This window comes from Pseudopodoces humilis, chromosome 6 (genome assembly GCF_049639895.1).
Source record: "Pseudopodoces humilis isolate 2021_Gansu_Grassland_sample_001 chromosome 6, ASM4963989v1, whole genome shotgun sequence".
Taxonomy (NCBI): Eukaryota; Metazoa; Chordata; class Aves; order Passeriformes; family Paridae; genus Pseudopodoces; species Pseudopodoces humilis.
Genome location: NC_142205.1, coordinates 43,985,213 through 44,123,773, shown reverse-complemented (window position 1 = coordinate 44,123,773; position 138,561 = coordinate 43,985,213). Strand labels below are relative to the sequence as shown.

General features: G+C 45.5%; 8 protein-coding genes and 1 long non-coding RNA gene across 18 annotated transcripts; 5 read left to right on the top strand and 4 right to left on the bottom strand.

Moving 5' to 3' along the window:
* Positions 1 to 12,024: 12,024 nt before the first annotated feature.
* Positions 12,025 to 28,807, bottom strand: REST (RE1 silencing transcription factor). 4 transcript variants are annotated; one of them, XM_088056628.1, is made up of 4 exons: positions 28,704 to 28,807; positions 26,746 to 27,656; positions 20,505 to 20,588; positions 12,025 to 17,502 (listed from the first exon to the last, which is right to left on the bottom strand). In XM_088056628.1, exons 1-4 carry the CDS (start codon positions 28,805 to 28,807, stop codon positions 15,803 to 15,805), a joined length of 2,799 nt encoding a protein of 932 aa, XP_087912754.1. In that variant the 3' UTR covers positions 12,025 to 15,802. The 4 variants fall into 4 exon arrangements, with proteins under 4 accessions (XP_087912754.1, XP_014118187.1, XP_087912753.1 ...); XM_014262712.2 differs by having other exon boundaries at positions 28,712 to 28,775; XM_088056627.1 differs by having other exon boundaries at positions 28,716 to 28,725.
* A 10,598-nt stretch (positions 28,808 to 39,405) lies between these two features.
* SARAF (store-operated calcium entry associated regulatory factor) lies at positions 39,406 to 49,642 on the bottom strand. The gene is made up of 6 exons (XM_005517539.3): positions 49,491 to 49,642; positions 48,656 to 48,831; positions 47,040 to 47,430; positions 43,976 to 44,084; positions 42,373 to 42,491; positions 39,406 to 41,854 (listed from the first exon to the last, which is right to left on the bottom strand). Exons 1-6 carry the CDS (start codon positions 49,564 to 49,566, stop codon positions 41,829 to 41,831), a joined length of 897 nt encoding a protein of 298 aa, XP_005517596.2. The 5' UTR covers positions 49,567 to 49,642; the 3' UTR covers positions 39,406 to 41,828.
* Positions 49,643 to 49,776: 134 nt separating this feature from the next.
* LEPROTL1 (leptin receptor overlapping transcript like 1) lies at positions 49,777 to 55,138 on the top strand. 2 transcript variants are annotated; one of them, XM_005517540.3, is made up of 4 exons: positions 49,777 to 49,878; positions 50,120 to 50,195; positions 51,421 to 51,607; positions 52,658 to 55,138. In XM_005517540.3, exons 1-4 carry the CDS (start codon positions 49,863 to 49,865, stop codon positions 52,772 to 52,774), a joined length of 396 nt encoding a protein of 131 aa, XP_005517597.1. In that variant the 5' UTR covers positions 49,777 to 49,862; the 3' UTR covers positions 52,775 to 55,138. The 2 variants fall into 2 exon arrangements, with proteins under 2 accessions (XP_005517597.1, XP_014117533.1); XM_014262058.2 differs by lacking the exon at positions 52,658 to 55,138 and adding an exon at positions 51,775 to 52,641.
* A 1,396-nt stretch (positions 55,139 to 56,534) lies between these two features.
* On the top strand, positions 56,535 to 70,315 carry SRP72 (signal recognition particle 72). Its single transcript, XM_005517541.2, has 19 exons — positions 56,535 to 56,661; positions 57,672 to 57,792; positions 59,558 to 59,681; positions 60,483 to 60,626; positions 61,441 to 61,552; positions 62,594 to 62,625; positions 63,203 to 63,327; positions 63,424 to 63,481; positions 63,660 to 63,791; positions 64,183 to 64,311; positions 64,813 to 64,885; positions 65,453 to 65,517; positions 66,505 to 66,600; positions 67,061 to 67,164; positions 67,615 to 67,692; positions 68,312 to 68,449; positions 68,729 to 68,766; positions 69,076 to 69,235; positions 70,059 to 70,315. Exons 1-19 carry the CDS (start codon positions 56,556 to 56,558, stop codon positions 70,231 to 70,233), a joined length of 2,010 nt encoding a protein of 669 aa, XP_005517598.1. The 5' UTR covers positions 56,535 to 56,555; the 3' UTR covers positions 70,234 to 70,315.
* A 2,066-nt stretch (positions 70,316 to 72,381) lies between these two features.
* On the top strand, positions 72,382 to 78,292 carry ARL9 (ARF like GTPase 9). 3 transcript variants are annotated; one of them, XM_014263139.2, is made up of 4 exons: positions 72,382 to 72,531; positions 72,953 to 73,121; positions 75,870 to 76,045; positions 77,111 to 78,292. In XM_014263139.2, the coding sequence occupies exons 1-4, from the start codon at positions 72,382 to 72,384 to the stop codon at positions 77,288 to 77,290; spliced, it is 675 nt and encodes a 224-aa protein (XP_014118614.2). In that variant the 3' UTR covers positions 77,291 to 78,292. The 3 variants fall into 3 exon arrangements, with proteins under 3 accessions (XP_014118614.2, XP_087913246.1, XP_014118615.1); XM_014263140.2 differs by lacking the exon at positions 72,382 to 72,531 and adding an exon at positions 74,211 to 74,285 and having other exon boundaries at positions 72,994 to 73,121; XM_088057120.1 differs by lacking the exon at positions 72,382 to 72,531 and having other exon boundaries at positions 72,670 to 73,121.
* A 309-nt stretch (positions 78,293 to 78,601) lies between these two features.
* SPMAP2L (sperm microtubule associated protein 2 like) lies at positions 78,602 to 88,943 on the top strand. 3 transcript variants are annotated; one of them, XM_014263138.2, is made up of 9 exons: positions 78,602 to 78,632; positions 79,337 to 79,379; positions 81,432 to 81,482; positions 82,492 to 82,614; positions 84,183 to 84,296; positions 84,593 to 84,704; positions 85,750 to 85,881; positions 86,399 to 86,574; positions 87,158 to 88,943. In XM_014263138.2, the coding sequence occupies exons 1-9, from the start codon at positions 78,608 to 78,610 to the stop codon at positions 87,270 to 87,272; spliced, it is 891 nt and encodes a 296-aa protein (XP_014118613.1). In that variant the 5' UTR covers positions 78,602 to 78,607; the 3' UTR covers positions 87,273 to 88,943. The 3 variants fall into 3 exon arrangements, with proteins under 3 accessions (XP_014118613.1, XP_087913009.1, XP_087913010.1); XM_088056883.1 differs by lacking the exon at positions 82,492 to 82,614; XM_088056884.1 differs by lacking the exon at positions 85,750 to 85,881.
* Positions 88,944 to 89,097: 154 nt separating this feature from the next.
* On the bottom strand, positions 89,098 to 96,715 carry HOPX (HOP homeobox). Of its 2 annotated transcripts, none has more exons than XM_005517543.3 (3): positions 96,450 to 96,715; positions 91,815 to 91,990; positions 89,098 to 89,532 (listed from the first exon to the last, which is right to left on the bottom strand). In XM_005517543.3, the coding sequence occupies exons 2-3, from the start codon at positions 91,956 to 91,958 to the stop codon at positions 89,455 to 89,457; spliced, it is 222 nt and encodes a 73-aa protein (XP_005517600.1). In that variant the 5' UTR covers positions 91,959 to 91,990; positions 96,450 to 96,715; the 3' UTR covers positions 89,098 to 89,454. The 2 variants fall into 2 exon arrangements, with proteins under 2 accessions (XP_005517600.1, XP_014118616.1); XM_014263141.2 differs by lacking the exon at positions 96,450 to 96,715 and adding an exon at positions 92,257 to 92,344.
* Positions 96,716 to 106,929: 10,214 nt separating this feature from the next.
* Positions 106,930 to 112,852, bottom strand: SPINK2 (serine peptidase inhibitor Kazal type 2). Its single transcript, XM_014260639.2, has 4 exons — positions 112,746 to 112,852; positions 112,358 to 112,395; positions 111,032 to 111,141; positions 106,930 to 107,229 (listed from the first exon to the last, which is right to left on the bottom strand). Exons 1-4 carry the CDS (start codon positions 112,792 to 112,794, stop codon positions 107,184 to 107,186), a joined length of 243 nt encoding a protein of 80 aa, XP_014116114.1. The 5' UTR covers positions 112,795 to 112,852; the 3' UTR covers positions 106,930 to 107,183.
* A 155-nt stretch (positions 112,853 to 113,007) lies between these two features.
* On the top strand, positions 113,008 to 137,850 carry LOC148184163 (uncharacterized). The gene is made up of 3 exons (XR_015772794.1): positions 113,008 to 113,098; positions 116,106 to 116,270; positions 136,621 to 137,850. It is a non-coding gene; the product is annotated as an uncharacterized LOC148184163 (long non-coding RNA).
* The last annotated feature ends 711 nt before the right edge of the window (positions 137,851 to 138,561 follow it).

Here is a 138,561-nt window from a genome sequence, read left to right as displayed (position 1 = left end):
CTAGAAAAAGCAACACGTTCTTTAAAAGAGAAAACAACATGGACAGGAATTTTGGAGAGCTGCAGTAATGGGGTACAATACTCCAGCTGATATGCCACTCAAACAATGTCCTGCATCAGGACAAGCTACACTGTTTCTTTAGTCTAGTACAGGAACAAAAAAGAAAAAAAAAAAAAAACCACAAAGAAACCAAAAACAATCCCAAAAAACCCCCCACCAGATTAGAAACAGCAGGCAGCTCTGCCATTCAATACCAAGGAATAAAAATCAATTGTATGATCAATAGGCTTTTCTGTCCATAGGGCTTTGAAGATTCTGCTGTCATGGTCTCTGCTATAATTAGCACTTGATGAACTTACAATGTTTGATGACTGTGAAATTGCATTCCTATGGAGACAATGCACATCTGGAATAACAGCATTCAGTTCAGGGGTCTGTGGAGTGTTACACCATTAAACACAAAACTTTAGAGTTTTCACTGTGAAAATGGGACAGCCTCTTTGACATGCTGATATCAGCTCTGGTCCACTTGCTCCTCAAATCACTGGTGTAGCAGATAATTCTTCAAAAAGCTCAGGATACACTTTTAAGCAACTACAAAGTTTGCTTGTTTAAGAATGAGTGTACTCTCCCAGCAGAAGAGGAAGAGAGGCAGAATACCCTTACTTCAATTTCATCTTCACAGTCAGAATGAAGGCAGAATGGGGGTATATCCCTCTATATATAATGTATATATATATATAATAAATGTAGGGAGAGAGAAAGACTCATTAACAAATTAACCCATTCTAGCTGCAGTACAAAATAAGCTGCCTTGTGATATAGATTAGGAAACAGAATGTTTTGCTGGAAGGAAAAAAGAGAAAATGCATTGCAAACATGATTGAGTCCAACTCAGAGTTTTTCAGGGCTGAGAATGCAAGGCAGATGTAGAGAAGAGTGTATGTTTTCTTCTCCAGACTGGTATTTTTCACTGTAAGCATTTCTGCCTTGCACACTAAATAAAAACAGCCCTCTCTTGCCTGAGCTGCGAACACACACTGAAAAAGGGAAGCTGAACTGGAAAAGACCAGACAAAGGGCAAGGAGAGGCTGATGTTCTCATGCCCAGAAACTTGGCCACACCCTCCATTTAGAACAGAGCCCTTCATAGGGTCAGGATAAGCTGCACCGATGTTTCCACCTGCGCTAGTCATTTCTCATCCTGGCGACTGGACCCCCAGAAGAAAAGACCCATTGTATCAGACAGCTATTTCCAAAGGGTGGACACACAAGACAGATCAGGTGGTGTCACCAGCCCTGTTTTAAGGGTTAATGCCAAAGGAGTGTGACTTTCAGAAGACATTGGGTGAGAAGCTGACCCTCCAGAACAAGGGCCCACAAATGGGATGCACTGTGGATGCAGAATGGGAGCACCGTGTGACAGCTCAGACCGGCCTAAGCTGCCTTTCGCTCTACACAAAAGCCTAAAACCAGAAATATAGAAAATGAAGGCCTGCAAATGGATCTTGTCCTTACAGAGGTGGTCAGGGGCAGTGCTCAGAACAAGGACACTGGTTTTTACTATCATGCTGGCTGAAGCAGAGTCCCCATCAGAATTCTCTTTTAGTGCTGCCTCCTCAGTCATGGGAAAAAATTATCTTCTGTCTCTCTGTACGTCCCACCACTGCCCCCAGAGTTCAAGGAAACAAATGTAAACCTAAATATTCATAAATATTTTCATGGTTTCACTCTGACTACATGAGTTTTTGCACAGAAATTCAGCATGGATTGCTGCTTTGAATCTCACTCTTGATCTCTTCAGTTTTTAAGTGCGCTATGGGAAGCTTGTCATGAACCATGGAATATGCTGAGTTGCATATGATAAGGGATGATAAGGATCATTGAGTCTAACTTGTGGCCTTGCACAGGAGCCTCAGGAATCATACCATGGCCCTGACAGCATTGTCCAAACACTTTTGGAGCTTTGTCAGACTTGGTGCTGGGTGTCTTCTCTAGGGAGCCTGAATTTATTGTGAAGAATAAAAAGTAAAATTGTTAGCACATTTCTAACATTCATTATGTGATAAGGTTAATGTATGGTAAGGTTTGAGGGCTGGATTTGAATCTATAGGGCTGATCTCAGACTTCAAACTGAACTTTTAAAGGTTTGTCCATGCTAACGCTGCTAGAATTTTCCAAGGCATTCCCATTTCCGATCTGTAAGGTCTGAAAGCTAACAGTTCTCTGCACCTAAAAATACAATGAAGATAACACATTGCTGAAACAAGCAACACCTCATATTTAAAGACACCTGCAAAAAATCTGTGAATTTGGATCAAAAACAAAGAAAAAATTACCTTCATATATGACATGAGAAGTACCAGTGTGTATTTTCTGGCTGCTTTTATAAGGTGCCTATAGAACGTTTTAAAGGTAGGGGTTAAGCATTCAGCCTTTACTTTGAGCTTTCCTGCCCCTGAAGTGTTTCCATAGATACTTAAAATATAAGACAACCTGATCTTTGAAGGATGCTCTATTGAGTTTTCAGATATTATCTGATTGTAACACTTTACCCCTAACCTATTCTTGGCTTCTGCTTTGTATTATCATGAATCTCTAGTTTGTACCTGTAAGGGCAAGGTCTTAAGGTTTTTCCTTCAAACTTTAGTAGCACGGCACTGGGACCAGCTTTTGCTTCACCAATTCTTTGATCACAACAGAACTGCTACAAAACCATAAAGACTAGAAAAGCTTTTTTTAATTCCAGTTCCTACTGTTTTTAAACTCCCCCACCCCATCCCCCTTTCTATTTTTTTTTTTTTCCAGAAATTGTAGGTGTAATTAGCTGATATTTGCCATTCAGCCATGACAGGTAGCAAGACAAGCTGAATATCTGGTTCATCTTTGCTTGACTATTTTGCAACCAGTTAAGTGGGTGGCAAAGGCTGTGCCAAATTTTTGTGTTGTCCTAAGGGCATATCCCAGCAGGCAGCCTGGAACATCAATTACTAATCTAATGCACCTGCCTTGTCATACTCATCTGAACTGACTGGATCATGGTTCATATTTAGGGAAAAATCCCAAGCTGTGAGAACTGGAGGAGCTGGGACACTGACCTCAATGAAGTCAAGATAATTTACATCAGCCAGAGTAGCAGCTTCGTAGAGCTTTAAATCAGTGGAGGATTTCCCCCATTGTCCCTGGAAATGTTGCACAAAAACACAATGTTCCCTCTAGTCTCTGTTGTCATTGTCTTAAGCAATTACTGCTCTATATTCCCAAGAAAAGTGTGCAGCAGTATATATTTTAATCTCAAGGTGACTTACTGCCTGTTTTTCCGTGACGAGTGATGGGTGCTTTACTTCAATAGCTTTTATTAGTGGTGAGAAAAGAAAAGCCAGTGATCAGATTTTGTAATTGAGTAGAGAAGGTAATTTGCACTCCAGTCTTCTTGGAAATGAGGCTTTTTATTAGAAGAAGGAAAAGGTCTGAAAGGAATAACTGTCTTTCATGCATTGTGGCACATAAGAAAAAGGCTGGAGAATAGTGGGGGCTGTCCCTTTATTCCAATGTGTAGTTTATTCCTGGAGAGGAAAGCAGGGCTAAATCTTAGCCAGATCTCTGTGGCACTGACCAGTTAGCTGGCACTCAGGGGTCCTGACTGTGAGCAGCCCTTGTAAGTACAGACCTTGTCTTGCACCTATGACACAAGACACAGCACAAAGAGGGATTGACTTCTGGAAGAGTGTGTGAAGAATGTGGAAACCTGCATCACATTCCAGGCTGTACCTAAGGAGACCTTCTCTCCTGCCACCAGGCCACAGGAGCCAGCGCTGCAGAAACTATAGAAATAGACAGTAAATAGATCTTTGATTGCTGACCTCTTTGAGGTAGGGATACTGTTCCCACAAAATCTGATGTTGTGAAAAATGAGCTTTGTGTACTTTGAAGAAGAAGAAAGCTTCAATTTTAAATAAAAGGCTTGGAATTAAAGATGGTGTCAGTAATTTAATGAGTGAGACTGAAATCAGTGGCTCAGAGAGTTATGATTCCACTTAAGTAGTCTGGAACATGGCTGAAAGCCCAAAGACTTTTGTTTTACATAATATGAAGTAACATTTTTGACAAGCTTTGGCAAAGTTTTTAGGTAAAGCAAAAAAGCCTGCTTACAAGTTGAATTTACATTTCCATTTCATTATGAAATAGCAATTTCTTTTCATTTGCTTATTAAAATCCAACATGAAACACAAACAGAAGGTGAAAATGCCAGCTTTACTTTGGATTTCTTCAAGAAAAAGAAATTAATAGCAAAACTGCAGAAGCAGTTGACGATAAAGTTTCCACTGTCAGGAAAAAACAGAAAAAAACAAAAAAAAAAAAATACCCTGCTCATTTCCTGATTAAAGAACAAAAGCAAGGACAGTGTTATTTTTCATAGACTTAAAAAACCCTAAAATACTGTTTCCTCATTTTATACAACAGAATGGATTTTCTCACTGTTTTTGTCTCCAACTTTTCTCTGTCTGCAGGCTATTTCCCATGCCTGCAAAAACCAGAAAAATTTGCTGATAACTTAAGTATAGAGGAACTCACTGTAGCAGAGAGGTGTGAATGGTGGAGCCAGCCTTGACAGGAGCTCAGAAGAAGATTGTTTGTTGCTCAGAGGGGCACTAGATGGTTGTGTAAGATGGGGGTGGCAAGACCAGCTGTGACTACAGTCTGTCCTGAGACTGGAACAATCAACTGCATCACTGCAGCAGAAGAAAAGAAACATAAACAAAACCTTCCCATTTAAAAACATTGTGTAACGTCCTCTACCAAAATAATCAGCTTCTCAAGATAAACAGAGCCCAGGACTAGACCATCTGCACTTTTTGTTCATGTTTTCAGAGCATGGGAAATACAGCAACAACCACCACCATCATGAGGTGCAGCTGAAGAAGAAGATTTTAAGCACCATATATGAAGTTTTACAGTTCAAAATTACTTGGGGGATCTTCCAGATGGGACACGAATATGAACTGTAGATTTTAATAAAATGGTGTGGTTTTGGTTGCTGCCTCTAACCTGATTTGCTAGCTGAGTATACAGAATGAAAAAATTAAGAGAGATAACCAAAGGGGAAAAAAATTACATTGCAAACACAGTTCAGCCAAGCCTTATTTTTCAATTGGCTGAAGAAGGAAGCTTCTTACACTTAATATGACCTAGAAACTGCACATTCCCCAGCAGCCCTAATTAGTTGAAGAAACTAAGCGTTTTACCACATAACCTTCAAATAATCTCTTTGAATTCACTGGTTTCCCATGTGTTTCTTCCTTGTCCCATTTCATACAGTTAATGAAACATCTCAATCAAGGAGCAGGTTTTTATATGTGAGCAGTTTCTGTCTGCATTCTAAAGGGCTGAGATTTGAAATAAATTACCACTCTTTGTTTTGTTCCTTAGAGTAAAATGAGTGTCAGCACCATATCCTCTTTCTGACCCAGAAATGATTTCTCAAGTACTTCACCTCCCTTTTTATCTCCAAAGAATACTTCACTATCTCAGGAGGAGGAGACTATGGGCATGGGAATCCAAAATGCTTTGTTTCTCATGTACAGCTGCTAATTGGAACATCCAGCCCCTCTCCAGCTTTGCCTTTGAGGTGGGGTATTTTGCTCTTCGCCCTGAGAAAATTCTTGTGAACAGAACACACTTCGTACTCGTCAGGGCACTGACATTGCCACACCTGGCACATATATATGTAAATAAAATTTTACCCAGGGCAGACAGTGACGGGGCACCCATGGAAGGCCTGTTTTCTTTTATTTTTCATCCAGCTGCTGTTCAGAAATCGCTTTTCAGTGACCTTTGGCCCAATTTTCTGGAGCAGATCTCCTGTCCAAAGTAGTGTCCAAAGTAGTGTCATTCCATTCCAAAGTCTGAGAAATTAACCCACACAGAGAAAGTCTGGAATGTGTGCAGCATTTCTATAGCTTCTTCTGACTTGCTCCTTGTTTTCCTCCACTCACTTATTTCCACTATGACTAATTAGGACAAATACAGTTGAAATTCCTATTGGAATTATTGCTATGGCAAATCCTGTACTAAGGAGAAAATCTGTTGGAGTTTAATCTATATGAAATATCAGGCAACATAATTCAGATGGTTAAAGTGTTCATGTAATACAGGCACTTTATGACCTTCAGATTCTGGGGACTGGTTGGCTCAGTGAGCAGCCCCAGAATCCTCAGCAGGGTCACTGCTTGCCTCTCTCTCTCCCTTTGAACTGCACTTAGTTAAAAACTTAGGCAAGAGATTTATAAGCTTATCAGTTTTGAGGTCAGCTGGTAAGCAATAGAAGATGAAGTCAACTAATCTGTAAAAGAATTTTTAAGATTGTTTTTTTCTAAAAATACTCAACTAAAAGATCATTTAAAATATGAAAAATTATTACTGGATTTTCACTAGAAGTCCAAATTCTGTTTGTGCTGAAGTTGTGGGGGTTTAGAATAACTGAAGAACATTGTGTGTGTGAAAGTGTTCCAGTGAAAACTTTTGGCCAGCCCCAACAGACTCCTACAAAACTTCTTCCTTTGTCTCACTGTTACAAATGTGGGGTTAAGTACATAATGGAGTAAAGAAATTACTTATTGACCAAGGCTTTTATCTGTTCACTTTCTGAAATAAACAGACATTGTTGTTTTGAAGGCTATAAAGACTACAATGCAAATGCAAGCTTATGATCTGCAGCACTATAACCCATTAATGACTAGGCACAAGGAAGAGAGCAAAGGCCAAAAAGAGAAGAGATGAAAGAAAGCAGGGCATACAAATCTAACCTCAAGAACCAGCTGGAAACTATCCATCAGAGGGTTTCCTAATGGAAAACAACTTCAACAAAAATGCAAATTGTATTTTCACAATAATTATTTCAAGTCCACACTGGGAGAAATTGCAATGAAGTTATGTTATTTCAACAGTTTTCAACATTTTCAAATCCTACTTTAGGTCATAGACAAATGCTTAAAGGTTGAAATAGCCCTCTGGGGGGCAGGGGGGGGGGGAGGACAGGAAAGTTGCCCAGACTTGCTTGTCCACTTGGATCTTCCTGAGTAAAATTTTCTTTTGACAACCAAATTCTTATCAGGTGGAAGGAAACCAATGGGTCAGAACCTGAGTTGTCATTTGGCTCACAGCTTTGACAGCCTCTGTTTTCCTGGATATTCTTGGAGGGATGCTGTTCAGAGAAAGTGTTTACTTCTGGTTCCAGATGCATTTCCTTTTCAGACTATCTGGGGACACACAGAAACCAACACCATCAATGTTTTGCACCATGTTCTGACTTCTCACAGTGGGGTAACAGAGTAGGTTAGTACTGGTTCAGTGTCACATAAACACATCATACACCTGTTCTGTTGCACCTATCATTCCTCTCCCAAGAACTGCTCCTTTTCTTCATGTGTAAAATTTTACAGCTGCTTGAAAACGTGACCATATTTCTGGCACTACTTTTGCCTAGAAGCGATTCACTAACTAGGAACGTTGTGAAAAATGCAGTTGATTCTTGTTTTCAGCTTGGGAAAAATAAAGCAGGCTTGTCATCCTCAGCCGAGGTGTCCGGCGCACAGCCGGGATGTTCCTGCAGGCTGGAAGAGCCGTGCTGGAGCTGGTGGACTGCTGGCACCATCTAGTGATGCCCGTGGGCTTGCACAGCTCCCTCCTGCCTGAATCCTGGCTCAGGATGCCAGAGATCTCCGGAAGGAAAAGGCAGGGGGAAACAACACTAAAACTACAAATAGTGTTACAAGGACTAGAGTTCTGTCCTTGGCATCACCATTTTTAAGTGGCTTTTCCTCTGACACGCCATGTAACACTGAGTTAAGCACATCTATACCACATTTGTATGGATAGCTGATGAACTTTTTACAGGGCACAACAGAGTGGTACTTACTGGAGAAACCAAGATGCAATGAGAAGGGTCAACCACATTTCCACATGGATTTTTCTGTAAATCCAAAGTTTTCTGTTTAAAAAAAAAATCTAGACAAACCCCCAGGCTTTCTCTCCTCCCTGCTGAAGTTGTCAGCTCTCATATCTGCTCATATGGCAACAAGGAGAATTTACACTGGTCCTCTTTTAGAACCTTTTGAAAGGCTTTCAGTGGGGACATGAATCTTTCTCTTGGTCTCCTCATCAACTGTGAGACTGGGCTTTGGTTCCATTGCAGAAATCAAGGTGGAAGGTGCTGCCAGCTCTCACCTGCCATGAAGGTGGGCTGCAGGGGAGAGGAGGCCTGTGTTGGTTTCCCACCTTAGTAACAAGTTGCTCCATTGTGAATTTGACTGTAGGTTCCTCACCTCATGCCAGGCAGGTCCCTTAGTGGTGCCTTGTTTTTCCTGACTGTTCTTCTGCTTTCATACTGGCACAAATCAGAAGGGAAACAGTGCAGTGCTCAGCCCTTCCAGGACTGATATCACCTGTGAAGCTGGACACATCTTTTCTTTCTTGCTGCCCATCTTTGGGAGGAGATTTTTTTTTGGTCAACCAAAGGCTTTTGTGACTCTGTCCTCTTTTTTTTTGGTCTGTTGTATTTTTTTCCTTTTGAGGAAAATTAATCAAGGTATTCAAGGCCATTTTAGGCTCTGTAATATCAAAATCAGGCCAGAAAAATTTCTAGGGGAATTGAAAGCCAGCTGTAGTTTCAAAATCTTCTTTCTTCATAAGACATTCCAGAATTGCCATCAAATTACAGGCTCAGAGTTGAAACCAAATGTTGAGGCTGACCAGAACCAGTAGATGAAAAACCATTGTTTTCATCTACTGGCAGATATAGGAGGTCAAAATCAGATTACTTTGAAAAGAAAATATTTTCTTTCCTCTGTGTTCCTTCTTCTTAACCAGTGATCTGAGTTTTGGTGATCTCTTGAGTGCCACATCGCTGTAATAACAGCAGTATTACATTATGATACATAGCAGTATTATACACACCAAAGACCGTAGAAAAGCTAGAAGATCACAGAGATCATCAGGTTGGAGAGACCCAAGGACAAAGCAGGGGGCTTTGTCTGAAGAGAGCAGGCTGGAGAGAGAGGTGTCCATTTCCAAATGAGGTCAGCTCGTGTCCTCAGCTCAGGCAGGAGTTGGGTCACACCCATGGAGTGCAGAGCAAGGTGATCCCTAGGAAGAGGTTTGCTTAGCTACAGCTGGCCCAGGGGCATTTCACCGGAGTTCAGCCCTTGCCAGGGAAGGAGACATACCCTGTAAATTCATGCTGAGGCAAGAGATCTTGCCTGGGACTATGGGTTATGTCAAGGAACCAAAAAGAGACCCCCAGCCCCTGGAGTGGTGCTTGGAGGACTGGCCCAGGAACGCATACACTTTGTGAGGACGAGCACTGCTCAGAAATGACAGGGTTTGGTTGTTTTGGTTGTTTTTTAAATTAGAAGTGGTAAATAGGAGTCCCAAGTCTCAGGATCTGTGCTGTAAGTTACTAAGCTCTTAGTTTAACTTCAATTACATTGCCTGTCTCCATAGACTGCTGTGTAAAATAGGGACAACTCTTGCCGGAATTGTCAGAGCATTTCCAGGGTTTGCTGGCTAATGCTTGGAAAAAAGGCATAGAAACTTCGAATGAAAATTCTGTGACAAAGAATTCAGGAGACTAGAATTAGTCTCCTGAAAACAAAGCAAAAGAAAGAGTAAATTTGTGTTAAAAAAACCACAACAAACATGACTCTAGTTCTGCCATGGGGAGCAGAGAAGCTGTTCACCTAAAAATTAACTTAAAAGCTATTGGTGACTTCATGGGGATTTTAATTTTTTCTTTTGAACTTGAGGGCAGAGAAGATGGGGAGGGATGAGAGCAGAAGTGAGGTGCTCTCCATTTTTCCTGCAACTGTGCTAAAACTGAGGTTGACATTTTGTCCCCAGAGATTAAGCACCTACTCACAGTCCATTCTTTTATTAAAATTACCCAAATAGGTATCACCTGAAGAGTTAAGTTGCTGAGTGACATCTATATATGAGCTGATAGATGCACTTAGCAATGCCTCAGGGCACTGTCAGCATCCCTGTCTCTGGCATCCCCACCAAGGGACCAGTCACTGTCCTCCCACTCAACTTTTTGCCGTAACTCTCCTTTGGCTTTTTTTGATGGAAACTAAGCCAGCAGTAAAACTCATCCATCCCTCAGCTGCAGCACAGCCTCTGCTGCAGATGACAGCACCTAGAGCACTCTGACCTATACCAGGCTAAAGGAGACCAAGAAGGTTCCTTTGATGAGGGCAAGGGACAGGTTCTGCTGCCTGGCAAGAGCCAGGGTGCATTGCTGCAGGTCTGGTGCTTCCAGCCAAGGGGGAAATGCAGAGAGCTCAGTTTACTAAGGTTAAGAATATAGCCTGGGCAAAGGAAGGATCTATCCTTTTAGATCTGCTTTTTTCTACATAAAGCTTATATTATACATATATACACCTATATTATATACAAGAGAGTATTAAACCAATTTATGTCAGCATAGCTAAGCTTTAAAAACAAACAGAACACAACCACACAACCACCAAACCAAAATCAGGAGCCTAGCATTTCAGCTCCTTCAGAGCATTGGCAAAGCCCGAATGAGGCAGCTGAATTAAGACATGAGCTTGCTCTGTCCCCATACAGGCCATCAGGAAGCTAAGCCATCCCTCACACAAGCCAGCTCACCTTTTGGGCAGCTCACTGTGTGGGCAGGACTTCTTGCTGGCCTGCAAGGTACAGCAGAACCGTGCACTTGTGCTTGGCTACCTGGTTCTGTTAAAAAACAAATTAGCACAAAGCAGATTCTTAGCATGTTTTCAGCCCAGCAGTCTTTATCCTGGCTTTCTACTGGGACAAAAATAGCGGTTTTTTTTGCCAGGGTGCAAGGAACCAGTAAAAGATAAGGATGACCTGACAGCAGGTTTAAGGGAAAATGGTTTCTCAGGTTGCCAACCCACTTGGGTTCTCTAGATAAGCCTGTCGCCCTGAAAACTCAGCTTCTGAGCTTGCTGACATAGTTTTCTAAAGACTTTCCCAGGACAGTAACTGTAAACATAGATATGTGTACATTCTTTCTGTTACATGTCTTGTGATGGGCACCTCTCATGGCCAGTGCAGTGAGAAAGTGTTATCCTGACCATCCAATCCCTGGCCGTGGTCAAAAGCCTATAAATCCTGGGAAGAAAAATAAACTTTCTCTTCCTTTCACTACACCTCAACCTGTGTCCGTGTGATCTATTCATAAGCCAGCTTGTCCCAGGAACACCTTCCTGAGGGTGAGGGGCAGCACTAGCTGTGGTACAAAGGCCAGGACCTCCTCTATTGATCCAGTTTGAAATCATTAACTCAGCACAGGGGAAGAGGCACGCAGGTACCCAGCCCCTGCCATCTCCATGCCACACTCTTACATCTCCCTTGCAGTCTGTGGGCACGCTCAGGCACCACTCCTGCTCCCTACCCGTGCCATAAACTGCTCACATGCAGCCCACGAAACTCCAGGAGCAGCCCAAGCCTGTCCCTTGCTCGGGCACTGGCAGCCCCTGCCACTCTGCAACCCCCAAGGCTATGTGCTGTGCCAGCACTGCACCCTGCTCCTTGCTGCTGGAGTAACAGCTGCAGGGCTCACAAACCCACACTTCCACTGTCACCTGCATCACCTCTGAAACACAAATTTAAATTCCACAGCTTCCATCACGCTGCACTTCTCCGCTGGCAGAGAATACTGCCCTTCATGCCCATCCCTCCAAATCACAGAGGTTCAGCATTGCATTTGAACCTTGTCTGTGTGCATGCAGCCTGCCCCTTGAGCCCTGTCCTTACTAAAGTGGGCAGGGAAACGAAAACAAGATGTGGAAAAGGAAAAAGAAGATATTTCTGGAGTTACTGTCCCTGTCCACAGCCAAGTCTGGCATCTCTGTACTGACTCCCCCAGGCCCACCTGCCTGGTTCCAGGTCCTCAGGAGCTCTGTCGATGACACTGGCACTGCTCATGCCCCTCATTTCAAATGGCTTCCACAGCCATTAATAAGTGGAAGACAGAAGCTGCAGCTTCCTTAATAAAGTTTATTTAATCATAACTATGCTTAGGAAAATACACTTGTAAAGGTTAATATAATGCAATTTAGTTTAACTTTATACTACATTTTGAACAAAAGACTTCTTATACATGATTTAGGTAAAAACAGGAAGTATGATCTGGCTCGTTTTACATCTATTACAAATGCAGAAAAGACTGTCATGCACTACAGTAGAGAGCATGAAAAAAAAAATTACCTTTGGTTTAATTCAGAGAATACAAGTATTGCACTGTAAAAGCATCAAACATGGTGCAACTAAACATCATAAACATGTTTCCATGCCAGCTTACAAAAGTTTGTTAGCTAGTGTAATTTTAGAGGGGGGAAAAATATATGTACACATAAAACAATTTCTTTAGCTATTTGGATTCTGTTAATATCATATGCACGCCACATATATCTACACAACTGACATTCAAGAAACCTCTTGAATTTGATTTAATACCTTTCTACATTAAATCTGTTGAAATCAATGACATTACTGTATCTTAACTGGCCTGTCAGCTGTTAAACATTCTTCTTTAAATGACTAAAGTTCCAGCCTAGATCATCAAAATCCAGAAACAACAATTGCAATACCATGGATTTTAAGTGCCTAGCTAGATATTTCTTGACCAGTTTTCAGGGCAGTTAGTTTGAGTGTATAGATTCATAGAGAAAAAGCCCAAAACACACGATTCAACCAAGGGCTGGCAGTGTAGGGGTGTATCAGCATGCCAATCCTTCCAACCACATATTGGAGGTTGAACACAAATACAGGTATTATTGCCAAAAAACACAAACATGCTAGCATTGGCAAAACCAACACAAAATAATTTAACAATATTGAAAAAGACCAAAAAAAAATAAAAAAAAAAGGCATTGTTCAAAGGGAGACACGGCAATGTAAGACCACCATACATGGTGGGCTACGAGACCCGCACTCCCCCTCAAATACTCGTATTAGCAGTGCCTAACATTTGAGACAAACATAATGCATTACATCCTTGCCTTTTTACTGTAACATAATCCCAAACTTTGCAGAGAATTCCAACACAGTTCTGCACCAAGATTAGCTAGTTCAGGACATTGTTGATGGGTCTCAGATAGAAAAAATCAACTTTTCTTCTTCTCGTTAATAATTTATTTTCAGTTTTTCGGCTTGTGGTAGGAAACTCCACCAAAGAGGAGCCAACTGTTGTCTTTGAAGAGTTCTTGTCAGATCAAGCATTGAAACCTTGACCACTTCACAGAAATGTGCAGCAGAGTATTTCAGAGAACCACCTTTGCTTTTGTCTCACAGAGAGGACTTTAAAGTCAGTCAACAGCATAGTTTTCTTTAAAAAACAAACAGGAAAAAATTATCAGGCCAATCCATGTGTTTACTTGAACATAGCTAAAGTCCTTGAAGTCTCTCACATAATGGCAAAGGCTCTTTGCAAGGATAGGAGGGGAGCTTTAAACCTCTACACAGTACTGGGATTCCCAGCATCTGCTCATATCACTCACAAATGGTGGCAACATTTATATATAAAGAAACACTATTATGAAGAAAAAAAAATACATCTAAAACTATTACAACTGGTAGTTTAGGAAAACAATTCAACTAGGTTTGTCTTCTTAATGTTTAACATAAATATAGATGCAACTTGATCTTGAGTTGACAATGATTGTCGCAGCCAAGGTAAGGATTGAACACTATCTATGCAAACAAAAACTCACTATACATTATACAACTTATTTCTGCCTTGAGGGATGCCTTCCCTCTCAAATCTTTGGCCTCCTATTACCAATCTCTCCCAAAAGCAGAAGCAATGTAGAATTGTTGCTCTCAATTCATTCACAGCAGTGGGTTTGTTTGGAGGGGAAGATGCTGTGGGGACAACACAGTGAAGAATGGGGATTATTCCAGAGCTTACACAGAGAGAGTTACTTGCAATGAAGTTGCTCTGACAAAATGCTGTCTGGGCTCTTCAACTCCACTCCCCAAGTAACAGCTGCCTCCAAATTTGCTTCTTTGGAGCTGTCCCCAACTGCTCCTGCTGGAAAGGCAGCTAATGACAGTCAGAAGAGTGCACAGATGGGACCTGGAGGGTTTTGCTTCTTCCCTGCTGGTTTGGATTTTGTTTACATTTTGCCACTGGTTGGCTACAAGCAGTTAGGTATGCAACCTCTCTTGCATTTATGTGTGCTAGAAATGGAATCTGTTTAGAATTAAAAACTCCTGGCATGACATGTAGACCTGAGATGACAATCTGATAACTTACATATTTCTCTCTGCATGGAAGCAGGATGGTTTTATTAAATATAACTTGAATTAATATGGAGCAGAAATTCCTACAGTTTTTTAATGCCAGGTTTGTTGCTTACCAGTTGATTTATCTTTATTTGTTCATTTGGGGTTTTTTTTGTGTATGAGATGTTAGATTATATCACTGCTACTATTTTATTTTTTTAAAGCTCATGAAGATTTACTGCTGTCCACCACAAAAATTAAAATGGAAGGGGGGGAAAAAAAAATCACCCAGACTTGCAGAATCTGCAGACTGTTTCCACTGAGAGTAATTATTTTCCTGTCTGGTGATCCCAAATTATAAATCTGAATTTATTACTCTGCATGTGTATTCAAAGTATCATAAGTGGCATTTCCGTGACAGAATAAATCCTGTAAAAGTGTTTTGGAACTGCACTGGTATAATTTTGCTCGAGGACTGTACAATTCTAAACCCAGTTAAAAAGACATAGCCAAGCAGTTTATAATTTCAGCAACTTCATGCACAGTTAATCACACCCCAGGAAAACAAGAAAAATCTGCAGTAAGGAGCATCACAGAAAACTGTCCCATGGTAAGCAACAAGTCTGAACGTTTCCAAATAAAAAAAACTTACACATACAAAACCAAACATGCATATATAAAGTGTACATATACTGCACAAGCGCTATTCCTAGAAGATTAAACTGCATAGGTAAAAATCAAAAACAAGTGCAACATTTTAAGCCCTTAAAGCACAATCAAAAAACAAAAAGCAGAAATTAAAAATAACGAACTTGCTCCCCCACAACAAAGCCAATTACAGATCAGTGATTAAAATATTAATCAAGATAGAGGTTCTCCAATCAAAAGTTGGAAGGACTACTCTCAAATTTTGGCTCATCATTCATGCTTAGGGGATCTGAAATGTACGTTCATAATTGTAATTAGCTTAAACAGTTATGTTCATCACTAGCCAACTTTGATTTCTTTTACAAAGTGCTCTTTATGTAATAGAAGCTATCTTCCTGGTAGAAAAACCATCAAGTAGTTTTAACACTTTGAACATCAAGATACATTAAAAAGAGCTAAAAAAATAAAAAAGGGGAAAGGGAAAAAGGGAGAGAAAGAGTTGGCTGCTAGAACAAAAAGCAACTTATGCCAGTGGCTCTATAAACATCCAACTTGTATATTGTTAGCTCCAGTCTTGTTCCTAAAAGTCAGTTTATAAATGAGCTGCATAAGCTAACAGACTAGAAGCTTACAGTGACTGTATAGGACACAACCTCATACACCCTACCTGCTTTCTCTAATTAAGAGATCCAATAGTTAATGAGTTCACCGTGACACATAAAGTTGTCAAAAATATTTTCAACTTAAAAAAAAAAACCCTAAACCAAAAAAGAAAACAATGCAGACACTAAAGCAAACCGTGCTTAAAAAAAAAATCTACAATATTTTTACATAAGCTGTGTAAGATCTTACAAAAGAAGATTCCCCAAACACAGCTGTTTCTACTCCTGCCCTTTTGCTGCCTTCTCAAGATAATACACATTAACTAAGTGCCTGTTGAGGTGCTTGCTGTATTCACCCTCCTTTTTAAATGAGCGGTCACAAAAAATGCACACATAGTTCTCCCTGGCCACAGTGGTGTCCGGAGCTCCCTGTGACATCTTTGGACTTGTTTCCTCTTGTACAGAGCGAGCACCGTTTAACCCCGAGTCGTCACTTCCTTCTGATATGTTGTCACTGATGTCACTGCCTTCATGGCTGTGGATGCCCTCATCCTCATCCATTTCCTGAGATTCACTCACGGCTGTGTTATCCCGAGATAAGGACAGAGACACTTTAGGGCTTTGTGTACTCTCTTCTGCGGGCACAGGTGCTGGCACAGCATCTCCTGTTGACTCTGTTGCTGGCAGGCTTGTCTTGGTCAGGTCCATCGGGTTTGAGTTAGTCTCAGTTTCTGACACAGTTTCCTCTGGCTCCTTCTCAGGTGCCAGATCTGGTACCACATCCATGAGTACATCCAAGCTTTTTTCAGAAGACACTGCATGGGCAGATTCCTCAGGACAAGTGTCTTCCTCTTTGTCTGCCTGTCTCTCCTCCTCTTTTGCACCGCCTCCAGTGTCTTCACTGTCTCCTGCTACTGCAGGCATTTCTTGGTCCTCTACCTCACCTTCTGTGTTTGCATCCTGAGCTGGCAGACAAAGCTTCCCTGGACCCTGGACGCAGTTTCCTTTGGGATCGGTGCTCTCCCCACTAAGAGCTTGATCACCATTGTTGTTTAACGCCACTGCATCAGTGGGAGCTTGCTCCTTCTGGTCACTGCCCTGAGTGTCCAGCTTCACACCTCCATCTTCTTCTGTGATAGGATACTCATCTGGCATCTCCTTTTCCTCAATCTTCTCCTGCTCAAGTTTACTGCTCTTTTTACTGTGCTTAATTTTCAGAGCTTTCTTTTTTCTGTTTTTCTTGAGGCAAAAATTTTGCTTTTTAGGCTCTTCCTCTGGCACAACATCACTTTTTGGAGCTTCCTGGCAGTCTCTGGATTTAGCTTCCACTTTCTTTTTCTTTTTTGTTACTACTGAGGTATCATTTGCAGGCTCTTGCTTTGAGGAAGTTGCCTCAGTCTCTGCCTTTCTTTTGACCTTCTTTGTTTTACATGTTTTCTCCGTACTTTTCTCAGTTTTAATATCCACCTCCTTGTTTTCTGAAGCCGATTTCCGACTTCTTGTTGTCACCTGGCCTGCAGAAACATTGCTTGCTGACTTCTTTTCCTTTGCTGAGTTATCTTTTTTCTCCACCTTCACAATTTTCTCCGTTTTCTTTGAGGCTGAATCCCCTTTCGTTGGTTCTTTCTCCACTTTGTCATTACCGCTCTCAGAAAAGTCAGCTTCGCTCTTTTTAGTCCGTAGCTTCACCTTTGAGACATCCATGGTGATGTCAGAACAATCAGGATGCCTGGACTTGATGTGATACTGCAGGTTACATTTTTTAGACGCTGCATAATCACAAACAGGGCAGAGAAACTGGCGCGGGTTGATGTGGAGCTCAACATGCTTTTTGAAGTTGCTGCGGTCAGCGGTCTTGTAGTTACAGTGCGGGCAGATCAGAGGCTTCGGCCCGTTGTGCACTTGCCTCGCGTGACGAGTCACTTCGTGCTGGTTTGAGGCCACATAGCTGCACTGGTCACATTTGAATGGCTTCTCACCTAAGGAAGGAAGGACGGAAGGGAATGATGGTGATTATTAAGCATGGTGGTTGTGGGGCAATCACTTCCCACTAATACAGATACAGAAATATGAAACTTGAAAAGGATAAAAAAAAAATTATCCATGCGCCTTTAAAATTAAGCAAAGTCAACGTAAGAAATCCACAAGTCACAAACACATTCACAAGACACTAAGAACAAAATACGAAAAAAAAAGAGAGAAGGGGTGAGGGCTGGGAGGAAGGGGATCCAAAACCAAACAAGCAGTAACAACGTCACAGGTTCTGGCTAGGCATACATACCGGCAGAGATCTCTCTACAGTAATATTAGCAAATGGAATCCATACCCAACTGGTCCATTGAATGCATTGTAGAGAAATGGAAATGTAACATTTGATGAATAGCAGTTTCACACAAACGTTTCAAAAAAGTCCAACTCAACTTTAGACAGATTTAGCATACTTCATGTTTGCATTGAAAAGGAAATGAGGGAAAAGAAGTTAGCAAAAACCTAAGAACATGAAAGGGGTGCCCAGATGATCTCTACCTCTCAAAAAATTCAGTTACCTGTTTTGGTGCTTCAAACAAATAGTGTTCTGGCTGCAGGCTACTCTTGGCAAGCCAACCAAATGCAGTCCACAGCCATCATGTTACTACTAAAATCTGCATTTACCTTGGTGTAATGACTCCTGTAGAAGTGTTCCTGAAATGTTCTGTTTAGTGCATGACACTGCAGCAGAAGTAGCTTTCCTCTTACAGATCAAAGCAAATAGGAAAAACACTTCTAGTGCAACATCTCAAGTCCAGAAATACTTTGGGAGCATCTGTGCATGTGCCAATTTAGCTGAGGAATTTGGTATGCTCCTGAGCTCTGAACCAGCATCTCAAAACTGATCTGCAGAACTAATGCATGCTATTTCTTCAGTATGTTGAAAATACACTCCAGTCCCTTCTGTTCATGATACAATAGTGCTTCTTCCACCCCTGCAAGCCACTGCCCATTCTCAAACATGCTCTGTAGCATGACTCAGGAGACCAGCCAGCCTGCACTGAAGATGTGGTGCCTGTTTGTGTGTTAACCACATGATCTGCAACACCCTCACAAACTCCAGAAAAGGTTGTGCTGCCTCCCTAGCAGGAAGCAGGGGGACAATTGTTTAAGAGTCTAGATCATCTTGGGTCTGTCTACAGCATCTATTTGTTATTTAAAGAAGAGCTACTTTGATTCCCTCCCTCACCACTTTACTTCCTTCTTTTTTCCTCCCACTTCCTGGTGAAATTTTCTACAAGTTTATGCTTGATGTGTTCATTGCTCATCCCTCCTCCAAGTATAGAGCCTTTATCACCTACACCTCAAAGAACAGTTCTGTGTTGCACTGTGGCAGGACAAGAACAGTCTCTCTTACATGAACAAGCTGTTCCAAGTGCACAGAGTGCTCAGGGTAACTCAAAGATAGCATGTGAAGAGTTTGTGTCCATTGCCTCTACTAAAGCCTGGGGTTTTATTGTGCAAGTGGAAAGGATATGAACCAAGATGGCTAAAAAAACAGCTGCAAATTAGGCTCTAAACCACTGTCATTTGCTGTCTGACATGAGAAGAAAGCTACAGCACCTGTGGGCCTTAAACAGCCAGCCTGTCCAGAAATTGCCATAGAAAAGGTGCAGCTGCCTGGGCAATGGAACAAAACTTACAATAGAATTTAGGAGAGCTATTAATACAAGACCCCTGATAGCAAAAGTCATGCCTTCCCTCAGAGATCTTTAAGGCAGATCCCACCCCTTACCTCCTTCGCAGTTGAGACTTCCTTGCACAGAACAAGGGCAGAGCAAATATGTTTGTGAAATGGTTTCCAGGTTCGGTTTTGACCAAACCATTTGCAAATTTGGTGGTTCATTTGCAAACCAGAGGTTCAACCAAATATTATTTTTGTTTCTGAAAGCAGAATACTACATTCACAAAATTCTCACACCAAAACACTGACGTCATTTTAAAGCTGGCTATTTTTAGTGAGCCCAAGCCCAAGTCTTGTTCTACTACAGTTAAAACTGCCTGTCTCCTGGCTTCAATTAAAAGCCTCATCAATTGAAATTGAGACAATTACTGTTCAGGAGACTTCAATTCCCATTTACCAGCATTAGGAATTCACCTAGGGCTGGTCAATTCAGATTTTATAAAAACAAATCAAAAGCACAGGCTCAGGTCTACCTGAACTCCCTTATGAGTGTCATAAAGGACAACTATGCTTGTGTCTGTGGTGTTACAACTCCCAAAAATGCTGTTAATTCATTCAAAAAGAGATTCACAAGAACACAAGAGCAAATGTTTGTAACACCACAGCTCACGACCAGCAATGGGATATAAAGGCTAGTGAAAATTGCTAATTTGGCTTTTAGTGCCACAAGACTGAGTCACTAGACACTCACATCCTCTGAGTTTGCTTTTTCTCCTGTGTTTCCTTGACATAAACAGACACTAATTTACATCACTGTGTCATACTAAACAAAAGCTAAGGGTTCCCTCAGAACCCCTGGATGAGATTGGATCCCAAGCATCACAGAGGAGATTCTCAGCTACTCAAAATGTTCCCAGCTTCAATGATTTGAACTCAGCTACGACAGCAGACAGCACACAAGAATTTGTTCCTATATCATCACAATATTGTATTTATTACTAGATTACTAGGACTACTAGAGCAGCCCTATGAATATCAGATTAGATCTTGAAAAGTAAAAAGAAAAATATATATTTCCATTATCAGTTTTATTCATGACACTTAGCATTGCTAGAAAGACAACCTTCCTCATTAAAAAAGGAGCTAAAGCTCAGGCCATACTGGCTAAGATGGCATCTCACACAGAACTGGGCAGACTTTAGGCGGCCCTTCTAAAGCCAGTGGCTGGCCCAGATGACCTCCAGAGGTCCCTTCCTACTGCAGCCATGCTGTGGTATCATGACCCTCCCCCCCTTTTCCTCAGTCACGCTGCTGCCACTCCGTACCAACCTGAGTGGGTGCGCATGTGCCTGGTTAAATGGGTCTTCTGAGAGCTGGAGTAAGGACACATCGCACATTGATAGGGTCGCTCCCCTGCAAAAACAAACAGCAGAGCAGTTACTGAAACACAGCAGATTCCCAGACTTGGTTACCAAGCCACACAGGGGAGGCTGTCACAGATCCTCACACTGTATTTGAGGGCATGATATTTCTCAGCAAAGGGAAAGTGAGAAGCATGTGCCCAAGCTGGACCGCTGCAACGTGTCATGCCTTATGAATGAGGGTAGTAAAAGCACAGGATATGACAGAGGCACATCCTAATGTCCACCTGGGGTCAACAGTAACCTCAGCCAAAAGATGATGAGGACAGAGAACTTCAGGAAACCTTAAGCCACCAGGTCTGAGTTCCCTACAGCACTTTCTCCCAACACTCAGAAGATGCACAAAGGATCCTGTAAGAAACTAGGTATGTTCTTGCTTTGCTTAACACCTTACCTGAAACCTCCATATTTAATTTGGATTAAGATGGGATACAACCATCCATTCCACATGGACTTTTATTTACCAGAACACAAGTGCAGACACAGCAGGTCTTTGCTTCCAAAGTTTTACTGGCAGAGTGAAAACACTTGCAGCACGGAAAAGCATGATGCCCCAGTCAGTGAACTTATGATGTTAGCAAAAACTTAAGTTTAGCATAAATATTTCAAAGAGTCAAAATCCCATGCCTGAAGAGTTATTGGTTCTGGAGAACTAATGGAAACTAACCTGTCATAAATTTTATCTTCACTGAGAACAGTCAGCTTGTAATTGTAGCTAAAAATTGTATCAGTACGATGATACTTGAAAATATTTTTCAAGTGAAGACAAGCTCCAAACAAAGGCAGACAGTTTTATAATTAACATGTTAGGTAGGTCCAGATAAGTACCAAGGGTGTGTTGCCCCAAACTGCTAGCACACTGTCTCCACTAAAAACACTTTTTGGTCTTGGGTAGACAGAGAGAAGAGAGGAGAAGAGAGGAGAAGAGAGGAGAAGAGAGGAGAAGAGAGGAGAAGAGAGGAGAAGAGAGGAGAAGAGAGGAGAAGAGAGGAGAAGAGAGGAGAAGAGAGGAGAAGAGAGGAGAAGAGAGGAGAAGAGAGGAGAAGAGAGGAGAAGAGAGGAGAAGAGAGGAGAAGAGAGGAGAAGAGAGGAGAAGAGAGGAGAAGAGAGGAGAAGAGAGGAGAAGAGAGGAGAAGAGAGGAGAAGAGAGGAGAAGAGAGGAGAAGAGAGGAGAAGAGAGGAGAAGAGAGGAGAAGAGAGGAGAAGAGAGGAGAAGAGAGGAGAAGAGAATGAAGCTGAAAAGGGAAATAGAAGTTACTCAGTCCTAGTATTTATTCAAATCTCAGCCAGAATTACACTGCAGCATTTTGATAAATTTGCTACATATGAGGCATACAACCAAGGTACTCTCCAAATCACAGAGATTTGGACATTAGAAAAAGCCCTGCACAAAGGCTATGTGCTCACTTTCAGAGGGCACAGCTCTATCTGCAGCAGCAAAGATCTGCATCTGCCAGTGTGTGATGTGAGGCTCTACTTCTGGCCTGTGCCAAAACAGCAGTAGAAGCAGCCTTTGTAATGCAGATTAATTCCACATTTCTTCCTTCCATCAAACATTTAGACTATCGTTCTTGATTAGATCAGCAGTTTAAAAGTAAATTCACCCTAACAACCACAACTCCCCTCCCTTTCCAATTAAAACAAGGTAGGAGATTGGCGAAATAGACACAGTAAGATTAAGTCATGTTCAAGGGAGGGGTTGTCCTTTTGTTACAAAGAAATGGTTTTGGTTTTAAATGACTCCTTATAATTAAAAAATATGTGGCCAAAGGTCCTGGAATATTCAGTCATATCTTCTTCCCATTACCTGAAATTTCATATTTGTAAAGTTACCTGCAACATTAGGAATGTGAAACAGGCTTTCTCTTGTGGCCTTTTTTACATATGGCACAGCAACAAAACATACTAGATTTAAGTATAATGAACACAACTAATTTAAAATGTATTATTGCCACTTGAGAATTAAATGGATTGTACAGGCCCAGGCTGTTCTGTAAAATACTATTCCCCAAAGGATTTGTATTGTAATCTTACAAGCTGGTTCATTATATGCAAACAAGCCATCAAAAAAACCTCTCCAGAAGACACAGAATAAGCTCCAATCTAGCAAAAGCTCAAGCAGGCACTTAACTCTATGCAAACGAACAGGCAGACTGACATCGGTATACAAGTTTAAGACCATATTGTTAAGGAAAGTTCCCAGTCTGACCTTCCAGGAGACTCTGGCAGCCACACTCCCAAGGCCAGACTGCTGGGACCGAAGCCCCTTCACGGCGGTGGCTCCAGCGACCCAACAGGTGCCCCACTTGACTCCCTGCACACCCCACTCACACACTGTCAGACCAGGCTTCCTTCCCAGTTTGACCCCAGCTTTCCCATAGTGCTCTCAGACGTCTCTTTCCATAAAGCCATTTACACATGGCACAGTAACACAGAAACACCTGGAGCTGGTGCCTCTGAAGAGGACCCAAGAGTGGGACCCCTGCACTTTTTTACCCTCACAATCTACCTGCACACAAGTCGTGCTCCTCCTCCCCAGTCTTCTGCTCCTGCTGTTAAGCCTCTCCATGTCCATCTACCTTGCTGGCATTCCCAGTCTTCATCTGCTTTGTTGTCCAAAATGTCGGCTGTTCATGGCTCCAGCTGTGTCTGCCAGTGTCCGCTCACCTGGCTGGCACCACTGCTACAGGGCTGGCAATTCACTCTCTGCACTTTCACCCTGAGCAAAACCTGATCTTGAACTGCAGCTTGCACACTGAGCTACCTGCACCAAAGGTATTCCTCAACAATCTCTTGATAAAGCCTTTTTTTTATAATGCCATTAGAAGTACCATCTGCTTGAAACAAATCTGCTTCCACTAAACTTCCAGCACAGTGGCAAGCAAGAAAGACCCCCTCTCACAACCAAAAAAAAAAAAAAAGAAAATAAAATAAATAATAAAAAAACCAACCACAAACCAAACCAAAACCAAAACTAGACACAGAACATTGTGACTGACTGAAGCAGAAGTCTTAGTTATATAGCCCTTCAGGTTATTTTCAAGGATGTTTTCTAGAAGTTTCTTCTAACAAGCAAAATAGAGAAAAAAGAGAACAATGCTGCACTGTCTTGCACATAGTACAGCTGCAGAATCAACAGGTAAATCAAGTCAAAACTTGGTCTAAAAGGTCTAACGAGCACAAACGAGCCCAGGTAGATCTGTCCCTGACACAAAGAGTCCTTTCTGCCCATGCAGCAGAGGAACAGATTGTCCTGAACACCTCCAGCCAGCCACTCCTGGGTAGCAGATAGGCTCTTGCAATGCAGCCCCCTTCCCTGCTCCTGGCCACGTGCTCTGGTATTTGCATTAGTAAGGCAATTAAGTTCACTGACCAGTAGAAAGCCAACCTGGGGAAGAGGAAAGGAGTATTTTTACTCCTTTACTCCATTTTAGTGAACTGAATCAACTAGTCCCAGGATACAGGTAGAAAACTGAGACTACCTTTCTCCAGCAGCAGCACATTTATACTGTGAAACTCCACTCTGTACAGTCAGTGTTTCAGAAAGCTCTATGGCTCTAACACAACAGAATCAAATTAACTGCAAAGAGGCATTTTCCCCCACAAAAAAAGTCTGATGAAGAACAAAAAGCAAGAGAGAAAGAAAAGTATCTATCCAAAATTAATTTAACATATTAGCAATCAGGAAACCAAAGAAACAAACAATTCCAACTTTCTTCTTTAATATTCTGAACCCATAAAAATAATAACATAAAATAGGAAGAAAATGATGGATGCATCATTAATTTTTCCCAACAAATAGGTTTCTTTACTTTTAAATTAAAACTACAATCCAAAGCTATTTCAGTACCATTCAGACAGCTTTTACTAAATTCAATACTGTTATGTAAACAGTCTGCAAATACTTTTGACTATAAAATAGCTGTGGGTGCTTTTTCAAGGCTTTTTTGGGTTGAGCGTTGTTTGGGGGCATTTTTTGTGCATTCTGGTTTTGTTTGTGTTCTTTAAGGCAATTTATTACACATTAGTATTGGCAGAAACTTTTAGCCTGGTGTACAAAATATACCTGCCAGGAGATTATTCCTTCTTTTAATACTCTGGCTTTAACACTGTCCTCCACAAAATCAGTGTTACTGGAAACAAGGCACATTCCTAAATCATTCTACTAACATATTTGGAAGTTTTTTATCAAGCAAGAAGTGCCTGAAAGATCTTAACTATGTAGTTATGTAGTAGCTAAGAAAAATCTAAAAGGGTAAACTAAAACACTGAAATCATAATCACTCATTCCAGCTTAATTACAGTAATGAAAAGAACCAGAAACCCTGACTGCACCACTGTCTTCAAAGGAGAAAAAGGGGATCTGGATATGCTTGTTTTTTAAAAAAGTTTAATACAGTTCATCGGTAAAATGGTCAAATGCAGTGATAACAGAGCACTTCCTCAGTAAACATGCTTTCATGGCTAGCTCCTGTATAACTCAAGCACTTTCAGAAATCAGAAAAGGGAACCTAATGGCATCCACAAACAAAAGCAGAGATGAATTTAAAGCTGAGAAAAATGTAAACTAGACAGGAATCAAAGCACTGGCTCATATTTGGCCATGAGTTCCCTACATGATTCATTTGGGTTTTTCCTACTATTTTGCCATTTTTAACTGGTCTTTTTCCTGTTGTCTCCTACAAAACACACAAAGAAAATGAACTGGAGGATAAACGACACCATTTTCCTAACACCTCTCACAATAAACTTCGTTTACTTCTTTAGAAAAAAATATTTAGATAGGACTGATTTTTAAACTGATGGTATCCTCTGAACAACAGCACACAGCTATTCTTAGGAGAACTTTAATGTCTTAAAATACTAAAATTCCCAGCAGACACTCCCAGCCCCAACAAAGCAGACACTAAAGTGAGCTGACGAACACAAACTCCTGCGCACTTAAGATCAAGCCCAGCCCCGAGGCCTCCGGAGTGCCCACCCCTTCCAGACAGCTGCAGACAACTAAACTGAAACTTCCAAACCATTCATGCCACTGCTGTGATAAAACATGACTTTAAGGGAGAAATTCCCCAGTGTCTTGCTCAGCCAGTGTAGTCTACAATAAAGGGGAACCAAGTCAGATGAGCACGCTAGAAGATGGCTAGCAAGTGAGCCCTCTCCACAGAAAAGCCCTGACATGATGGAAGTAAAAGCTCCTAAGGAGCAGAAAGGAAGCTCTGAACTGCCCTCTCACTTCCACAGAAGGGATCAGGAGGCAAAGTAACTGTACCCCATGGCCCAGAGAGGTGAGAGGCTACGATAACCCCTCATCAAAAGGAGCTTTGGTTCTTCAGAACTCTCCATGTGAGAGGGTGGTGAGGCTCTCTGATAAAAAGTAAGATACTTCCTAAGTCACCTGTGGTCCCAGCGCACAGGACGGCAGTAACACTGCAGTCCTCTGATTCCATCTTGGTATACACTGGGGAAAAAAGGGGCCTCTCACACTGTCCCTTCCAATTACAAACCAAGGTTAGGAGAAGTCAGGAAATCAGGCCAGACTCCCTCGAAGGCTTCCTACAGGGCAACAGAAGTATGTGTCTACTTCTGGCTGCTGCAGTGACACAGGCCCTAGAAAAAATGAAGCCTCTGAGCATTAAAAGGAATTAATTCAATGTTCAACTCTTATTCTGACTTTGTGGATGCTGGAGGACTCCTCTGCATGTACATATCAGCTCTTTCTTCTGTGTAATTACACTGTAGTCAAGTTTCAACTCAGTCTAAAGGTTTCCAGTTTCAAAACTACCTATGGGATTCAGGCACCTTTGGTCAACCTGTTTGTTTTGGTTTTAGACTACATCAGGTTTCAGTGTTGCGGACTCTGACAATTATCACAGATACATTTTGTCATGCCCTCTTAAAAAACTGGCTTAAAATTACTAAACAGGATGCCCTTCATCTCCTCTTGGGCACTTAACATGTCCTCTAGGACTGTAGACTGGAGCTCAAACCAAATTCCTCCACTAGGCTATAACCTGGTAGCACCAAGAGAAGAGAGCACAAAACTTCATCAGAATACAACAAACTTTGCAGGAAGACTCTGCTTGCTTCATTCATCACAGATTCAGTAGTCTTACTGAACTTCAGTCAAAGAAAGATGAAAAACTTACCTGTGTGAGTTCGAATATGTTGAATATAATTGTTCTTCCGGTCTGAAAAATAGGAGCACTCTGAGCAGGTATACACTTTCCTGGGAAAATGGTTTCTTAGGTGTTTTTTCCAGTGATATTCACTGACAGTAGTGTAAGTGCATATGGTACACTTGTAGACTCTCTCATTTTCCCCTGCTTTGTTGTGGTGCTTCAAGTGAGCCAGATAGTGATCATATCTGTTAGTGTTATAGCCACAGCGATCACAACGGATTGGGCCCTTAGAGAAATCCACCTCTTCTGCAGTGCAGGAATCAGACTCCTTCACCTGTGCTTGCTTTTCTGCATTTTCTTCCACAAAGAATTTCTTAGCACTGTGAACCCTGATATGATGCACAAATTCCTCTTCAGACTCTGCCTCATACTGGCAAGGCTTACAACGAAATGGTTTACTCTTCAAGCTCTTACACTTGTCCTCTGTGCTTTCTGGAGTACCCGGTGCTTCCAATGAGACATCTTTGTCCACACCGGGAGTCTTAGCAGGGGAACATGTAGCTGGACCTTGAGTTTCCACACTAGGAACCTCAAGGGAGCTTAATTCCACATTTTCAGGTGCCTCACGGTCACTCTCTGCAGCCTGGGTATCTTCTATACCCTCTCCATCACTATCTGAGAAGTTGCTGTCTCCCACCGTTGTCAGTTCTGCCATTTGTCTCTCTTCTCCAACCAGGTAATCACAGCAATTGCCACTAACTTCTCCCGTCAAGGCCACATTTGCCAACATAATAAGCTGAGGAGCTGCCAGCTCAGCTTTAGAAAGGTCCTGTAAGTCATACATGTCATTGGACAATGCCATGCCAATATTAGAACTGCCCGGAAAGAGGCTGTTCCCACCAGACTGTCCCAGCACTTGAGTTGCCATGGCAGTAATTCTGTTGGAAGAGAAAAGGAACACCTGTAAGCACCCAAGTGTGGAAAAGCCTCCTGTGCTGTGTACGCTCGAAGCAGCCCTCCAGGGAACATCAAAAAAACTAAAGCTTCTTGCTGAGATGCTGGGGCAGCGGGAAACAGAACCCGGAGCTGGGGGGGTCTCGTTCCTCGCCCGAAGGGGCGATTGGGCTCTTCCCTAGGTGTGGTTCAGGATCCCACCGTGTGGAGGACGGGTGGGAGGCGCTGACAACGGGGTCCCAGGGCCCAGGCGGGGCTCAGGACAGACGACTGGCCCCGGGCTCGGCCCCGCGGCTCCCGCCACGCCACACACCGGGAGCGGCGCGGGCCCGCCGGTGTGTGCTCCGGCCGGGCCCCCCCGGGTGCCCCTGTCCGGCCGCCGCCTGCCCCAAGGGCCCCGCCGGGCCCAAGGCGGCCAACAAAGGGGGGCGGCCCGGCCCTGCGGCGACCTCCCCGCGGCCCAGCGCACATCCGCCGGGGGAGCCGGGCCGGGCCGTGCCCCCGCCACCCTCCCTCCTTCCCTCCCTCCCTGCCTGACAGGCATGCGGCCATTTTCTGCCTACCCACACAAAGCGCCCTCCCCGCGCCGCCCCCGGCCCGCCCGCTGCCGCCGGCCGGTGGGGACGCCCGGCTTCCTCCTCCCCCCGCGGCGGGCAGGGCAGCGGCGCCGGTGCGGGGGCGCGGGGCGGAGGAAGCGCCTCGGTACCGGCAAGGTCACGGCGGCCGCGCCCACTCGATGCCCGTCCGCGGGAGGGGGAGCGAGCGACGCCCCGGCCCTGCTCCTGGGCCCGGGGCCTGCGGCTGCGCCCGGCCCGGCCCGGCCCGGCCGGCGACGGCTTCGCCTTCCGGCGGCGGCGCGGCCCGGCGAGCGCCCCCGCGGCCGGCGCGGCTCCTTAGCCGTGGTGCTGATCGCCCCGCGGCCGGCCCGCCCGGCCGCCCCCGCCCGCCCGCCGGCCGCAGATCAGCCCTGGACAGCGCCTCTCGCCCGGCTCCCGGCCCCCCCGCCCCGGCCCCGCCGGGCCCCGCCCCACTCACTCACCCACCGGCGGCGCGGGGCCGCGCGGCTGCTGCGGGGCGGGGCGGGGCGGGCGGGAGGCGCTGCTGGCGGCGGCGGCGGGCGGAGCCGCCCCCGCATTCCAGCACACAGCGCGCAGCGGCGGCGCCGCCCCGCCCGCCCCCGGCAGGAGGGGCCGGGCCCAGCGGGGTCACCCGGCAGCGGCGGGGGCACGGGGCGGGCGGCGTGCGAGGGGGAAGGGGCAGCCGCCCCAGGACAGGCTCCGTGCCCAGGGGTAGAGCTGGGGGCCGTGGGGTTTGTCCGTGCCCGGCCCTGCTGCCGTGAGCTCCTTTGTCCCGTTCAGGGATGATAACGCTGATCTGACCAGCTTCGAGGCGGTGCCCACGGCATCGCCTTCACGAGGAGAGTCCAGAGAAGGGCAGCGATGCTGGTGAAGGGTTTGGAGCACAAGTCTAATGAGGAGCAGCTGAGAGAACTGGTGGAAAGAAGGCTCGGAGTGACCTTACCACTCTACAAGCAGCTGAAAGGAGGTTGTAACCAGATGGGGGCCAGTCTCTTCCCCCTGGCAACTAGCTAGGAGAGAAGAGTCTTAAACTGCACCAGGGGAGGTTTAGCTTAGGTATTAGTTACGGAAAGCGTGCTTAAACATTGGAATGGGCTGCCCCGGGAGGTGGTCATCGTCTCTAGAGGTGCTTAAGGAAAGACTGGAAGTGGCACCCCTTGCCATGGTCTAGCTGACTTGGTGTTCTGTCAAAGGTTGGATTCAATGGCCCCAGAGGTCTTTTCCAACCTGATTCTGTGATTCACCCTGCTCCATCATGGCATGGTCTAGGCCACTAAACTACTCAAGTTGCTCTCAAAACATAAAATGTTTTTGGACTCAAAACCTCCATAGTTTGTCCTCATTGTTCCAAAACCAGGGAAAAACCCCGGAAGTTGCTTTTGCGAATCCCAGCTGTGCGCTCACTGGCTGCAACAGAGAGCTCAATAGCAGCATCCAGTCCTGCTTAGGTGACAATCCCAATCCTAAATGAGGAAGCCAAATTTCTTAGTGGTTCTTTCTTCTCTTGGACACTCTCGTGGCTCTTCACCATGAATATCTGAAAAATTTCCTTGGCCCTGAAATTCCTCAGGTTGAGCTGATTTATAAATCTCAAAACATTCCGTAGTAGCTGAGTAGCTGTTGAGCTGACATCACTGGGAAGGTGCAAAAATCCCTCTCTCCGTATCATCTGGCCAACCTCAAAGTGAGCTGTGCTGCACCGCCTGGAAGTGGGTGCAGAGACAGGGTGGCAAAAGCAGAAACGCCTCTGAAACTATGGAAAGCAAATGGGTTTTTTCCTAGGTACAAAAACAACTGGAGAATGCAAACTACGTTGGGAGTCGTTGAAGTAAAGATACTTTGTTAGATATTTAAACTGAGAATCTAAAAAGTATCCCTGATCTGTTCCTGTGAGTAACAGCCTTCCAGGCCTGCACAGCACAGGTGTGGTGTGTGTCCTGGCCAATCTTACCCCCTGGCCCTACCTTAGTTATTTCTCTTTCCCACAGGCAAGCTCCTTTCTCCAGCCTCCATATCTGTCTGTCTGTCATTTTCATCATCCAGAAGAGAAACCCTGTAATACACATATGTTGTATTATGAATTTATATATACATTTTATGTATTATGCTATGGATTTATTTGAGAGAGGTTGCCCTAAAACCTTAACCCGAGATCCCTTGCCTAGACACCACATCCTTGCAAACTCCATGCATCTTTCCTCCCTCTTCACTGCTCTCAGGATGCGCATAGTTTGGAGCAGGGTGCTTGGACCACAGCTGTGCTCTGATATTAATGCAGGCCACAACTTTGAGCAGCTACCCTGGCAGAGGAGCTTGAGCACATGGGGGGACAGACTCACATCAAAGTTTTGTCTTTACAATATACATGGATGCTACTGGCTCAGACTACTTGGCTCCAAAAGATCCAACCCAACCTCAGTCCAATTTCTGTAAGTAGTTTTGACATTGCCATTGCCTACACCTCTTCCTGCAGAACTTGCCTTTTTTGCAGACTGCTCTTTCTTTGCTCAACACTCTCCTTATGCCAGGCAAACACAAAAGATGTGTTCCCCAGCGAAAAGCTCCTTTGAGCTCTATGTCAAGTCTGAGCCATTCCCAAACCCCCTTAATTCTAGGGCTGCCCCATCAGATTTATAGGTTAACACTCAAGTTACACCACTCCTAAGCTATGCCAAAAGTCAATTGCAGTTAGTTCTTCAGTGCTTTCCAAAAAAATCCCACATGTGTATCCCGAGAAATCTTAGCAGTACACGGAAGTGGCTACACCAATTATTTCGTGGTCAGGATGCTTTTGAGCAGCTTGAATGTAGATAGTCCTGCAGTGAATATGTATCATGAAAGAAATGTTCCACATCAAAGCCTGTAATGTCTGCAAAAAATGCAATCATAAATAAAAACTTGTGCCATAACAAGAAACTTGACATTAACAGTCAGATGGATTGTTTCCATCCTGCATCAGCTGGAGAGCAAGGAGCTGAAACTGTGTTTCTAATAGAAAGCATACTTCAATATTAACATCCATCTGTTATAAAAATAAAGGCACTGCATTCAGAATTGTTAAAGCATTTTAGATGACTTGAGGTTCCTATGGGAGCTTTGGTTCTTTCCTTTGCGTATAATTTCACGACTGGATTTGACATAAGTGCCCTTTTAGGTTCATTGCCTGGAAGCAGGTTTTTTGCACTGTCTGGTTTTCCTCATTTTTTTTCTAGTGACAACATTGCTTAGGCTTCTCTGAAAGCTCCACTATTAATGTTATCTTAATAGTATTTTAATGTTTATCACTTCACCAGAGATCTCTTTCACCTTTCAGAAACCAGTCTGACCAGATTTCGCAACTTCTGTACTCTGCAAGTATGCCAGTGTTCTGTAACTGTCTACGTTAATGTTGTAAAATGTGTTCTAAAAAAACTAAATATTAAATGCTTCACTGCCAGGAGTAGATCCTATAAGCATTTGCTTTAACAATACAAACAGTATTCAGAGCCTCACACCATATATACACTTCGCAGTATTGTGCTCTGAGAGGAATCTCTTTTGGTGCTAATGGAGAAAAAGTATTGCTGTCTGGGTTAAAAATGGTCTCCATTTGGTTTGTTTTGCCTTGTTCACTACTTATGAGACACATCATGTCTGAAGGTCAGAATGGGCCAAAATTTCAAGCTCTTTTTGTAAGCACATCACTTACATCTCAGAAATTCTTGTCTTAATCTTTTTGAACGAGCTCATTCTACAGCTTTCAGTAGACACAGGTATCATGATGAGAGGAGTCCAATAAATTATTTTTTAAAGAGACAGTAAAATTCTCTGACTCATAGCCAGTGTGGCAGCTCCTCCCTCCTCCCAGCATGAAGGTTTCCACATCTGTGTGGTGAACAGGATCAGCAGAACAACACATACTAAAACTACTTCTCCAAAAAGCTCCCTGTCAGTGACCAGCACTGGTTTGTCCTACCTTACAAGGTCAGTGGAAATGCCATGTTCTCACTTCTGCCTAGAACTGGTTGTAATGGGGGTCAGTTTGAGGGAGTACAAGTTTCCAGAAGGTTATCCACACTTAGCTACTTGTGCTTTGCTCTTCCAGAAAAGCACACAGCATAGATTGCGGTTTTGCTGCCTTCTTGGACAGCAGTTGATACTCTGAAGGGGCAAACTTTAGCAAAACCATCATTTTTTACAGTACAAAATATCCTGTGCAAACAAGAGTGAGACTCTTCAAAAAGGTATTTACTGTTAAAAAAATTACCTTTTTTACTCACCAGCTATTTTTTTACAAGCAATCAGGCTTAATATTTGTACCTGTTTTAACACAAATCTTTTTGTGTTTTCAAATCAACAAATTTGAAAAGACAAACCTTTTGTCTTTTCAAAACATCTATAGGTTCTAACATATGACTGTTTCCAACTGCTGTGGCTTGGATTTTTTGAAGCAGTAAACCCAGTGTTCAGGCTGCCATTGCCAGACCTAATCCACCATAGCCATCTGACTCAAATCATGAACCTGGCACAAAACACATCCTGTCAAGTCCTGTTTGTTTCAAGATGCTCTGAACATCAGGTTAATTTTGTGCCATCATGTCCCATTTATGTGGTTGGTACCACATGATTTCAGCCCATGGAAGGGAGAGGCAGTAGGTACCAAGTGCTGTGGAAAACGTGATCTCAAGTTTGCAGCTGAAAGCTGTGCAGCTGGGTGTCAGGGCTAGGCACACAGCACCCAATCCTCTGCAGCAATTCCTGGCTTCTAAAACTAAAGTTGTCTGAGTAACTGTTTGGAAAGGGAGGGTAATGTTGCGCCTGGAATTACAGTGCCACAGCTTAAACAGACGTCCAGCTGCAACAACTCATAAAACTTTTAAAAAGCCTTTCTTGTATGGCAACACTGGTGTGACTGGATTTGGACATGTACATTTTTTGTCTTGGGTGACGACAGAATAGGGAATGGTGTGCCTGGTGTTTGACAACAGTTCCCTGGATGAACAGCTGTTTCTTAAGCAACAGCCCTCTGTGCTTTGTCACTGGCTAATTGACAACAACAGGGATTATGTGGGGAGGAGAGAAGATATAATGTACAGTTGCTGGATGAGAGGAAGAGCAAGGGAGGAAGAAGGCCCCCTTTAGAAGGAATGTGTGGTTGTGTGGTGGGGCTCAGCTGATCACAGTCCTGTCCCTTGGTTTCCCCTTTGTTCCCAGCAAGTCAAACTCCATGCTGCATGTCCTCTCTTAATAAGTCCTGCTGGGAAGAGCCTGTTTTATTCACCTCAGGTTCAGAAATTCCACCTAACTTTCCTAAACACCTCTGGGTTTAAGCCACAGTCTTCCTGCTCCTGCTTGTCACCAGGCTTCCTATGCCCACTGGCTTGGAAGTGTCACTCAACGAGACCCATGTGGGATGTTCACCCCTTTTTTAATTGAGCCCTTTATTCCTCTGTTTCCTCCTTCACTGAGCCTTTTCCCATCTTTCCTGGAACAGCAGCCACTGCCTGTTCTCCTACCTGCTGCAAGAATCAGCTGACCCTCTGACAACCAGGCAATATTTAACCGAGTTTGACTCTCTGGAAGAGCTGTACCTTTCCAGTACCAGGGACTGGAAAAGGGGCTCAGGACTGTACAGTAGCAAGGGGAGGGTAGGGTGCTTTAAATCATATGATAAGACTAAAAAAAAAGACTTTAAAAACTTCCAGCATTGTCTCCAGCTCAGCTCACCAACCTTTGCTATTTGCACCAGTGCAACCACTCTGAGGGGAAAAGTTGAAAACATTGCCTAAATAAACATATAAACCTTTCCACTTTGCCTCCAGTAATTGTTCAGTCAACAGAAAAATCGTTTCACTAGCCTGAAATAATCCCTAAGAATCAGTGAAGTGTATGAGCATTTTCCCAAGCACACTGTGCACTCCCCTGCAATTGTATGGGCTTTTTCGAATGCTCAACACTTGGCCATGCTGTGGCTTTCCATGATAGGAAAGCTGAACCATGCAGGACACCCATTTATTGTCTCAAAAAAGCACCCAAAGGTGTTTCTTGCCCTTCTGTTCTCAGGGTAAGTTATGGGGTTGCAGCAAAGTTTCAAAAGAGGTTTCACTGGTGCAGTCACATCACTCAGTACAGCACTGGCAAAAGCTTAGGTTAAGTAAGGCCTAACATTTCCTTGAAATATTGAAAATGCAGTGCTCTATGCAAATAAAATGACTTTTCTATTGTCCCCATTTTTTTCTTAACAGGAAGCCAGAAAAAAAACAAACAAATGAAACAAAAGTTGTCATTGACAGCTGCCCTTCACCTTTGACACACGGGTAAGTCTCAAATCCCCATTATTAATGTCTCCCTTTTCAGGCTTTTCCTTCAAGTATCTGCAACTCATCTTAAGCTAACAAACCTCTGCCCACAAGGTAAGAAAGGAATCAGAAAATCCTCTTCCCATCCATCCTTGCAGACTGATCCTTGCCCACAGTCTTTTGTCTGGGGCACCTGCAGGAAGGGGATTGTGTCTTACTGGGGTTGAAATGTTGCCCGGTATGATCCATCCTTTTCCTCTTCCAGTCTGGGCAAAGCATTTTTCAGTTGGCATTACCTTTCTGTGCTAGGAGGCTGTGCCTAGGATAAGTAGATCCTTATCCTCATAGATAATGATATAAGAGCTGTCATACTGCCTTGGAGGACAGCTCTGCCGATCCCAGTACCCCAAGTCTGACGGAGGCTGTTAACACCTTCCACTTCTGGAATTCAAGTTCTAGGGATTTTTCAGCAAGAAGTCACATTATGGCTCAGTATCTGATGCATTCTCTTTACATAAAATCACCCAGTCCTTTCCTTCTCATCTTTAGTTTTGGCTTTTAGAATGTGCTGTGGTACAAAGTTTCATAATCCAGATCACCTGTGTTTCAAGGTGCATGTGATCTCTGAGCTGGCAAGACTCTGAAAATGCATGGTTGGGCCATGCATTTGGAGGGAGGGCAAGAGAAAGACCAGCACTGCTCCAGCAGCTGAACCAATAGAGTCTTCATAAGCCACATGCAGACCATGGGATGCAGCTGCTCCAGCCTGCTGCAGCCACTGTGTACAAGAATACCCTCCAGTGTGCCGACTGGCTCCACCAGAGCATTCTACTTCTCTTTTTAAAGGTCTCTGCTGCCGACTGTTCCATAGCCTTAATCTATTTGTCATTCCAGGGCATGAAGCATTCCTGCAGCTCAGCTGTCTTCCTGGGCCTCTCCTGATGTGCTGTCCAAAGGTCATCAAATACAATCTTCCCTCACCCACAGCCTCTTGGCTTGGAAGTATGCCAAGCTGAGGCTAAGTGGTAGCACTCGTGGCTCCATGAGGCCTCTCAGGTGCTAAGCAAACAAAGACTGGAGAGGAACAGATGCCTCAGTAGCAGGTTCGGACTAGAAACACTCACTGGTTTCTGTGTGGGACTTCCTGCTCTCCCCTCCTCTTCTCAGGCTGAATGCCCTTGGCAGATGGTTCACACTGTGTTTCTCTCTCAGCTGCTGCAGAAAGCTCTGTTTCTCAGTTATGTCCAAAGCAGCTTTGCAACGCTATCTGCCCTAACTTCTCTTTAGCAGCTGCATCAGCTGGGCTAAAGGGAATGTATTAATATCTTAGATAAATCTGGATTACCTGAGTCAAGTGTGGTCTTCCTCTCATCACTGACGTTTGCACTGTTTCACCTCTATACATATCCACTTAGTTACAGCCTAATCCCCAGCTCCTTGTTAAAAAGGAAATGAATCCTTCTACCTGTTAATGTAGAATTAGCCACCCAAGCCTGCCAATTCAGAATCACACTGCACAATGACCCAGAGGGCCTGGATGATTTTCTAATAGTCAGAAGAAGGACAGAGGGTTTGCCTACCTAAGGGAAAGAGGACTTCAGTGCTGACAGTAGTTGTCAGCAGCAGATGACAATTTGTGCTGAACAGGATCTCAGCTCAAAGCAAAGACAGAAACAACCTTCTGTGCTGCTTCAGACAGATTGGAGCTTGTTTTTACCTCAGTTTCAGAAACAGCACAGATTAGCTTGTTTCTGTGTATGCTGAAGCCACAGCATACATAATTTCTGCATTGATCTAACCTCACTTTTTACTGCTATCAGTTCTTTACAAGCAATGCATCAAACTACAAAGAGCCCTGAACAGGTCTGACTTTGTTGAACACCCAACCTGTTCTAAATTTTCCACTCTTGCAATGCATAAGACACTGATGCCATTATTTAAATCCACATCAATAAAGTACTCATCCAGCTCCTGGAGAAGAATGTTGATAAAGTAATCCCACAATGAAGGTTAGCTCTTCAAAATTGTTCCAACTCAACATTTTATCCACATTCATTGCAGGTTTTTTTCCCTTTTCCCCCCAGCTGTAATTGTTGTCTATCCATTAAAGCAGATGAAATATGTTCATAGCTGCCAAATGACATGAAAATGACCACAGGAGAGATGAATAACTCTCATCAGGCAGCAGCAGCAAAAGGTATTCTGGATTGCTGGTAATTCCAGTGCTGCCTCAATAAAGACATCCCCACATGCTGATTGCAAGGACACAGGAGGCATAGAGAAAAAGGGTTACAGCAACAATGATGTCAGGGCTGTGATCTCAGGGCCAAGTCTCAGAGGATCCTGCACAATGACATCTAAATAAAGTTGCACAGCAAAGACTGCATAAGTCTTGATGCCAGGGAAGTCAAGGCAAACACAGTAAATGAGGAAAAACTCCCTATGCAGTACTTCAGAGACTCTGGTCTTCAAGCAGGCAGTGATTTGTCTCCTCCAAATTTCACAGTGGGTAGTTTGAAGTCTAAATTATGGAATGGCTCAGATGGCCCTCAGAGCAAAAGGTGTCAATCCATATTACTGGTAATTGTCTGTAGGACTTAACTTTAGGGATGCAGGAAGCCCCAGTGAAATAATCCTGATACAATAGCTATTAGAACTGCCTACTATTTCCTGCTGTTGTGTGAGAGGAGTGAGCAGGCAGGACAGACTAGGATACAGACTTCACCTGCAAGCTTCATCTTGGCCTACTTGCTACCCTTTGTCATAGTTGCTTGCTGTTCTTTCCATGTTTGGCCTTCTCTGTTCATTCTAAGTCACACTGCAGAAGGAGAGAAACATGGATGCAGGGACAAGTCACCTTTCTTTTCAGAAGCACCTGGTATCTTTAAACATACATCTACCTACAGGATCTGCAATGGCATGACTGTGGAGTGGCTGAGCTAGCACATCCTAGGCCAGCTTCCTGGTGCTACAAGTCCTAGTCATTCCTAAATTAGGATGGAGAGAATGTTTTCAGGTCTTCTCCTTGCTGCCAGTTCACCAGCCCTTTAGGTGCTCCATTCCCCAGCTGCCGTAATACTGTACCTTTGACAAAAATGCTTCTCTGACAGAGAGCAAAAAAAAGTCTTTCCACCCACATACTGCCCACAGAGGTCAATTCACAGTCTGACACTTGACTCCCTTGACTTCACTGCCATCTATTCCATCCATTCCCAGCCCAAGGCACTTTTTACAACCGTTTGTCCTTCCCTTGCTGAAGAAACATTGACCCCCAACTGGAACAGAGGGAACTACATGATGGAAGATAAGCAGGAGATAAGATACACGGGCCACATAAAGGGAGCCTGCCGATTATTTTCATTAGCATTGGCAAATCACAGCTGCAATAGAAAAAGAGGTGTCAGAAAGTGAAGACTACTGCAGCTTCACACAATATTAGGAAAGCAAAAGAACTATCTGCAGAGGAAGGCTCCAGCAAAATATGCTGATTGATAAGGAGCCTCTCCCACACAGCACTCAACCTCGAGCTGCTCCAGTAGGTACAGGAGAAGGATGGGCCTGACATTATGTTTCAGTAGACACAACATCATTGTCTGTTGGAACAGATTGCATTGCTATGAGGTGGGTTTGCTCCTATACCTTAGTTCACAGGCAGCTGGGCTATTTCTGTACCATAATCACTGGTTGATAAGGATTCTGAAAATATTAAGAACACGAATTTTCTTTAGTAAGGACAAAAAAATACAGCACTTTTAATTGGTGCTAAGTGGAAAACGGTCTATGTGCAGGTGCTGCATTTTCAGCTTTTAGGCTGCTGTGCAGGCAGCTAGGTATTGCTTGTTACTTTACTTCAGTAATTTCTCTGTGCAACAACTCCTAGTGCTGGAAATTGTACCACCTGGCTTAATTCCCTTTTTGGAACTTAGTGATGTAAAGTCATGACCATGGAAAAACTTAATTTTTAAAACAAACCACCTACTGTCTTGCCTTGGTGCTAAGTCAAACACACACATGGCACCCAGGGGAAAGAGCAAGGTGCACAGCACGAGAATCCACAGAGCTAGCCAAGATCTGACCTGGCAGCTGAGTCACAAGACCCAGCAGCACAGAGAAAGCTTATCTCTGTACATTTTTTTTTTTCTTTCATCACATGCTTTATAGGAAGTCAGCTGTAAAACCAGAAGTTTCATTTCTGTAATGAGCTTTAGCTTTGTGTGAGGATGTAAGCCTTGTCGGAGTAAGAGCAGTTCTGGTCCCAGGTACAAAACAGAATTGCAACTATCAATAACATATAACATAACAGCATTTAACAGTTTAAGCATTTACATATGCCTTGCAACTATGAAGCTGCTGTGAAGAGGCTGCCAAAACCCTGCCCAGGAGCAGAAGGGAGACTAGGACCTTCCAGATCTGATGTTCAGGAAGGAAGCTCAAGATCTCTCACAAGTATGAGCTCTAAGCTGCCTTCCACGAGTTCTTTTCACTCAGGAGCATCAGCAACATTTGATGAAGGGAACACAGAATTTGCAGGCCTTTGTTTAAGCCATTTACAACTGCCAAGACATTGAACTCTGTGCAGACCACATCTCTGTTCAGCAGTGCCACATCCTCGTCTAAGAAGCCAATACATCAGCTTACGCTACCCCTGTGTAGAGTTCTGTCCACAGCCAGGAACAGCAGCAGCGATCAGAAATTCTTTGGAAGGGTTCAGCTCACCACCTTGTAAAACCAGGAACTTGCTGACATAACAGAGCTTTTCTGCAGATTCAGATCCCAAACCTTGATTTACGAGAAAGCCTTCAATTCCTTATAGGGTTCAGTATTTTGTTACTGAAAACATAATCAATATAATATTATAATATAATGTCAATAATAACTCTATTCTCAGTATTGTTTTATTTTATTGAAACAACATACAGCTTACCCACTCTTCATCTGAGGGTAAAGGATGATATTATTTACCCAGGAAGTGGATGATGAGACAGAGAACTCTGAGAAAACAAACAATGCAATCCCTGCAGGCCTCAAGATAGTGATTTAAAGACAAAAGTACTCCTTATTCACTGATTTCATCCCTCTATCAGAGAGCAGGGCAAACATATCCAAACAGATTCAGAAGTTACGGTAAATTTATGTGTCAAATCATATTTCATGCAGAAATTGTAAATGCATAAATACAAATGAAAACATTGTCTAAAACATTTCACAGCATACTGTAATTTAAGAGCAAACTTTGCATTCTAACTACCCAGTTAGAAAAAAATCCAGTTTCATTGTTATGCAATTAGTTGGCAAAGCAAATATTGACAAGCTTAACCTGAACAGACTTAGAAACAAGTAAGAACTCCATAATTAAAATATATTCTTTTGCTACACTTTGTCATAAAGAGATGGACTTCTTCTTACTTCTTTCTTCTTAACATGGATTTCTCATAAAAGGTAGAGCTTTCTAGGAGGCCATCATTAAGGTCTTTGCCATTTCCCTTTTTAGGTTCACAGTGAAGGCTATTAATGTGCATCACAGTGTGTGATGTACATTAACGTGTATCACAGTGCAGGCAGTTATTTTCTCCCAACCCTCAGGTAGCTCTGAGAAGCAAGCCACCATTTCACCCTCAAGTTATCCATTTCATTTAATACTTTCAAAATAACATTTTTAGTACATGCACTTTTTCATGAAGCACTTTTTCTGGCTCTCAACCTCATAAAGACTTCTGGGATTTGCTGGTTTGGTTTGCTTGTATTTTTTTTTCTTTTCTTTTTTGGTTTTCTCTTTTGGTTGCTTAAGCCATACACTGAACTTGGGTGTTACCATATGAGCTAACTCCTTCTGTATTCATGAATGGACATGCTTGCTTTTCCCTGAGTTATCCTGAAGTCACTTTCTTAGACTAACCAGACCTACCTAATCTCCCTGTGGAGATACAACTTGTATCAGCTTTGCTCTCACTGTAATAGCTGATATCAATTCCCAGACACTGTATTTTCACAAGGCTGAACAACAACACTTCTCTGGCTGCTGCCAGCATACACAAAGCTGTGCCCACACAAACACTTCTACACTCTGTTAGGAGGGCTCTGGAAAAGAGCTGGTGATCAAGCAGCCCATTTTTCACTCTTCCCCTCTCCGCACAATCCTAAGAAATTTCTCTGCTTCTTATCCAGCAATGCCTCTTCCAGGAGAGACTAAGTCACTTAAAGACTGTATGACACTTCACAGAGGCCCAAAATATCATCACAGAACAAAGCAAGGCCTCTCTGCTTCCCACTCTTTGATAGCACTTTGTTTTCAAAAAAGCACATCTGGGGAAGTTTACATCCCATTAGATAATCAATTTCCCTTCTTTGCTTAGTTTATCAAGGCCTGCTGTGTCCCAGATTCTATCATCTTTGCATTGAGAACATTCTCTTCCCTTTTGCAATGAGCACCTTTGGTTTACTGTGCCCTGCACAAGTGATCTAGCAGGACAGACCATTCACATCACAAGTATTCACAGAATTGCCAACATCTATCATTAAAAGGAAAATCTGTGGCCTCAATGCAGGCAAAATGTCTGTAATCACCTGAAGACAAATTACCTCAGTCTTCCAGAAAAAGGCTGAAACTTCCAGGTTACTTATTAATTTACTCTCAATAACTTACAGAAAAAGTCCCCCAGGTTTGTACAGTCACCTCAGATAAACTCTAGCATGGAGAATCCATGAATCTGCACATTTTTGCTCCAACAGTCACACAGCACAGATACAAACATACCAATGTTAGTTTCTTCATACACAGTTTTGCTCTTGTCCACTAAGGAAGAACTCCAACACTTCTCTGAGTGCATTTACAGTAAAGTTCACATGAATTCTACAAAGGCAAATAAAAGCAGCTTCAAAGAACAGCACTCCATACATACCAGGTAGATGCTGGATTACCAGGAAAGAGGAAAAAAAATATCAGAAATTCTGGATGAAATGAAATTAAGCCCAGAACATGAGTAGTAAGATACATGCTTTGAAAATCTGGTAAGGCTATCATTGCCATACTGCCTCAAGTACAGACAGATACATGGTCACTGTAACATCATTCTTAACATGGATGAGCTTTTTCTGTAGGAGATGCTGCTGATTTGAAATAGTGGATGTTTCAGCACCTGTGATACCCTAAATAGAAGTGAGAATCCACAGAGAAAGGGAGGAATTCTTTGCCTAGTCCTTCACAGCTCATATCCACTTCTGAAGTATATTACTACTAAAAGAAGTACAAGTACACAACAGGATTTAGTTCAATCACTCCGATGTAATAATGTCAAGGATTTCATCTTCGCTTTGTGCCCCCAAAGCCTGCAAAATAAAAAAAATTTAAAAAAAGTCAGCTCCACCACAGCCTTTCCATTGAACTCTCTAGTTCTAAAAAGGCTAAAGGTGGCAAGGGAGACGAGGTAAACTTATTCACATGAAGCAGAACAGCAAACAACTGTGGGCTGACTGGCCTGGAAACTATTCTGTTCTTGCAGATTAAACAACCTGCATTCTACAGAGAACATGTCTGTGCACGTTTGCTGGAGAAGGGTATTCAGAGTGCACATCAGAAGGGAGAGCCTTAAACTAATGCACCTTGCCAGTGAAGACAAGCCCAATGCTGGTGGTGCCATGCCCACCACAGGCCTGTGGGGAATTTAATGCTCCACAATGCTGCCCTACTTCCATAGGGAATGGAAGGAAGGGACATCATTACATGCCTTCTACACCAACTGGTAAAATAAAATAAGGATGCTCGTTGAACTGCAACTAACATCTGCATGTTTTTGATAGGTCAAAGTCTCTTGAGCTTCAGGAAATTAAAAGGTGTTTTGCCTTACCAGAAGCAGTTCTTGACCCTGAACTGCTGCCTTCTGTGGAATTCCTTGAGTGCCCATGCATAGGAGGTACAGCTGTGGGATCTGTCCACATACTGTGATATGAGGAACGTGGCTGTGCTCTGGCATGAAACAGAGTAGAAGGAAGGCTTCATTAGTGACCTTCAGGAAAATTAAGATACCATTCCAAACAAGAGAACTGCACCTCCAAGGGAAAACTAAGTAGTTATTTCAAAGCCAGAAATATTCCTATGTATTTAACACACTGAAAGCAAGAACATCCAGTGCTGTGATATCATAATCTGTAGACTTTCAAAAGGAAGTTAAGCTTTATTCTTCAGAATAAGGAATTCTAACAATTGCAAATGAGGAAATTTTTCTCTCTGAAATTTTGACCTTAGATTCTGTCAGACAAGAAAGAAGCTTGAAATCTGAAGTTTAAATGCATTTTGGCATCCCAGCCATGTTTGGCAAGAAAAAACATCCTTCTGTTAACTATTTTGAAAAGGTCGTATCAGTAACACTAACATATCATGGTCTTTGACTCACTCACTTAAAATTACTTGCTTCCATGGATATGGAATTTCCTGCTGTTGAAATTTACAAACAGCTCTCTCACACTTCCTGGCACCAGCATTTTGAGGCACATAATTTCAAAAGCCTAAGAAGCTAAATTAAATAATAGTGGACCAAAGACTGTTTTAAATAAAAAGAAGCCCAAGTTAGGAAGCTTGTTTATGTATTTGGTCTTACTCAGTTATATCTCTAATCTTGAACAATAATTTGTGGCTACTGAAATGGGGGAGTGTATAGAAATCATGGAACTAATCTCTATGTAGATACTACATAAATATAATGTCTCAACACAGGAGTCATGTATTTGAGCCTTAAGAAATACCAGGTCAATAAAGACTTTAACACATTATACCTAAGAAAAAAATCTTAGCAGAATTAATATAAGGCTTCTGTTATTAAAAATAGCCCCCAACTTTACAATGCAGATGCTTAGCACACTCCTGTCCATATATTTTACTCTCTAATCTGTTACATTTCTACAGAAATACACTTGATACATAGTCAAGTTATTTGACAGAGAAAATTGCTTAGGCTCTTAAGAGTCCCTGCAGGTATCTCATACTTTCTCCAGTGAAGCCTAAAATGGCAGCAACTGCTCTCTTTAAACTGTTAATCTAAAAATGATGCATTCTAAATGTCTAAAACTCTATACCAAATATGGCCATCCAGACTTATTTTAGGAAAGATGACACTGATAGAAGAGATCCATATATAGATGATTATATGCTTAATATGACTATGTGTGTTTTAAGGCATTCTGCAGATAAATTCTTTAAATGCTCAATTTAAATTTGCAGGCCATCCTGCCAGATCAGAGGAAACAGAATGAAGTACCCCAGTCTTTCCAATTCTGCTTCAGAAACATATTTGAAATGTCTCTGGTCCTGGAGCTACAAACAGCTGCTCAAAATTCTTATAGTGGGAGGATTTTATAACTTGAATGACACAGGCCTGAAACAATGTCAATATAGTACATGGCATACCCCCTGAAAGCTTAAATACTTAAAATTTGACAGTATGCATATTTTACCTGTGACTGCCTGCCAAGTAGCCTAGCAAGCCTCCTGCTCCTAATCCAGTCCAAAATCCTGGTCCTGAACTGGTTCCATGATGGGAATAAGTTCCAAAGCTGTTGCCATCTTAAACAAAATGAAAATAAGAAGCATAAGTTAGTAACAGACTAATCCTCAGGCCAGCTGTTGCAACAAAATTCTCTCCTGTTAAAGATAATGGAAAATTGGACAACAAACTGCTCCTGATTTCAGCATAGTTTTCATCAAGCTTAACTTGAAAGTCCTCACATTTCAGAAAGCAGGAAACCTCACATAAACTAACACTATTATGAAGAGCTTTATGTTAAAAATCTGCTTCCATTTCATCTCACAACCGTGACATTTGCAAAACATGGAAAGAGTCCCTGCCTGCTGATCTATAAACAGACAAGTTAGATTAAAAATAGAAAAGGAAACGAAGAAAGAATAATCTGCTGAAGGTCACCGAGCAGGCCAGAAGCAGATGCAGAACACAAATCAAGTAGGTAACACTGCATAGTGAGCAAACCACAAAGACACAGAGCTCCTAATCTCACTAAGCACAGCTGCACAGTTTGAGTCACAGTGGCTCAGTGTAACGCTAACATTACTGGTATTGTTCCTGGTAATCCTAGTCTGGCACTTGCTATCAAAGGCCAAGCTAACTGCAATCACATTGCAAAGTTTTTCATTATGCATGAGTCACCAAGCTAGACAAATACCTTGATGAAACTGCAAGTAGGCTGTGGGGGAAGGAGAGTCACAAATTTTTTGACATGTGACCTGCGTAACACGAGGTTCTGAGTCAGAATTAATTTCTTCCGTTTAGAAAGAGAAAGAGAAAATACAAATCCAAAGCACAATAATATTCTGGTCTTGCAAAAATCATGGATGCAAGAATAAGTGCAACCACGGGCTTAACACATAAGGAAGTATAAAAAGAACTGAAGATAACATTAGGGTCTCCCTGAAACGTGCCCACCTGAACAAGTGGGCCAGAGACGATGTAGGTAAAAATCAGAAGGGCCCAGTTTGTCTTCAAACTGATACAGGTTGTTTGAAGTCACAGAAGACAAAACAATAATGAAATAATCAGTTTCAGTCTAGTCTAGACTGGATTTGGTGTTGAATTTCATTTTAAATGTGTGGAGAGAAATACAAACTCTCATTGGGATGATATACCATTAACTTATGTTGATTTAGAACTACAACAAAAAGAAATTACTTAATTTGCTGCAAAAACAATATTAATCAGAGATGAACCAACTCATTTGTTCAAAAGCACCATAACTGAACACTGACTCAGAAAACTGAGTATTTTTTTGTTGAAATATCTAGAGTAAACATTAAGAATCATGTGAAATAACTAACTGAGAGAAAGCAGAATTTAATTAAGATAGTCTAGCTAAACAAGTTTCACAGAACACATTCTGCATGTTAAGGGGATTTAAAATGAGGCAAATTAAATATTAACTGCAATATGTGAACAACATTGCTTTTCATTACTGTCCAGGTTTCCAGAGACTAATACATTCCTGGGACACATGGACATACACACTCAGATATGTGCTTCTGCCCTGCTCCCAGAATGTAAGGCAGACACCAAATGCATGAAGTAGCCTAACACTTAGAGCATTTTTAAGGTGGCTCCACATTTCAGTTTTCCTCCTTACTTTGCCTGAAATCTAAAGACAAATCATTGACATGCCTTATTAAAAACATCACAAGTTAAGCATTATATGGCTCCCAATGTGGATTTTAAGTGTCTCAGTTTTCAGCAGTCCTCAAGAAAACATTCTCAAGGCCCTGTCCTTGCTAGATTCGAGACTCCTGCAAAGAAAAATGCATTAGGGAAATTAACTGACATGGAACTGAACAGAAAAATAATGAAGATAACCCTTCATTGTTTCACCTGTGCCCAGCGTGACAGAGCTGTGTGTCATGACACCACAGTACAGCCAGTGCCATGCCCACACATGGCCATTGATGCCCACAGACAGTCTGACATAACTACATGCAAACCAATTTGCAAAGCTAACAGAAGCAGATCCCATTTAATTTTCTGGTGCAGGTACTGCTGAAAGTTTCTGCTGTGCACGCCTTGCACAAGGGTATCCAAAAGAATCACACTGCACCCTCTGTTGGCCAAGCTGTTTGAACAAAACTTGGACAAAGCATTAATAGGCATTATTAAAAGATAAACTTTTAACTAAGTAAACCTAATCCCAGAAAAAAACAAAAATTATGTAACTTGTGAGAATGTCATTTAAGTTTCAGTTCCAGCACTGTGATGTTGCTTTTTTTCCAGTGCTTGCATGTTTACAGGGTTAAATGAGTTAGTCAGATGCCAGATGAGTCATGTTTATTTCTCTGACACACTATGACGGCCTAGGAAGAGTATTTATTATGTGACAGAAGTCACCAGTTTTCTGGGAAAAGAAAAACTGCCTCTTTTCCCAGCAGCAGCCTCATCACTGCTTTTGTAATTTTCAACTTCAGATGAAAGGCCCCACATGAGATTCAGATGCTGTACCCTCTAATGACAGTTCACAGACACTGTTCTCTGCTCTGGGAACCAAATCTTTCAGCTGCTGGGACTACACCAAAGCCCTGTTAAACAGAGGACTGGTACATGATACCATCAACTCTTTGTGAATGAAATCAGGGCTGAAAGGTCGTTCTGTAAAGTTTCAGAGTGCTCCTTGGGTATGTGTTTGTTTCTGGCTGTGTAAGAACATTCTCTTTTCCAGATTACCTATGACAATTATTCTCCCTGTTATTCTGCTATTTCACAGGTGATGAAAAGAATGCTTGCAGAGCACAGGGAGGTGGCTTTTCAAAGGTTCAAAGGGCAGCCTGCCCTGAAAGCCTGTGGAAAACCAAGCCCTTATTTCCTCTTTTGAACAAAGAGCAGAATACAAAGCTGACTGTAGGCTCTGCAGCCAATTCGGCAGCTGCCTACAAATGCTGTGGTTTTAACTCTATCCCACCTTCCCTTACCACAGACAAAACAAGACAATCCTGCTTGCTCTTTTGAGTACTGTAAATGGCTCAGAGCCCTACCTGTGAAGGTGGACTTAAAACCAGGAGGAGGAGGTGCCTGCTGGCTCTGCCAGAAGGGCTGGGAGAAGCCATCACTGTCCCCAGAACTCTGCTGAGACTGCTGGTTGCTGAGGAAGAACTTGTACACTCCAAAAGCAAGAACGAGAAGAACAATTACAACAATTGCTCCAGAACCAGAATCAGAATCATCTTTCCTTGACTGGTAATAGCTAGAGCCAAAGCTTCCAGAGCTCTTCACTTTCCTTTCACCTTCCTCAGTCAGCTCTAGCCTGAACAGCAAACTACAGGAGCCTTTTAGTATGTAAGGATCATCCGGGTAATCGTAGCCTTCACAGCTCACTTCCATTTTTCCAAAACGGTAGGCATTTTCCAAGTCTGCCTTGCACTGCCACTGAAAAAAAACCCCACAATACACAGTAAAACATACTGCCCCAAAGATGAAAACACCTACCTGCTTCCCTGCATACACCCTGAAATAAAGCTGTAATTGCTAACGAAGCATCTATGGGCCATAGGTAAGAAATTACCATGTGTTTCTACATTGAAAAGGAACAGGAATTTGATATTTAAATGAATTTTAAATTCAATGACTTAAAAGACATCTTTTCATTCAGAACACTGAAGAATTACAACTCTGGAAGATTTTTTTTTCTTCACTGAACACATTTTTCAAATATCCCTTCTTGAGATATAGCAATACTTCTAAAAATGTGCTATACCCTGTACAACAGCTTCTTAATAACTGTCGTCCTGTGCAAACTCGATGGCAGCTACAAAAACATAGCATGTGAGCCTGAAATCCAGTGCACCATTGTGACTGTGTAGAAATCAAAAGAAACTGGAACAGACATTATTAGGCATCCATATGCAACACTCATCAATTATATTGGGGATTCTCTGGTTGAACACAGGTGGATTGTCAGGCTCACATTCCCTAAAGGTACCCAAACATAGAGACTTCTACTGGCATGTGACACGTATTTTGGAGAGGAAGTAAGAAAGTATTTGCTTCTAAATTAGTAATCCTGTACAGCAGTACCAACTGCCAATTTATACTTGACTGCTCTTTCCTGTATCAGTTTTAGCAATTACTTTCAGTCTTGATTCCTGGTTATCTATTGACAGGGGCCTCGGTAACAGCTGAAAGTCAAGACCATTTACTGACTAGCACTCACATCCTAGGTGCAAGTGAAAGGCAAGTCTGAAATTTAGCTTTTAAAAGGTAGAGCTGAAGTTAAGGAGATATTTAGAAGCCCTTTCCACTTGTTTCCTAACAAAAAATGGAAACTCACACAGCAATGGTAATTCAAAAGCATCCTCTGGGGTTGGCAAGAGTTTGATTTTATAAACTCAAGCATCATTTTATTTAAAACAAACAAAGGTTTGCTATGCCATCTTTTATATTAGCTCCTTCAAAGATATTTCAAACATATACCTACAGTAGTTCTGGCAAATCCAAACCTAAAAGTACTTAAGGTTAAGTTTTAGCTGCAAGAGTTCATCTATCAAAAAGCACCTGAACTGACAACCTAGCTCACTACTCTTGGCACCTTCAGAACTTACCAGCTTGGGGGAAAGTAATTCCATAAACAGTTTAACAGGTTTTAAACAGTTACCTGTACATCATGGCCATCCCATCCTTTGTTGTAACACTGAACAACCTCAGGGACACGGGAACACCCCGCAGAGCCTCCTGTGCACTGCAGCTGAGGGACTGAAGCTGTCCGCCTGGATGTTGTGTATTGTCCTCTGTGGAGGGTGAGCGCCTGAACATCCCGCAGCAGAACCTTCCCTGAAACAGGCAGCACAAAGAATCACAGAATCTATTAGGCTGGAAGGACCTCTGTGATCACTGAGTCCAACCTCGATAAAAGAACCCTACCATGTCAACCGGACCATGGCACTGAGTGACAAGCCCAGTTTTTTCCTAAACACCTCCAGGGACGGGGACTCCACCACCATCCTGGTCAGCCCGTTCCAATATTTGAGCACCCTTCCCGTGAAAAAATTCTTCCTACTGCTCGTCAGCGCCTGCGCAGGTGCACTCCTGGCTACGAGGGCCTCCTCTCAGGACAAGGCTGTCGATACGAGGGCCGAAGCCGTAAGCCTGCATCTTTACGAGACGAAGCTCTGCTAAGCATCAGACGCCCAGACGGAAACACGAGAGCTCCCCATTTCCTTCCGAGGCGGCTCTGGGCTGCTCCTCGCAGGCAACGAGCCACCACTGACCGCAGTGTGGGATAACTGCTGCGACACAAGCCGCTTTAGAGGCCCAAATCCAAACGCTTTCCCGGCGCGGACCCTTCCACAAGCCCTTCCTTCCCCGTGGTGGCCGCCGCTAAACCGGCAGCAGTGCCCGGTGCCGGGCCGCGAGGAGCTGCCACCGCGCCGGAGGAGGCGGCAGGGGCGGCTGAGGCCTCGCTGAGGCCCCCTTATCCCCGCGGGTCTCACCCGATCGGTCCCAGCCCAGCGCGGGTCCCACGGCGGCGCAGAAGAGGAGGAGCAGCGGTAGAGCGAGCGGCGCCATGGCCGCAGCGGGAGCTGTCACCCTCTGCCCGGGGGCGGTGCCCGCGCCGGAACGCGCAGCGCCCGGCGAGAAGCCCCGCCCCCGACGTGCCGTGGGGCCAATGGGCGGCGAGGGCGCGGCGCTTCCCGCGCTAGGCGAGAGGGCGGGGCTGCCGCCGCGGGGCCTGCGAGCGCGCCACGTATGAGCGTGCCGGGGCCGCCCGGGAGGGGCGGGGCGTGCTTCCGCTTCCGTGCGGCACTTCCGGCTCCCGGCGCGCGCCTCTCCGGTGCCGCGCGGCTGGCGGGACGGGCGGCGCCATGGCGGGAATCAAAGGTGCGCGCGGGGCGGCGCGGGGCGGGGCGGCCGGTAACGGCGGGCGCGCGCGGCCCGCGCGGGGAGGGGGCGGGGGGGCTCTCGGGCGGGAGGGGCCCGGACCCGCCGCGGGAGCCCGAGTGCCCCCGCTCCGCCGGGCGGCCGGGGCCGCGCCGAGCCCCGCGTTCGTTTGCGGGCGGCGGTCGGCGGTCGGCACGGCGTGGTGCACCCTTCGTATTGGTTCGATCTGTTCTCGTTGTAGCGCTGATCAGCCTGTCCTTTGGGGGAGCGGTCGGACTGATGTTCTTGATGCTCGGATGTGCCCTGCCCCAGTACAAGTATCGTGCTCTCTCTATTCTTGTTTCTTTTCTGTGTGTCTGTAACTGCAGAGGAGTCCGGCTTCCATAGCGGGGGATTGATAAGTCCTCTCTGTGTAGGAGGGGCCTCAGGTTTTTGGGTGGGGTTATTGGGGTTTGTTTTTTGTTGTTGGTTGGGATTTCTGGTTTTTGCTTCAAAAGATTGGGGTGGGAAAAAAAAAAAAAAAGAACATCCAGGATTTAATTAATCCTTAAAAGTAATGGCAGCAAAAGTTAAACTACCAGGCCTGGCTGCAAACTGTGCAAGGATGAATTGCCCTGTCTGGACTGTGGCTGACCATCAGACAGCAAGCAGCATCTCCCGAGGAGGGCACCTAGTGCGTGTTATCCAGGGAAGCGTTTGCATTTTCTGTGGCTGCCTAGGGGTAGCTGGGCTGCCGATGAATATCAGGCGGATCTTTGGCTGTGTCCAACACTTGTAATCTAGCATCTCGAACAATCGCAGCTGTACAGAAAGCTGTACTTTCCTGACATCGATTCCTATCTCCTGGATTTCAGGAGATACAAAGTGGCAGACCAAGTATTTCAGATAGTAAGGCCAATGACTCTTAGATAGTAAGGCTTTGACTCTTTGCAAGTGAATGCTGACTTTACAGAAAATGTTTTAAATTTACTTATTCACTGTTGAATAAATACCAAATATCCTGTTGACAGACCTGTTGTTGGTTGTGAATTGCAGTTTCTATGTATATGACTAGAATTCCTAGGCCAGCTTTCTTTTGTTATAAAACCAGTGCTAGTGACACAAACTCTTGGGAAGGAGACCCTTATCCAGTTACCCTTCAAACAATGCAGTAAAGCATGAAAACAATGTGCACCTGCATTTGTGTGCCTGAGAAATCTAGTCTGGGGCACTGCAAGGGTATCTCTTAAGTAGAGCTGTCAGGATAAACTTGGACTTAAGCTCACCTTGTGAGGTGGCATTAGATTTAGGCTTGCTTAGTGAAATCTTGCTTTATGAATATCCTTTTAGCGAGCCCTGCTGCCGTTGAGGTCAGCCGAAGCCACTCACACACGTGGTCTGTTGGATTAATGTCAGCTCATTCCAGGGCAAAGGATTTGCCTTCCCTGGGCTTGTCTGTCTTTCCTAAATGGGGATGCTGGATGGGAAAAATGCCTTGCATTGATTTTAGGAGCAGGAAGTAAATCCAGTTAACTAAAACTTTTCTTCTCCTTTCTTTTTCAGCCAGTACTGGCCACTGTTTGTTCTGTTTTTTTACATCCTTTCTCCTATCCCATACTGCATAGCAAGAAGATTGGTAGATGACACGGATGCTACAAGTAACGCCTGCAAGGAGCTGGCAATATTCCTTACAACAGGCATTGTGGTCTCAGCATTTGGGCTGCCTATAGTGTTTGCAAGAGCAGAACTGGTTAGTAATGTTTCAACCTGTGATTGCCTTTTCTTTTCTAGAAAACTTTGTTCTTTGTGTTTGTTTGTTTGTTTATTGAAGGTAAAGCTTTCATGCGCTAAATAACTCTTCAAATTTCGTACTTTTGGAACCAGAATAAGAATTTTTTAAATTTTTTTTTTTGCAAGAAAAATCAATACAGAAATGGGAGCATGACAGAACATTGTGATTGCCAATTGCTTCATGTGGTCATGGAATAAAGCCTGACAATGCAATGCAGAGAAAATGAGACAGAAGATACTGTGAAAACTTAACAGGGAAGTGACCAAATATTGAAGTGTAAAGAATACTTCAAAGACAATCTGTGGACTAGTTGGGCTAAAGCAGCATGAATAAACAAACAAACAAAAAAAAGCATTTCTGTTCTACATGGAAATGACATTGTAAATGATACTGGTGTCATTTTCTTAAACTTCCACGTTCCTGTTACATATTTCCCAGTATACAGCTTTTCACCAAAATACTCCAAAAGTTCACTTTCTTTGTGTGAATGTCAGAAAGCACTACCAAGTCAAAACACATAGAGTGCTCTTTAATAAATCTCTTTAGGCAAGAACAGCTCAGATGGGCAGTTTGAATGCCTCACACCCTTTGAGTAATCCACTTACTCTCCTATGAAAACATCCACCTCCTTTTTTGTTACTGGTATATCTGCAGGCGTTTTGAAGACCTTAAATACCTGTTTTAAAAAGTCTTACAGCATAGCTGGGCTGCAGATGTGTTTTATGCTGTTGTCTAGCCATACTTTACATAACAAACCAGTTGTGCCTGCTAGTCAATGCTTTGAGTACAGCTAGAAGAAACTTGCAGTGCTGCTTGACTGGCTGTGAATTTGTCAAATAATTTTGGGTAAGCCCAGCCTGCTTCTTGTAGCCACAAATAACGAGACACTGCCTCTTGCATCGTGGACACATTACTGAACTTTGTCGAGAATGGGACAATAAGATGTTACCTTTTGTTTTGTTAGAGGTAAGCTTCAAACATGTCTAACTGAATTCCCCCTGTTCACAGATTTACTGGGGCGCATGTGCACTCGTCCTTACCGGCAATACAGTCATCTTTGCCACAATCCTAGGATTTTTCTTGGTCTTTGGCAGCAATGATGACTTCAGCTGGCAGCAATGGTGAAAAGAAGATAAGAACTATCCACAGGCATCTTGTCATGCAGTGGCCATCCATACGAATGAGAGAATGGGCAATAAAGAGAAGTAGCGTAGCAAGCCTCTTGAGTATTCTAGATGCTCCTTTTGACGTTGTTCGTTCTGAGTGTACTACTGTTGCTGACAGGGTTTCTACGTTTTTATGAAGTGGAGAGATGATTCGTTTCATTTTTACCTATGGTATGTTTTTAGGTGCTCTCTTGGTTTAAAAATTGTCATCTTTCTGTCCAATATTTTATGTGAAGCTTTAAACCAGGAACAACGTTTAAACATAGTTTCAGAAATTAAAAGTTGGGGAGTTTTGGTGGGGTTTTTCTTTGTTGGTGGGGTTGGTTTTGTTTTTTAAGTTAAGCATTAATACTATGTTTCAATTTTTTTTTTTTAATACCAGGATTAAATTACACACAAGCTAAATGGATGTATGAGATTGTCCACCACCATTGCCAATTGCCAGATCAATAGATTGTTACTATATTTTAGCAGAGGCAAGGTGGGTTGGAGAGTACTGGTTGCAGATTTTATTCTGCCCATACCTCAGACTGGGTGATGAATGTTGATAGCCTTCATTTCAGAAGAAGGCTGAGGAGCAGGTAGAGTTATTTGGGAGAAAAAGTCCTAAATTTTAACATCACTGGGTCTGTTACTTGCTTTGTTACCGATTCTGTGGATGTGACATTCAAATACTCTGTAAATGTATTGATGCTGACATACAAAACTGAAGTGTATTGTAGGGAAAGAGAAAATGCTGTTTAAATTCCATTTTTAAAAAAAGTATCTTTTGAACTGTTTCTATTTATAAGTATTGTATGGTTTTGGACTTTTATGTCAACTTTTTACCACAAAGATGGTAAAATGTTAATTTGTGGAACTACTGGTCTGTGTTAATTTGAAGCATATACAAAGCTATTTCCTCCTCCCCCTTTTTAATTTATTTTATACATAGCATATATATAAAAATATATAATAAAACAGCTTTTAAAATGTAGATTAAAACTTTGTGTTAACTTACCTAAGAATGAGTTTCTCCCCCTCTTTTTTTTTCTTTTTTTCCCCCTCAATGCAGCTGAGGCACAACTTTTTTGGAAGTCACTGGCTGAACTGATTTCACTGACTGTTTTTAAGTTCTTATGCACTATTGGTTAATAAGATTTACTGTTATGTCTGTAACTGTAGCTTGTGTTCTGTAAGATTGCACATGTAGCTTCAAGTATTTAAGACAAGTTTTCTGCATACCTCTCAATTGTCTGGATTTTTCATTTGAAGAAGTCTGCCCTCAGACAGTCCATCACAACACAGTTGATGAGTACCATTTGATCAGGTTTGCCTGTACCACGTGCAGTGATGACCTTGACCAAACTTACTTCTAAACTGCATTTTTCAATTCTTTAGAAATAAGTCTATGAAACTTAACCATGCATAATTGAAAGCTGAAAACTGCTTAGGCTTTGCTCAACTGTATGAAAAGGCACAGAACTGCAGGTCTTGGCTGTAGTATTTGTGCGTGGATGCAAACAAAGTATAAAGTTTGCATATATATATACATATATATATATCTGTTCATAAATGAATATGAATATATATGAAGTCTGATAGTAATGGTGTGTGTTCCAGGAACTGGTACTGGCAGGTGGAGGCAGCTGGGGTGTAGGTACTTCCACTGGGACCTCCACACTCTGCTTTGTTCATGTCCTGTGTGTGGAACAGAGGAACACGCCTGTCCCAAGGCTCCAGTGCAGAAGCCAGTCCAGAGCAGACAATTTCACACATAAGTGCTGTCTGCGATGGCGGTGCTTGGAGCTGTACAAGGGCTTTAGGATCACGTGTTTCTTTCCCTTTTTGGCAAGATTTCTGTGCCTATACCCCCAGTATAATGGAGGCTTCAGAAAAATCTTCCAAACCAGTGGCTAAAGTTGCAGTCTTCTGCAGTCCTTATGAAGGAGGAATGCCTAGGAGCTGTACAAATATGAGTCTGTTACCTGTTACTTCTTCATGGTCAGGAACGGTTTTCTCCTTCATTCCTGAAGCCACGTGATGCTACTCTCTGGATCACTGGTCGTGGAGCTGACTGTGTATGCATTGGTGGTGCATTTTTGGTTTGTTAACTGCATTTCAGCACTCCCTCCTTGCTTGCACACCAAGTACATGCAGTATTGCTCTGACTTATGAGCGGGACACTGGAGAGGTATGATCCTTCCATATAATATGCACTGAGATTGTGTTACCATCCTTCTAGAGGGAAAAACTTTGAGTGTTACAAATTTTAAATAGCAATCTTGAGTTCTGTATGTTTAATCAAAAATACTCTAATAAAAAGAGTATTTTGTTTAAAGTATGAATTGTTGTTTTTCCTTTCTTTAATGTGGTTGTTACTTCTGCGGAAGAGATGACACCAGATTGCTCGTTAGTCCTTCATTTGTGTTTTTTACCTGGGACTGCTTTATAAAGAGAGGCTCCAGTGTCCAAGCTGCACTGAGCTGACCTGGTTGGTCGTATCTCACATTGCGGTTTTTGATTCAGTTTCTGTTTGAAAGCCAAATCCTGATATGTTGGTGTTTTACAAAGTGATGGCCACCTTAACCCTCTGATGTATTTATAACGTAACAATTTTTATTTTAAAAAACCACACAGCCTGTGATATTTGTAATCATGACATTTCTGAAATTTGAAAACTGATGACTGATGCCAGTCTTTTAGCAGAAGAAAGTAGTGGGAGTTGGTGGAAAATCCTTTTAAGGTGATCAATCACGCTTTCCTTTCCACACACACACTCACTTTGGTCAAAACGTTGGAAGAGGAGTGGAGTTATGTGGCAATAACTAAGGTGCTACATCTGCAGAGCTTTTTCATGAAAGCAAATTAAATCAGTAGAATCAATGACTATGCTGAGTTGGAGACCCATCACGATGACAGTCCAGCTCCAGTCCCTGTGCAGGACCATCCACAGAATCACACCCTGTGCCTAAGAGCATTGTCCAAAAGCTTCTTGAACTCTGTCAGGCTGGTGCTGTGACCCCTTCCCTGGGGAGCCTGTTCCAGTACCCAACCACCCTCTGGATGCAGAACCTTTTCCTGATACATAGCTTAGACCTTCCCTAACTTCCCTCCATTCTGTTTCCTTGAGTCCTGTCACTTGTCACCAGAGTGAAGAGGTCGGTACTTGCCCCTCCTCTCCTTCTCATGAGGATGTTAAAGACCACAGTGAGGTCTCCCTCTCTCCTCCAGGCTGAACAAACTAAGTGGCCTCCGCTTCCTCTCAAGGCTTTTCACCGTTCTTTGGACGCTCTCTAACAGCTCTATGTCGTTTCTATCTTGTGGCACCCAGAACTGCCCCCAGCACTGGAGGTGAGGCTGCCCCAGTGCAGAGCAGAGCGGGACAATCCCCTCCCTTCCCTGGCTGATGCCCCCAGGACAAGGTTGGCCCTCCTGGCTGCCGGGGCACAATGACTCACATTCATCTGCCATCGACCAGGACCCCCAGGTGCCTTTCTGCAGCGCTGCTCTCCAGCCTCTCGTTCCCCAGTGTATACAGAGCACCAGGGCTGCCCAGGTACAGAAGCCGCAGTGGTCCAGGTTCCCCCTGGCCCGCAGCGCTGCCCTCAGGAGCATGAAGCCGTAGGCACCGACACAAAGGCAGAGGCCCGGCCCGGCCCGGCTGCGCGCTCGGCGGGGCTGCCGGAAGGGCACGAGCTCGGCACTTCCGCTTCCGGCGCGGCGCCGCCCCCGCGACGTGTGTCTGGTGCCGGTGCAAGATGGCGGCGGCCGCGGGGGCGGCGGCGGCGGCGGGGCTGTGGAGCGAGGTGAACCGCTGTGGCCAGAACGGCGACTTCGCCCGCGCGCTCAAGTCCGTCAATAAGAGTGAGTGCGGCGGCAGTGCCCCCGCCCCGCGGGTCTGTGGTCTCCGCCCGGGCGCGTTGGCCTTGCGGTGTGGCGGGGAGCGGCTGGTGTCCGTCCGTAGGTTTCGTGCCGGGAGCAGGGCTGGGGACAAAGCCTTCGGGGATCTCACTGTGTTGGGGTAGAGGGAAGAGGGACAGCCGGGGCCCAGGCTCCGCTGCTGTACCACGACCGTCGGGCGCTTGTGTTGCATCACAGATCCCTTGCTGTGGGTCAAGCCTTCGGAGTTGCCTGTGGGTTTTCCTTCCGTTTTGATCATGGGAGGAAGGAGGGATTTTCCCCCGGGAACTGGACGAGTGGTGTTGTGCATATGGACTTACTGGCTTGGGAGCAGTAACTTGCTCGAAACGAAGAGCTCACGTTGAGATGTGTTGTTTTGGCATCCAAAAAGGGATTGCAGCATAAGGCACGTTGTGGTTAAAAGTTTTGTCTTTGCTGCTGGTAGGCAGTAGGGATTCATCTCCTATCCTGAAAAAGCAGGTATCCATAAGAAAAATAAAATAGCAAAACCCATGCCTCTCTTGAAGTTCTCCCTCACTGTCATTCGCTGGCAGAAAGTTTTTGTGTGTAAAGTGACTCCCTGATAAGAGCCACACTCTTCTTCTCTCCCAGCTGTTTTCCTTCCTGAGTATGCTTTACGTGGCACTGGGGCCTTGGCACAGTGTTCTTTGCCTGGAAGTGAAATGCCAAGGAAAGGTTTGCCCATGTGTCTACCTGCCAGCCCCTTTGGTGCAGCTCTCTTCCAGACATGTTAGCACAGTGCATGCTTCTGGTAAGATCAGGATTTATGCTGCATTCTTTTATGATGCTGGGGTTTGCTTCATGATCTGAGCCAAAGCAAGCCATACCAGGATGCTTTAAGTTGATGTGACCCTCTCTCGGATGGGTTTTTGCAGCTCTAATAATAAGAGTCTCTTACAAAGCCTGAGTGTGTTTGAGTCGGATTGTTGTGTTGAAACTGGTTTCTCCTCCAGTACTGCAGATCAACAAAGATGACGTGACTGCACTTCATTGTAAAGTAGTGTGTCTTATCCAGAATGGGAACTTTAAGGAAGCCCTTGGTATAATCAATACCCACACTAAAGTGTTAACCAGGTGAGTTGTGTCTTGCTGTACTCTACAAAATACGAAACTCCTGAGTCCTTGAGAAACTGCTGCAGCTTCAGTGGAAGGGACTAATAAGGCAGCAAAATAAAGACCAGGATATGCTCAGAGACATTGGGGCTGGTCTTCTCAGTGACACACCTATTTGTGGGAGGGGATGAGACAGGATCTGGTTGAGTTTGAGGCAGTCTAACATCTTGCTGTTACTGTTGAAGGGATTGTCCCTAACTGAGTTTTCAGCCACCTTAAGATGCTGATTGTCTTTGTAGATGTGGCTGGGCAGCATGGCTGGTAAAAGGGAAGGGGACAGATCTCTCCGGGAGGGAAGTGAGAAGGGAGAAGCCTTTGTTGGTGGCTGCGAGCTGTTGGCTTTGCTTGGCTGTCTCACCACACAGCTCTTTGGGGTCCTTTGCTTTGTCAGCCTGAAGGAACTACCTCAGCTTTAGGGGTGGTGCAAGCCCTTTGTACATCCTCTCAAAACCAGGACCTTGGAGACAAATTGAGAACAAGTCAAGCTTCCCTTTTGTGTTCCTAAGATTCTAATTTTGTTCCTTATAAGGATGCTCTTTGTGCAGTGACAAAGATGAAAAGTGCTACCCAAGAACTCTCTGGCAGTGAAATGCTTGTATTTCAGATACTGTTCTTATTAAGGAACTTCCCAAAAAGATGTGTGGAGATTATCAGTGTGATGAAACATACCTTTGTTTTTGTTTGCATCTGAATAACATGTACTTACCCTGTTCACCAGTGCCTTCTTTCCTGGGACAAAAGGGGTTTAATTCAAGTTTTTTAGCTTATTATTTTATTATATGGTAAGGAGGAGGAATTTTTTTCTTTTTGTATCCAACTGGTTTCAGGGTTCTTCCTAGAACTTCTTTCGGCTCACTCTACTGTGTGTCTATGTCCTTCAGAGCAAGTAAAGTGATGGTTCTTGGTCTGTCTTGAAGTTTTCCTATCCTGCACTGAGGCTGCTTTGTTTTAGTTCTAAATGCCATTAATTTTCAAACTTCCTTAATACTCAGTTGAATTGAGATCATTTTAAGTAGGCAAAGTAAAGCTGATAATAAGTGGCCCCAGGCATGAACTAAAGGAATTGCTGATTAATTTTCCTTTGGCTTAAGTGGTAACTCAGGGGGTAGGTGGAACATAGCATTCAAGGCTCTGCTTCTCTGAGAATGCTTCCCTGCTGGTGTGAGCTTGAAGCCAGTTTTAGCAAACCCCTTCGCTGCAGTTCTGCTGCAATGCTATTTCAAAATAGGTAATTGTTACTTTTGTCTTGGTATTGGCCTGTGAGACTGTGAGATTGTGTTTTTTTCTCTCTCCGTGAGCTGATTGTCTTTTTGACAATTATTGCTGAAACAATATTTCATTTCAATGTAATGCCTTCTCCTTAAGAAAACATCACGGAATGAAGTTTGCTGTTCTTTTACCCTTCAAGCATTTGGTTAGCATAATTAGTCGGCTGCCTGGAGCACAGAGGATTTGGAATACAAATCCTGTATGTATGTGGAAATGCTATTAAAAAGGAGCCTTTTTTCTTGGATGAAGTTTTGATATGCTTTCTCTTTTGAACACCAAGTAGATAGAAGATACTTTCAGTGATCAACAGATACATAATTCAGTAATCTGGGATCATTTGTGTTTGGATTTTTGGTTTTGTAGTAGTCTGTGGCTAATTAGGGCTGGTTATATGTGAGTGAATGCTGTTGAGGGAAAACTCTAGTGCAAGCTGTTAGCTTTTCTCTTGTCCTTGCAGTGACGTTATTGCCTTTGAGAAGGCCTACTGTGAATACAGGTTGAACCGTATTGAAAGTGCTCTCAAGACCATTCAGAGTGCCAGTCAGCAGACAGACAAACTGAAGGAGCTTTACGGACAAGTGGTAATTACAAACTTTCTTGCTGGTGGGAGTTTCATATGTGGATGCCTTGTCCCTCCTCTAATGTGGGGCAAGTATGGGGACAGAATTTCCTTCTCTGGCTTGAAGGTAAGGACAGGTATGGTTCCAACTGCTTGAACTTTCGTAGAGCTTCAGTTGCCTGTTTCTGGTGACAGAGTCATCATCTTATTCCCACAGAACCAAGGCAATACATTTGTGACTTCTGCTCCCTTCCTGGGTCTGGCCTGGTATTAGCCATCTGGTTGAGGAAGGAAGAGATCTGTTGGGATTTGTTTGTGGTTCAGCCATCTGTTTACATTAGATACCTGTTCAGGAATGGTTTGTGGGACCCCACATCTCAGGCATTAAAAGTGATGCAGAAAAGAAGTTATGCTTTTTCCTCTAATTTTTTTACTGGTTGATCAGAACAGTTTTGTGAAGAATTGGCTATCTTCTCTCAGCTGCATGAAAGACCATTCATTTAATTTCTTTCTTAGAGAGGCGATCTAATTTGGAAGAAGGCTGTTTGAGGACAAAACTGAGTAAACTGCTGCTTTTAAAGAAGCTGTTTTAGGAGTAAGAGCTGTGTCATTTTTGTGCAGGTATCTGGTGTCATTGCTTGAGTCCTTGCAAGTGTAGTCTGTATAGTTTGCCCTTATAGGTAGATGCAAGTGTTAGTAATGTTCAGCTTAAAACATATGATGCTCTGCTGCCCCCAGCCCATGGGGAGGGAGGAAGGAGGCTGTAGTTACCAGCATGCACAGAAAAATACTGTTCTGAGGGCTAATCCCTTTCCTTTCTCAGTTGTACAGACTGGAGCGTTATGACGATTGTCTGGCTGCGTACAGGGATCTCATCCGCAACTCCCAGGATGAGTATGAGGAGGAGAGAAAAACCAACCTCTCTGCTGTTGTGGCAGCACAAAGCACGTGGGAGAAGGTGGTGCCAGTAAGTGAGTATGTGTGTTTATGGGTGTGAGAGCCAAGGAATAAAGGATACATATTGTATTGGAATTGTAGATACTGAACAGGACAGAAATGTGTTTCTGTCACATAAAGACTTGTGAGTGTGTTGAAGATCACCAAATGGTTTTCCCTATATGGAGGAATAAATGCTGTTATTATTCATGAATTAGACTTTACCTTTGATCTCTAGAAACCTTGTACTATTAGATGGCACAGCAGAGCAGGAAGTAGATCTTTCTGAACCTGCATTAGCAGAGCACCTGTGGTGACTAATACTTTTCTCTCTTATTACCCTCTTACCCATGGTTAAAGCTAGTTGCTCTTACCACCCAGCCATGCTTTGGAATATTTTTGTTAATGAACAGGGAAGATTGTAATGTTCAAATCTGTTTAGAAATCCTTGTCCTTGAAGGTGTACGCAGCATTCTCAGGTTTCTGTTCAGTGCTGTGGATCTGCTTTCTAATTCTCGAAAGCAGCAGCTCTTACTTGCCCTCTTGGACCAGCCTAAGTAGTACCCAGGTTCAGGCTGGAGTTTCCTTGCTGCCTTGCCAGTTGCCTCTGACTTTGTGCAGTGTGAGGGAAGATTCTTTGTGCTGCAACTTACCTGCCCTGTGTGTGCCCTGTTAAATTTGCTTCTTAAATTTATTTTTCAAGGATTAGTTTGAATATACAGGAAAACTCTGGTTTGCATCTGTTGCCTGTTAAATCTGTACAGATCAGTTAGTGTTCATGCAATATTTGTTTTATATTTGTTTATACATTTATATTCATGTTTTATATTTGTTTTTCATGCTAGGAGGATTTAGGCCTTCGAGAAGCTACCTACGAGCTGTGTTATAACAGTGCATGTGCATTGATTGGGCAAGGAAAGCTGAATGAAGCAATGAAAAAACTACAGAAAGCAGAAGGTAAAAGCCTGGTGAAGTGAGAGGGAAGCTCTGTGTGGTAGAAGTAGTTATTTGCTCTCTGTAGACACAAATCAGAGGAAAAGAGGTTTTGAAAATTTAAAAACTGACCAGCAGCAGGATTTGTTGCGAAGCTGGTGCTTTCCTCTGCAAGTCTTTTCCAGAGCCATGCAGCATGTACCATCTCCTGGCTCTCTTACAGCCCCCTGAATTGTATTAAACAACTTTGTGCATTTTTTTGAAGCAGGAAGTAGATGTGACTGTAATCTCATAAGCATGAGATGTCTCATCTGTTCTAATTCCTGATTTTGTCAGTACCTGTATGCATTTAAATACATGCTGTAAAAATTCAAAATGCTTCATGGTATGAATTAGTACAAGCCAGTAAATGAGCTTTGTAGCAAAGAGGATTTTTTTTTTCTGTGGGGTGAAAGGGGGATTTTGTGTGTTTAAAAAAAACCTGGGGAGAGAACTAGGAAGGACTAGTTTCTGCCTGATCTAATTGCTCTTGCAGATAAATAGGTCAGTTCTGTCCCAGTTTTGGTGAAGAATAACAACTGTCCCATACAACTGATAAGCATGTGTAATTCAAGCCTATATCCTTTGATAGTAATCCCTTGGAGAGCAAACAAGTGATATTCTATTGAAGGATGAGAAAGTGAAGAAGTGACTAGTATAGGTACTGAAATTTAATGGAATTGCTGCCCCATAAAGGGTGATGTAAGCTGAATATCGCAGGCTTGCTGTGCTTAACTCAAAAGACTGGTGAGCAGTTTCAGCTGAGTGATCCGTGTGGGAAAGATCAGGAGCTAGGTCTAAGGAAGCTTAGACCTGAGTGTGTATCTGACAGTTCTTCTGCATCATGTAGTCTGCTCTCTCATGCTTAGTCCCATCCATCGTCAGACTGGTAGTCTGCTGAGCCCTTGTAGTGCTGCAGAAATTTCAGGCACACATGAAAAAGTTCTATGTTTCCCCATGCTTCTTGTCTGTTTTTTCCCCCTCAAGCCTACTAAACTGTGTTTTTCAATTTGTTCTTCCTTGTAGAGCTGTGCCGCCAGTCACTGTCAGAAGACTCTGTAAGTTCCTGGTGTTGTTCTGGGGAGTGTTTGCTTTGCAGCAGCGGGAGCAAGGGTGCAGTCACAAAGTGCAGAGAGCCAGAGGAGAACCAGGGCTGCTCTGCTGGTACCTGCTTGTGAGGCTGGGGCAAGCCATTATGGCTGCTGCAGGAGGGCAGCTGACACTGCAGGCTGTTTGCTGCTGTGGTCCTTGCATAGTTGCCTGTTCTGGTGTAGGTAGAAGAGTACAGGTTGTCCAAAACCTCCCTGTGACCTACCCATGCTAGGGATGAACATGATGAGTGAGTGGTGGCAAACAGGGAATTTGTAACCAGTCATTGCAGAGGGGCAGATTGAATGTACAAGTTAAGGTAATCTTCAGATTCTCACTGGGGTAGTGAAGCTTTCTTTTCTCCCAGTTTAACTTGGATATGCTTCTGTTTGTGCTGTGGCTACAGCCTTCACCTGTGGTAGCTGGGGTACTTTTCCCCTAATACTGCCCAGGAATGCTTACAGACATTTGCCAGCAGAATGCTGAAGCCAGGGGAAGAGAGGTGAGATATCAGCTTTTTACTTTCTGCTTTGATTTTTCCTTCAGGATGTGACAGAGGAAGACATTGAGGCTGAACTGGCTATTATTCATGGTCAGATGGCTTATATCATGCAACTGCAGGGCCGTACAGAGGATGCTCTACAGCTCTACAATCAAATAATCAAGTTGAAGTAAGGTGTTTTTTTTTTTTAAACAAATGCTCAGCCTTCCATCTGTGAGAGACTGCTGTTCAGTAACAGTATGCTTTCTGCTTTTCTTATCTGCAGGCCAACAGATGTAGGACTTCTTGCTGTCATTGCAAATAATATCATCACAATTAATAAGGTATGGAATTACCTTGCTGCTTTATTGTGGTTATCCAGTTTGCTTCTCTGCTTCTGTGGAGAGAAGGGGGATAATCAGTAAAGATGTTTTCTTAAACAGTAGTTAAATTGCAGAGGCAGGGACCTTTTCTGCTTCAAGGAATGTAGTGAAATCTTCTCATGATGTGCAATTTCTCCAGGACCAAAATGTCTTTGATTCAAAGAAAAAGGTGAAGCTGACCAATGCAGAAGGCGTTGAGCATAAACTCTCCAAGAAGCAGCTCCAGGCGATTGAATTCAACAAAGCTTTGCTTGCAATGTACACTAACCAGGTAGGGAAAACTGGTCTGCAGTAAGTAGCTACGATTAAATCCGCAGGAGTTGGACTGGGCAAAAATGGAGATGCAGCTGTTCTATGTCAGAAGATGAGACTGTTTAGTTTAGGCACATAAGTGAGCAGAAAAATGAAGTCATCCCTAAAAGCACAACTACCTGTTTAGTGACTTGGGTATTGCTCTAGGGAGGATGGTGTGGAGATTACTAAAAGACAAAAGAGATGTCGAAGTTCTTAGATGTATCTGAAGTGCCACTAAAAGGACTTCTTGGTTCTGTGTACTCATTTCAGGGGTGTCATCACTGCTATCTCCTTTTAGATACTGCTGCTTTCTTAGCCCTGTGTAAGGGTGCTTGCAGAAAAAAATGTGTTCTCTCTTTCCACTGCAGGCAGATCAGTGCCGCAAGCTGTCAGCAAGCCTGCAGTCCCAGAGCCCTGAGCACCTGCTCCCTGTGCTTATCCAGGCAGCCCAGCTGTGTCGTGAGAAGCAGCATGCAAAGGCTGTAGGGCTTCTGCAGGTAGGTTAAGAGAAAGTTGGCGAAGTGCCATTTAAACTTGTGCTTTGCGTTCTCCTATGCTGTTTTCCCTTAGTTTATTTTGTTTGGTTTAAATTTCCAGGTGTATCTGACCCCTTATTTTGGTTTGGTTTAATGCTGCTGGAAAGCCTTCACACCCAGTTGAACAATTCTGCTTTTAAAGGGAAATAGTTCCCTTACACCTCTGATTTTTGAGTTTAGGAAGCTGTAGTAGACTTCTAGGGTAAGCAGTAGGCTTTGCTGCTCTACTTACAAGCAGTTTGCAACACCCTTGTTTGGAGGGAGTGAGTAGCCCGGGACAGAAATCTGAAAGGGCATACTTGGGGTCTTTCTCTGCTGTGTGCTGAAGCCTGCCTGTACTGGAAAGCTTCCTTTGGCTCTTGCCAGCATGCTGTGACTGAGTGTGACGTAATTCACCAAAGCAGCAGCCTGGCAGCCTGGTGTCCGCATAGAAATTGAATTGTTGTTTCTTCTGACTCTCAGGACTTTGCAGACCAGCACCCTGCCAATGCAGCTGAGATCAAGCTGACGATGGCCCAGCTAAAAATTGCTCAAGGTATCTAGTGTCCTCCTTTTTGGGAAGTGTCTGCACATGACAATGGTACAAGGGGTGAGAAAACCAGACTTCAGGGCAGTCTTTGCTGCAGTCACTGTTGTGACAGGCGTGTGGAGCAGAGATACTTTCAGTCAGGTAATACATATATTTAGCTATGGCAGGATAATGCAGATAGCTTAATGTCTGGATACACAGGCTCCACAGATTGCTGGCAGAAATGCCCACAGTCTCTGTGAATAATAGGTCTGAATCTCTTCTGGGGCAGGATAATTTTGGGAGCAGTGTGAGGCTCTGTAATGGTACCATTCTTGTATGCAGTCAGGCAGCACAGACTTGAGCCTGAAGAGGACTCTCTGGTAGCCAAACTTGCTCCTGAACCCTTGCAGTATGTGGCAGGAGCAGAAGGGTCCACTGTGTGGAGGCCTGTCCTTAATTCTTGGAATGGGGAAGATGTTGTGAGAAGGAGAGTTGTTCTACTCCCATTGTTTACCTTTGGCTCGAAGTTCACTGGTGGGATCAGGCGTTGTGATGCCATTCAGAATGTGGTCTTCTTTGTCTTTCTTCTAGGCAGTGTCACCAAAGCCTGCATGATTCTGAGGAGCATAGAAGAACTGCAGCACAAGCCTGGTATGGTAAGCAAAACTCCGTCTGAACTGTGTAAGGTTTTTCCCTTGTAGGAGAGCTTTGCACTCCTTTTTGCCTCTTCCGCATGGTTTCCACTTGACTTAAGTGTCTGCAGGGATTCTGAGCCCATCTTCCTTGTCTTGGACAAAGGTGATATTATAACTTGCTTCAGCTAGCCTGAATGTAGCCACAGAAGTACTCTGCCTGTCAGAGGGGTGCTCTCTGCCTATGTTCCCACTTCCTGGTAGTCTCTCAGTCCTGCATGTTGCCTGGATTTACTTGCATAACATGACTGGAGCAACTACTGGTTGCTGGTATGTAGTGCTGGGACATTTTAGAAGCAGCTTTAGGTCAGCAGGCCTTAGGGGGAAAGTGCTGTGTTCCATCCCTGCAGCATCATCCTGGTCTGCATGCTTATCCACACTTGGTATTCAGAAAAGCTTGATGGTCTTGTAAATGCTCACATGTTCAGCATAAGCATCTTGAACAGGGGCTGTTAGTTGTGGATCTGTTACAATTTTAAGTGTGAACGATCAAAATAATTTATAGGGGCAGTTAACAATAACAGCTCCTTGTCCTGGGTCACCTCTACTTGTGACTGGGAAGTCAGCAAATGTATGCTATCCTTATCATCTCTTCAGTGCTGTTTTCTTTTTTCATAGCTGTTGGGATAGAGAATGGCGGATTAAAAAGGGTTTTCTAATGAAACTGAGTCCTCTGATAAGCAAATAAAGTGCCAGGACAGGAAGGTTCCTTCTGTGAATGCAATCCTACACTTGTACCGTAGGAAAACGATGATGGGGATGTTCCTTTGGGAGACTTGGGTAGGAAGATCTGGCCTGGGTATCCTGCCTGTTAGCACAGCTGATTTTTAGGGACAGAGCAGAAAGCTTACAGACTCTGCTTTTGGGAAATCTTATCACTTAACTGCTGAGACTCTGGCTATAGACAATTTGTGTGAAGATTTGCTATATACTGCTCTTGAATGTTTGCAGGTGTCTGCATTGGTGACAATGTACAGTCATGAAGAGGATATCGACAGTGCAATTGAAGTCTTCGCACAAGCTATCCAGTGGTATCAGCAATACCAGGCAAGTCAGACCAGAGGAGCTAATGTAGAAGAATCTGTCCTGGATTTTCTGGCTAGTTCAATTCAGCTTTTCCTGTTGATGCGTAGCCCCAGCAGTTATCCAGTTGGGGGTTTGGAGACACGTGAGCTCCTGTTATGTGAACATTTATCAATAATATGTTATTTTGGATGTGTTACAAATAGAGACCATCAGCTCCTGTCAGTTTAGGAGAGTGGCATCAATGGATGCCTAAATGTAGCAATCAGGACTTCTCCCCGATGGAGAAACATGGTGGAGCAGCAAGCTGCCTCATCCCATTCAGTTCTGCCTCACTTCCCAGAGCACAAACGTGGTCTGCTTTCTGCATGACAGGTTGTTAACTCAGTTCTTCTTGACCAAGCCCCAGGGGCATTAAAGCAAGCTTGAGCTGGGATCCATGCTGTGATAATAAGGAACTAATCATGGCTGCTGTGTCTTTCAGCCAAAGTCTCCTGTCCATTTGTCACTGATAAGGGAAGCTGCCAACTTCAAACTAAAGCATGGCAGGAAGAAGGAAGCAATCAGCGACTTGGAGGAGCTCTGGAAGTGAGTTGGGTGGTGGCTGAGCAAGCAGGTCTACACCCAAATTCCTCTGCAAGCTGTCTGGTAGCAGGCAACTTCTGACAATTTTGACTGACTACTAGCTGTCCTTTAGAGTTGCTTTTGCACAGGGGCTTCAGCGCAAAGCTGTGTTTTGGAAGAAGGGGATATAATTAATTTGATCTGTAGTTGAAGTTCACTTGAAAACCTGGTAGACTTGTCCCAGAAGCCTCTTATGTGCAGTGAACATTGTTTTGAGGACTGGAATGCAGTTTTTTCTAGTGCTTGATAAACACGGATGTCTAGGTTTTAGTTTCTGTTGTGCACTTAATGGGATCTTTTATTGGGGGGAGTGTTAACTTGCCTTTGCTACTGGGTTTTACGAGTGTTTGGGATGAGTAACATTGATAACTTGGTCCTTTTCTGTTTTGTTTTCGTTTTTCTTCCTCTACAAAGGCAAAACCCAAAAGATGTGCATACTCTGGCACAGCTCATCTCTGCATATTCCCTGGTTGACCCTGAAAAAGCTAAAGTGTATCCTTTTAATGGTGGTGAAAGAGGTGCTTGGGTATTGCTTCCTTGGATTTTCAGCTGTGTGAGGACTTCAGACTCACTCTTGGCCAAAGAAAGGCAAGGAACCTCTCTGGAACAGCTACATATCCAGGCCAAGTCTGGAGCTGCATTATTTCTCTAATCTGATTCATTACTGTGGTATCTCAGGACCCTTTTATATTTGGCCTCCTTCTCTTTGAGAATTAATAAGACAAGGTAGAACCAAAAATAAGAGCACCTCCATCTTTTCTGTCAGAATCTTAAACCTGTGGTAGTAATGCAGGACTGATAAAATACGGCTAAGCTCTTGCTTACCCAAAATCTGGTTCACATACTGCTTTTGTCACCTGAGCTGCTTTCACAGGAAGTTGTTTCCTGTGTCCTCATATAAAAGAGGGGAAATGGGGCAGATAGTGATTATGCAGCTCATCCCAACTTGTGTGAGAAGCTAGTGAAAGAAATGGAAATAGCCCCATAGGCCTGTCTGGTGTCTGCATTGCTAACAGACAGAATTTATTCAAGCTGAGGTTGCCTCTTGCTGTCTGGAAGAAAATGGGTGTTCATGCTTGCTGGTTTGCATCCCTGAACTCTTCCCCTGCAGTCTTAGCAAACACTTGCCTTCCTCAGACACCATGTCACTGAAAGTAGATGTTGATGCGCTGGAGAACTCCCATGGAGCAACCTATGTTCGGAAGAAAGCTGGGAAGCTCACTGGAGACAACCAGCAGAAGGAGCAAGGGTAAAGCAGGCTACTATATTTTTTATTTCATTTTATTGCTATAGCTCTGATGCATCCTTCTTTGGGGTGGTTCAAGAACCACACCTGGTGTGGTGAAGGCATTGCTGTAGAAGGCAGGCTGGTGGAAAGGGAGCCTGTTGGTTAACTACAAGGAGCTTTATGTAGCAGCAGACTAAGTTCTTAGAGAGATGGAAATGGTTTAGCTTCTTCCAGAGCTAGTTTTTAGTTGACTTGTCTGCTCTGTATCTGCTATGTCACACTGTCTTGCTTTCCTTTCAGACAAGGTGAAGTGAAGAAAAAGAAGAAAAAAAAGAAGGGTAAGTTTTATTTCCTAGCTGTTGACATAGCACAGCTCCAGAGAGCTCTCCAGACTCTTTCTTCAAATAGGAAGAAATAGCTCTAGGAGCTAGAGCCCTTTGCTAGGACTGGGTCTCTGGGAACCTGGGTCTTCATGATAGCTTGTTTGGTTGGGGAATTTTTCCTCAGAAGTGAGAGCAGCACCCTGATGGGATGATGTAGTTGCTGGTCTCTTTGCTCTGCCTGGCTGCTGACATCCCTTGCATGTCCCCTGGTGATGCCTCCAGTACTGACCCCAATCTCATTTCCTGGCTCTGGATATTCTGCAGGAAAGCTGCCAAAGAACTACGACCCCAAGGTGACTCCCGACCCTGAGCGATGGCTTCCAATGCGAGAGCGGTCCTACTACCGTGGACGGAAGAAGGGCAAGAAGAAGGACCAGGTTGGCAAGGGGACTCAGGGTTCAACCACAACTGGCTCCTCTGAACTGTAAGTACCCATTTTGCAAGGATTGATATGGGAATTCTCTCCTGGGCAGCTGGGAGGGCTGTGTTTGTGCTGCTCTGCTGCAGCTCTGTCACCACACTGACTGCAGGTAGCATGAGTGACACTGTACTTTGCTGCTTGAACCTGCTACCAGCTGCTCTCCCTGGAGATCCATGTAGATTCCTGAAAACCAGTGTGATAGGATAGGCATGCTTGAAGGTGCCAAGGTGCAAATGAAATTCTCAGTCTTTTAGTGCGCTTTTCTTTTGGCAATGAGATGAATTTTGCATGCTTTCTCTTGAGCAATTTGCTTTCAAGTTGTTTGGCAGCTGCAGAACTGTTAGCCATGATTTGAGAAAACACTGTACTTCCTTCTAAGTTGACACTGATTATTTGAGCTGAAATCAAGAACTACCATTATGTATGAAGCCTGACAGCAAGATGGTATCTTATTATAAGTGTCTGAGAGGAAGGATGCTGGATTTGCACTGCCTTGGAACGGGACCTGGAAGGCTTCTTGTCTGTTGCATGAGCTGTCAACATGTCTGTTCAAAAGTTAGCCTTGCTTTCATGGTCAGGGACTTACACCATCTAGTGAACATCAGTTAGAAGGTGATTGCTGCCCTTTGAGATATGTTCCCATCCTCCGCCAGCTCCTTCTGTGTGTTGAAGCCTATTTAAGATCTCCTTGCATGAGTGCCTTCTCATACATAATGCTAGCTAATGGGGTGGCTGCTGTTTTTCACTGTCAGCTTCCTGCATTAGTATCACATCTTGCAGGTGGTTGTGAACCCACACGGTCTCATTTTCTCTTGTCTTCCTGCAGGGATGCCAGTAGAACTGCCAGCAGCCCTCCTACCTCCCCTCGGCCCGGCAGCGGGGCAGCGGTATCGGCTACAAGTAACGTCATCCCTCCCAGGCACCAAAAACCCGCGGGTGCTCCAGCCACCAAGAAGAAACAGCAGCAGAAAAAGAAGAAAGGGTCTAAAGGAGGGTGGTAAAAACCAGGATATGTAACCTCCCTTCTTCAATACATGATACTGGTTGCAGAATAAAGGTCAAAAGCAAGTGCTGGTGAAAGACTCTTGGCATCTGGATCTCTGTCTCACCTGTCAGTGGTCTGGGCGGAGATAGGCTGGTATAGATGTTGTGATGTGTCTGCTCACCAAGTTCCCTTCCTCACATTTGCCCTCGCTATGACTTGGGTTGTTTTCATCAAAGTCAAACATTGCCCCTAAGAAGAAATCTGTTTCTGTGTTGCCAGACATTTAAGAGATACGGGATAATCAAGAATTTCTTGAAGTGTAGTTTCATGCTCCTCTTGCATATGTCAGTTTAGGCTTTTAGCAGATTTATCTATGCATGATGCAAGCACTGTCTTTTATGTCAGTCAGTCAGTCATTAACCACCAAAAAGGCACAAAACATCTTCGAAAACAACATCTGGGCTTTATAATACTGGATAAGATAAGCTGAAGGGGGATAACTGTTAGGAGTTAGGACTGTTAGGAGAAAGCATGGTGAAGTGTATGGCAGCAGTTCAGTGTCCCATTTTCTGCAAGCCAGCTGCCTTATTCTAGAGGGCTTGGCAAACAAAGGTGAATGGAATGTGTGTAGTCGTCTCAAGTGCACTTCCTCCTCCTCTGGCCTTGACCCTATGTTTCTACAAGTCTTAGGTGCTGGGTTTATGAAAATAGAGTGGTACAGCAGTAGGTCAGCTTAAGCTCAGTAACTCTGGAGGGGGACCCAGAACAAAAGAAATCCCCAAGGAATTATACCTGCATACACCTTGCCCATGCCTTTTGGCCCAATGGTTATTTTTGGTCAGGATCTTTAATGCCTTGCTGAGGTGTTCTTCTGTGTCCCTGCAGGAAGGCTGTTGATGGTTCTTGTGAAGTTGCAGCTTTGCTGATGGTTGTCTCCTTCTGGTGCACCTGCTCGCTGGCAGAGCATGGGAAACTAAAAAAGCCCAAGAGTTAGGATGAATACATTTATCAACGATGAAAACAACAGCATGTTTTCAATAGTCTCCTGTACTAAAGACAAAACACTGCAATATACCAGCTACTAGGAAAATTACTAAAAGCCAATTTCAGTTATGGAGGTCTAAGTTCGTGGTTTGCAGCCTGAGGCTTCAACTCCAGCTATTCGTCCTGAGCAAGTGAAGTTAAGCAAACAGCATCCTAAATCATACAGAATTATAACTATGTATCTCATTCTGCTGAAAACTTATTTATGCTGAGCTACTCTCCCTCAACATGTCTTGAAGCTTCTGGTTTGATCTGAATGTAGCCAAAACACTTTTCCAGACAGGGACTGTCAGTGAGTAGAAATGGCACCTTGGAGACTGTTGTCAGATGTCAGCCCAAAAGGCAAAGGCTTTGTCTCTGAAAGAGTTTAAAGCAAAGGCCTTAAAAGGCAAGGACCAAAGGCCATGTTACTGGGCATAAGAAAGAAAACAAACAACTGAGTCTCCAGGGAGTAAAAACCTACTATGCAGAATCCATTTTTTTTTTTACCTTGTCTGTACAGTGGGAGTATTTGAGAAGGGGGCTTAAAGTGTGTTGTCTGAGAGAGACAAAGGAACAGAGCTTATAAAAAGTTGTATGAATGACTGGCAGGCACTTGCTGGCAACTGAGTGCTGAACAGAATGTTGTTTTAAATTATTTCCCTGGGCAATGTGTCTCTGCTGAGGCAATAGCTAGTGACTACAGGAGAGAGAACACCGTCCTGTAGCAATCCCGTGTTTGGAGTGGAGATACTGTAGGAGAATGCAGCTCTGTTCTTCAGGCGTCTTCTCTGGTCAAACCTAGCGCAAGCTCTGGCCTGAGGGAAAAGCTGTCTCGTGACACTGCTGGAGCCCTGTGCCAGGTATCTGGACAGTGTCCGGACTGCTGTGCTTGCGCTGGGAACAAATCCCGCGGGGGTGGGAGACGGGGAGGGCAGCAGGTGTGCGGAAACCGTGACCTCCCCTCACCAGCGAGCAGCCGCCCGTGGCAGGGCTCGCTGTGCGTTTCCTTGCGGCTCGCGTGTTCGCAGCCTGGCTCTGGGAGCCCGGCTGGCGGCGGGAGCCGCGTTCGGGGCTGCGGGGGGCGCTCTCCGTGCGCGGTGTGGGTGCGCGGTGCCCGCTGCCCGCGGCCGGAGCGGCAATGGGCTCCCGCCTGCGGGCCGCCGCGCTCTGCGGGGCGGCGCTGGCCCTGGCGGGCGGCACGCTCGTAGCGCTCCGGGCCTGGGCCCGCCTGCGGAGCCGCCTCGCGCTGCCCGCCAGCTCCGCGGCCTCCGCTGCCGCCGCCGATCAGGTACCGGGGCCGGGTCGGGGCGGGGGGCGAGGCCGCGGGGTCGGGGAACCACCCTCGGGGCCGCCCCGGGCCTCTCGGCGGGGCAGCGCCGCCCCGCCCGCCTCGGGCCACCGCGACCTCGGCCCCCGCGCCCCCCCGCAGCCCCCTGGGCCGCGGCGGGGCGGGGGCCGGGCCGGGGCCGATGTCCCCGCTTTCCTGGCCCGCGGTGCCCCGGGCCGGCCGGTGTCCCAGGGATCCCCCATCGCTGCGGCCCTGCGCTTGTGCCGCAGGAGCCCCGCGGGCGTCTTCAGCTTCTTCACCGCGAAGGGGCTTTTGCTGTGCCCTCCAGGCCCCTTGTTCAGCCTCCTTCTTTCCCCCAGCCCTGCTAAGCTTCGCTCTTGCCCCGGCTGCCCGGGTAAGTGTGCTGCCCCTCGCTTTGCAGGGTAAAGGACGCGGTAAGCAGATCCTGGTGCTGGGCCTGGATGGGGCTGGGAAGACTAGTGTTCTCCACTCCCTGGCAACTAACCGCGTCAAGCGCAGCGTGGCTCCCACCGAGGGCTTCAATGCCGTCTGCATCAACACCGAAGAGTCCCAGATGGAGTTTCTGGAGAGTGAGTGAACCGGTTTTAGTATTGAACATAAAATAATTTCCGGTCTTGTGCCCCAGGGATCAGGCATGTATTTTAAAAGCTCATTGTCCCCACATGCCTGCTTCGATATTGTGAAGCTGTGATTATTTTCTCCTTGGGGATTCTGCTTTCCTACCCAGCCTCTTTGAAGGGGAAGACACGATGGTGTTAGGGACCAGTTTTCATTCAGCCCTGACATCCTGGGAATTCTGCTCCTAGAGAGAAATGGGTAATAAACCTGATTGGGTAAAACCAGCAGAGGTTTCCCCAATAAACCCTGTGTTGTGGTCCACAGCTGTTGTATTGCTTCTTGGTGCTCATGCCTGGCAAAGGGCTAGAGCTACAGAGGAATACATAATAAGTGAAAGAAGAGAGGGGGAAGAGAAAAACATTGTACTCTTTCTGTTCAAAAGCCTCATAAGTGGTATTTTCTAGTCTTTAACAGTCTTTTGAATGTCTGTAGCATTTTGTTAAAATTTCTGTACTGTCCTCTGATTTTTGGGTATTGTCTGTGCCTGCAGAGAGTATCTCCTGTGATGCCTTCGGTGCATCACAGCTGTGGTGGGGTGCAACTAGCTGATGGGAAAGGTGGAGGCGCTGGGGTCAGGTCACTCCCTGGTACAGAGAATCTGACATCCCAGCCTCATCAATGCCTGCCTTCTGCAGAGGCAGGAGCTTCTCATTGCTTCCTGCTATTTCTGCACTGTGCTGTACCGGTGCTCGACTGGCTCAGTTGGCAGCTAGTCCATAGGTGCCTTTGTACCTTGAGCAGGTCTAAAAGGAGTTCTGCTGTTCCCAGGTAAGTTTTTGGGGTGTGGGGATGAGGCTGCTTAGGCAGAGTTTCATCCCCAGTCTTACTACCATAGGAGTCTCTGCAGTGGCTTGGGGAAATCATCTTTAGAGGGTTGCTTGTAGTCTGTACCCCTCAGCTGGTAGGTAAGAAGGTGTCTCCTACTGGGATGTGCTTTTGTCTGAGCCCAGAGAAACTCACAGTGTCTGGTCTGGGCCCAGCACTGCGCACAGCACAGCAGAACCTGTTGTTTCTGAGTCATCCTTCCCTCTCTGGTCCAGGTTGGTAGTGACTGAGATGTGATGGCTGCGATCTGACCCATGGGAAATGCAATGTCTCAGGCCAGTTTCAGCCAGGTAAATCCGTGCATGGATCTCTAATCTGGTTACTTATCCAGTCTGTACCATCGCCTAGTCCAGGGGTTAGCAGCCTATACTGTGATCACATGGCACGAGGTGATCAGCAAACAGCAGGGGTTTTATTTTTCTGGCTTAGACAGGTGGGAAACTGTTCTTTTTCTTTGTACCAGCATATAGATAACTGGGTGGTAGCTTGTTCTCTGCAGGGGGTAGGAGCTCCTGGCTTCTGCTGAGTTCCTACAAGTTTGGGGGGGAAAAAATGTTCTCTGTGAGGTTGCTGACCCCTGGGTTATGCTATGCATGAATACACTTAACAAAGGGAGCAGTGCTGAGCCCCTGCAGTATCATGGTACAGAACTGGGCTTCTGTCCCTAACATTACATATCAGTCACAGCCCTTTGGCTCCTTTCCACAGTGACAGACTTGCAGTTCTACCTTCAGGTACACTGGGCCACTTGAAGAGGCAGGCATGCTGTAGTGGGAAACGTTACTTCCCTTTCTATATTCTTGAAACTACTGAACCCTTTTGACTTAAGTGAAAGCAAAATTGCTTTGACACAAAACAGTCAAAGAAGGCAATAAAAGATGGCTGTGTAGTCAGACAATTTTGAAAAGAGCTCCCGTGTAAGGCAGGAGACAATGATAGGGAACCCCAGATATATTGCTTTGAAAACTTGCTGCTTTTGATAGACTTGCACATGCCTTTTGAGCACCTCAGTACTCTTTGAGTGAGTGGTCCTGCAGTGTGCTTGGAGAAGACCTAGAGACCTGAAAACAGATCTGAAATACTTGGTATACTGATACTTATTCCTTCTGCTATTAAACTCAGCAAACTACTGAATTCTTTGTCCCCAGATGGGAGCTTGCTGTCTATGGTTTCACCATAATAATAATATATATAATATATGTAATAATAATAATAGAGAATTATTTTAAGACCTAGTTTTGAAGGTGAACAGCTTTCCTCTGTATCCAGCAGAGAAGAGCTCATGGAGAAATGTATGCTGTGCAAAGATTACTCCGAAGGGCTGCCTGAAGAGTCTGCTGGGACTTAATTTTTCTCTCTTTCTTAAGCATCTCTGGTTAAACTGTGGGAGTTTTGAGCTAGTTCTTAGTGTCATACAAATACAGTGAGAGCCCTCCACACCTCAGAGCTAAATTTCTCCTCTGGAAATTGTAGACCTGCTTTGTCTTAAAAGAGATGGGCATTTGGAGATAGGTTATGTGGGGACATTTGGTGTTTATGGACACTGAACCATTTTCTACTCTCCTTACTTGCTTGAGAGCAAGAACCAACAAGGCAGAAAGCAACTGTAAAGAAACTGAACCCAGAATCCTCTCAAAAGAAGAGCTTAAAATGGAAAGAATTTCCCCCCACCCAGAGCATACACATATGCCTTCATGGGACCTGACTGGGGAAAATAAAGCTGTTTTCAGTCTCATGTGCAGTAGCTCAAGTACTTTAAGGTTTTGGTAATCCAAATACCTTGGGGTTGTGGCCCAGGGCCTGCTGTCTGCACCTCTGGGAGCAGTGCTGCTTGGATTACTTGGTGAATCCTGTGCTGCTGTCTTCTCTTCCAGTCGGGGGCAGTGAATCTCTGCGTTCATACTGGAAGATGTACTTGCCCAAAGTGCTGTTGCTGGTCTATGTCGTGGACTCGGCTGATCATGCCCGACTGCCTGTGGCGAAACAGCTGCTTCATCAGCTAATCCAGAACAACTCCACCCTGCCTGTGGTAGTTCTGGCCAACAAGCAGGTAAGAGTTCTCTGCTGCTGGCACAGCTTGGGCTGGCAGCAGCTTAGGAAGTAGCAACGAAGCCTTCCAAAAGAGGCTTCATGCCTTTAAGGAGGGCACACGGCTGGGAGTCTTTCTGACACACCTCTTGACCACAAAACAAAATAATCTGAGGTTGTTTTGGATCTGCAAGATGCAGGTCCTGTGCTTGGTGAAGATGCAATCAGAGCTGTGGGTGGAAACTGCTGTACAGTTGCAAGGTTTGGGAGCTTCAAGGGAGACCACAGTTAGATGTGAAGTTAGGTTTCTGTCCTGAGTATCTGCCTCAAAGTACCGCTTCACCCAGCAGCAGCTAGAAAGTGAAGCACTGTTGTTTGCCTTCAGACTGTCTGGTTGGCTGCTCCTAAGGCTGCTTCTGAAACCTGAGAGAAAGAGCAGCTTTCCTCACAAGGCAGTACTTCCTCCTAAGATCTTTGTGAAAGTCTCAATGAAAAGAATTGAGCCCCTAGTACAATCGGATGACAGAATAGCCCAAGGGTTTGGATCACAGATTCTGTTTTATCAAGGTTGCCTGCTCAGTTTACTCTACATTGTTACCTCCTAAATTTCTAGTAACTGAGGCCCGTTACTAATAGTCATTTATGTTACTCTTGAATACAAGTGCAGGCTTGGGCTTCATCAGACTCAAATGCATCAGAAACCCTGGTGGCTGAGAAGGTAGGCAGGGCATGACTATTGTATATTTTCCCTATTCTTGTTACCCTTTCCTGAACACCGGGGGTCTTGGGCCAGCAGTGTTTTTGTCTGCCTTGTGCAGGCGGTCTTACATAGTTATCAGAAACTGTGGAATCAGTGTAGAAATAGAAACAACTGTACCCATATTTCTTCAGGAAAAAATTAGGTTACAGATTAACTCTTTTCCCCAAGGCATTTTAGGACTTTGGAAGTGTCGTCATAGAAGGAACATAAGAATGGTGCCCCAGAGCCTTTGAGACCCTCCCTCCATGGACAACAGCAGTGGCTCAAAGTAGTAATGGTGCCACCACCTCTTGCAACTAACAGAGTTGTTTTATTTTTGTATAACAGGACCTCGAAGGTGCATATTGCATCACTGATATTCACGATGCTCTGGCTCTGTCTGATATTGGGGACGAGAGGAAGATGTTCTTGATTGGTACCCATGTGGCAGAAGATGGCTCTGAGATCTCTTCCAGCATGAAGGATGCCAAGGAGCTGATAGGGCAGCTGGTTTTGGAAACACAGTGACAGCTCTTTTCTTACAACATGGTGTTTGCAGCTGAGGGGGAGCAGGTGTTAGTATATGGTCAGTCTGCCGTGTGGCAGCTGAAATGTACAGATATGCTTTCCCGGTGGGCGTGGAATTCCTCTGAAAGTGATATCTAGTTGGTAAGAAAATCTTAATTTACAGTGGTTTGAAAATACATTTGAGAAATAATCTATTTTTAGTGTATTTGTAGGAGAAAAATAGTCTGTCTCTCAGGCAGCAGATTTAAGGGAAAATTTAGCTTAGATAGGCTAGAAAGCTTCATGTCAGGTAGGAATCAAGCACTGACATCCATGGAAGAAAGTTGCATCCAGTGAATTTAACATGGCTTTATGTCTCAGGTTAAAGCAAAATATGTTTACTTCACAGATTTTACAGAACCCTTTTAACAGTGGTGTTCTGTTAAAAATGAGACCTCACTTCCTGACAGTGTTAGAAATTTAAAGTGCTGCAACTAGTATTTTTGACAGTTACAATTGCTGTTGCTGTGTTGGACCCAGTTGTTACGGGAGTGGCAAATCGGTAATCTCTGGAAATTGGGTTGATTACTGCTTCTTTAGTGGGTAAGAACAAGAAAATGAAAGCAGTAATATATTGTTTCTTTGCCTACAGGCAAAAACCCAAAATGGTGTAATTTGAGGTACTGACTGGATGCTTTTAAGTTAAATTGGCAGCAAAGGTGGGAGACTCGCCCATCGGGTTGAGCAGCTTATTTAAGCTTAGTCCGAGATATCCTCGAGCAAGCAGTCTTACTTGCAAAACCCTGTTGTTTCTTGACAGTGGTTTCTGTTAGTACCGCATGTGAGGAAGGTGACAAGCTGCTGAGGAGTGTCACTCTCCCAGTGTCCTCCTACTTATATGCAAAGGACACGACCCAGGAGCAGTCCTGTAAAGGACCTGTTTTGCACCCACATCTATTGTACAACGCTTGTATAGTTTTGTCCTTTGTAACAGATGCATAAAGCAGAAAATTCTACCCTAAACCACCGTCCCAGGCTGTTCTCTTCCAGTTGGGGAGCAAGATGTTCGGGTGTGGGAGGCTCCCGAGGCCTCTCTGGGACGGCCGGCAATGCAGGGGTCCTTGTCACCCGTGGGCAGAGGCTGTGGGCTCGGGGGGCCGCCAGCACCCGGTGTATGTGGGGTGTGTGTGTGTCTGGGTGTGCGGTGTGTGGTGTGCAGTGTGCGTGTGCGTGTGCGCGGTGTCTTTTTGTGCGGTGTCTGTGTGTGCCGTGTGTGTGCCCGGGCCCGCCGCTTGCGGGCGGGGCGGGCGGAGCCGTTGGCCGGGGCGGGGCCGGGCCATGGCGGCGGCCGGGGACATGTACGGTGCGTGGGGCCGGGGCCTGTACTGTGCGGTGCGTGGGGCCGGGGCGGGCGGGCCCCAGCGGCACCAGGACCCGCGGGCGGGCGCGGCCTCTCCGCCGAGCCCCGGCCCCGCCCGCGGCGGGCTCGGGCAGGGAGGGCTCCCGGGCACGGTGGGCCGGAGGCGCCGGCAGGCCCCGAGCACGGCGGCGGGGACGGAGGGATGCCGGCCCCGTTTCGAGGCCATCGCTGCCGTCAGGGCACGTGGCTGCACGTGTCGGCACGCCGCTGGTTTTCCTGTTATCCCGTATCGTACCCCACCCCCCGGATGTTTTGTACTGGCACCGAGTCCCAGTTTAACGCAGCTGCTGTTCCCCCGAGGCTCTGAACACCTCCCCTACAAGCTGCTGAAGGCAGTGATAAGGGGTGGCTGCACTGAGTCAGGTGGGAGCCCGCAGGCTGGCGACCACTGTTGCTTGTGCCAGGAGAAGGATGTGGTGCTGGAGGTGCTCTATCCTGCAGCCTTGGGGGCTGCCAGCATCCCCTCATGAGGCACAACCACTGGAGAGGAAGGTACCAGGGAAAAACAATACAAACATCTGCTGAGCAACTATCCTGAGGAGATGCACAAACTTCGCCTGCCATATGAATATTGCACGTAAAAGAGCAGGCAGCCCAGGCCCCAGGTGTTATCAAGCTTTTAAATTCACCTATTCTTGTCTTTGCAGTGTCACCTTGTTTACCTCGCATATGTGTACGCCCACGCAGCAGGTAAGAAGCCCTCTCCTCCTGGCTGGGTGTTCAGGTCAGTGCCCCATGTCTCTTGAGAGGGCTCAGCTGGGGATTTACACTGAGCAGTGAGTCAGTATATCAGATGACACTGTGATAAACACTTGAGAGGAAATTTTACCCGGTTTTGCCCTTACCTCAGCTTCTGAAAAATGTCTGACCATCCTGCCCCTTCAAAACGGAAGCTGTGACTCTGCTTTACAAGGAATTGATCTCAAAAGGAGTTGATCTACCTTAAGCAATGAGTCTGTGAATGCTCAGACAGTAGAGGGGAGGTGTTTCCATGTCTGGCTGAAGCAAGGACTCATTTTCCTTGCTGGGAAGCATGAGCAGGCCCAAACAAAAAAGCTCCACCAGGGTTGTCTTGTCAGTGAGGTGGTTTAACCCCTTCAAGTTGCAGAGCTGCTGTAGGTACATCCTGAGTGAAGATGCCTTTCTGTCTAATGCTTTTGCCATGATAAATGTAATCTTTCCTTTTATAATTGGAAAAAAGAACAAAAGAAAATTGTCGAGTGAGTTGAGAGACCTGATCTGAATGTATGTGTGCCTCGTTCCTTGGCTGGATCATGATGCAAGCTTTGCACAGCAGTGTGGGGCACTAGGGCCATGTGCATGTCATGCTAGATTTGGCTGTGGCTGTGTGCTGAGTCTGTGCCAGCGGCTGAGGAAAAGCAATGAGCCTGCTTGCAGAGATAGTGCCAGCTCTGCAACACAGCTAGGCTGGGGGGGAGCTCTGAGTGCTAATCCTTCACCCCATTGCAACTTTGTAAGGAAAACCCTCTGGGGACCTGCTTGGGAATAAAGAACTTGAACTGGGTTTTGGCTCCTGAAATGACGTCTGCGTTCCTGACCGTGTCCTGTCTTGAGCTGGTGGCAGGGGGCCAAAGTCCTACAGGCAGTTGCCTCTGTGGGATCTCAGCAGGAGCCGTTTGCAGTGCTGTGGCCCAAGTTAGGTGTGACAGGCATCTCATGCAGTGATGATGCCGTAACAGCAGCCTGCCATTTCAGGGATCTCTGTGGTTCTGAGCTCTCCAAAAAGCATTTTCCAGGGCTTGGCATCTTACTAGCAGTATTAGCCCCATCAGAGAAACCACAAATGTGTCCCCAAAGCACAGATTGTTGTTTTCTGTTGGCAAGTATCTCTCTCTAGTGGTGTCCTTGCTCTTCTCTAGGGCCATGCTGCTGCACTACCAGGTGATACAGAGCAGGGAAGCGATGCCTCAGGCTTCCACCTTCTGTGCTTTTTCCATGGTGGGGCACTTCCACAGCTGCCTGCACAGTGTGGTTGCTTACCTGTGGCTGTGGGTAGGCACCTGTAGCTGTATGGGCTTGGCCTGTGACAAGTTGTGTAACACACTTGTGGCACTGGATCATCTTGTTCTTCTCTCTGTACCAAGGCTCATAAAGTTCAGGCACTTCCCAGTCACTGGGATTTCAGGCCTCAGCAGTGATACCTGATCTCCATGAAAGGTTTTAGTCTGTTGTATATTCAGTAAAAACATTTCCCAAGCTGCTCCTAGGGCAGAGACCATGCATGTTTCTGTGTCTCTATAGCATCTAGGACCTCTGTGCTAAATGGACTGAAATAAAATGTGCTCCTAAAGCCAGGTGGGAACACAGTGCTGTCCCCCTGGTGCCTTTTAGTAAACCAGGACAGTGGTGATAGCAGATGTTTGTTCATTTGGACTCCCATAGGCTGGGAGATCATCCTTTTTGTACCTGTTTCAAGGTAAGTTATTGACCAGAAAAGTTCCTTCCTACTCTCCTAGCCATCTGTGGAGGCAGAATTGCAAATCTGTGTCTCTGCAGTCCAAGAGAAAACACAAAAATTCATGGGCTGGTGAGTTTGCCAGATTAAATGGCTGGAAAGTACTTGAAGAGAGAGGTCTTTAAACACACTCAAGGGAATGAGGGCAAAAACACAGGGGTTTGAGAGTGTTTATATGGCTTTGAGTACAGCAGTAGCTTCTTTATGCTTTATTGGTTTAACTGTATGGTTAATGGCATGTTTCTCCTTTTTGGCAATTTTGGCAGGATACTTGAACTTGCAAAACCCAAGACAGTATTTCATGAAAGCAGTCCCACGTAAGTAGGTGCTCAAACGGCGTTTGCTCAAGGGCTGGGGACTGACGGGGCTCAGCTGGAGCAGACCCTTGGCCATTGTCTTGCTACTCCTTTCCCCTCTGTTCCTGGAAAATCAGACTAAGGTGTTCCATACTTGAAGGGCTCCCTTCAATTTGCTCTTTCAAGTTCTCAATCAAAAACCTGGGCTTGACTCGAGCCTTGCCTTTGTTGCCCCATCTGATCTGAGCTGCCCAACTGAGATGTTGTGGGGTAGGATGGTGTGTGGTGCAAGGTGACTGGACTGTGGGAGCCAGGCTGCTCTGTCCTGGAGGATACAGCCCAGCTTTAGGAACAGAGTTACTGTCTGTGTGATGTGGTCAAACTACAGCTTGACAAGCCAGGGCAGCAGTGTCTTGGTAACATCTCTTCTCTGTTATCTGTATGGGCCTTGAAAAAGGCTCCACAAACACATTGCCCTGCTGTTCACTGTCCCAACTACCCCGGTACCCTCTCCCACCATGGCCTCTCAGTGAGGGAAGAGCAACTCCAAATTCGCCCTGGGCACAGGAGAGTAACCACTAACCTGCTGTAAAACCTCACCCATTTTCCGTGGCACACCCTGACTGTAACATTATTACTATTTTTACTGTCATACCTGTGGTAGAGTTAGGTGGTAATGGTGAGGCAAAAGAAATGCAATGATGAAACTCCCCCAGGGGTTTCAGAGATGTAATGAAATGACCCTTTCTGCACATCCACTGGTAACTAAAACCAGACCTATCACTTTAAAGCTCTTTTCTTTTTTAGTTGGCAACCACCAGCAGGAGAGTGTTGGGAAATTTGATGCCACAGAAAGTGAATGCTTAGGGGGCGGTACTGGCACTTTGCAGGTGTGGGGAGCCATAGTGTGTGTGTGTCTGTGTGTGTCTGTGTGTGTGTGTTCCATTCTAGACAGGGAACAATAGCCCCAGCAAACACATTTCACACTTGTGCATGTTACTAAAATTTCACAACCTTGCTGTTCTTGTAGGCTTGTATGGGGAAACCAAGAGACAATATGGCCCCTCTCAGGGGGTGCTATGACAGCTCGACCATCTGCAAGAATATTGGCTCTATCCAGGCCCAAGGAATATTTTAGCACATACCAGTGCAGGTCAGTGATGTGGATGGTCAGTACATCCTGGGGAAAGAGGCAGCTCAGAGCATGTTCTTTAGGAGGCCATACTGGCTCCCAGGGAAAGGGGAGATGCCATCTCCTCTCCTCAAAAGGCTGCCCTGCAAGCAGCTCCATGGCACTGAAACTCACCCAGCTGTTTTGTGCTTGGAACAGGGGCTGTCTGAAGCAGGGAAGAAAGTGCTGTGGGAGCATAGTCACCCTGAGTACTTGACTTCCAAAATGGGGAGGAACTGGGGAGTGCTAAATTTTGGTGCCCTTTTATTTTACTTCCCAGCTGTGAGGACTTCTGCAACGCATAGTTGCTGGTCTGATTAGAGCTCTAGGTTCCCATCAGCTGCCCTAGGAGCTAGTCTTGATCTCAGTCTCCAAGCACAAGGGAGCACGTTTCTCTGTTTTAAGAAAAATACCCATCCAACAGCTCTGCTTTGGTTTGAAGTAGACATCATGTGCATGCATGCATTCCTTGATGAAATGTGTGTGTTGCACCTGTGAGTAGAGGGGAATTGTCTCTAGAGTGTTCCCTGTCCCACTGGGGCTGATGCAGCCCAGCCAGGCACCTGGACACAGTTAATGATCCCCTGCATCTTCTTTAAGTCTGATCTAAATCTTTAAGGTAAGGTTAGGAAAAGAGAAATCTTGCAGTGTTCTGCTTCTGTAAGGAATCCAGGTCTCTTGCCTTGAGTTAAACCTCTGTTGTCACTACATGGTGAAAAACTAGACCATGTTTTGGAATTGGAATGAAAAATTATGTAAAAAATATAAATTACAGTGGTGCTGCATTACTTGAAGCAAGTCATCTGTAGTTCTGTTGGAGGAGATAAAGCTTTTTTTGATTCAGGATGGTGGTTGCTAGGCTGTTAGAAGTCCTAGCAATGAGAATGGAGATGAAACTGTGTTGCGCTCTTGGCTTTCCTCTACCTGCAGGGATGTCAAGACATGCATGTCTGTAGTCTTCTCCACTCTGCCACTATCACCAGTTACAGGCTCTCATCCTCCTGAGAGCTTCTGCCTCTTGCTAAAGGTGTCCATATGACAGTCCTTCCTGCCTGTCTGCTTACCTCTACTTGCTCCTTCCCTGGCGATGACAAGCATATTCCAACAGTTATACTTGATTGAAAGCTGGATGAGCAAGGCACTAGGGGAGATACCAAGGTGAAAGGAGCTATGAGGGCGCAAGGTGCTATCAAGCCATTGTAAAAATGAGGTTTCTAAACTGGCAGAGCTGGCCAACATAAATGCTGTTGGGTGTTGTGGGGCAGCTTCTTTAAATGGTCCAGAAAAAGCCTAGACTTTGAAAGCAATGCGCTGAGGGTGCTTAAAAGAGGACTCTTCAGATGCAAATGGCATTTAAAGTGAGGAAATCTCAGGTGCAAATGCCTATTTGTTCATGGCTTTTCCATGTGCACCAGTGCCAACTTTTGTACATGCAGCTGGCATGGATGTTTAGCCAGACTTAGGTTACCAAGTGCCAGGATCATGTTCTCTGCCAGTTGCCTTTTGCTAGCTCTTCTGTGCTGTTCCTCAAAAACCTTCTTTCTGTACAGGTGCAGACCAATGATCGGTGGGCGTACCGCACTAGCAAAGTTTGGCTACCCTTCTGAACGGCTGCTGAGGTTGGCTGAACCTAAAAAACTCCCCACTGCTTCTCTGGTGAGAAGGTGAGAGGCTAGAAAGCCTACAGGGTGCTATAGGTAGAGCCTTGGGCCTTGTAGCATCAGTGCATCTTCAAAGTAATAAATGCAGGAACAGAAGATGGATAAACAGAGGCCAAAATGCAGAGCAGGTTCTCTGCTGGGATTAGAACTTCTGGATTCTCTCATGGGATGAGTTCTACACTGGAAATGGCCACAAGACAAAGCTGCCTTCTGCTGCAGCAAATGTGAGGTTTAGACATCCCAGCTGCAGCCAGTGGGGAGCATCTTTGAGTGTCAGTGCCATGACTCTCTGCTTCCAGATCCCCTGAGTGGTCCGTGTCCCTGGCTGCACAGAACTATAATGCCTCCAAGCGCATACTGGAGCTTGCCCAGCCAAAGAAGGTGCACCCAGACTTCATGCCGCCCAGAGAGGTGAGGAGGAGGTTGAGTGAGATTTGGAGGGTACAGGGATGCAGCAAACTGTCCTGAGTTTTTAGACCCCATATGCCACCCCTGGATGTGCCCAGTGGAAGGGAGAAGCTGTTTGGTTCTGCTGGGGTTTACGACACTGGGAGAAACTGCCTTTTCAGAGAATAATGTTGGCTTTGCAAATCGCCTGCTGGGAGACAAAAACCAGACAGGCTGGAGCAGGCTAGTATAGCAGGAGAGCCAAGGGAGGCATCTGGGCTTCATCCTCTGATAAAGCATCCTGGAAAAGTGGAGAAACCTGATGGAAATGGCATGTTTAGCTCTTAGGGAGCAGTCAGGTTTGTAGTTGGGCAGTTGTGCTCCTATCGGAGTACGCAGCGGGCATGAGATTGCGAATACTATGTGTATTTTAACTACATTTTACCAGAAGCCTAATTTATATTTCTGGGCTTGTTCCTTTTAGGTGGGTCATTGCTTTGGCAGGGGTGAAAGGGCTTGGAACAATCTCAGATTACACTCATTTCCATGGCAAAGGCTACATTTTCTCTGTACCGCCTCTGGAGCTGGGAAATAGCAGGCTGGGCTGGAGCAGGACTGGGTAACAGTGACTCTCTGAAAAATTTTGGAAGAAGTCCCCGCTGAAAAAATAATCACATTTTCTGTAGGAATTAAGTTAACTGTACGAGCAAATTTACCCTGAAATCTGAGTGTCTCTCCTTAGCTGGGAAATTACGTGATTCAGCCAGGAATATGAATATAAAAAACATGGAAGAAATTTCTCTGCACTGTTACCTGGCTACACAGGCTCTCATTACAGGCACTCCTGTCCTGGCTCTGAGTGGGCAACAGCTAGGGAATCGCTATAGCACCAAAATTACTTAATAGTTTAGGTAAAAGAAAGATAATGGATTCTGGAAAATTAAGAGTGACCATGTCTGCAAAGGAAGGGTGCTGGGATGCTCATCCTTGTGGAGAGGGAGCATGTCTCTGTGGGCTGCTGTACAAGCTCTGTGTCTGCACATCCCTCCCTCATTCTGGACCTATGCAGGTGCCAACACAAGTTTCCAGCTTTGCAACCTCAGCCAATGCATCAGCACGGGTCCAGAAGCTCGCAGAGCCCTTGATAAGGGAGACAACCTGCTGCACTAAGCACACCCATCCTGGTGATCTCATCTCTTCGGTAAGGCAGCATCACCTGGGACCCTACATGGATGGGACTCTTGGCAGAGGGCACAGGTGCTCAATTGCTTGTGGCTCCCTTCATCCCGTCCTGGATGTGCTGCTCTCCATGAGGCTGGCCTAGCTGCTTCCTGAGCTGGAAAGCAGGATGTGTGCTCCATTCAGAGCATGAACTGACTCCCAGCACATGTCCCTAGAGAATGGCAGAGCTGTGCCTAGCCTGCACTTGTGGGGATGGGGAGAGGTGGACGAGTGCCTAACTGGGATCTCCAGTGCTGGGGGTGGGTTGGACAAAGGTCTGTGAGTAATAGGAGGCTGGAGAGCAGGTTGTGGGACTGGCCAGGCAGTGATTTCTCCTTCTACAGTTTGTCTGGTGGCAAACACTGTTGAGGACAGGATCATGTCCCGTCTGCCTGTGGTCAGTGACTGTGAACCTGGGAACCCTGAGTTGGTTGCACGCTGAGCACGCTTGAATGCCAGGAGCACATCTAAGGACCTTCCTCCCAATTCTTCCACAGGTTTCCAGGTCATCTCAGAAGGCAGTTGCAAGCCCTCGGACCATTGAGCTTTCGAAGCCGAAACAAGTCCATGCTAAGTACATGCCCCCACGGGATCCTGAGTGGCCTGTGACACAGGCTGCCAAGCATGCAGTGGCTACACCAAGGGTTGTGGAGCTGGCCCAGCCTAGCACAAGGTAGGTATGGCTTCCCCATCACAGGGAAATGATCAGCTGCCAGTCCATTTTGTGTGGCTCATGGCACCTTGTTCATTTGTGTTTGGCCAGAGAGATTAGGCCAAGATTAGGAAGTACTCTTCCACTTTCAAAATGCATGGATTTTATATGTCTGGATGTGGATGCTACTTGGATTGCTGTTTAAAAAGCTCTTTTGAGGTAGAAGGAGAGCCAAAAGAGAAGAAACGGGAACTTTCAAATTCCAGCAGGAATTACTGGTTGGGACTTCTTATTAATTCCAATTATAAAAAGCAACCAACTGGCAAAGGGCAGAGTGTAACACATTCATGTTGCCCAGCATGTTGCAGCTGACCTCAGCCCAGTCTGCAGGAAGTTCTGGGGAGGTTGTTTCACAGAGGGTGAGGGAATGCCTGGCTGTAGTGGCTGTGAGAGATATCCCTCCCCTGACGACAGCAGTGGAGGTGTGATGCCTTTTTTTTTGACAGGGAAGGGCAGGCTTAGGTGGAGGTGTGGCAGCTGGCAGGCAGCTGACAGCTGGCCTTGCTCCAGTGAGGATTAACCATCCCTACCCTCTCTCCTCCAGACCTCGTATGGGCTTGACTACACTCAACCCAGATGCATTCAAAGTGAAGGAGGCTGCTATAAAGGCAGCTTGTTCTCCACGGATCGAAGAACTAGCTCGACCAATTCAGCGCTAAGCACCCTCAGAAATGCTCCTGCTATCTGCCCACATCACCCCTTGGAACATCACTCTCTCTGGCCTGTGCTGTGGCTCGAAAATCTCCTTGAACACAGTGCAGAGGTAGCACTCAGCAGGAGCACTTTCTGTGAGTTCAAATAAAAGCATCATTCCTTAAGAATAGTCATCAGGGAAAATTAAGAGAACTCGACCTAATGTGGGAAGACTCTGTCCCTAGGATGGGTTATGTCTGGAGTTTCTCTCTTGATTGCTGTAATAGTTTAAGAAGTAATGAAACAACTGCTGGGGGAAAGCAGCACAGGAACTGTCCTTTCATGTAGGGAAGTGTGGCAAACCAAACCCAAGAGCACACAGTAAGTTGATGCAACACAACTCCTGAATTAGGGTTTAAAAATTTTTGCTAAAGTTTAATCATCCTCTTACTGACACTCAGAAGTTTTGTGCTTGTGGCAGAAGTAGAAATACAAAAGGCTACAAAGTATGTTGAGTTGGCTTGGATTTGGGGCCTGTTTTCTCAAATGCCTGGAGAACAGGCAGATCCAGTTACGTAGGTGGGTGAAAATTTGTGTGGTTCAGCTACTCAGTTGTGTGACCCTGGGCAAAACAAGAGAGTTCTGCACTGGGGTATTTGGAGCCTAACTCAAAAGAGCAGAGTTCCCCTCAGAGTAAGAGAGAAGACAAGTTGCAAACGCTTAGAAGGAAGCAAGTATTGATGCCAGAGTCTGCAGAACAAATTCTGAGCTCCAGTTGGGTTTGTGGGTGAGTCAGTTTGGCAGCTGGATTGCAGGGGAACAACACAGCCTGTGTGGGGCATGGCATAAGGGAGAATGCTTTTATCTGCTTCCTACAAGGTCAGTGTGTTTTGCACAGGCTGCCCAACCACTGACAACAGGCTGGAGATACTGAAGCAAAAGAGATGCTCACCAGTAAGAGACAAAAGCCACAAATGAAAGCATATGGCAGTTTCAGAGACAATATATTTTAATCTTCCCTGTGTTAAGCTGATTCTCCTTCCAGAGGAATAGAGGCAGGTGACCACAAACCAGAAGGGATTAATCAGAGGATCCATTAATTGATTCAGTAATCCACTAAGTAGAGTGCTTCTGCGGCCTTTTGAACAAGGTAAGGTCACTGGGCAACAGTGCTGGTTATTTTTAGACTAGGCATTGTCCTGTGTCAAAATGGATGAGAGTTTGGACTTCATGCAAGAGCCTCAGTGCAGCTGCATTCCTCAGGCTTGAGAATGGCCAGAAGGAGACTGGGGTCTCCTCCTAAAGCCCCCATGCTGTGGGGGAACCCCAGCACCACCAGCCTCTGCCTCTCCAGGGATTAGCAGTTGTGTGGGGCTGTGTGGGCTGCCATGCACGGACCCACAGGTGCCCTGGGAGACGAGGCTGCCCATGGCTGTCCCTGTGGCAAAGGGAAAACCCACTGTGCCCACTGAGGCTGCCTGAGAGCAACGTTGCCCTTCCAGAGGGAAGGAGTCTGCCTCCTGTCACGGTGGCAGGGAGCACAAGCAGGGACATAATAGACCTCCTCTCATCAAAAAACACTGGGTTTTTATAATTACACTGGGAAAAATCCCAAAACACCCCGTGAGTTCTTTCTCTTTGGTGACCTTTAACAGAAAGGTAAAAAAGGCATTCAAGGGATGCTTGACTTGGTCTGATTATGGTGTAGGACTTGCTTTGCCAGCATCCAGAGCTGATTCAGGCATGTTGAGCCAAAACAGGTCACCTGAACAGCACACCTGGTTTTCCAGATGCCCTGCTCTCTGGATAATCTGTACCTTAAAGCTAGCATACATACTTTGCCTCCGGGAATTGTAAGGAAAACAAATCTTTATTTCTTCCTTCTATATTTGAACACGTATCATGGCAAATTGTCTGCAAGCCTGGGACAAGGGCATGAAATTGCCTTTTCTTGTGCAGCTGCTGTTAATGGGTTGGAATCATTAGACAGGTTATCAGCCGTCAAAAGTTGTATACACACACATATATATATATATATATATATAATGGGTTTTTTCTTGTTATGTACATGTTAAATAAAATTTATGTTAAATAGCAGAGTATTACTTTGTATCGCAAAACCTATTGCAACAGAAGAACCCCGAGGAAACCCACTCTGAAGAGCTTCACCATCCTTTATAAGAGGTGAGGGGACTGGAGCAGCATCCTCTAGTCCCTGACAGACCCACTTTCTGAGGGCAGCCCTTCAGACTTCCTCCACTCCGCCAGGCGCTGCTTGAACCATTTCTGGAGAGAAACAACAAAGCAGAGACTGAGTGCACTGGGCTGAGAGAAGCTGCTGAGTAACTTTGCTAAAGGTGCAGGTGTCAGCACATGGGACGAGGTGAGGGGAACTCGTGGTGCTGCTGCCTTGAGGCAAGGTGCTGTTCCCAGGCAGTACAGGCAGCCAGGATGGTCGCTCCTGACCAAACAGTCTTGTAACCTATGTGTGTACCTCTTCAAACTCATTTCTCTAGCTCTCTTCAGACCTTGACAGCATGGGTGAGTCCTTTTTATTGCTGTGAGTTCAGGTTTTTCTTGCAGAGTAAGGGATTGGCTAAGGAGCTGGATGGTGTCTGTTTAAATGACTGGAGAAGTGAAACAATCGCTTGCGGGTCCAAAACTGACAGGAATCAAAAGCTCACCTGTATCAGAAAGCATGAGAGGTACAGCACATTGGCTTTCAACAAATGTAAGAATAAATCTATTTTTAAAATGGTTTAAAAATTGTCTTAGTGTTCAGGCAATACGCACATCAGTGTTAGCAGTAACTTAGCACTATGTCTGTTGTAACTTAGCATCTGGAAGCCCATTCCAAGAGCTGCTGATGCCACTTCAAGGCAGCCACAATTTAAAATATTAGATAAAATGTATCTAGTTAAAGCTACACTACCTAAGAAGAAAAGTAAAAAAAAAATATAACTCATGTGCCGGAAGCACAGCTCAGCCTTTTGTTTGGCAACGTGCCTGTGATTCCTTTTGTTGCAGCTCATTTTCTTTCTATATTTGTTCATGGTTATTTTTGAAGCCATTATGGTCTGTAATGATACAACCACGGTGCTCTCTACAAGTGTCTCTCACACTGCCTTTGACCACATCCAGTCATATGATTGACAGCCTAGCCTCCTCTCAAAAATTACACTTTCTGTCCTAAACCATCATGTCCTCTTTGCATCTTATTCTTACTGAATTTTTTATTAAAATGGCTGCTATTTCTAGATGATAAAACACTCCAGATGTCAGGGGCAATGATTCTCTGTGTTCTACGCAATGCAGGCACTTTGCAACTCGCCACCCCAGTCTTGATCCTGTCCCTAACATGACCTTCATCTCCAGATGTCTAGGAGCACTCTCGACTAGTGGGAAAAGATAGCTATCAGGAAAAGATCTACAGAGATGCCCTGGGCACATATGGCTTGTGTTTACAAGTTGCTGTAGGAAAAAAAAAAGAAAAAAAAAGGAACAGTGCCATTTCTATGGAGAAAAAGGCATTTTAGGGGTGCTGCCTCAAACAAGCAGTGATTGATACCTGCCTGTCACCAAAGCATAGTCCATTCAGTCCATTCCAGCTGAGGACTATCAGCGCAGTGGATGCTGTTCCAGCATCTTTCCCTGGGACAGGCTAAATGCTGACATTGCCAGCTTGGCTTTTATACCCCTTTGGCTTTGCTGAGGGAGAGCCAGGCTTGGCAGCTCTCTGCAAACTGCTGCTAACTTTCCAGTGGGTTGGATTTCTCTTCTATACCCATAAATGCTGCTAGGGGTGTAGTAAACACCTGCATCACAATGAGCTGCACTGCCACCTGAAGGAACTGTGAAGAAGCCGTTTGCTTCTGAAGCCCATGATAGCCCACAGGTAGCCAGCTGGAGCACAGGGCTTGGTGGAATTCCCAGACAGTGGCAGCCTGTCCCTGTGGAGGGGTATTTGGAGGTCTCTGTGTCTCCTGGAGAGGCTGACATGTGGGCTTAGGGATGCTGAGGCAGAGGGTGCACAGCCTGAGCATGTCCCACAGCACATCCTGCAGGAATTGCATCTATCCTCTATCTGTTTTAAAATGACAGTAGTTTCTTCAGACCTTAAAACCAGCAGTAGTTTGTGCATCCAAGACTATGAGAAATGGTTTGGAAGAACAGCATGCACGGGTTGTACATTCAGGAGCAGAAACACACGAAGTGCAGGAAGGATGTGGGGTACAGGGAGGTGCTGTGTTACAGTAGAACTCTGTGGGTGTAGTTAGGGGTGTGCTGGGGCTTGCAGCGGTGCAGAGGAGACTTGTGGGTGCAGTGAGGAGTGTGCAGGGTGCACGGTGGTGCAGAGAGTGCAAGAGGGAGCAGATGGGGCACCGAGGAGTGCAGGCAGTGTGGGGGGAGCATGAGAAGGGCAGGGGCTGCTGTAGGAAGCCTGTGCAGGGGACAGACAGGTGCAGGTGTACGACAGAGAGACCAGGACAGGCAGGAGATGTGGGGCACAGAGGCATGCAGGGGGAGCAGGGCTGGTGCCAGGGGCGGGATGAGGGGCATGCACTCACCAGAGTCTGCTCCTCGGAGAGCCCGGTCTCAGCAGCGATGAGGCACAGTGTGGTGGCGTCAGGATGCTTATTCACCTTGCAGAAGTGGTACTCCAGGATCTCCAGCTGCTCCTCAGTGGGAATCACTGGCTTTTCCATGGCCATCTCCTCCTGGGGCAGGGCTATGGGGCCAGGCACTGCAGAGAGGGGCTGGTGTCACTGCTCAAGCTGGGAGTGGCCAGTGGGGCCACACTTGCTGAGCCCCAGATTTGCCATCTGTGTCCCCACCAACCTCACCCCCCCCGGCCCCAGCTGTGGCCTCAGGCTGCAGCAGGGCTCAACTCCCTTCCCAAAGACATGCCAGGGGGCTCAGCTGGGAGTACCAGCCCCCCAGCAACTCCTGTCTCCATTTCCTCACTGCAGCAACCACACGCCAGCAGTGCCCAGTGCTGAGCTGTCTCACCATCCTCAGCTGGCAGGAAGCTGCAGGCTGCTCAGCACTCCCCTGGTGCTGTATTTATAGCCAGTGTGACTCCCATGGGAACGATTCCTGTTTACAGCCGTATTTAGGCCTGGGCGTCACTTAGGAGTGATGTCACACCAATGGGCATGTTCAGGGGGTTCATTTAAAGATATTAGCTAAAAAACATTATTTATCCTCTGGGTGAATGGACAATATCTGCTATCTAACCTAGTGGGCTGTTGCTTTTTTTTCCCTACTTCCCAGTGATTCCCAGACAAGTTTGTGCAAAGGAATGATAAAACAGCATACAAGATCTTCTGGGAGCATGGCCTTCGACCCAACAACCACTCTATTTCCTCTCCTCAGGGTCAGTGTCCCGGTCCTTCTCTTAGCAGTATGGCCGGACATCACACAATGCTGGCCACGAGAAGGTAAGCTGCATTGTTTGAAGTAATATTTAATGTTACCACATTTGGGCATGAACAGTCCTGTTGTGCCTGAGCTTCACTGAACTGGTTGGCTGGTTGGTTGGTTGGTTGGTTGGTTGTTTGGGTTTTGGTGTATAAGTGTTCAAATCCTCGAAGACTGCACCCAGTGTATGTCTGCTGGTCAAGCACTTGCTGCCTCTGACTGTGGTCAGTCCTAGGTGCCCCCAGCAACGGCAGCACCAAGAAGCCCAAGTTCTCCTCCAGAGTAACATTTGTCCCACTTGTGCTTTGCATGATCTCTGTAAGATTTGGCCCAAAAGAACAAGCAAAACACGTGCATCTTGCTATGTCCCAAACCTCTCGTCTGCTGGGCTCCAGGTTTGCTTTCACTCAAGGGTCGAGCTTGCTAATTCACTCAACTAAAACACGAGGCACTGCCCCCACACAGCATGCACAAGTCCCTTGATGCTGAATCACTGCGGTGTTTTTGAAACCAGGCTGTGGGGTACTGGCAGGGGAGGAGCTGGTTGCAAAAATGTGGCCTTTCTTGATCTGCTCTCCTGCTGTCCCAGTTGCCTGGCCCATCTCCGTCAGGTTGGCTGGTTGGTGTTGCTGGCTCTCCAGTGCTGCCAGGAGCCCTTGGCCCTTCTTGAGACTCCTGTGAGCCATCTGCTGCAGACCTGCCCTGCCCCTACATTGGAGTCCAGCTTTTCCTTCCCTTTGGCTCTGGGGTATAATCCTGGAACATCTATCATGCTGCACTCCTACTGCATAGGTTTAAACCCAGCTGCTTTCTTGGTTGACTGCTAACTCACCTTAAGGTGCCCTGGAGTATTGAATGCCCCAGGGCTTTCACTTGCTGACAGAACTTCTAGGATGGAGCTCAGCTTCAAAACTGTCTTGCAGCTTGTGAAGAGCCAGGTGTAGTGGGAGGCTGGAGAGATCTCCTTCTTTGAACTTTACCTCATAAAGCAAAGATCCCCCTGAGCCTCCTCTACAGAAAGTGCTTTGACTAATAAAGAATCCTTTGGCATTTGAGTAGGGGCTTATAAATAGACCAGGGCTGGTTGTGAAACAGCCCACTCTGCTTGAGTCACTTGGTAAATACAGATTGTAACACAGTGGTTGCGTAACATTGGAGCACCTCTGAGCACAATGGAGTGCTGGTATACGGTATCACCCACCAGGCCTGGGTGGACTGAGGAAAGACCATCTTTAAGCCCAGGTACTGCAAGCCAAGCTGGACTTGTCTGTGGAGCATTTTGCAGCTGCCTGGGTTTTCCTGGGGTCAGCTCAGTTCAGAAGCATCCATATAGGAAGGGGGCAGTCATAATTCAGTTCCTCATTCATGTGAGGTAGCAGGAGTCTGCTGAATGCTGCTCACCTACCTTAGATGTTTGTAGACGTCAGGAAAAGATGCAGGGGCAGAAGGAGGTCCCCTGGACTTGAGGTGCTGCTCTCCAGTACTTGCCTGCTAGGCTCTTCATGAGGTAAAAATGTAGATGAGGCCAAGCTCAGGCCACAAGTCCTGCCTCTCCTTTTTGAAGCACACCACTGAGCCACCTGCCCTTCTCATAGAAAGCCCAGCCACAAAGGGATCCTCATCACCTCCAGATCATGCATCTAGACTGGGCCACCAGCAGCAACATGCCTTGGCAGTTCATAAATCATTGTTTGCAGCCTGCCGCATTAATGTGCATTGATGTGTGTGCATGGATTTGCATAGGAACACACGCTTCACCTTTCATGTTTCACCTGCACAGCTATTTCTGCTTCTGATTATCTCCGGGTTCCTGAGGTGTTTCCCCGTAGGACACGCTATCTTTTACCTGCTGGCAGCTCAGGGTGCCCCAGCATGTGGGATGTGATACCTGAAGGCTTTTCTTTGTGTCCCCTCTACCCCTGCTCCGGAAGCAGAACAGCTTTTACCTCTCAAGGCTGTGAGATGGGTTTCAGGAAAACGCAAGAACACTGGGGCTCCTGGAGGCCTCCACATCACTCCACTACATCCTAGAGGCTTTCAGGAGCCATGTAACCCCTGTGCAGCATATGGCCTCTAGCACTTGGCACCTCCTCAGTGCTACAAATTGGGGGTATATGACATGACTTGAGGGCACCAGGAGTGCCTAAATGCTCTGACTGGCCCTATAGAGACCACTAATCACCTGCCCACTACTTAAACGGAGCCTCATTTAAGCCCGGGCATGCAGCCTGGCCTTCAGGCTGTCCAACACCTCTCCTCTGTACAGGAAAGGCTATTGTCTCACATTTCTATAAGCCTGGTAGAAATATGGAGACTCACAGCTGTTTGGCTTAGCTACTGAAAAGCATCACTTGTCACTGCTTTTTCCTCTTAAATTTTTGACAACATTGAAAAAAAAAAAACAACAAAACAAGGCTTTTTCAGTGCAAGGAATGTTAGCCATTCAGAAGGGCTGTGGGGCTGCAGTTGTCATTCAGCTGGGCTGTACTCACCTAGGCAGAAATGACAATGCCAGATGCACTGTCACAGGGAAACCACCACACCTGCTCTGTCCTAAGTGTCAAACTAAAGACCCCTGGGGAATTCACGCTTGGCTCTGACTGTCTTGGTTTTAGGTAGAACATTGTGAGAGCAGAAGCTTGCAAGTGGTTCAGCGGTTTCCTGGGCTGTGGGCAGCTCCAGCCAGCACTGCTATGTACATGACAGCCAGCACCTGGTGCTCTTAGTGTGGCTGATAGGGCATTAAAAGGCACCTCCAGGGCCATTTTGGAGTGAGCAGACAAAAGGCAGCGGCTGATGGACACAAGATGCAGCAAGAGAAAGTCTTATTATAAATATATAGTACTCTGCCCATGTCCTGTGGTTGCACCCAGCTCCCCAGAAACACCCTGGGGTTACTAATAGGACTCCTAGCTCTGGCCTGAAATGGGACAGGACATCTTTCTGTCTCCCAGCATGCTTGCCCAGCACTGCTAGTGCAGTCAGCATTTACTATCCTGGCAGAAATCTGCCACTTTTCTAGAAAAGACATGATCTCTGTTTGCTCAGCTTTGCTTTTTTGAACAGTAGTCACAATAACTGGCTGGCTGTGCAACTCTAATGATTTACTACACCCAGTGCCCCTAGAAATCTCTCTGAGCAGTAGCTCCTGCCAAGCTGATGGGGCTCCATAGGCTCTGCTGGGCTTCTTGACCCCTTTCCCAGTGCTCCCACTGTCAGGGGTGGGATGCGACTGGAGACATCTGCATCTGGTTTTAGCTTGCAGCTACTTCCTGCCACTGCAGGGATCAAAATAGCAGTTCTCAATGCAAACGAGCCCTCTTACCCTCCCTTGCTCTGCTGCAGAGCCGTGTCCTGTCCTGAGCTTTGCTCAGCCTCCTGCTGCAGGGTGGCTGTGGATAACGTCAGCCAGCATGGCGCACAGGATAAGGTGGGACAGAGGCTTTAAAAATAAACCGGGCCCTGCCATAAATAAGGAAAAAACACCTGTCATGCATCCTGTAAACTACCCGTCCAGTCTTTTAGAAGATAATATCAGATGGGAACAAAGCAAACAGGAGCACAGCAGCTGCTGCAGCAGAACAGGACGACACGGTGGCCCATGCCTGGGGTCTCTCCTGCCTGGTGCTCTTCTGCCTGCCCCGGGCATGAGCCTTCCTGCCCCGCTGGGTGCAGCTCCGACCTCCTCAGCATCAGCATTCACAGGGCAGCACCTCCCTCCATCCCCCCCATCCCCAGCTGCAAACCCACCCCAGCACCCCCAGCTCGGAGCCTGTGCTTACCTGGAGCTGGCAGGGACCAGAAGTGTGTAAAACAAGAACCCCGCAGGTCCTTGGGTGACTGCTTAAGTATCTGCGTGTGTGTTTGACAGGCGGGGACCTGAAAAACCTGCCGCAAATCACAGGAGCTCCCGGGATCCACAGCCGCTCTCTGGGCTGGTAATTCAGGTTTGGCACCCGCTGCCTTTGGCAGGGCTCCGCGCGTGGTTGTGCGCGCCGCGGGCTCCCGGTGGCCCGGCAGCCGTCGGGGCGCGTCCCGCCACGCTCGGGGCCCGGCACCCGGCCGGGGCTGCTTCCTGCGGGGGTACACGAAAGGGGCAGGCGGGGTGCGGCGGAAACAGCGCTTCGTAGAGCGGAGCTCCAGCCGAGCCCGCCCGTCCCTGCCGGCCGCGCTGCATCCCGCTGCAAGGAGCCCCGCTGCCGCCTTTGCTGATGGAGCCCGGCAGCGCTCGCTGCTCCGCAGGGCTGGACCCTCATCTCGCTTTGGTGTCTTGCAAATGGTGCGTCCAGGTTTAACATTCCTGAGTCTGCTGTCACTTTAGTCAGCCCTGGTATCTCCGCCAGGCTGGGTGTAAGGGCAGGACTGGGTCCTGGATCTGACCTGCTGCTGCAGCTCAAGTGCCTGGATGGGGATGGGGATGGGGAGGAGAGCGGGGCGTCCTCCTCTGCCAAAGACCTCTCCCCGATTAAAGTGGCCAGGAGCTCGCAGTTCCCAGTGGGGTGGTCTGGAAGCATTAGACAGCAGCTTAAAAGGAGGCACCTTGTGGGGTGGAGTGCAGTGGGGAGGGGCGGATTTTTCTCTCAGTTTGTAGACAGCTGGAAGGGGATGCTGGAAAATCAGAGAGGCTGAAGAAAGAGCTTATGAAAAATTGAGTACGGCTTGCAGTGGCTGAGATTATCTGCCAGAGCAAAACTCAAACTGGCACAGAAGGCAAAAGCTGTGGAACTGTCTGGAGCCAGAGGCAGGGAGCCCTGACCTTGGGGAGAAGTGGCTGGACAAATCCCGGCAAGAAACCTGCCATACGTTTAGCAGTGAGCCAAGACCATCCTGAAGAGGTTTTGCAATGCTGGGGAAAACATGGGCCAAGGCAAGGGGATTGCAAAGAGATCTGTGCCAAAGGACAGGCAGACCCGTGCCAGTTTTCCTAGCAGGATGACATTGATAAAGCGTGATCAGGAGATAGCGTCACTGCCTCATAATCCAAATGGTGCTGTTCAGAGAGGTTTTTGGGGGAAGACTTGATCCTGCATGCCTTGGGCAGGCACCTGGCCAGAGGAATATGTCCTGTTTATCACTGGTGCTAAGCAACAGAACATGGGTAGCAATGGGTGCGCACAAGCAGATTGGATGATGTGTCTGGGGGGATGGCTCCCATAGCCATGGCTGGGGGCATCAGGATGCATTCAAGGAGGCTGGAGCAGACCCCTGCAGCAGGACTCACCTTGGATTTCAACCCCAGTGTGGGAAAGTCCAGGCAGAGGCCCCAAACTGCATAATGACATGTCCTTGTGGAAGCTCACAGGGATATTGCTACTTATCTGCCCCATGTCTGTGCTCTGCTTTGGCATCTGCTCTTGGCCAGCCTTGATGACAGGACAGATGGGAAAATATTCTGGTCCCAGAAAGATTTTCCTATGTTTGTATGCTGTCTTTTTTTTCCTTCCGTGCATGTGCTCCAAGCGTTGTAAAATGTGAGTAACCTGGACCGCAGGAACAGGATAGGCTCCTCTCTTCCCTTGTTTATTACTGACAACGGAGAGAAAGCCTTTAATGTGGAAAAACCCTTTTCTCTTAGCCTGTGAACCCAGCCCAGACTTGCACTGGGAGCACTGGCAGTGACGTGTTTCAGGCTGAGACACCCCATTGAAATGGTTTCAGAGTCCTGCAGTGACAGTGTGAAAGTCATGTCACAAATCTGTTCACATCTGGCTGGCACACGTTAATTCTTTTCTGACCTTTTCTGAAATTTTTAGACCCCATTTCTCCTCCTGGGAGAGGGTCGAAGTACTGCTGGAATTTATGCCTCACCTAATACAAAGAGATCCTGTCCCTAGAGGATGTCCTTTGTCAGCAGAATTAGATCAAATAGAAACAAAATGAAGGGTGCATCCAGGCACATGACAGAGAGTTTTTTCCTGTTGAGAAGTACAGCTGTTGTGATGTGCACTTGACAATTTTGCAGAATAGTGTGGCATTGCAGGGAGGGGTTGGCAGCTGCAGCCTGCATTCAGCACCCTGCTCCTCCAGACCCCTCTCGCAGAGGCTTGAATATCATCCGTGTTGCTCCATGGTGAGATATTGACTGAAGTCACTTTTGGGGGGGAGTTGGGGTGGGCATTTGACACACAGCTCATGCCCATCCTGACCCCATTGTTGTCCCCTTAACACTGCATGGAGACAGAATGGAAAAAAACATGGAAATGAGAGCGGGGGAAGCAACTTGTCAAGCCATCAGGATAGAACGGGATATAACATAGCTTTTCTGATTTGTTCATATTTCCTTCTTTTTATGCATGTGTTTCTCTTGAATTTTGCCATGTTTTCTTTCCTGAAAATGAGGCTTAGCACCAGCACCCCTTGTCTGGGGATTACGTAGAGATTTTTTTCCCTTTTCTGAGTATGTGAATTAATAAAAATATGTGCTTTCCAGACTCTACCCCAACCCAAGTGTCAGAGAGAGTGCAAGAGCTTCCCTTCTCCTTCTGAACACCCCAATGCAAAGGAAAACCTCAAAAGCCATCTTCTGTTTTGTTTTCCAGTGTTGTTTTTTTTTTTTTTTCCCTGATGTGCTGGGGTTTTCTGGCCACTAATCCAAAAAAAATGTGGTTGGAAACAAGGCTTTACAGAATATTTTGGCTTACATTCAGTTAGAGAAGCATTTTCTAACTAGCCAGTACTGACTCACAGGACAACTCTTGCAGCTAACCAGATGAGACTTCTACCTCCATACCCCACTTGCCCCAGAACAGCCTAAGAGATTGGTTGTTCTTCAGGGTTCAGCTGGCAATTGGCTTTGTTGGACATCCCAACACACAAGAATTTGACTGAGTCATTGTTCTTTTGATCAGTTTTTTTCCCTAGGAGAGCAGCAACACTGGTTGCACTCCAAGAACCAGCAGCACACCGTGCTTACCCAGACCATGCCCTGGGCAGGGGGAAGAGGAGGTGGGCGCAGGTGGCTCCTTGCTGCTGGAGCAGGGCTGCTGGCCTGGGCTCGGCAGCTGCCCCTTCTGCTCTTTCCATCATTCATTTTCCTTTGGTTTTAGTGGGCAGGGTTCAGCCTGTCTCTCCTCAGCAGCAGAACGGATCCAGGCCAGACAGATACTGATCAGATGTGACTTCCAATAGGATCCCTGCCTTTAGTCTGTCCGTGGGATACAGTTGTGTGGATGGAAACGGCAGTGTTTTATTATTCCTCCCGTTGTTCCTGTACTTCTCAGAGAACACTGTCATCTCATTGGTATTTCCATGTGCAATCTCTGCCTGGGGTACAGTCTTCCTCCCTACTCTCACTAACCAGATAGTTTTGAAGTGACTAAACCGGGAGTTGATACGTGCAGTTCCTTGCCGGGAGGATTTTCAGCAGCGCTGCCATAGCTCGTAGGCAGAACGTGCTGCGGCACGCAGAGACAGCCGGCAGGGCATCATCACACGTGGGAGCTGCTGCCGTGCCCAGCCCAGGAAAACACGGGCTCCGGCGCTGGTGAGAGGCAGGGAGGGAGGACAGAGTAGACCTGCAGATCTGCTCTCTGCCCTGGGGGTGCCAGGGGAATGTACAGGGGAGCGAGCCCTTCCCCAGACTCGGATGGCTGTGCACTTTCTAGGGAGCAAGTCAGGGAGACGGGAGGCTGGAAAATATCCGCTGAAATCTGTTCTGTTGTGAATCTCTAGGCTGAAGCTGCCTAGTTTTGGAGGTCCTGACCCAAATACTTCTGTGATCAAATACTTCAAGTCAAATACTTCAAGGTCAATGAAGGGACTTTATGCCCCCCCAATCAGGGAAGAACTGTGTCCAAACACTTGGCTGCCACCAATATTGTGCACTCAGTTGCAGCAGGAATGCAATCCTGAAGATCTACTTCGAGGGTCTCAGCAGGGCGAGCACAGGTGCTGACCATTCCTGACTTTCCTCAGCCTTCACCGTGAGGGTCCAGGACCACATTTTCTGCTGTGCTGTCCCACGCTGAGGAGCCCCCAGGTGCCTGGCCCTTGTGCCCAGCTCATGGCAGCAGTGCCATGCAGCTGGCAGCCTGTGGTTTCTGTTGGACCAGTTTGGGCAGGCACCTGTGGAGAGGCAGCTCTGGTGCCACCAGCTGCTGGGGCATTGCCACAGGTGATGAGCAGGATGGGTCATCTCTGTGTGCCCTGTGACACTGGCAGACAGCTAGAATGACTTGCAGAGCTGACAATGAACATAATGGGGACTCTGCTGGGTGTCAGGAAGTGGCTTCAAGGGCCCTAAGCAATTAACTTTAAAAATTTTGTTCCCTTTAGAAACCTGGTTGCTGAAATGGGCTCCAGGGAAGCTGGCACCGACAAAGGATGCTAGCTGCCCACAGTCTTGTCTGCATAGCTGGCCATGGGGACAGCTGAGTGAGCACAATAGAAGCACTCACAGATGCCTTCCTCATTGCTCTGACTGCCTCATCACCCCAGGGAGCGGGTCATCCTCAGTGGGACATCCCCCGCTGCTGGGATGTCCCCCTGCTGCAGCTCTGGGGGCTCAGGCACCCCCCTGTCGCAGGGTTGGCTGTGTCTAGTGTGCCTGGCAGAGAGGCTCCAGGATGGAGAGGGTGCCCTTGCCATGTCTCTCAGGGTATGGTGACTGGGCTGGAGGATGGGGGTGCTTTCCAGGGAAGGAATATGGGAGCAGGGTGCAGTGCTGCACAGGCAAGCAGCTGGAGAGTGCTCAACCCATGGGAGAGCCCAGCAGGCTCAAACAAGCACAAACAGCCTGAGAAACCTGAGCTAACGAAGCTGTACCTGCACCACTGCTTAGGGAAGTCACACTCTTGTCACAGCATGTCTTTTAGCACCTTGTCCTGCTGGAGGGAAGTGGTTTGGGGGACACCCAAGGCTGGGGGGGACAGTTCCCATCAGTGGCAAGGGCAGGTTCTGGAGGCTCACTGCCAATCTGAGGCTGTTTGAAGCAGAAGGAAGGCTTCTGGCACTGGCGTGGGATTGCTCTCATGTTGCTCCAAGTGTCTCTGTGCCCATCTCTTGGCTGGCTGGTGCTATATACAGCCAGTCTATCTGGCTTCTCTGGGTGGGTTTTTCTCATTTCTTCAAAGGCTGTTTCTTGTCCTAGGCCTAGTCCTGGCTAGAAGGATCCTGTTCAGGGGGGGCTTTACGTAGGGCCATGTCTCCTGTTTCTTAGGTCTCTGGCCTGGCCACAGAAAGCCCTGCTCAGTGGGGTGGGCATGGCAGGGCTGAGCTCAGGGAGCCGACTGGAGAGCTGTGTCCCCTGTGCTGCTCCTGCTGTCCAGCACAGGCCTGTCTGCATGGCAAGGGAACACTGGAACAGACTGTCAGGGGTTTCCAGAGTCTGCTTCCCTTGAAATGTACTTCACTTAGTAGATACTCTTTTAGCAAGATACTAATTCTAACCTCTGTTGGCCATTCACCTGTTCTGCACATAGAAATGGATTTGCTGACTTGTGTGCCTGACCATGGCAAATGTGAGCCATGGGGAAAATAAAATACACAAGGGGCCAGCTCTGCTCTCTGTGCCCAGCCTGCTGTTGCATTGGAAATGTTGGTGACCTGGGAGTAGGGACACACAGGAGACACCTGGTGTGTAACTGCTCACAGCCTGCTGGTCTCTGCCAGATGTTTTTCAGTCCTGTCATTCTGAAGACCTGGAGGCTTTCTTGAGTCTCTGGAAGTGTTTTATCTGTTCTGAATAAAGTACTTTTATCACTCCCTAATGGCAGACTGTTGACCCTAAACACTCATTTCATGATGTTTTCACCCAAGGAAATTGAATGCAAGAGATGGGAAGCTAGGCAGAGGGCTCAGAGGCATTTTTCTGCTGTGCACCTACACACAGCACTCCAGATAACTGAGGTGCTTTCTCATAAGCAGTCAGACCTGTTGGGGTGGTTCTGGTGGTTCTGATAACACCCAACTTTGGGCAGCACAGGTGCTGGTTGCAAATTCACCTGCCTCTTGCTATTGCAAACTGCAAAATAAGTGAGGTGGACATTACCTCTCCAGGTCTCTAGTCCAACCTGGGCCCTCTAGGTCAGGTGGCTTAGGATTGTGAGCAGTGGAATTGTGAACATCTTGAAGAATGTTGTTCCTAAAACCTCTACATGTTTCTGTTCTATTATTCCTCATGGGAAATATCTTTTTTTTTTGGTATTTAACAAAATTTTTGCATGTGTACAAGGTCCCTATTCTAGCCCATTATTACTTATGTGTGGTTTTTTTTTCCCTTATTGGTCCATGGCAGAGTCTAAAGGCAATGTTTGTCAGGGGACAATAAATTGGTTTTTCCCTCCTCATGAGCCCAAACAGTTTTATTTTCAGAGTTAAAAACCTCCTTTTCCTCTTCTGATAACTTTTTAAAAGGATAGCTTTCTTTCTCTGTGTAGGAGTGGGAGAAGTCCCCAAAATATGCAGGTTCTTCCTCTTTTTGGGTTCAATCATGTAGCAACAGGTGGTACTAGGAGTTTACAGACTTTTATGCCCAGAGTTTAGGAAATCTTTACTTTGGCTGATCCATGGAGATGACTTGCTTATTGTCTTGTCCTACTTGATTCTGACATGAATACTATCTAGCTTTCAATAGATAGTCAAATTATAAACTTTGATTATGGCTGCAGATCCCTAAATTCTCCTGGAGAAACTGGCTGGTCATGGCATGGATGGGTGCACTGTTTGCCACACAAATGGGTGCAATGTTTGCAGGACCCAGAGAGTACTGGTGAATGGGGTTAGGTCCAGCTAGTGGATGGTCACTAGTGGGGTTCCCCAGGGCTCAGTGTTGGGGCCAGCCCTGTTTAGTGTCTTTATCAGTGGTCTGGCCAAGGGGATTGAGTGCATCCTCTGGGCAGAGGACAAGCTAGCAGTCAGAGAAAGCACCAGGGACACAACTTGCATTTTGCTTGATTGTCAGGATTTACATTTAGTTACATTTGGTAACACAGCTTAGTGGGACTTGGCAGTGTCAGGTGTACAGTTGATGATCTTAAAGTTCTTTTCCAGCCTACATGATTCTATGATTCCTAGCAGATAAACTTAATTATTGATGTGACCCCCCATTCACAATCTCCCATTTCACTACAGCTTTGTGCATCCCGCTGTATTTATGTCTCCTCCCACAGGCCTAAGGAAGGCAGAAACATTGTGGGGCAAGAAAAGCTATGAATCCCATGTAAATGAAAAGCTGATTTTTAGAAACTAGGAGAGAAGCAAGCTATCTGGAGTTTCCCAAAGGTTACCAGAAGGTAAGAGTGTGCATGCAGATAGCTACAGTACAATAGCCCCAAAGCCCCCTACAGAAGCCACTCCTCTTTGACAGATGCTCTTCAAATGAAGAGAGAGGGTTCAGTTCAATTGTCTGTTTGCAGATATCTGCAAATTGCTGGATATCCACTGGCAGATAAGAAAGGACTTCCAGAAAACCCAGGCCCTTCCAGTGCAGCAGCTTGGAGCTTGCTGCAATATCCCACAGAATCTACGGTGACACAAGATATTACTGGAGAAGTTAAGATCTCAGTCCCAGCCCTATTCTCTGCTCCAGAGTGCTTCACAGTAGGGTTTTTCACTGGGGAAGCTGGAACAGACTAGCTTGTGTAGGACCAGCTTTAGGTCAACTCTAAATACTTTTCCACCTAATGTCAGGAAGAAATATTCAGAACTTAAAAGGTAAAATTAAACACATGTACCAAATTCTTGTATAATTTCTCACCAGTTGATGGAAGAAGCACTTAAAAGGCTTAATTTTTCCTCAATGAAAAAGATGAACACAGAGAAAAGTTGGGTTTTTTTCCTTAGGTTATCTAGCTAAGAACTCCCTGTCCAGAAACCTATGCTACTTCTAGAGATGCTTTGAGTTTAGAAAATGAAGCAGTTGCTACATTACCAGCTTGAAAATCACAAGGCTAAGATAGAAGCCAGTGCAATCATACACATGAAAATGAATGCCACAGCTTCATCTGTGAGCCATCTGCCCACAGAATAACGCTTCTACCAAATTGTGTACCACGGAGTGTCCTCCAAAGAAACATACTTGCATTCAATAATCAGGAAAAAGCAAGTCAGCTTTGCCAAATAAATGAGACTGAATGTGTGTCAATGACACTAATAATAATAGTACAGTTGAAAACAAACAGCTCCTAACAGAACGTTTATGCATTCAAACGATAATGATGAATAAAAAGCCTTTCCTACACCCCTATTGAAAACACAAAATGAGCTTTAAAAGAAAACAAATGCTGCCGCCTAGAGAGCAAACTGGAAATCCACAAATCCAAGCTCTTAATTCTGTCTCCCATAGGATCCAGACATGGCTTTCCTTTCTGCTCTTGCCCACGGTCCTGTGTCATCCAGAAGAGATTTCTCTTTTCCTCTAGATACTAGTGGGCAGGTAACTAACCAGTTACACCTCTGGTGGGGAAAGCCTGCATACCCTTCCAAGGGTGCCTGAAGCAAGGAGCTGAACACTTCTGAACTACAACAGCTGGGAGCTGGAGCCCAGCTGTCCCAGAAAACACACACACACGCTGTGCCTGCTGAGCAACAGAACGTGGAGTTCAGGGAGCTATTAAAAACATGTTTCCTGGGAAAATTTAAAAACAATGAAAATTCTGCAGGAGGGAGAGTTGGGAATTTAATCAGTTAAAAAAAACCTCTTCTTGTAACTCAACCAGGGAAAAAAATCCATTCATCTCCACATTTCATTAGCAAAAGCCAGTAAGACATCTTCTGACCTTCCTTTGATCTGTATGGATGGCTGCACATTCTCCTCCCAGTGAGACCAGGACTGTGCTGATCCTGTGAAGCTAGAAAACATCATAAAATCTTAATCAATCAAAATATTTTTCAACTACCTGAGCTCAGACAGAAAAAAAAGAACCTTTCTTGATTCACAATCATGCCATTCAGCTCACATAACTCCTTGTTAGCCTCACACACGTGTAATAAGCTAATGGGAATGCTTGCCATAAGGTTGTTGATGTCTAAATATTACAATAACATCCTTCTATGACACTGTATTTTGAATTATGCTGTGAATCTGTTATTATTATGTTTATAAGTTATATTGAGAAGGTATGTCAGGGGAGGTTTAGGTTGGATATTAGGAAAAAAAGGTTCTTCACACAGAGGGCAGTTGGGCACTGAAACAGGCTCCCCAGGAAGCACCAAGACGGAGTTCAAGAAGTGTTTGGATAATGCTCTCAACATGGTCCTAAATGTAATATACAGTTTTAAGTTAAAAAATTAAATCCATCATACTGAAATTCACCATCCTTTTCAGCTATAAAGCTTCATAAACACCCAAATGGGGCACACTACTGCTTTGGCTTTCTTTTTGCTTCCAGCCCTCCAGTTGTGCCACACATGACATTCCTCTATTAGCAATTAGCCTTTGCTCAAAGAAAATGAAAGCAGGCATGTGCTGGAAGGTAAGGATAGTTTTGATCCTTTAAAGGAACTGTAAGGCAAAAACATTATTGTTTTTCAAACCCGAAGTCACTGACCTGAGAATGTTCCTCAGGCATGAAATATGCTGTACATCTCTGCCTGCAGTGCTGCTGCCCAGCAAAGCTGTGGTCTGGGGCCAGGGACAGAGCAGGTGCTGCTTGGCCAAGATCAAAGGCAGAAGCCACCTGTGCATTACCAAGCACCACAGGTCAACCCAGTCACGGTTAATTTCAATCAGCACACAAAGAACGAGTGTTCAGTGGAACAGAAAGGAATAAACCCAGGATATGTGCCCATATCCAGGATAAGAACAAAGAGAGGACCAAACCCCAGTTCCTGCATGCCCTCCCTATAGGGAGGCCCACCAGAGTCACTCTGGAGTACACCCCTTGGCAGGAGTCTTGAGCTTTCCAATGTTGCTTTCATGTTTGCCACAGGAAGTGGCTCATGGGTGCCAGCCAGGCCGTGACATCACGGCCCCAAGGAGCAGTGCCCAGAGGGACGGAGATCTGGAGGGCAATGCATGCCCCCTGCCCATGCCTCCAGCATTCCAAAACAGCCCTTACTTGCAGCAAGAGCAGAGGGTGCCCAGGTCACTGTTACCAGCAGGACCTGCAGGGAGGGAGCCAGGGGCAGAGGCTTAGTATGTGTCAGGTCACCATCACCAGTTTGGTAGCCACCACAGGAAACCCCTCCAGTGGCTCTCCAGGGGTCACTGGCACCTGTGGGCTCGGAATATCCCAGAACCAAAGAGCATTGCCTCTTTGATTCCAGGCAGGGCTGTGGGAATGGCGCTTGGTACCCATTAATTTCCTTCCTTGGTACACTCAGTCCCTTCTCTGGACAACTGACCTACTGTTACAGAGTCAGGACATCTCTTTCCATCTTTAGTAAGAAAATAAATCAGGGTTCAGGTTATAACTGTACTGTGGATATGTTTACAACCAATAGTTTTAATACAGTAAACATACTTTAAATATGCAAGCTTGTTTATTAAGGCTACATAAAAGGTACAATTAAGGCATTGCTTCCATTTGGATTGTCTGTGACCCTCTTATTTTCTTGACAAGTGGCCATCTCTCATATCAGCAATGTCCCCTTCGGAGAATTTGTATATTTGTGTTATCTTCTCTGCAAACAGAAGAAAAATACATTACAAGAGGAACACTACTTGAATTTTACAGACAGATTTTATAAAGTGGACTCCCTCATGTCTTTTTCTATGGGTTCAATTAAATGCAGTGATGCATTAATTGCATCACTTACTGTAAAAGCATTACCACAAAATAACCATGATGCAAAAGTTTATGAATCACACACACAGAGTGAGTAACTTACCACAGGCTTTGTTACCTATAAAAACCTGATCAAACCATCCGCAAGTCTGAGAACTGTCAAACCACATGACAGATCTCACCATGAGAACTAATATGTCCATTACAAAGCACTAATAAAAGTTAAACTTTGTTAAACTGGTACAAACCAGTTCTAATGCTTACAATATTTTCCCTTTTCACATGGGAATTCAGTGGGAAGGGGTGCATCCTGATGCACCTCTGCATCTGAGGCTTCACTAAATTTTGAATGTGTGTGGTTCTCTGAATGGTGGAATCTTCTTTAAGGAAATTTTAGCCAAGTACTCCTTAGTTTGGGAACACTGATTTGGTTTTCTTTACAAGTCCTATAAATAGTATTTTGGGGTGCGCCATTTACAAAACTCAATTTACCAGGCAAATGGAGACAGAAAAAGAAAGTAATAGAATGCAAATTGTTCCAGGCTATCAGTTTGTTTCCTTATCTTAATAGAATCAAGCTGGTTTACTCCTCATGAAATTCAAGAGACTTATGTTTACCCAAAAGCAGGGTTAATCTGTACTAATAGTTTTATCAGGGATCTTTTAGCCAGAAATTAGTGGAGCAGATCAGGAATATGGAAGGCAAAATCAAGGCCAGGGGATGTAAAACGCCAATAAGGAGGTAAGGAGAAGTTCTGGCTGAAGGACAGCTCTCACACTAAACCCCGCAGAGACAGCTCAAGCCGCTGCATCTATTTCCAAAGAGTGTGTGTTGCTGTCAGACTAGGTTTAAACTAAGATCAGATGTTGTCATTGCTACTGGACACTGAGTGTGGAAGAGACCTGGGATTCACATTTGAGCACCCACTTAAGAACAGATTAAATCTAAGCTTTAAAAGGAAAAAAAAAAAAAAAAAAAAAGTAGGGTGGAAAACCAGCTTTTGTCTTACAGTTAAGGGGCTTCACAGCCAGGATGGGGAGGGTTTGTGCTGCACCTTTGCTCCAGTTGTCTCACGTTATCATGGATCAACTGCAGCAACCTCTTCTGCAGCACTCCATTCACACAGGGCTCCCCAGGTGCCCACACAGTCCCTCATGGCTAAAAGAGCACATGGACAGACCCGTCTTGGCCATAAGGAAGTATAACTCCCTCCAGTAAGTCCCTTCATGGGGTTAAATATGGGCTAGAACAAACGTGCAAGATGGCAACTGAGAATCACCCCAAGTTAATTGAGAAGTGACTGTTTTGTAATTTAGTACCAGATGCATCCCTATATCTGTTTCTACATGGCCACATTACACTATTTCAGCAACTGGTCATGCAGCTTGCTAAATAGGGCAGAAAAATCCCTTTGTTCTGTCCTCCTAAGAAGTGTGACAGACTGTGCCTTAGATTACTTGGAGTTGAATGACCCTTTCTTATGACTATGGACTGTTTTTCAAAGCTGAAATTCCTCCAATAAAGCAAAATGTTTTATCTGTGTTGTGTTCATGCCAAGTCAAACACTTTAGAACAACTCCAGACTGAACTAGAAGGGCCCCTAATACTCAACTAATACTCAACTATAAAAGAAAAACCATCAGGAGAGTATCTAACCACCCTGTGTCTCTTCAGACCAAAATACATGTTTCTGAGCATGTAAGAAGACAGCAAAAAAAGATGGTTATGAGAAAATTCTATCTTTTGTGTATAATTTGATTTAACCCCATGTATCACACAAAACATGTACTTTTACATCTTACACTAAAAAGACATAAGCCCCATCACTAATTACTGAAGGAATTACTTAAGGAGTTGAAATTAGTAGCAGACGTGACTGGAGAACCCTTTGTTCTGTCTGCAATGCTGTATTCAGGAATCTGCCATGCATCCATCTGGAACTGAGGGATCATGCCTAAAAACATGAAGCATCCTAGAAATGTAAGGCTGGGTCTTAAAGCCCATCCTTCTGCTCTGAAAGGATCAAAGATACTCTTTAGGTCATGAGATGCTCTCCTGTCTTTATCTCCACAATATGGATTTGCACTCTCTTAAGAGCAATACTCAGCACTTCTCTTTGTCTTTTACTGTACTCCATTTCTCCAGATCCCTGGGAATTTTTATATTATCCTGCATGGATCACCATATCCATGCCATTTTGCAATTTTTATTATATAAAATATAATACATCTTTCAAATGTAAAATGCTGATCACTGCTTTTGAACCACAGCATTTCAAACTTCTGTGACTTCATCCTTTAACAATTTCAGCTGAATAACTATTTGTCTGCTTATGCGAATGTCAAGTGGAGATAATGTAAACTGCCTTATTAATGTCATGCACCATATTTCTTCCTACTCTGTTTGGCCAGTTACCGTGCCAAAAAACTAAATCTCATGGATTTGATTGGATTATTTCTGACAAATCTGTATCTGCTTTGCTTACATTCCTCTTTACCTCTGGCTATGTACAAAGCCAATCACTTAATAACTTATTCCAACATCACTTGAGGCAGGAAAGATGAGTAGGCTTCTAATACATAACATGCCAGAACCTCTTTTATTCCCTTTTAACAGATTCTACTGTGTGTGAATTTTGATTACTTTTCTTTTTTTTTACTCACTGTAGGTTTACCAATTCTCTTTGCAGTTTGTCACTTGCTTGGGTTGTTTGTGCTGTGCTCTGGTGTTACCAAATTCTGCAGATCTGCATGACACACTTCAGCACTTTCTTTACCTTGAGTGTCCTTTGATATGTTTTTCACTTTCCTTGTCTTGGCCTATGTTTCTTTTATCTTGGCCGTTTGAATTTTGTAGATCATCTGGTCAGAATTAATCTTTCCTCTGCCCCAAAGTCAGAAATCTGTTTCAGCCTTGCCTTTCTTGAGATCTGTTGGCTCGCCAGTTTTTAAGTTCCCCTCGCTGCTATTCTGCTACTCTCACTTATACCTTCTACTGGAAACAGAAGATCTTTCATTTCATTAATATAAATTGCCTTTTACCATTGTAATTCTATTCACAACAGTTCTTCCCAGTTTGTACTGAGAGACTGCTCTATAAAGGTTTCCAGTCAATTGTAATGGGGAGTAATAATGATCATTTGATTCTCCGTGTTTTAAATTTGTTCTTAAAAATTATTAAATTATTAAAGAATAAAATACCCTCTCTCAAATATCAGGCAGTCTTCTTGATTTTTAGACAACCTGAAGGCAAAATAGTATTTTCTCTTAACATTTAGCATTCTTACTCTTCTTTGTGAAAGAAGGGATCTTGAACATAAATATCTTACGTGTAAAGCTGCATTTTGGGTGGGATCTTTCATGTTTTCCGATGGAAAGTATGGGAGGGTCTGGCATTATATTTATTGGTTCTATGACATTGTATGAACATGACAGGCAACCTCCTTCCAAGATGCTCCTTCTCAGGAATTACTAATACAAATATTCAGTACATCCAGCTGACTGAATCAAATCGAACCCATTTACAGCTATCACAATAAAATCTGTTGCACAGATTTTACACGTCTGGAGGGACACTGCTGAAACTGCAGCGCAACAGTGCAAATGATCCAAAGCCAGTAAATTATCTATCAGTTTTCTGGAATGTCAGGGTGAATGTTCTGCTTGCGTATAGGGAAGGGAAGGACAGAATTGACTACCTGTTAGCAAGGCAGAGAACACACTCGTTTCCATAGGTCTCTCCATCAGTGCCACAAACTGGATGGTAGTCCCTTGGACACGCATACTTCGCATACCTGGAGCAGTCAGGCTAGGGAAGACAGGTACAAAGAAGTTACACCATTTGAAACAGGCTTCTGCTCAGCTTCTGGGGAATCCTGGCATGCACAGAGGCATCCAACGGGAGCTGGCACAGCATTTTAAAGTGCCACATTATCTTTCATGCTCTTATGAGAATCTGTCACTTGAGGCTTGGCTCCTACTGCCTTGCACGGCTTAGCTGTGTGTTGGGGGTTAGGTGTTTAATTCTGGCTTGCCTGTGGAATTTTTACCCATTAGTTTCGGGGAAAACCTAACTGCGGGTACTTCGTGGGTGCTTGAGAAAAAAACAGAGTTCGGCCGGGCCCAGGGGGGAAGGGGGCAAGAAAAAGGGGAAAGTGGGGACAGTTTGATGGGCTTTCTTCAGCTTCGGAGAAGAACACGTTGGGTGCAGAGCTGTTGCGGTGGGGAGAAGGGAATTTTGCCATCACCCAGACGGAGCTGCTGCTTCTTCTTTTTCCCTATTCGTTAGTGGCCTCGCACCCCCTGCCCTGCCGGGACGTGTGGCAGTGCCAGGCACCGCCGCGGAGCTGCTGATACACCTCAGGCACCGGCCCAGGATCTCAGCTCATCCCTGCTGTTCCAGCTGAGTGTTCCTCAGAGCCCTGCAGGAGCACCGGGACTGACTGCCCGAGGGGGTTTGTGAAGCAAAGCCTCTCCTCCATCCCATCTCAGCCGAGAAAGCTGTCACGGGGTCCCTGGTTCTGTTTTCTTGCTAATGCTGTAGTTATTGTTGTTTGTTTCCCTGGTTATACCAGTAAAGAACTGTTATTCCTATCCCCAGATCTCTGCCTGAGAGCCCCTTGATTTCAGAATTATAATAATTCGGAGGGAGGGGGTCTACATTTTTTCATTCCAAGGGAGGCTCCTGCCCTCCCTAGCAGACACCTGTCTTCTAAAAGCGAGACACTGTGGTGACAGGACATACGTGTGCCCCACAGCACAGCCCTTCCGACCTCTGAGCATCAGCGGGACGCACGGACAGCGAGTCCCCATGAAGGACAATGCAGGCGGAGATGGTAAGAGACAGGCACCGCCAGGCTCGTGTGCTGCGGAGCCAGCAGCCTCCCGGGCCCCTCGGCTGTGGGGAGAGACCCCTGCTCGGCGCCAGAGTCAGGGCAGGCGCAGACCCCCAGACCTGGAAGGGCCCGGGGACAGCGGGAGGCCTGGCTGAAGGCAGGGAGGGCGGCGGGACGGGCGGTACTCACTGGGTAGCTGGCCATGGCTCCGGGACACGAGAGGAGCCCTGCGGATGGAGAGCGAGCAGCGTTAACGGCGCCTGGCCCCGCACGGCTGCCCCCGACCTCCGCAGGATCAGCCCCGGCTGTCACCGACCGGAGCCCGCCCCGTCCCGGCACCCCCCGGCCCGTCTCTGTCCGCTCCTCCGACACCCCGGCTGGCCGCTGTCCCGGCCCCGACCTGGACCATCCTGTGCCGGTTCCCCGCGCCCGGCTTAGATTGCGCCGCTGAGCCAGCCGGGGCACGGCACCGCTTCACGTTTCCCCCTCCCTGGTCCGGGACTGGCCGGGGCACGGTACCGGCCCGTCTCCCACTCCCCCGGCACCGCCTCCCCTGCCCCGCCCGGCAGTGCCGTACCGGCGAGCAGAACCGGTAGCAGCAGCAGGAGCGCCAGCGGCCGCGCCATGTCGCGAACTGAGCGGCGACAGCGAGGGCGGCTCGGGGCGCAACGGCCGCGCACGCGGAGCCAACGGGGGGCGCGGGGCGGAACCGGGGCGGGGCGGAACCACTGGAGGGCGGAACCGGGGCGGGGCGGAACCACTGGAGGGCGGAACCGGGGCGGGGCGGGCCGGAGCGGGAGCGCCGCGGGACAGGCGCGGGGCACGCTCAGGGCTGGGGTGGCACGGCGGGGACGGGGCGCTGAGCGCTGCAGGAACCTCCCCAGGAGCACGCTGGCGGGGATGGGAAAGTTTCCCGTCAGGGCTATGCAGGTGGGCAGCACAGTTAATTGGGGGGGTGTGCGCCGCCTGTGATTTCTGCGCTCCCCAGGCCTCCCCGCTTGACTTCAGCTCGTTCGGGCTGTGCTTTGATTGCAGAGCGTCTTGGGCAGTGCAGGGAGGTTGGAAACACGCACGCAGTAGCGATAAGGATGGTTAGCTTTGCAGAGCCCAGAGGCTGCCTTTGCACAGGCTCTGGCTCTGAAAATGTTTTGATGCAGTTTCCTAAAATCTAGGGTATGGACTTGTAAAATGGCCTGTGCTTCTGTGTATGAGCTGGGGTTAGACCTGTTGTCTAGAAGTGTTTTGAGATGTCCCACATAGGTACTTACATAGGCATCACACACACCTTTCTTCTCTGCGTGTCAACCTCTGAATCCTGTCAAGTATGGCTTTTTTTCTTTCTGACAGTGTGCCCTACCTCCATGGCACCATAGGGAGGTTAGTTTATTATCTGCTTGATATATTCTTACTCCTCCAGGTGACCTCTGCAAATTGATTGCAGTTCCAGATTTTCATTCCGTGCACACCTTTGTGGTTATTACCAACACAAGACATGTTTCATGCAAACGCCTCTGGTTTGGATGTTACAAGCAAGACGCCTAATCAGAACGTTTTGCGGCTGGGGAAGCATGTAGAAGGATACTTCTCTCTGCCTGATCTCCTTCCCTAGCTTTCCCAACTTTCTGCCCCAGCTTTGCCTATTAAGCCATTTGAGATGAGGGTGTCTTTCTGTTACTTTGTTAGTGGTGGGATGGTGGCTGGATTTGCCATCCTGGGGGAAAGGATTGTAAAGGGATTAAATTCCGGAGAGTTATGCTGGCGTGGTTTTCCTTGTTTATTGAAGGTGTGATTTTCCAAAGGGAAAAGTGCCAGCTGAAAGTGAAGAAAGCACAACCACAGGGAAGGTGAAGAAAGCAAAACCAAGGGTAGAAGTTATTTCTTAGGTTGTGAATCTTGTGTAAGTTCGTCTGAACAGTTAAATGCAGAGCTCTTGCTCAGAAAAAAAAGCCTGAACAACATGAACCAAGTAAGAGCTCAGTGTTCCACTTGTTGGTAGCCCAAACCAGCTTTCTCCTGAACAACTCCTGCACAACAAGCACTAAACGTGTATGTACTGTCATCATGCCACCTAAGAGAATAGATGCCCCCTAAAAAACGTACACTGATGTGTTTCCCAACATATTTAATGTTAATTCCATGGTCACAAATAAATGGCCTGAATGAGACCATTTGGGTAAACATTCATTTCAGTTGCCTTTCTGTGACAGTGATATGAACTCAGTCACAGCCATGTGTTCTGTCCTGGAGAAAATAGGGAGAAGTAAAATAAAGGTGCTCTATTGACTCTCAGTGTGACAACCATATTTGAAACTGGTGCAAATCTCCTCAAGTCTGAAAGCATTTTGTTTCACTTTCTTGCATTTTTGTACTGAGAGTATTTAATTTTGCCTTATTTAAGTAAAATTTTAGAGACAAGTCTTTAGAGAAGGGAAAATTGTAGAAATGAGATTTTAAACAGAAGAAAAGATAACTTAAAATTTTTTTCTTCTGGCAAGATTGAGTGTCTATTACAAGACACGAATTTTCTTTCATAAGTTGTTAAGAACTGGAGGCAAGGAAGAATATAATTATGCAGAGAGCTTCTTAATAGCTTTTGTATTCTGTTAACACATTTCTGATACGAATGCTGAGTCATTGAAAAGGAAAATTGCAGAATTATTTGCATATCTTCTAGAAGTTATCTTCTTGTTAAAATCAGGTAGCTGATTAACAAACATGGAAGATAATAGTGAACCTAGCACATAGGCTGCAGGGAACAATGCATAGTTAGAAGTTAACATCCGTACAGAGAAGGTCTTTCTGCTTTATGCTTAGTGGAGTAAAACTCTGTGCTTGGAAGGTAGAATTTATTTGAACTTCAGTCAAACTCTTCTGGTGCTGCCAAGATTGACACAGATTGTAACCACCTCCAGTGGAGTCATGTGAGAATGGAATAGAGGGGGGAAATCTCCTCCCTCAGCCTGCTGGCCATTTCTCTTTTGATGCAGCCCAGGATATGGTTGGCTTTCTGGGCTGTAAGTGCACAACGACGTGTCCAGCTTTTCAATCAGCAGCACCCCAAGTCCTTCTCCAGAGGGCTGCACTTTATATCCATTCTGTCTATCTGATGTTCATTTTTAAGTAGCTGAGTCTGTTTGTGAAAATCTGAAGTTTCCCCATACTCTTGGCATTTCTTGGAAATAAAATGTGTTGAAGACTTGTGACCTTTGACATCTTCATCTTTGGGGATTTTCAGGACTCAACTAGACAAGATTTTAATTTTGTTGATCTACTTTTGCCAGTAGTCCTGTTTCATGTGTGAGGGGAGTAGAGACCCAAAGGTCCCTTTTAGCCACCCTTCCCAGGGTTTAGGTGGCAGGGCAGGTTGGAAATGAGACAGCAAATCTCAGCATAAAATTAGTTCACAATCTCAAAAAAAAAACAAAACAAAAAAGCTATCTATCACCTCACTTGCTTAAAACATACAGGAAGAAATCCAGGTGATGCCTTAAGTTTTAGCTTTCATATTTTTCAGATTCTGCGCTGCCTAGGTGTGTAGCTCTGAGCTTCATATTAAGTGTTAGTGAGCTCTCTTCACAGTGTAGGTAGACAAAACCTACACTGGAAATTCCTTTTCCAGCTTGATACCAAGGACAATCATTACAGCTTTCAGCCCCAAAAGCATAAGCAACAGTAGACTGAAGAGAGGAAACAAGGAGGATGTGACTTCATAATCAGAAGGTGTAACTGGACAATTAACCCAAATACGCAGATGGACCAAAACTTATAAAAGTGTGAGACCTCATGACCGGTCATCCATTTTTTGTGACCATTTTAGGTCCATAGTGGGTGTGGCCCTGGCCAGGCTCTTGTACTGCCCAAGGTGTGTCCTTTAAGGCCTTTTAATAAATACCTACTTTATTCTAATTTATTCTACTCTGTCTAACCTCTCTTCTAGGTCAGCCGTCTCCAGGCATCACAGGTAGTCCCAGGAAGATTGGGACTAAGGAACTGGATTGCCTGCTACCTCTAGGATTCAGCAGTGCGGCAGGAAATATCCTCTTTGCCACAGGTTGTGGTGGATGCTAACAGTTTAGACTTGGAAGAAAAAAAGAGTTGCAAGGTAAGAAACCATAGGTGGCCTTAAGAGCATGAAAACTCCCACTTCAACAGGTTCCTTCAGGCTGCTGAAGTCAGGAAGGTGATAACACGGGAAGTCTGGGTATGCATTTGCTCCAGTTTTCTCTTGGCCATTGTTGATGGCCTCTTGGAGAGTGGAGGCTGGTGAGAGGGATGCTGTGATAACACATAAGCTGCAGTTAATGTCCTCTTGCAGCCCCCAGTCATTTGGGGGAGGATGTTAAATCCACTGTAGCAGCAGGACAGTGCACTGATGGGTCTGCACTGCTGCAAGTGGTCTAGAAGGGCACAAGTGCTTGGGCACAATGCTTGGGCACATCCCAGATGTACTTGTGCCGTGTATTTGTGGGTCTCTTGCCAGAAGAACAGGAGTTTGTCTTTCCACCTGAGTAATTGCAGGGGTAAGACCAAGCAACATAGCACAGGACAATCAAAAATGCTTCTGAGCTGCTTTTTGGCACGCCAGTCTGGGGTGGCACTGCTGAAAGCCTCTTTCATAAGCTACTGGGGGTCTCCTGCCTCCTGTGAGACTGGAATGCCCTGGAAATGGTTTGGCATGCACTTACTGGCTGATTCTGCTGACTTGAACCTGGACAGCAGCAGGGCAGAGATGGACAGAGGGGGAAGAGCTGATTTTTATAACGTTTTAGTCTCCCTGACTAAGATTCCTGCAGGGAAGAAGTCAGCAGCACTGAGCAGACCAATAGACTTTTGGTGTAAGTCTGGGTTTGTTGTGTGTAGGGAATTGGTTCCAGTAGACCAGCTGCCTCCCTGACCATGTCCTGAGTGTGAGCTGTGGCATCACCTCTAATTTTGGTAGATTCCTCCAGGCTGTTTCCATAGAGGCTGGGTTCGAAGGCTCATAGAAAGATGTGGAGGAAGCTCCTCATCTCATATACTCCCTCACCATCCTGTCAGTGGCATTCCCACCTCCACACCACTAAGAGATTGCTCTGGGGGTCCTATCTGTCACACACAGCCCATGAATCATTCCATTCAGTTGTGCTCCTACGTTTGCAATCCCACGTAGTCCCAAACACAGGATCCAGGCCTCAGGGATTCAATTATTTACACTCCACTCAGTCTTTCCATCCTTGATCCCTCTGTGCCCATTCATTTTGCTCCATCTTGTGCTGTTCTCCGCTGTATCAGTCACAGATGGGCAATTTATCCTCTCCTGTTTCCCACATGAATCCCATCTATCACCTGCCTGTCTTTGAAATTAATTTACTGGCTGGCCAGCTGCCCACTTTGTGTCTGTGGCTGCTTCCCATCCATGTGTGATATGGGGGGTGCTCACTGAAGGGGGGTGGCTGCAGGTGCTGCAGTGTTCTGTGCCCTGAGGAGCATTGCTGCTCTGTGGGCTTTGGGACAGGACTGCTGCATGTACTGTGGGACAGTGGGGAAAGGGCTGCCAGCAGGCAGCCACTCGTTCTTGGATCTGCTCATGCTGTCAGTCACTGTCACAGCACAAAGCAGCAGCCTCCTGCCTGGCAGAGAGAAGTGTGTGTACTGCTGCAATGCTCAGGCTTGAACAAGGGCTTTAGGAGTCCCTGGAGCCTCCAGAAAGCTCCTGAAGGGTGTCCTTATGGGCAGAAATCAACATAGTTTTCTTTTTTCTCTCTCCTACAGAAGTTCTTTCCTGCTGTTGTTTTCAGCTCAGTTAAGTACATTTGTCTACTTGATCTGTCATGGACAGGTTTACAGATGCTGTCTGTGTGCTAGTTCAAATGACTCATGGCAGAGCTGGGCCACCATTCTGCTGAAGGGGACACACACTTAGTCTTAGTGATTTGCCCAGGATCATAACCCCTTTGGAGGAAGGTGGCTGATCCCAGTGGCATTTCTTATGTAAAAAATTTTCTTAAAGAGCAGGAACTTTCAAGGCAGGCTGTAAAAGCTTCTTCTAACTGCTTAAGCTGTTAAAGGAGACAAGGTTAAAGGAACCACTCAGAAGGCAGCTCACCTTTTTCTGGGTGCTAAGGCTAAACCCAAACCCCATAGATGACCTGCAGCTATAGAGGAACAGCCTGGCTGGAGGGTCAGCAGAAACTTTTTTCAGCTGTGAAAGGGCAGAGGGTGTCCCTGGGAGCAAAGCTGCTACTGCATCAGTACAGTGCTTGAAAGTGAATTGATACAGCAATACTTGTCTTACTTCCATGTGAGAAGACACTTCAGAAAGTCAAAGGCATCTTCTTTAAGGCCCACCTATTTATCATAGAGTGGTTTCAGCCAGGGCAGATCTGCTTTCAGAGACAGCCTCATGCCCTCTTCACCCTCCAGGAAAAAGCTCTGTGAACTGTGTGATCACATAAGAAATGTGGTCCCCGTCTCTATTCCAGCAGAGCTTCTGTCCAACTTCTAGTGCCCTTGGGCTGGGTTTGTAGGATGAAGATGTTTTACCTGGTCCATGCTGGGGGAAAAGGATAGACAGGAGCTATGAACAGGGCAGAGGGAGGGCAGGTGAAAGGGGGGAGGGGGAGTGTGTTCAACATCTCCATTTTCCCAGTGCTCTGTTTATGCAGCACCTTGCCCTGAGCATGTTTCATGGCACTGTGTGCTCTCTCTGACCCTATAAAGAGAGGTATTCTTAACTTGAAGAACCTACTCAATGTACTTTATGGTCTCCAGGAGTGAGGATGAGCTACAGATAAGGATTTCACAGTTAGCTGGTTTATCTCAGTCAGGTTTTGCTGGCTGTCCACTTGATGGATTGCCTGGTAAAATGGAGGACAAAATTATTCACCAGGGAAGATTATGATGGCTTGGAAATGGAGATGAGTTTGCTGCAAAGATATCAGGCACCATCCCTGTGAAGGCTCAGTGCTGCTGAAGGCTGTCCCTTCTCTGTGAGAGCCAGTGACAGAGGCACGTCTTTGCCATGTCTGGCTGTGTCTCACTGTCTGAACCACTGCCAGCCACCACTTTGGGGTCTGTATTTTCATCAGAGACCTGCCATCAGTCAAGAGAGGAGAACAGCAAAAATGAGAAGGGGGTGACAAAGTGTGGGACTTGTTGGAGGCACCATTTCTGTGTGGTTCTGCTGGACAGAAGACCTCCAAAAGTCAGGAATCCCCAGAACACTGCCTGAGCTTGAGGATGGTGGAGGCAGGTAAATCTCAGCTTTTGTTTCCCTGTCATCCTTCTATGGCCTGACTTGGCCTGTACTCCTCCAACACAAAGCTGTGATTTCTCCTGCACCTCTTGCTCCTACATTTGTGTTTTGGTTCTGTTACTGCAGAGCAGAACCACAGTTACCTGAACTACTCTGTAGTTCAACTCGAGAGGCCAAGGCTGCCCAGCCATTTTTGGAAGTGTCATGCTTTTGCCTTAGTTCTGTGCCACAAGCAATATGAGTTTAGGAACTGCAAAATCTTGCTAGATTTTTGTCTGTCAGGGCTCTCAGGCTCTGCTGAACCCAGACTTTTATGATCTGTGGGGCACAGTTAAACTGATTCTGCTCAATTCAAATTTTCCGTAGTGAGAACAGCCAGATCTCATCCGTGTCTTAGGAATTCCTATTTTAGAAGATTCAGGTGCTTTCTTCACAAGAGATTTTAGTGACTTAGAGTGGATGGAAGGGTGCAAGAGGAACCTGACCAAAGTAATTGATCCAGCTGAGACATCAGGATTTGGCCATGGCTACTTAGTGAGGCAAGGGCTGGTTGGAGGTGTGAGGATAGTTTTCCCCTCTCATGCTCTGGCTCAAGGAGTCTACAGGCTTGTCCTTGTGCCATGTGGTGGCAGCCTTGCACACGGTAAGTGCTCTGTCTTGCCTGCTTGCATGACTGGTTTTGTTTGCAGCATTTTTTTAGGGTGAAGAGCTCAATGGTCCATTTATGCTGTCAGCTGGATAATATGGTACTGTAATGTAGTGGTCTCATCCTCACAGCATCAGCAGTGCAGAACTGCTTCTTTTCCTTGCTGTGCTGGAAACACCTATAATTCAGTGTAAAACTGCCTGTTCCATCAGGCTCAGTGCTTCAGCATCCATTGTCAGCGCTGCAGGAGTGATAGGGCTGTGCAGGAATGAGGGCATGAGCATGTCTCGGGCATGTGAGATCTCACCCAGCCATTCAGATCCCTGCCTGGCAACCCCAGAGCTTTCCAGGAGCTGTGACAAAGGACTGGTAGCAGGTAGAAATGGCCATCTCCTAGACTCTCTTCCTCTTTCCCCTGCTAATTAACATAGGATTTTTCTGTCTGTACCGTGTCTCACTCTGAGCCCCATTTGGGAGGGCTGGGATCTGTTCTGCTCACAAGTGTGCCTGTGCTGGTGCTCGAGGGGAGGAGGGGGACAGGTGGCATTTATCTTGATTGAGCTGCAGGGTTGTGTTTGGCAGGGCTTTCCAGCAGCAATGGCTGAGCAGGTTGTGGGCATACTCAGGAGTGAGTCACCAAGTAATAATGACAGTAGGAAGCAGAGAAGAGAAATGCTTCAGGAGTTGTTCAGCTTTTCCTGCTGGGAGCTAAACACAGGGGCAAGGTTTACTTGGAGTGGCAGAAAACATCTAAACTGAAAGGTCAGATGAGGCAACCTGGGGACATGGCTCAGCTGTGGTCTCTGTCTCAAATCCTCTGGTGTCCCTGTCACCAGATGATGTGGAGACTTCCTGGCAGATGCATATGATGTTTACAGGAGAACTTCCTACCTGTCAGCTTCTCTAGCCACCACGAATCTCATCAGACTGATGTGGCAGTCCTAAGGGACATTTGCTTCAGTGTAAGCTGGCTGGACTAGAAATGATCCAAACCCCTCGTATTTGAACAGCACGCACTGCTGTAATAAAAGCACCTGCATGGAGATGACAGCTTGCTGAAACTGGTTTACACCTCTCTGAGCTCCAGCAGAGAGAAGGTGTGCCATTTGCAACATTGGTTTTTTTACCAATAATTTTGGCTTTCACTGCCATTTCTGATCAGAGATGAATATATGGGATAGAGATGAATGTATGGGATAGTAATTAGGTAGGAAAAATTTCCTAGGCTGCGTTCTGAGGAATACAAGACTACTGCTGTGTTTTTCCCTCTGTAATATATGCTGGCTAGGCTGTGGAATGAGGGAGCTCTGCTCCCTCCACACTTGCTGTGGTTCTGATGTATGTGCTACACTGAGCCCCGGTACCCTGTGGGCACATTGCCATTACTGTGGGATCCTGTTAATCCAAATTTTCCTTCATTTAGAGACCCTTTTGCTTGCAGCTGCTGACCCCATGATAGTGACCACAATAGAAAAATCTACTGGTGAGTTTCCTTTATGGTTTATCACACAGAGGGGACCCTTTGCAGCAGATCTAATTTTGCTTTGGGCTTCAAGTGGAGGGCTTGGAGCTATGAGATGAGTTTGTTGTAGGAACCAAGTGTAGTGTAGTAACTAATGACAGGATAACATCAGTGGGGAGCTTGGGAATGGACTGCAATTGCTAATGGCAGAGTTTTCAAGTGCGAAGGACAAAGAAGCTGTGGCCTCCTAGTCATGTATTTGCTATTACTTTAGCATGGAGCATTTCCTGCTGGTAAGCGGCAACTGAGCAAGCTCCTCACCCTGTGGTGTTGGTCCAGGATGGTATGCTTCCTGTTTTAACTGTGATTCCCATTAGTTCCTTGCACATTACCGGGTTTATCTACCAGACTCTGGAAGCAATCTGGGGATTAATGTTGAGGTTGGCCCTGAGAACTGTGGTTACAGAGCCTGTAGGAGAGGCAGGGAGCAACCTGGCATGTGGAGCAGCCCACCTGGGTGCATCCAGCATGTGGGAAGCCTTCTTTCTGTGAGCAGGTGTATGGAGAGGTGAAGCCAAGGTTAGATTACAGCATTCCTCACCTATAATGCTCTGACCTCTAAAAAAACCATTTTACTTTGGGCCAGGCCTGCCATGTTGGTGTATGGACATTCTCTCAGAGCCCCGTACTAGAGAAGTTTTGGGAATGGTGGTGTTAGCAGAACATGGTTCAGGGATACCTTTAAAAGTGGCTTTGGAAAGGGGCCATGGATATATCCTAACAACACAACTCTGACTTTTTTTGGTTGCTCCCAGTCCTGAGTCTGAGCAGATGGTGACCAGAGGCTTCAAAGCCATGTGGAACAAGGTAAGAAGGGCTGGAGAGAAGTCCCCCATTCCGCTATACTTCCAGAAGAGTTTGGGAAAGAAAGGCCTCTTGTCTGTGCCTCTCAGAGTAATCTTTGTGGGAGATTCCAGTCACTGCCATCAGAGCAGAGAGGACAGGCTGAGCTTGCAAACCCCCTGTGGGCATCCCTCAAAACCTATCACAACCAGGAGCCAAAGAAGTTGCCTTGGAAACTGTGACGAAGCTGAATTTGCAGGGAGCTCCTGCCAGGCTAACTGGAATTGCAACGTAAATACCGGTCCCACTGCTGGCATCATGCAGAGCTCAACAGTCCCAGGGATGCTCATCCCAAGCTATGTCCTAGGCAGCTTTTCAGTTTCAGGTCTGCACACCTTAGGGAACTTGAAAGAGAGGCAAAGTTCATATCAAAGTACTTTGTCCCCAGAGTAAGAGTGAGGTCAGTCAGCTGTGCCTGTTCCTTGGTTGTGTTATCCTCTGAGAAAGATGAATGAGCCAAGGAAGTACATTTGCAGCAGTGAAGGAAAGGAATTCTGCGTGGAGTGGGAAAGGACATGGACTGGAAGACCAAGCAGCTGATAAATTGCCTAAGGGACAAGGAGAAGTTACTCGAACTTTTTTTATTTTTTTTTTTTTACACTCGCCATGGTCTAATTAAGAAATCTATGTAATGTTGGAAACCTTTGAATGTTTAATGGAAAAGCAGCTAATTAATTAACATTACAAATCATAACCATTAAGGAATTAATCTTTCATGAACTTAATTAGAAATGGTGAGTGAATGGGTATATGGGAGGATGACTTGGAATATGAATTATGGTTGTTTCTTTTCTAATCACTGCTAGTTAATGAAGACACACAGCAATATTACTGAGCAAACAATGCAGAAGGGAACAAGGCTGTGTAATGATCCCAGCTAGAACTGATAATTGATTCATTTGTGGGGAAGGCTCACAAATTGGAAATTCTGTTTGGCACAATCATTCTGTTGCTAGAGATGACTATTTGCTTACGGCAATACATGGCTAAATTATCATTGCATAATTTTGCCTGGAAGGCAAAACTCCTGACTGGCTGAGCCTTTGTGTCCAGTTGCCAGGGCTGGTTGTGGTGACTGCCCAGGGACCTCAGGAGTTCTCCCATCACAAGGTAATATGATATAGAAAGAGAAGTGCAGTTTCTGAAGGAAATAAAACAGCCACAGTGCTTTGTGAGGGCTGTACAGAAAGAGATTGGAAGGTCTGAGAGGACTGCAGTGGTCTGGATCATGAGACTTCCCTATGTGGCATTTCCCTAAGGGTCAGTGCTGCTCAGTCTGCAGTCAAAAACTCCGAGTAATGGTTCCCAAGGTGTTCAGATCCACCTGGGAATTTCAAACTATTAAAATGTGTCTCTCATTCTGTGCCTATATTGGGGATCAGCTTCCCCTTGTCTGACTCCCTTCTGCTAAACAGAGACCTCCCTACCAGGTGGTACCTCCTATACCCTCCTATACCAGAGTGGTGTTACTGTGTTGGAGCGGTCCCAGTGGTGCCAGGCAGAGCCCTAAGTGAGCAAAAAGACTTTCAAATGAGGTTTGGAGAGTTTTGTGCCTTAGTTAATCAGCCCTGCTTCCTGTTCAGTGCTCATTTGGGGATCATTCTGCTAATAATTGTTCTTCAGCTTGGCAGTCAGACAGAGAGAGGCTATGGACTCATTTTGGATGGGGAAAGAGACAGTTCTTATAGAGATTTACCTAGACAGCACATGGCAGTGGAATTAAACTAATAGCAAAAGCAGGCAACATTGGCCCTCTATTTTTATCTCTGCTATGGGCATCTGACATAAGGTTCCTGCAGGCACTAGACAACAACAAAAAGTTGGAACAAAAGCTAATAAACACCCTCCTTTCTTAAAATACAACTTAAACTACATGATTTAGCTCTTCTGGCAATGCTTGGTAGATTTTCATTAAAGAAACTCTTTAGGAACCTTGTTCTTTCCTGTATTTTTATTTTTTTTTAAATGTATTTAGGGTGGTTGTTCTGGACACAGAAAATAACCTATATCACAGGCTGACATGGTCAAAGAATGAAGGGTGTTTTTGAATGCCACTCTTCACTGTACATTCCTTTCTGGAGCTGGGTTGCATGTTTGCACAGACATATGTGCACTCTCCTCTTCCTGCAGACTAGGAAGTATTTTTCAGGTGGAAGTGGAAGGGAGCACAGGATGTTTTCAGGGTTTTGGTGTTCCAGGCTCCCTTTGCAGGTCCCCAGTCTTTGGAATTCAGGGACATGGTTTGTTGTACTTGTGCAGTGCAGTAAGATATCTGGAAAGAGGCAGTGGAACCTTTGGGTGGCAAGGGTAGAAGTGGAAAGAAGGCAAGCTGGTCATGGAACCTGCATAGCAGAATTCAAAAGGGGTGGGCTCTTACATATTTGGAATTAGAGACCTTGCAGACTGAGCATTTTGGTTTGTTCTGATAATGAGCCCATCTGTAAAATTCAGACTTAGTTCTGGCCTGTGTGCTGGGGCTGTTTCCCCACAGAACTCACACCTTTCCCAGAGCAGCCTGTGGAGATCATGTCCTTGGCACTACTCTGTGTGTGATGGCTGGGAACCAGCCACTGCCAGCACAACTAACAGGCAGGCAGGGGTCCTGTGTGGAATGAGGCAGCACTAATTTTTTCGTGCTGGGCTCACTGGCCCTACAGTGAGGGAAGGCTTTGCACTTTTGCCGAGAAGGCTGCAATAGACTTCGATTCATTCAGATAAATACTGAAATAAATGAATGAGAGTGAGTTCTATTAACATGGGGCTTAGGGTGCTACAATTGCTTTGTGAATTTGGGTTTTAGATATTAGGCAGAATTGGATGTTCATGTGACTTGAAGGGATAGACCAGCCCCAGCTACTCTTTATGGATTTTACTAAAAGATAAAAATGAACAAGTGTATGCTTATCAAGCACATTATTAAGCTAATTTACTGCAGTTTCATGAAAGTAATTAAAGAAGAACAAGACAAGGATGAAAATAAGGTCACAATTAAGACTGAATCGATAAATCACTGTATTCAGCAATTTAATACAGCAAGTAATTTAACTGAATTATGAGTTTGGCATAAGAAAGAATTACTTTTTGTGTAAATCCTGTTCAGGGGCAGGTAAAGGAGACTCAACTCTATTTGAACCAAAGCATACAATTCATTTGCTCTCGTGGATTAATGTGTTGACTCTGCTTGTGAGGAATTGAGAGCTTGATCCCTTGTGGGCAGAAGCCTGTAGGATCAGGGCACCAGATCTGCTCTTAGCCCCCTAGCCCCTCACCTGGGTGTGTTGCTCAGTGCAGACTGCTCTCTGCCCAAAAAAACTTCCCAAAAGGAAGGAACCATCATGACTGTCCAGAGCACTTCCATCCATGACAGTTCCATTCAACACACTGTCCTTGAATATCTCTGTGCTTATGTAGTTTTATTTTGGCCCTTATTTCCCTCTCCCATGTCTATGCAAATACAAAAGGGCCTGTTCACACCTCCCTACACAGGCAATGACAAAATCCATTTGAGCAGCAGTTTTAAGCAGTGGTCTTTTTTGATCACTTACATATACTGACAAACTGGGAGATGCACATACTCACGAGGAAGAAATTTGACCTGCTAGAGTCCTTTTTTTGCAAAGGAAAGGTGCAGGTATATTGAGGGATTCTCTGGTGACTTCAGGTGTTGTTGCAGAAACCAAGAGATCATTTTGAGATACAAATTTTTTTCTGAAAACTTAGGAAATTTTGCTTGCTTCACAGTAAGAAGTAGGATTTTAAAAACTCTTGTGTATTCTATGATGAAATTAAGTGTATTGAATGCAGATAGATTTATATTCCTTTAAAGAATCAACAGCATATTCCAAAATTGCCAAAATGACAGAGAAAAAAAGGCAGAGTAATGCAAACAATTCCACCATAAATAGAACAGCCACTAAAAAAAGCCCAAACAAACCTTTCTGTGTGGAATATCCTTCGAATTCCAGAAGTTTAGGAATAGAAAACACCCTAAAGTGAAGTGAACACATCTTCCAGGGCTGATATATAGTCTCTTAGTATCTTCTTCACTGTGTTGCTACTGGACTGTTTTGAAATATTAACTCTCGAAGTAAGGAACATTTCTTGTGAGATTTTAACTGTTTTAAAAATAGGTTCAATACCTATTTTTAAATACCTTAAGAGATTTGTCTCATGGCATTAACCTTCTATCAGCAGTCCCAGTCCAGGACAAGTCTGGGATGACTTCCCTCTTGGCATTTCAGGATTTACTGCCACTCTTTCTTCTATTATTGCATTAATTAAACATAATGTGGGAAGGATAATATGTTAACAGTAATAAAGCCCTGATGAACTGGTCAATTCCTCTAGCAGTCAAGTATTAACTTTAAGTGTTTCTCTTCATTAAGAGATCTTCAAGAATTGCAGCACTGTAGATTATTTTTCCAGAATACTTGAGATTATGCCTTTATGGCAAATTTCACACCAAAATGGGTGAAAATTATATGAACCAGCAACTTTTAATGGTTATACCCTACTCCTGGTGACTGCCTACAGCTCTGGCTTCATCTTTCCCAGACTGACCCTGCAGTGGAAGATTCTCATTGACCTGTATGCTGGCAATAGAACTGAGAGTACAGGAGTGTGTGTGTGGTGCTGACAGCTGAGAAGCAGAGGCAGAATGTAAAAACAAACCAAGTTTGAACAGTAGATAATGTTGTCAGAATAAACTGGAAACCCAAGTTTTTTTTCTCAGTCAGCACTGTTCAGCAATAAGGCCTGTTTGCAGCTGATCCACCTTAAAATGTGATTCCTCACTGGGGGGCTGGGTATGTCTTCTCCCATTTGATTCTTGTGGCTCCTACCCCCAGAGCATCATTCACGTGGTGTTGCTCACCCACATATTACTACAGTTCCCCTAACAGGCAAGCAGCTACATACTGTTCAGGGCAACTTTTGCCATCCCAGACATCCCTTGCCATCTTGTGGGTGAGGAGCTCTTTCCTTTTACCCTCCACAGTGTCCTCCTGGGCATGAAGGAGGTGAATGTGGGCACTGGGTTTCTGACAGCACATGGGCGCAGCAAGGCCTTTTGAGGGTCATTCTGCTACAGCAGGAAAGACACAAACATGTGAGTGAAACAAACCACAAGGAAATAATGAGTTTTAACCCCACATGTCCCCTTTTGTCAGTGTAGTAAGGTTACCAAAGCTAAAGCTTCAAATCAGTGCCAGTGTGTGATTTTTAATGGAACCCTGACCTCTCTCAGATAAAAGGAATTTAAAATCAATTGATTTTCAAGGCAGGATCTGGTGAGAGACAAAGAATGGCTTTGGGGTTTTTTTGGACCCACTGTACTGAAAAAACTAATTTTGAAGTGTGATCATCAGCTTTGTTAAATTGCCAGGTTGTCCAAGGTAGCTGATATTGATGCCCCTGCTTCTGACAATATTACTCACAAGAGGTCAGCAGTGGTGATTTATTGACTTGCAGCAACTCAGAGGTTTAATCTGGCTAAATTCCTAACTCAAATACACCTTCAGAGAGGTGGAATCAACTGTGAGAATGTGAAACTATCTAAAATAATTTGTTGTTAATTGTCTCTTAACCTTCGAGTATCTCAAACTTCTTTCTAACTCAATGGGATTGAAATGGAAAAAAAAAAAAAGGAAAACAAAAGGAAAGATTAGGGCTCTAGAATCTGATGCTTTAATGAAAATTACACTCCTGGGTGAAATTGTGACTGTGAAGGACAAGTGGACTGTAATGTAATGTAACTGGTATTGCACTGGGTGTATTCTGACCCGAGCACCAGCTCCTTTGATTTCAGCAGTTACTGAAGATTGTTCTACTTAAAAATGAGACCAGAGATACAGAGAAGCTTTAATGTTTGTCACTTACGTATCTTACTCGTATGAGACAGATCTCCGAAATAACATGGCCCAGAAGAAGAAATACCCAAATGTTTGTTCCCATTTATTCTTCCTCTGGAGGCAAATGTATTAATAAGGCAGAAATGTTCACAGTGACTGAACAACAGGTAAGTGCCATGTTACTGCGTCAGAAGGGAAGACTTGCTCCATAAACCTTGCTCTAGGTTTAAGGAGAACAAAAATAGCTGCAAATCAGTGCATCGGTCAAACTCATTTTAGTTAGGAAATGCCTGTGAATTTTTCAGGAGGCTCACACAAGGCTCAGTTGGTCTTGAAGCCTCAGTTCCTGGAACCCTGTGATTATGCCAGGTTCGCTCCTTGTGTTAATTGAAAAAAGGTGAGTTTGGTTTTAAAATTGCAAAGAGAAGTCTGAACACGGAGAGGTGTAAGAAATCTTCTTTCAGGATGTTAATGAACATGTTCTGAATAATGGGTTGCTTGATGGGAAATCCTTAGCAAAACTAAGTGTTAAAGAGCATAAAATCAGTAACATTGTAGAAAATTGCCAAATATGGGTGCATTTTAAATTTTGTGATTCTTGTAGTGCTAAGAACTGACGTGATTTTTTGACAACTCTTCTTTCCCTGCTGGCCACTCATCTACTGTAGGCCAGGTCACAGTTTGCTCTGTTTTGTGCTCTGCCAACTCCTTTGGCTTTGTACCCAGCTGTCATCCCCAGGGCTTCTCCAGCCAGGACCACCTGTGCTCTGAGGGCTCACAGCTTCTGCATGGAGTGAAATCTGGTTCCCTCTTCTTACCTCTGCCCTGGGCACAGCTGTCCCTTGCTTGCAGCCACGCCAGGAGTCCTCTGCCTGCTGGCATGGTCTCAGCTCAGCAGCTCTCAGCAGCAAGTACCACCCATGGCCAAGCCCTGCCCTGTGGGAATCACTGCCAGAGTCAGAGAGATGGGGGAGAGTGCACCAACAAAGATTGCTGTGAGGAAACAAAGCTCGTGCTTGACGTGCAGGCAAGGTGCTGGGCCTGAGCTGATCTCTGTGTGTGTGCTGACAGATGGTCTGACTTGAAATACTCTCTCCAAATTCCATTAAGCCCTGGGAAGGCAGCGGGCAGCTAGCAGCCGTGAGGAAGTAAGTGGTTTCTTATTAACCAGCCCCCATGCTTCCCAACCCCTGCTAACAGCAGCTGCTGGAGTGTCTTTTCTGGATGTCAGTTATCTCTGTCCATCTGGCAGGTACTTTCAAGCCTGCCGAGATGAGTATAAATAGAAGGGCTTTTAGGGAAGAAATGGCAGACCTCCACTGCAGACCCTGTGTGTGCTGGGTTTTGAGGGGTCCTGGTGGCTTTTGCTTCAAAGCAGTGCTTTACCTTGGATGTTTTAGTATTGGCATGGATGAGAGAGTTTTGTTTAAAAAGAAAACAATTACTTTTCTTCAAGAGAAATTTTTCAGGCTGTTGTCTTGCCTCATTTTCAAATGTTGTAAAGAATGATCCTTGAAGCTAGATGAAAGGTTCCTTCTGATTTTATTTTTTTTTAAACAGAGAACTAAAGACTGAGACAGCGGTTCCAGATTAGGATCAGGACTGAGATTTTTTTCATTTAGAGCCCCAAAATAAAATTTAGAGGAAACTGAATTTATGTTTTGTGGGATTTGAGCAATATTGCAACCAGACTCTTGTATAAGCACCAGCAGTGTGCAGTGTTAACAGGAGAGAGGCACTGTGGTACAGACACTGTTAACGCTCTTCTCTGCCCACACCTTTCAGGACATCATCTAGAAGAGCACCTTGTTTTCAGGTGTAGATTTGGTCTTGAACAGACCATGCTCAGATTTGGCAGTAGTGGTCCAGTGAGGCTGAGTATTGGCAGGTAAGTTAAATGTCAGTGGGTTGAGAAGGATGCTGGCTAGATATCTTGGGTTACAAGTGTGGATGTAGGCACTTCATTTCCACCTAAGCATTGCAATGCCTGCCTGCATCCATTGCTCAGTGTAACTGTCTGTTGTTGTTATGATTGCCTTGTTCAGATCCATACTTTGTTCAGTGTCTCCAATACTGTGCTCTGTCCCTGAACTAGTGGTCTGAGTTCCTCCTAAAGGCTGTGGAGAGATGAGCACTTTCTCTGGTTCTAACATGGTCTGCTAAAGTCAGGTGAGATAACTCCCCTCTCGTATCCAGTCCCTAACTCAGAGGAGAGACATGAGTTACAGATGTTACAGCAATGGAAGTTCAGGTTCTTATGGTGGAAAGACAACATGAACCACCTTGTGAGCACTGATGTTTCTAGGTGGCTTTTAAAATGGATATTCTCTATAACAATACAAACTGGGAACTCACTGATTTCCATGGCTGATAAAGCACAGGGAAACAGCTGAGTTTTGCCTTTTGGGCAAAAAGCTATGTTGGCTTTTCCTGGTTCCAGTAGGCAAATACTGATGGGAAAAGTTGGGAAAACCGTGAGAAAAAGCAGGAAGGAATTGGAAGATGAATCTTAACAAGATGAAGACAGATCCCACTTGAATGAGTGGCAAAAACTAACCCTTTTTCCTCTGACTGAGTTGACTGTCCAGGCAGTCAGCACTGAGTCCCCTTCGTTGGAGAGCATGCTGCCCCAACCACTTTGTGTCAGCCAGCAGATAATTGCTGTGTACTCATAAAGGGTGTATTTCTTTACTGTGTATGGTTGTTCTTATTGTGGTGACAGTTCCAGGGTGCACAGCTAATCCTGAGGGCTGAGGTTGAGGTGAATGGGATGCATATCCTTGTGATTTCTCTCAGTAGCCATGAAAATATTTGACAGAATAATTTGTGTTTTCTGAAAGTGGACAAAGTGGGCTTGTTGACAGCAAGTGCTAAAATAGGTATGCCCTGCAGCACAAGTTTGTACACTTCCTCATCTCTCAATCAAATATGACTGTAAGATGTCCTCTCTTTATGATCAGTGCAAATCATATCCATGTCCCACAAAGCTTGAGGATCTTTTTGGAGCAGACAACACCACAGGGTAGTGGTGAGATGTGTTTCAGCACTTGCCGCAACATGAAGCATCTTCTCGTCTCATGAGATCAGGTGAATTAGCTGACCTCACGCTCGCCTTTATTAGCATCTTTTGCTTTAAGTACCTCACCTGTGGCATTTTATTTACCTTCCCTCTGTATGGAATATTCCTTGTCTCTTTAGAGTCCCTGGTACATATGCCTGTCAAAACCCCACTGTGTTTATCAGGAGCTCTTTTTTCACTTGGGATAGCCATGCAGCTGTTACGCTGCTGTCTGCTGGGTGAAAAGAGAAATCCTCCAGCCAGAGAAGGCAAATCACCAGCTTATTTGCTTATTTTCAGTATCATCTTCTGGAGGCTGAAGGCATAGCAGGGGGAGTAGCTGTGCAGGCTGCCTGCTCTGCAGACTGCTTGTGAATGCTGCCTGTGTCGGCGGCACGAGGCCAGGCGGGTTGCCCTTTGGCAGTGTGGGACTGGAAGATGGATTGGATGGCATGTGGTCTCCATGCTCGAGTGCCCGGGGAGCTGGCTCGGAGCAGCACTGGAGCACGCTCCCAGGCACGCGCTGGCCTTCCATTGATTCAGCAGGCTGCTTGCTCCCGTCTGTCAGAGCTCGTAGGCTGCTCTGGGCTGCCTGCGCAGCCCCTGCCAGGACAGCATGAATGAAACTCTGGTAATTACTACAGCATGACTTCACTAGAACCATATTGCTAGGGTTCATCACCAGCTCATTAATTAAATAGTTGCCATGGTGACGGTTGCCTTGGTAGCATGAAATCCTTTCTCCTGCTTTCCCCCTCCTCCTCTCCGCTTCACAGGGTTTCTCATTCATATCCTTGTGTTTTACATGAATGAAACCAGAGGGAATCACGGGGCTAGGCAGAGAGGCACTTGAGGAAAGATAATGCCTGTTTTCCACCACGCCTGTCACCTTGTAGGCATGAACGATCGCTCAGCACTGTGCCCATGTTTTGTTTTTCTTGTGTACGTAAAATCTGCCTCATTGCCATCTTGCTTTTTCATTTGTTGCTTTTAGGTCAAATCCTGATTATCCTGAGCACCTGTGTTATTCTGGGGTCCTAGGACCGGCTCCTCTCATTTTCAGTGCTGCAAGGAAAGGACTGGGCACTTCATTTGTGTCCAACTGCAAAGTCTTGGCAGTCTTCCAGAGCTGAGCTTTTGCCCATGTGGGTTTTCTGTGCTTGATTAAATCACAATATTTCCTCTGGCTCTGAAGCCAGAAAGGACCATTAACTCTTCAACACTGGCCACCTGCATAGTTCAGATCAGGGACTCCCTTCCGATGGCTTCTGCTTTGTGCCTGAAAGCTTCTGGTGGAGCTTTGATTTCCTTGTCAGAAGACATCTCATCTTTCTATAAATAATATGTTACTAGTGATGGGAAACACTTGTGCTGTGGTAGTCTTCCCAGGTGTTTAAGCACCCCTCATTCTTAAGAATCTTCTTCCCCAGCATGCTTGGTGAGTCTTGTTTGGCATTACTTCTCTCTTTCATGGTCTTTGATTGCCTGTGGGCTCTTTCTTATAGCATCTAGCAGCTCTCTTCTTCACCCAGAGTTTGGATACTTCCAAGTACCCATGGACCCAGATGGATGGTTGATGATTTTCCCCGAGCTCACCATTCTGTCCACATCTCACTGTGGATACTTAGAAAAGAAAATAATCCTCTGTGGATAGCAAGACATGTCTGTATTCATTTTGTAAGAATGTTTTTCTAGTTCAAGGTATTCAAAGTAATAACATGGATGTGTTTCAACATCCAAAAGAAATGTTTTCATGGCACAAAATTGAGAGCCTGTGGTTTGTAGAACTTTGTGAGGAAGTACAGCCTGTTGGAACAGTGTCAGAGGAGCATACAGGGTCCCAGACCCTGAAGTGACCTTGTCCATGTAGGTGTTGGGAGTGCTCACTGGTGGGTGCTGTCCTTTGAGCCACATCATTGGGAACAACACAGTTGGTATGGGCCAAAATCACACCTGTAGTGTAAGAATGGGTAGCTTGTTTAGGTGATGGGGACTCTGGAATTCATCTTTCTCCCTGACTCTGTTTTATATAAAAGTCAAGACGCGGCATTAGAACTGGGGGTAAAATTTAGCCCATGGGATAGATTATCCCTCGTTTCTTTACTACCAGACTTCACCCAACTTTGTCTGAAGCATTTGGCAGTGGCAGTGCTCTGAAGGAGGTCTCTCAAGCAGATGGAGCTAGGGGCTGTGCAAAATTGAAAATCCATATGTTTTTGACTTGGCCCTACCCAGAAATGTGAAAAATTGCCAGGGCTGTGCATCGACTGTGTTTTTTCCAGCCAAAATATGTTCTCACTGGCTCCATGTCCTTTCAGAAATGCATAAAACTTCCCTGAAAGTGCCATAACAACTGGGACGCCAGGCAAAGGACAGAACCTGCCTGTCTGGTAGCTCACAGCTGTTACACGTGGCTGTGTTGGCTTTGACATAAGGCTCATTGAGCACAGATACGAGGACAAGCAGAGTCAGACCATATCTCCATTGTGTTTGGCTACCAAAGTGCTTTCAGCCCAGTGAAAGAAGGACCCCAGTGTGAGTGACTAAGAAATGCTTAGCTCTTTCTGGGGAAATGTCCTGTACTAGAGTGGGGAAAACTGACATGGTTCTGGCCTGCCCCTTTGTGGGTTGTTACTCGGTTTCTCACTGTGGTTTTCCTTCCCCTTCAGTTTTCTGCACTAATTTTGTAATAACAGCTAGCGCTGGATTTCATAACACAGACATACAACATGCAATTAGAAATTGCTTTGTGTGAAATAGAGTAGCTGTGAGTCATATCCAGACAAGTGAATTATCTGTGATTATTCAGCCAAGAAGGGAGACAGTGGTAAGCAGAGGAATGTGCACACCAAGGGCTACACATTATTATTAGCATTTCCATACTATTAGGAGGAAGCATGAGGAGGAAAGCAATACCATATACTATGGCAGGGCTCATTGGGATGTCTGTGTGTAAACATCCACGTGATCAAGTCCTCATGAGGAGGAACAGGTGATTTTCTCCTGATCCTAAGATTTGTGCACCCGAAGGATGGGCCAGTGACATTGCTAGGGGTCTTTGTTTCTAAAAAAAACCCAAAAAAATGGGGTAGGGAAAGATATATACATATCTTTTAGAATTCTAAATTTATGTGAAGCCAGTCTTGTATATGACTTAACCTGATGGGGAACTAAGATTTCTTCAAAGGGAGATGGAAAAAAATAGATTTCCAGCACAGCCCTGTTTGGTGTATCTGTTGGATCTGCTTATTTTTGTCCTCTGGGAATGAAAGGTCATATTATGAAGGGGCCTTGGCTGTGCAGAAACAGCTGGGAAACCTTTTGGGGTGAGGAGTTGCTGGCTTTGTGTGAAGCAAGGTGGCTTTTGCGGTGGTTTCCCAGCATGTTCGTTATTTATTGCTTAGGAGCTGGGACTGCAGTCAGGGGGGTGGGCAGGGAGGCAGTTTGCATTTCCTGAGTGTCAGTGGATCAGCCAGTGAGAGAGACAGCGGCAGCAGCGGAGAATGCGGGCAGGGAGTGTGCTGGCTGCCGGCTCCGCACAGTTGCACGCTGGTCGTGGGAAGGGTGATTCCTTTTGAAGGTGTACATTGAAACTGGAGGTCTTTCTGCGAGGCAAGAGGTACTGGGAAGGGACTCACAGCACTTGCTAGAGAGCATCTTCACAGTCCTTGCTGAGTTGCTTCGACTGCCCAATGAAGTTTGTTTTCCATCCATGGCAGAGAATCAGTTGACCCTTCCCCAGCCAGTCACAAATGCCTCCATCTGTAAAATGACAGTGAGAAATGCTTAATCTTCCAAGATGAATCTAACAGATGCTTCTCCCAGGAAATGAACTAAAGGTTGCAGCTTTGCTTGAGCGATTGTGAGTCAGGTATGAGTCATTTCTCCCTTGAAGGGCATCTGGATGTGCTTTGCTGATAAACACACAAAGAGCACAAAGCCTGGGGTGAAAGGTTATCCCAGGAAGGAGAAACTAGAAAAAAAAACAAAAGCCACAAAAAACCCTGAGATATACCAGTGTACCCAGAACCTTCCTCTGCAGCCCACAGGATGCATTAGCTGTGGGTTTTAACGACATTGCATGCTAACTTGGAAAAAGCTGAGAGGAGCCTTCTGCTATAATGGAATTTGGATACTAGTATTATATCTATTGTTTCTGTGGCTTCTGATTGCTGCAGGTGCATTGAGCCCAGAGAAGTGGGAATTGTGGAAAAAATACACCTTCAGCTGTTTTTCCACACCAAATCAAGGTGGCCTGAGTACAGATTAGAGTCAGAGAGTGATACTGCAGAGTATCTGACACCTCTGTAACTGAACTGTATGAAAAAAATAGTCATTTGCAGGAAATAATGTGGTAATGGCTTTCCAAAGCAATCATAAATTAATAAAGTTGGTGCAGAAATTGATGGCCAAAATTATCTGGCCTTGTGCTATGCAGATCAGAATAGGAGATCACAGTATTTCTGCTGTGGCACTGGACTATAAAGAACTGAGTGTAAAACTTGTTTCCAGGAGCAAGCCACTACTGGTTTTAGATGGTCCTGTTAGCTCAATGGTAATCCCTGCTCCCATAGAACATTAGAGGCAGGAAAGCTGGCTGCAACAGCAGCTAATTAGCATTAATTGTGCTTCATCTGATGGAGCTAATCCTAGCCAAGTGCAGCCAGACACCAATTTCCATACATTGCCGTTCTGACCATTTTACTATCAAGCTGTTCCTTAGTGACGTACATTTATTTATGGCACAGGGCCTACAAAAAGCAGCTGAGCATCCTGCTTTAGGAAGCCACTGGAGCGTGGTCTGTAGGAAGAGATCCTGTCTTTTACCAGGCTGACAGATACATCAGGAAGGGGCCAGACAGGCTTGCCAGCACAAAAGTCCCTTCCCAGGTCAGGCATGGAAGATGCTTCTTCCAAGCAGAAGCAGGTCAGGGAGTTCTCACTACTCACTACTGTGAGTTCAACTTAATTATGCTAATCAATCAAGCAGTTAGAGGGATAAATGCTGACTTGTGGAGACAAAGAAGTAGCTAGCCCTTTTGGGCTAGCAATCAGTTGAGTTTGGGCAGGGAGTAGAGGTGGTGGGGAAGATTGATATAAAAATCTCTGATTGTGTCTATGGCTTTAGATGTTGTAGAGGTTATGATTTTTAGATTTTAGGCTTATTCAGACCTCACACTTTGCCATGAGGCAGAACAGGTATATAGATGGAAATGCAGCTTCTTCTGGTTGCTGCCTGCTTCAAGCTGGTGCTGGCAGATGCATGCAGTATCAGTGTTCCTTGTTTATTTGTGTTACAGGAGGTCCCTGCCCTCTCCCCACGCTGACTGAGAAAGCTCTAGCTCATCCCTGGGATCACTTCACATTTGTCATCATGACAGCCGGGGAATTTGATCACATTTGGATCATCTCATAGCCAAACTGTCATGCATATCCCTGACCTGAGCGAGCGCATTATCTTCTGCACCAGCTACTCATGAGCTGACTTTCACCTGTGGATTTGTGCCTGGTACAGCCACGGGTCCAAAGTCATCAGGAGAATGACAGGCCAAAATGTGACCAAGATTGAGAGGTTTGCTCTTGTAGCCCTGTGCTGTGGCGCAGATGAGAAAAGCCAACCTTTCGAGGGGCATAAATCTGCATAGTCAGGATGAAGGAATAGCACACAGGAGAGTCTGTTTTGGCTCAAGCATCTCTTCCAAAAGTGTTCTTAACTTGAAGAGCTGAAGCATTTACCGTGTCCCTTGAAAGTCATTCTATCTACGTCAGTTACCTTGACTGGAAAAACACAAGTGAAGAAAGAGCACACCCTTCTTAAAGAAATAGGTATCACTCAATAAAGGACACATTTTTTATCCTTCCTCAGGTCTGAAATAGAAGCAGCAGAGTGGAAGGTTAAACCCAAGCTACTCAGTATTGCATTAGGTGTGTACTAGAGAGGTCACCTCTGCAAGAAAAGATGTCTGATACCTGTGAAATAGGGGAGGGAAAAGAGGAGCAGAAGGGAATGTCTCTGAAGGGAGAGAGATATCCATGTGTCCTGATGAAGAGGGTTGTAATGGCTGCAGCTTTCCTTGCCTGGAAGTAAAAAGCACCTTCAGGCCAGGACTGCAGGGATAACATGTTAGCCTGCTCTGTTTTCTCCTCCAGACCTTGCTGTCACATACAGGCTTTGACAAAACAGAAGCAAGGCAGGCTGGAAAACTTCCTCAGAAATAGAAAAGTCAAGAAGCATTCTACTCAGAAAAAGGCTTCCCAAGGCTGGTGACGTACTTTGAGATAGTGAGTGATCGACCTCAACAGCAGAAGGGAAAAAAACAACAAAACTATCTGTTCCTCCCTCTGGCAGGCTCCAGTGCCTTGGGAGACGGCTCTGCTGACTCATTCAGAAAGCAGTTTTCAAAACACGACTCCTTCTCTTCTATCTAGACAGCTCTTTTCCCTGGGAACAGCAGCCCACCTGCCCCAGTCAGCACAGGCAGGATGGGAAACCTGCCCTCCTCCAGCTCTTGACGGGCCTCTGGCTCAGTGCCTTGGCACAGGCACCCTCCACTCCTTGGTTCGGACCTAATTCTCAAAAGCCCAATTGCATAAAAAGCTGTGGTCTGATGTTTGGAAGTTGCTCCAATGTGCATCTCCTGTGCTCTACAGTAGCAAGCCATGTAAAACAGTAAATAGACATAAAAAATAGTAAATAAACAGACATAAAAAATACAAAAGAGATTGCTGGTTCCATTTCTTTTCCTGTTAAACAATTGGTTTCTTCTACATGAAGACGAGAGCCTGGTGCAAGGTAAATCTAACTGCTGGCTTTAAACATATAAATTCTGTCCCAGGACAGCCCTAAGGTACCTGGCAAGACATGCCAGGGAAAAGGTGGCTCTGTGCTTGTCCCACTGCAGGCTCTGTATACGCAGATGTACTCGTGCTGCTGTGGGAGGCAGGGTGCTGACAGCATGGCATGTTGGATGACCCTTTTTGTGTGAACGAATCAGGAATCCTTTATCTAGTTCCTAGCCAGAGGACATCACTATGTCTATTTTATAGGTGCTAAGAAGTTTTTTTTTTTGCTTGTGGGCAGATCAGGGAAAGCTACTGGGTCAGTCAGAGTATCAAGATGGCTGCGTAGGAGGACAGCCCAAACAGGGCCACTAGGGCCACATTTCCTCAGAGATCTCTCTTTGGTACCAAAACTCTTTCCACAGGCACCTTTTATATGCTGGCACCATTTCAGCCTTCCC

What these genes read in the sequence shown, in the direction of transcription:
- REST (XM_088056628.1), bottom strand. Translation starts at nt 28,807, where the DNA reads ATGCGGGGGCGGCTCCGCCCGCCGCCGCCGCCAGCAGCGCCTCCCGCC. An exon ending in CGCCGCCGGTGGGTGAGTGA is followed by an intron (nt 27,657 to 28,703) that starts GTGGGGCGGGGC and finishes CTCTTCCAACAG; the next exon opens with AATTACTGCCATGGCAACTC. An exon ending in GCACATGCGCACCCACTCAG is followed by an intron (nt 17,503 to 20,504) that starts GTTGGTACGGAG and finishes TTCCTTCCTTAG; the next exon opens with GTGAGAAGCCATTCAAATGT.
- SARAF (XM_005517539.3), bottom strand. Translation starts at nt 49,566, where the DNA reads ATGGCGCCGCTCGCTCTACCGCTGCTCCTCCTCTTCTGCGCCGCCGTG. An exon ending in GCTGGGCTGGGACCGATCGG is followed by an intron (nt 48,832 to 49,490) that starts GTGAGACCCGCG and finishes TGCCTGTTTCAG; the next exon opens with GGAAGGTTCTGCTGCGGGAT. An exon ending in TACTTGGCAGGCAGTCACAG is followed by an intron (nt 42,492 to 43,975) that starts GTAAAATATGCA and finishes GTTTCATGCCAG; the next exon opens with AGCACAGCCACGTTCCTCAT.
- LEPROTL1 (XM_005517540.3), top strand. An exon ending in TGTGCCCTGCCCCAGTACAA is followed by an intron (nt 50,196 to 51,420) that starts GTATCGTGCTCT and finishes TTTCTTTTTCAG; the next exon opens with CCAGTACTGGCCACTGTTTG. An exon ending in TGTTTGCAAGAGCAGAACTG is followed by an intron (nt 51,608 to 52,657) that starts GTTAGTAATGTT and finishes CCCTGTTCACAG; the next exon opens with ATTTACTGGGGCGCATGTGC.
- SRP72 (XM_005517541.2), top strand. Translation starts at nt 56,556, where the DNA reads ATGGCGGCGGCCGCGGGGGCGGCGGCGGCGGCGGGGCTGTGGAGCGAG. An exon ending in AGGCTGTAGGGCTTCTGCAG is followed by an intron (nt 64,312 to 64,812) that starts GTAGGTTAAGAG and finishes TCTGACTCTCAG; the next exon opens with GACTTTGCAGACCAGCACCC. An exon ending in ACAACTGGCTCCTCTGAACT is followed by an intron (nt 69,236 to 70,058) that starts GTAAGTACCCAT and finishes GTCTTCCTGCAG; the next exon opens with GGATGCCAGTAGAACTGCCA.
- ARL9 (XM_088057120.1), top strand. Translation starts at nt 72,713, where the DNA reads ATGTCCCCGCTTTCCTGGCCCGCGGTGCCCCGGGCCGGCCGGTGTCCC. An exon ending in CCAGATGGAGTTTCTGGAGA is followed by an intron (nt 73,122 to 75,869) that starts GTGAGTGAACCG and finishes CTTCTCTTCCAG; the next exon opens with TCGGGGGCAGTGAATCTCTG. An exon ending in TAGTTCTGGCCAACAAGCAG is followed by an intron (nt 76,046 to 77,110) that starts GTAAGAGTTCTC and finishes TTTGTATAACAG; the next exon opens with GACCTCGAAGGTGCATATTG.
- SPMAP2L (XM_014263138.2), top strand. Translation starts at nt 78,608, where the DNA reads ATGGCGGCGGCCGGGGACATGTACG. An exon ending in TTTAGCACATACCAGTGCAG is followed by an intron (nt 82,615 to 84,182) that starts GTCAGTGATGTG and finishes CTTTCTGTACAG; the next exon opens with GTGCAGACCAATGATCGGTG. An exon ending in CTGGTGATCTCATCTCTTCG is followed by an intron (nt 85,882 to 86,398) that starts GTAAGGCAGCAT and finishes ATTCTTCCACAG; the next exon opens with GTTTCCAGGTCATCTCAGAA.
- HOPX (XM_005517543.3), bottom strand. Translation starts at nt 91,958, where the DNA reads ATGGCCATGGAAAAGCCAGTGATTCCCACTGAGGAGCAGCTGGAGATC. An exon ending in TCTCCGAGGAGCAGACTCTG is followed by an intron (nt 89,533 to 91,814) that starts GTGAGTGCATGC and finishes GTTTCTCTCCAG; the next exon opens with AAATGGTTCAAGCAGCGCCT.
- SPINK2 (XM_014260639.2), bottom strand. Translation starts at nt 112,794, where the DNA reads ATGGCGCGGCCGCTGGCGCTCCTGCTGCTGCTACCGGTTCTGCTCGCC. An exon ending in GAGCCATGGCCAGCTACCCA is followed by an intron (nt 111,142 to 112,357) that starts GTGAGTACCGCC and finishes TGTCTTCCCTAG; the next exon opens with CCTGACTGCTCCAGGTATGC. An exon ending in GTTCTCTGCCTTGCTAACAG is followed by an intron (nt 107,230 to 111,031) that starts GTAGTCAATTCT and finishes TTCTGTTTGCAG; the next exon opens with AGAAGATAACACAAATATAC.